Below are 144,179 nucleotides of genomic sequence, written 5' to 3' on the forward strand. Positions count from 1 at the left end.
ATTAATTTTGAGACCACACAATACCAATGTTTTAACTTCATAAATCATTATTTGGTGGAATAACTCTGACTTTGAATTGAAGCATTTGTTCTTTTGACCAATTTTCATTTTAAGGCATGGCTTAATATAAAATAATATAAAATAAAAAGGAACATATTCCTAAGGAACATATCCCAGCAAAATATTGATGAAAACACACTTTCAAAATAAAGTGGGCCAGGTAAAATGGCTTTCTCTCTGGACATCAGGATGGCTGAAATACATGCTATTGTTGTAATTAAGACCCCATCAATTAAGTTGACTATTTGACCTTTAAGGCTTAAAATTGTGAAAAATTAAGACATTTTAAGACTTTTGAAAAACGCAAGAAAACAGACATACTTCAGCAAATTAAACAATAAAGTTTTATAATCATTGAAAAATGATTCACTGACTATACATAAATCACCAAAAATGTCTGACTATTTTTTAAAACACAGAACTATGACACTCTCTATCTGAGACCCATCTCCTGTTTCTTCTTTTCTGAGTAGCCCCCAGCTCTTTAATTTGTAAACTGGTTGATTCGGTCACTGGCTCCACTGGTTTGTCTGGTAAGGCCCTGCTGCATCTACTTTGTCACCTGCCTGGAAAAAAAAAAAAATACATATTTAAACATAATATTTAAATACACCATGTAAAAAATAGGAATGCAATAAATTCAGGAAAGTTTCTTATTATTAGCTCACTACCTCTGTAGCTAAAACTAACCAATTCTGACTGACTGACCCCTTACGAAAGGAAAATAGATTTACCAATATGTTTCTTAAAATATATTGTGATATATTGTAATATATTATTTTCCCTTTTTATTTTTTAATATTTAATATATTTGAATACATTTAATAATATATTGATGATACATATATTATACAATATATTGCAAAATATACAAATGATTGCCGCTTTTAATATATTGCAATATATTGGAAAAATATAAATATATATAAGAATATATGCCTAATATATTACATGATATTTTCCAATATATTGCGATATATTTTTGTTTCATAAGGGACTGATTTGTACCTTTCCTCTGTTGTTCTCTGTCTTGGTATTACTGGACTTCTTGTTTCTCCCTCTCTCTCTAGAAGTCTGATTTTACATTGCTCCTTTACAACATTGCTCCTTCTCTCTTCTGCCTCAGTTTCTCTCCCATTCTCTGATGATGCTTTTTTCATATTTTCTTTGCCTGGTGCTCTCTTTCTTGTTCTCCTGCTGTTGTTTTTAGCATTACTTTCCCCCCTCCTGGATATGTCAGGTTCATTACAAAAACAGACACTAAAATATATATTTTTTTCTAGTTTGGTATACCATTGAATAGTTACAGGCCACAATCATTTTAATACTGAGTAAACGTTTTTAAACGATCTTTCACATTTTCACATAACGATCATAGAGTAGGACAGGTGCGATTGTTTTTTCTGTATTATTATTATTTTTTTTATCTTAGTGCTTTCCTCTTAATATCATAATAACTATGAAGCTAGCGCTGCTGTCTAGTGTGGTGTCGAACTATGAAAGCAATTTCCTCAGCAAAAAAAACTGAACTTGCCTTGAATTCGGGCTGCTGTCCTTGAAAAGATCTTGAAGTTTGTTAAAAACAACGTGTTGCGTGCCATCGTGTGTCTGCGAACTTTCCTGTCAAGGAAAAAGCCGGTGACACGACATATAAAGTTGATCCTGATTGGTCCTCTTCTGTGCATTCGAAGTGCTGATTGGCTCACGCAGAGTTCGACTTTGTAGATAGAACCTTTATTTTTTTCATTAAAAAGTCCCAAAATGTACACAACTTAAAACAAAAAATTGCAAAATACCTGTGTTGACCAGTATCCCAGAAAAGAGCCGTTATGTGGCACACAAAGAGAGCATCAACTGAACAAAAAAAGAGCAGCCTCTCAGTAAGTGCACATACACCTGAATGAGTTCTCTTTTGCACATGCAGCTGGCTGCCACCCCAGCTATTTACAGACACTAAACACCTTTATTTATAAAGTGCATTAAACAAATAAGATTGTGTGAAAGCAACTGAACCACATTCATTAGGAACACTTTATTTTATATAATCTTTATTTTCACCAATAATTGTATTGATAAAGTTTTCTCATTGCCATCTCAAGCATCATGACTAGCCAAAATCAAAGAAAGGACACATATCAGCAGAGGATGCAGGTGAAAGGCATCTGTCAGTCAGAGGACACACAGGCCGCTGCTAACTTCACAGATCCTGTTAATTAAAATGTTCTTCTTTGAAATCTACGTCGTCTCAGACGCTAGCTATACTGTCGGAAGTTACTTCACGAGTTATGAACTTAGAAAGTCTAGTGCAGATTATGAGGGCTGCATTTCTGAGCTTGAGGTTCATTGTTGCAAATCTCTGACATCGAAGTTAGATGATCTTGAAGGACGCTCGAGGCAACAAAATATTAAGATCATCGGTCTGGCCGAAAAAGTGGAGGAAGGTAACCCGACTGTTTGTTGCTGACTTCCTTGTGCAAATCCTTGGCGCCAGCAACTTTTCAAGTTAAGAAACTTAGTCAACTGGAAAAAATTATGTAGGGATACCTCAGACTTGTGTGTCTTAAATTATATTATGTCACTTAAATATGTATACAATAAGATTACTTTGGATCCGGAGAATAAGACGTTGCCAAAAATTAAATAAAGGCATTTCGAGATTGAGGATAACCTTGATAAACTATTAGCTCAACAGTTAAGGGGTTCATATGTTTGTATGTTTTATTACTTATGCCAGTAAAAAATATTCCGGTATGATTGTAGCCAAGAAAGTTATTCTGTTTTTGTAGAAGAAAAATGTTAGGCCTGTCTTTTCTGACTGGTTAGCTGGACTTCTACTTTACTTCTGGACAGAACCAAATACACCATTTCTGGGAACTTTCATTTATTTTTAACTATTGTAATTACTTATTGTAGGATATTGTGGCGGGGAGGGACGTGGTTTAGCGAAGTCTGCAGCGGGAGAGAGAATCAGGAGACGAGCGGTAAGTGAGTGGTTTGGGCAAAAACTATCAACACCTGTTTCTTGTTTCAGTAATTGGCGCGGAGAGAGTATAAAACGCCAGGAGAGACGGAAGCCAGCGAGAGAGAGAGACGGACTGCTGACCCGAAACGGAAACCGGAAGGAGTAAACCGAAAGTGTTGCGTGACTGTGTCAGAGTAAAAGTCACCATTTGGTGTTTGTGAAGTTTGTTATATTTTTTGTTAATAAATACGTCAGCAGTCCAGCCGACCCCTTGTCCTCTTCCTTTCCTCCAACGAACATACTACAGATATGTTGGTCTTGTATACTGTTGTTCTCCTTTTTTGTCATATTTTTGTGCTTCATTTTACTCATTGCACAGATTGTTGTTATATGAAGGGTCTGTTTGTTATTCATGTCTGCAAAACAATTATACAAAACAAATAAATAAAATATAAATGAATAGTAAAATAATAAAATAACATTTTATTAAAACCTGCAAAATCATTTCTGTAGAGAGATGTAAATGGATTGCACTATAGTTCATTGTGCATGTAGATTATATTTATAAAGCTTATCTCTATCGTCTGTCATGAGAGATAGCGTTGTGCAGGATTGAATGCAAAGCTGTCAGATTAGCTCATGTCTCATTCCATGGTGACGAAACATTAGCAAAGAGCATAATATCACAAATACAGCCCCTTTAATTCTCGCTGGAAGAACACTTAAATGATTGCTATCGGGATGTAAAGAGACTTTCAACCAACTTAACAAAAATATTTTTTTAACCAAATCACCTATCCTGCCTTTTAACGTGTTCAAATATATATTAAAATAATGACCAAACAAAAAAAAGTTAATAATAAAAAATAAAGTTATTTATAAGATACATCCCAGATTTTGACCACCTGCCCAATGCATTTTTCTCTGGTCCAGCCTGATCATTAGAAGCTCTACTGGGTGGAAACTTGCTCAATCTGGCAACACGGCTGCTGGTTTGAGTGTTGTGTGGTCAGTGTCAGAGTGTCAGAAACCTTCACTAGATGTCAGTGTCAGACTCTCTGAGAAGTTACAGACGAGCAGGAAATAAACCACAGTATCACTGCAACCTAAACATTAATACAGTTGTACTGTGAGACTGAAAACTGTGTCCAGATTTACAGTTCCTTCATTTTCCATCAATATCATGAAATATGTAGTAATTTCAATGATAAATAGGTATGATCATTGCATTTACTGCTGTCTGGTTCACAATCAGAAAGCGTTTCAACCTCTCTCTCTCTCTCTCTCTCTCTCTCTCTCTCTATATATATATATATATATATATATATATATATATATTAGAGCAATTTACACATTTATGCAAGTTGTCAAAGCTTGGATTTGCTGATTATTTCTCCGTCTCCTCATGCCGTCTCTCCTTAACCAAAATGTTCTCATTTAGTGAGTGTATGGAGGAGCTGCTCATCAATTGTTCAGAAGAGTCAAGAATGAAAACATGCAAAACTTTCTGATGAGAGAAGTGATGATGATTAATTTGAGATAAAATAATTACAATTTGGTGTTTGGACTATTGCTGGAACAGATAGTGTCTGTAATGATTGTAAACTGAAATGTTACTTGTCAAAACAATTAAACTGGTCAGTTTATGAGATGATGACACTTCTAGTGAATATAAAATATTTTCATGCACATCCTGAGAGTTTGCGCAGGTCAGATCTGCAGCTCTGTCCCTTCTTCTTTTAGCCACAACTTCAGTAAGATCTGTAGTAGTCATTTGAAGTTTTTTTTATCCACACAATATTTTCTTTTCCTTCAATGAATTTTTAATCAATTTCAGCATCTCAAAGCTTTATGATAAAATGTTCGATCAGTGTAATATTATGACTGTCAGAGCAACAGATTTGTGAAAATTAGAGCTGAAACAACTAATCGATTTAATCGATTATTAAAATAGTTGTCAATTAATTTAGTAATCGATTAGTTGCTAAATAAATTTTATTTGCCGTAAGCGGCTCATTTCGTGCATATTTTAAATCTGCGGTGACCAGAGTGTGGCAGAAGGAGAAGTAGAGAATAGCCAATAGCTGGCCTCGTTTTATGTCACATGCTTCCCGAACAGCATCTCTGCAGCATTCAGCGAGATGGTGGAGTAAGCTTGAGAAAGAAAAAGAATAAAGCGGAAGATGTGACTAATCAAACAAAGTCATGCAGAGTGTGGGAGCACTTTACTTTGAGCCTTCAAAAAAGAAGAGTAACTTGTAAACTCTGCACTCCTGAACTGTTTAAGACTTTTATTTGTGCAAATTCTGCAATACAACGTTGTTTGCAAATGTTTAGTCGTAAAAGCTGATAACATTGCTTTTTAATAATTTACATTTAAAGCTTTACAAACATGTTCTGTGATCAGTTTGTCGTTTTTAACTATTCACTGCTCTTTTTCACCGATTTTTTGTGTGTGTCCAATTTTATGGACAACCTTCTAATTTTACTTTAAAATGTGAGTTCCATTCAGGTTTCATGCCATTGGCACTTTATTTGAATGATTGTTTACAATTTCACAGCATAAGCTATAATGCTGTTTCCCAGGTAAAAGATGTGTGTTTACAGGAACATTTTTTTATAAAATGCAATTTTATTCTGTTTTATCCTTATTCTTCGTGAAAATATGTTCTGAAAGATTCCTTAATAAGCTTTGTTTGGGATGTTAAACTACTTTAGGAGCCCTATGGACTGTCATGGTGAAAACATTAATTGAAATCTCCTTGTGAAATTAGCTAGAGTACGTATTGGTCAGTGTTTTGATTGCAGAAGAGTTTGACAAAGGATTTCTAACACATAATAAAACACAACTCCAGGTATATTTTTGATGAGGATATGACAATGCAAAATGGTTAAAATCTCTAAAAAGTCTCTGTTGACTGATAAATACCCTTTTTTATTAATTAATTTGGGAAAATAAAATATAAGCTCATAAACAGATTACTCAAAACATAACATAATCCCAAACATAATTGACAGATTAATCAATTATCAAAATAATTGTTAGTTGCAGCTCTAGTGGAAATAAGTGACAACAGCCAAACTGAATAAGAACTATGAAGATTATGAGGTGGGGGTTTTTTCCAGACTGATTTGGCAACCAAACTTGTTGACAAAAACGGAAGTGAAAGCAGAACGGAAGTACTTGCAGTGTTTACACTTGACCGTTAGATTTTTTTCATTTTGATAAACTGATCATCAAACTGTTTTTATTATTTGCTGATGTGTAAATTTGGATGTAAATAATGGGAAACCAAGGACACTTTGTATGTGGAGCACAAAGGCACTTCCTTTTTAATGTAAGTAGGCATACAATTCTTCATAAAGAAGTATTTTAAAAATCTTCATAAAGAAAAAATATTCAATATGGACAAATAGGGATTACAAGATTGTAACTTGTTTCACTCTAATGTTCTGCAATCATGTTTTCAAACTTTTGTATAGTTGATATAATAATTTTAAAGTAGCCTACTGTTGTTACTCCATAGGTTGTTTTACATCGTAAGCAATATGAAATGTCAAATATTTTTTAATCACAGACATTACTCATGCTTTGCCTTTCATAATTGATATAAGGAGAATATATATATCACCTATGTTCTTTGTGTGATCTTGAGTCAAAAACACTTTTAGTCAAAATGAATAGGCGCTTCTAAAACATTTCAACATAAAGTGCATTTCATAAAAATAATGACAGATACACACAAGATATTGGTTTGATTTATAACACTATTTTATGTAGTTGATGTAGTTGATAATTTTGTAAGGGAAATTTCATCTGCATAAAAAAATCCATCAAACACAGTTTTATTTATTTTTTGTATGTATGTAAAAAAGAGTTAATGACTCGGCGATCAAGCTGACTTGTAACAGCTATCTCTCTTATATTTAAAGGACTCTATAGCAGTGTTATAATTAATGATGCATTTGACTTTATATAAGCTACAGGTTTTTAGCCAACCAGAAGAAACACAGGTTTATTTATTGTTTATTATTATTATTAAGACAGTGTAAATAACATCTTATTGCTTGTTTACACATATTGCCCATGTCTCTGGCCACTAAGTGTAAATTGCATAATTTGGTAACACTGTATGTAAAACCCTGTGTATAATGCATTATAAAGTATAATTTAAGGGTTTAATGAGAAAGTTTCAATGTTATTTTCTATTCATCTTACCTTCATATAATGCCATTAAAATATTGTATTTATAAGCAGTTAGAATTCCCTGAAGTGTTACCTTAACAACAAATAAATTAGTTTAAAATTTAGTTTAAAAGAAAACAGTGTCAGAATCAGCCCGTTTGATGATTGTCAAATATGCTGTGTATGATTCTCCACATTGTTTACTCTTATCTCGAGTCTGAAAAGTTGGTTCCATTAGTTTTCTTAAATGATTCTGGTTTAACAGATTTCAGTTCTGAAGAAAACTTTCACGTCCGGAGTCTTATAAAAATGCAGAATTGAAAGTTTCAGAGCTTCCAATCAAGACACATTTAACTGGAGAAACAAGAAACATCTGCATCATCATTCATGGTTAGTAAATTATACTAATGAGACTTCATAAGATACTGAAAAATATGGATTTAAAAGTGACTATTGATTCTACACTTACAGTAACAGACAGCATTGTGATATTATTTACATCAGTATTTTGTTTTGTTTTTTGCTAACAAAAGTCAAAGCAATAATATCAGATTTTGGAGCAGAAGAAGCTGTGAAGGTCACAGTAGGCATCCTGAGAAAGATGAACCAAAATGATCTGGCTGAACAGTTGGGAAATCAACAAAATCAAGGTAACATTGAATTCACTATGTAACATGATTAAATATTTACAAGTGAAGGCTCTTTTCCTCTTTGCTATGCTGATGTGTTTGTGATAAATGTGTCCTTGTGAGTAATACTCTCTTTCTCTCTGACAGCTCAGACTGAGGGTGATATGAAAACATCTGTCCCTTTTGGAGGTAATTCACAATGTATCTGAAGTAATTATCAATTACTCTCTGGAGTCAAGAAAATTAAGAGTTTAGTTCCAAAATGCGATAAATGCCAGTAAATCAGTATTATACCTGGTCAGTATTGAAAAGTCAGTTTTTTATTTCATTCAAAATGTGATATCTGCCATGTTATTCTGTCATGTTTTCTCCCTTTCTTTCCAAACCACGACAAACGCTAGTTTCCTTTCTCTGTCGAATGCGATACATCCGCTTAGCGTATTAATCTGAAAGCACATGATGGAGATTTACTATTAATCACAGAACTGGCTTTACTGATGAGATACGCATGATAAACGCATGCAATTCAATGATGATTCAATGGATTTATTTCATTTTGAAAACAAAAAATCTGTTTTTATAACAAAACTTTAAAAATTCAAAACGAGATTTAGATTATAATCTAAAGATGCTATGTAAAAGTTTGAAACAGAAAATAGTGTTTTTCATCTTGCCACTTTCTTGGTAAAGATTTTCACATTTTTACTCAAATTAATCAAAAAACTTTTTTTGCGTTTTGGAACTAAACTCTTCAAATATAATGCAAGCAGCAATTACAGGACTAGTCATGCTGACTTAGATTTTTTGTCTTGATTCCAGCCCAGATATCTAAAAATGGTAACATTTTACATTAAGGTTCCCTTTATAACAGTGTCCATAAATAACTAACTCATTTACTAAAGCATTATAACTAATTGATAAACAGTTATAGATACATGAGTAAAAGAGTCAATTTGATGGAATACCTGATGGAATAAATGCTTAATACAAAATATTTATTAATACTTATTTCACTCAAAACCAGATTCCTGGTTTATTTTATGATGCAGCAAAATGTACTATTATAGCAAGACTGAAAGATGTTGTATTTATGGTTCTTTCATTTATATGTCATGTCTCATGTCACTTATCTTACAGTGTTTCTTAACATAATCAGCTCTGTGAAAGTGAACCTTAATGTAGAGTGTACACCTGTGAACCATTTATTAATTAATTATAAAGTGAACTTTAATGTAGACACACTAATGATGTAATTATTGGTTATTATTGCACCAACTAAATTGTTGTTGCACTACATCAGCAAACACCTTTCAACTTGATTAATCTTTTCTTTTACAGCATTCAACACCACTGTTGATGTGAAAGCTGAGACAAGAGCAAATGTAATTGCTCCTGTAATCACTGGAAACAATTTTAACGAGAAAGTGACCATCAACTGCACAATACAGCTTGGTACTATCACTATAACTGTTATTACTGAGACAACACCGCTTATTAGCAGTTAGTTAATAGCTTATTAATGCCAAGTAAATATGAACCTTACTCATAATTTAGTTTGTTTTATGGCAATATTGTTAAATGTCATGCTTTAGCGACATGGCAGTTTTTTACTTAATTTTCTTTCTCTTCACAGAGAAATCCCAAGACACAGAGAAAATTAAAGGAAAACAAGGTACAGCCATCATGTTCTCTTAAGGCTAGTTCACACTGCACTGAGGGATGATGAGCAACACCAATATACACATTTGTGCAGTTTTATTGGATTTGTGTGCTACCCCTTTGTCACTGGTTGGGGTTACGAACTGAAAATCCCTAATATAACAAAAAATATATATTTATAAAATTATTTAATAAAGTCTTGGCTGTCAGGTAGAGTATTGAGTTATTGAGATATTTTTAAGACTACATCCAGATCAGATTCAGGACAATGATAAAAACACAGATTACGAGTAGATCTCATCAATCAATGCTCCTCTTACTCTTTGTGTGTTTCAACATTAAATTTGGTAAGCTTGAGAAACTTTAATATATATACTGTTTAAGCATATAAACGTGAAGCAGTGCTTATAGTTTTTCTGCTTCTTCTTCATCATTTGTGTTCTGATCTAGAGGTTACATACGCTTCCAGAAGATGCATAAAAACACTTACAGTATAACAGTGAAAACATGGATTGCTGGGAAATTTAGTCAATCGCAAAAGTTAAAAAGTGATTACTTACTCTTTGCTATTATTTTTCTCTTTCTGTAAATGCTCAGCTGCAGTGGACCATGAAGCTGCTGTTCATGATTACACAGAGAACAGCATCAGACTGAAGAAGAAATTAAAACAGGACTACCAACGGATATTGATTGGTAATTCACAGAAGGGTCATCAGCAGAACCTGAATGATATATACACTGATCTATATGTGGTGGAGAACGAGACTGGAGGAATAGAGAGTGAACATGAGGTGATACAGATGGAATATTGTCACAACCGATTTACCATTGACACACCAATCAAATGCAATGATATATTCAAAGTCCAGAGTGATATGAGTAAACAAAAAAGAGTGCTGACTATGGGAATTGCAGGGGTGGGAAAAACTGTCTCCGTCAATAAATTCATCCTTGACTGGGCTGACGGAAAAGAAAATCAGGATATAGTCTTCATTTATCCACTCCCATTCCGTAGACTGAATTTGATTAAAAAAGAGTTCAGTCTTTTAGGTATGCTTAACAAATGCTTCTGTAGTAGTCCTGAAGAACTGCCCTCTCTTCCTGAAGGGGAAGGTAAAGTCATGTTCATCTTTGATGGGCTGGATGAATGTAGCTTCCCTTTGAACTTTAAAGATGATGACAGCATTAAAGATGTTAATGAAGAAAAAGAAGTGAGTATCATTGTAACAAGCCTGATGAAGAGAAAGCTGATTCCCTCTGCTCACATTTGGATCACATCAAGACCAGCAGCTGCCAGTCTGATACCCCGAGACTACATTGATCAGGTAACAGAGGTGCGAGGATTTAACGATGAGCAGAAAGAGCAATACTTCAACAAAAACAGCAGTGCTGAAGTTGCTGGAAACATCATCCGTCACATCAGGAAATTCAGGAGTCTGTACATCATGTGCCACATCCCAGTCTTCTGCTGGATCTCTCTCACTGTTCTTCGGCCTCTGCTGGTTAAAAAGAGCAATGACAAGACTCCCACAACTCTCACAGGGATGTACACAAACTTTGTACTTTCTCAGATACAGCAGATGAAAAATAAATACAGTGATGATCCTTTCAAAGAGATTATTTTGAAGCTTGGGAAACTGGCGTTTTATAAGCTGATGGAAGGAAAGGTGATTTTCTACAAAAAAGATCTTGAGAAGTATGAATTAGATGTCAGTAAAGGGTCAGTGTTCTCTGGGTTATGCACCGAGATCTTTAAGGAAGAAAAAGCCTTTTTAGAAACAAATATTTACAGCTTCGTACATCTTAGTGTCCAGGAATTCCTTGCTGCTCTCTACACAACTTTGATTGACAAAGAGGAGAAAGAAAAAATATTTTTTCAATCCTACATAGAAAAACTGATATGGAAATTATCTAAAAGGCCACTGTTTCAAATTCATAAGGCTGCAATCAAGAATGCTTTAAAAAGTGAGAATGGACACCTAGACCTTTTCCTTCGGTTCCTACTGGGTCTTTCACTGGAGTCCAATCAGAGTGACATAAAGGAACAACTGCCAGAACTAGAGCTCAAATCAGAAAACATGACATACTCTGCTGACTATATCAAAAAGAAAATAGAGAAGGAGAAATCAGTAGAAAGAACCATCAATCTATTCTACTGTCTGACTGAAATGAAAGTTAACTTAGTTGAGGAAATCCAGAAGAATCTTAGCTTAGGAAAACTTTCAGCACAGAATCTCTCCTCTGTTCAGTGGTCTGGTCTGGTTTTTGTGCTCCTGATGTCAGAAGAGACTCAAGAGAAATTTGAGCTGCAGAAATACAGAATATCTGATGAAGCAGTGATGAGACTGCTGCCTGTGATCAAAAACACCAGAAGAGCAATGTAAGAGTCTTCTTTACACTAACATCTTTTAGTTGGGTCTTAATCTTACTCAGGTGACTTACTGGTTTTAGAGTGTTCATAAAAATGAAAAAAAAATGTAGATGTATATTTTTGAGTGAACTTAATACTATTCTAACTCTTCACCATCGGGCAAGCTGACCCCAAGTTTTGATTATCCTTAATTATATCCTGTAAGCCTGTCATGATAAATACATTTTGATCAAAAGATATACAGTATTGTTCAAAATAATAGCAGTACAATGTGACTAACCAGAATAATCAAGGTTTTTAGTATATTTTTTATTGCTACGTGGCAAACAAGTTACCAGTAGGTTCAGTAGATTGTCAGAAAACAAACAAGGCTGTGCAATTGGGCAATTAGTTGAAAGGGGTGTGTTCAAAAAAATAGCAGTGTCTACCTTTGACTGTACAAACTCAAAACTATTTTGTACAAACATTTTTTTTTTTCTGGGATTTAGCAATCCTGTGAATCACTTAACTAATATTTAGTTGTATGACCACAGTTTTTTAAAACTGCTTGACATCTGTGTGGCATGGAGTCAAACAACTTGTGGCACCTCTCAGCTGTTATTCCACTCCATGATTCTTTAACAACATTCCACAATTCATTCACATTTCTTGGTTTTGCTTCAGAAACAGCATTTTTGATATCACCCCACAAGTTCTCAATTGGATTAAGGTCTGGAGATTGGGCTGGCCACTCCATAACATTAATTTTGTTGGTTTGGAACCAAGACTTTGCCCGTTTACTAGTGTGTTTTGGGTCATTGTCTTGTTGAAACAACCATTTCAAGGGCATGTCCTCTTCAGCATAGGGCAACATGACCTCTTCAAGTATTTTAACATATGCAAACTGATCCATGATCCCTGGTATGCGATAAATAGGCCCAACACCATAGTAGGAGAAACATGCCCATATCATGATGCTTGCACCTCCATGCTTCACTGTCTTCACTGTGTACTGTGGCTTGAATTCAGAGTTTGGGGGCCGTCTCACAAACTGCCTGTGGCCCTTGGACCCAAAAAGAACAATTTTACTCTCATCAGTCCACAAAATGTTCCTCCATTTCTCTTTAGGCCAGTTGATGTGTTCTTTGGCAAATTGTAACCTCTTCTGCACATGCCTTTTTTTAAACAGAGGGACTTTGCGGGGGATTCTTGAAAATAGATTAGCTTCACACAGACGTCTTCTAACTGTCACAGTACCTTCAGGTAACTCCAGACTGTCTTTGATCATCCTGGAGGTGATCATTGGCTGAGCCTTTGCCATTCTGGTTATTCTTCTATCCATTTTGATGGTTGTCTTCCGTTTTCTTCCACGTCTCTCTGGTTTTGCTCTCCATTTTAAGGCATTGGAGATCATTTTAGCTGAACAGCCTATCATTTTTTGCACCTCTTTATAGGTTTTCCCCTCTCTAATCAACTTTTTAATCAAAGTACGCTGTTCTTCTGAACGACCCATTTTCCTCAGCTTTCAAATGCATGTTCAACAAGTGTTGGCTTCATCCTTAAATAGGGGCCACCTGATTCACACCTGTTTCTTCACAAAATTGATGACCTCAGTGATTGAATGCCACACTGCTATTTTTTTGAACACACCCCTTTCAACTAATTCAACTAATTGCCCAATTGCACAGCCTTAAGAGCGTGCATATCATGAATGCTGGGTCTCATTTGTTTTCTGAGAATCTACTGAACCTACTGGTAACTTGTTTGCCACGTAGCAATAAAAAAATATACAAAAAACCTTGATTATTCTGGTTAGTCACATTGTACTGCTATTATTTTGAACAATACTGTATTGCCCCAGAAATAATTGCAATACATTTATTTATTGTCATTTTAACACCATTTTACGTTGCTGACTATATAATGATAATGTTTTAACTTGAACTTGCTTCTCTGTGTGTGCTAGACAGGCTGGTATCGATGCATTTACAGTGCTGACACCAGTCACATGAAATCCCTTTTAAAGGAATTTAAGTTGAAATAATAATAAAACTAAGCTGTGTGTATACTGGTTTTCACTCTATTATGGGCGTCATATGTCCCCACAAGTATAGTAATACCAGTAAATTCTGTCCGTGTGGGTAAATTGTTAGGTCCCCATGAGGAAACAAGCTTATAAATCATACAGAATTAAGTGTTTTGAAAATCAAAAAATGCAGAAAGTTTCCTGTGAGAATAGGTTTAGATGTAGGGTTAGGGGGTTAGAAAATAGAGACTGTATAGTAGAAAAATCATTATGCCTATGCAGTGGCCCCAAAAAACATGGAAACCAGTGTGTATGTGTGTGTGTGTGTGTGTGTGTGTGGAGCAGCTAACATGTAAACACAATGGACAATATATTACATCATCAATATTTATTGTGGTCATGTCCATATACTCTGTGATAAATAATGATAGTATAGTAATATAGTAATTATTACAACAGGCTAAATTTCATCATAAATTAAAGAAACTGGAAACACTGGTTTGATGTTTTATGAGAAAATTGTTTTAGCTTTCTGTACAGTCAAAGGTTTATCCAGATTATCTATATTCCATATAAACCTTACCTAATAAGCATTAATATCACACTTTATTTTGTTTCCTACACAGGTTACAAAACTGCAATCTCACTACTCATTGTTGTAAGAGTTTGTCTTCAGTTCTAAATTCCTCAGTCTCTGTCCTGAGAGAGCTGGACCTGACCAACAATGACCTGAAGGATTCTGGAGTGAAGATTCTGTCCAATGGACTGAAGAGTCCAAACTGTCAGCTGGAGATTCTGAGGTTTGAATTCAAATATTATTATTATTTTTTTGCATCAAGCTAATTATTACAAATCAAACAGTTATGATTTATTCTGTATGCAGTTACTTTGTGTATATATTGTTCAGATTTTTAAATTCAGATTATATGATTGGTGATTGTTACTCATCAGTTGGCCTTTTTATGTATTCTGACAATACATGGTTACCAAAACACGATATGGCTTTGTATGATTACATCACAACCTCAAAAACTTCAAAATGTGATAATTATATAAATACACATTCTGTTGACTTATGTAATTGTATATGTTCTCTAATTGACTGTAATCAAGAAGTGGGTGGATCACAGGTGTGCAATCACTAATAAAAAGGCCGCTGCTCTCTTGTTTGAGTGTGCAGGCTAAACGCCAGATAATGTCTGAGTTGTGAGTCTTGTAATCCTTCGTCATGAACCGGTAACCTAGCTCTAATTGAGATGGCAGCGCCAACAGGTTATGGGCCCAGTAAAGAGTTTGGGAACCGATGGAATCGTTTATGTTTCGACGGAGAGGAAAAGAATTACGAACTGTGGGAAACCAAGTTCCTGGCACATTTGCGTCTTCTGGGTTTGAAATCCATCATATTGAGTGAAGCACCGGCCGTGAATGATGAGGGTGCGGAGGAGAGAGACGACAGTAAAAATGAAGAGGTATATGCAGTTCTGATCCAATTATTAGATGACAAGAGTATGTCGCTTGTGATGAGAGAGGCTGCGGATGATGGCAGAAAGGCATTACAGATTTTGAGAGATCACTACGCTGGTAAGGGGAAGCCACGTGTGATAAGTTTGTATACGGAGTTGACATCTCTTCAGAAAGGTGTAAACGAAACCGTTACAGATTACATTATTCGTTCAGAGACTGCAATTACAGCATTGCGGAATGCGGGAGAGACTTTGAGCGATGATTTATTGACTGCCATGATTCTAAAGGGTTTGCCCGATACTTTCAAACCATTCTCTATTTTTATTACGCAGAGTGATGAAAAACTAACATTTGCTGACTTTAAAGCGAAACTGAGGAGCTATGAAAGCACCGAGAAGTTCGGCATTGCTAGTTCGGGAGAAGATAGCATAATGAAAATTAAAGGAAGGGATAATTGGTGTATGAGACTCACCTGTTACAATTGCGGCCGGAAGGGTCACAAAGCAGCGGAGTGCACAGTGGTTGATGGGGAGCGCGGGGAACGGAGACAATGGTGTAGTTTCTGTAAAAGCACCTCACATATAGACGTGCATTGTCGTCGAAGAAAGCGGGATAAAGTGAAGCAAACGGTGGACGAAGAGGAGGATCACACATTTGCGTTTATGGTCGAGCAGGTGAATAAAGTCCCAGATGGTGGCGTGGAAATGAAAGGTCTCATGGTGGATTCTGGAGCTACTAAACATATCGTTACGGACATTGAGAAGTTCGTTGATTTCGATTTAAGTTTCAAGCCACAGAGCCACATTCTGGAGCTGGCTGATGGAAAACGGGCCAGTGGAATCGCGATGAAGAAGGGTACCGCTAAATTGCGTTTGAGAAATAGCAATGGTCGCATTGTGGACATGATGTTGACGGAGGCACTTTATGTGCCATCATTTTCTCAAGACATCTTTTCTGTCAAAGCGGCAATTTCACATGGAGCAACAGTAATCTTCAAAGAGGGACAGAACCGACTCATTCACAAAAATGGTACAATTTTTGATATTCATATGTATGACAGATTGTTTTATTTGAGTACTGTTGTTAATGAGATTGATGAGTGTAACGCGTGCTATGATATTCAGACATGGCATGAAATACTGGGTCATTGTAATTATGAGGATGTGTTAAAGTTGGAGAATGTTACAGAAGGGATGAAAATTAGAGGTAAAATTGACAGATCCAATTTGAAATGTGAAGTGTGTGTAAAAGGCAAATTTGCTCAGAACAGAAATAGAGATCCAGATGAGAAGGCAAAAGATGTGTTTGCACTTGTTCATGCAGATCTGGCTGGTCCTATAGAACCAGCAGGAAAAGATGGTTTCAGATTTGCCTTAGCATTCACAGATGACTATTCAGGAGCTGTCTTTACCTATTTTTTGAAGAACAAAAGTGACACTGCCGTAGCCACCGAGAAATTCATTGCTGATATTACACCGTATGGTGTATGGTAATGGTAAGAAAGAAGACCCCTCAGTACTTTGCAGATTATGATTATGAAGTTAAAGATGATGCAGATCAGCCATTGACTATTGACTATTGCTATCGTGTTGCATGTGGTGCTCCCCGGACACTGAAGGAAGCCTTGGGCTCTTTAAAATCAGAGCAGTGGGTTGAAGCTATGGAGGATGAGATGAATTCTCTGAAAGAGAATAACACTTTCACATTAACAACCCTACCAGAAGGTAAACAGGCAGTAGGGGGGAGATGGGTTTATGCTATAAAGGAAAATCCTGATGGGAGAGTATATAAAGCCAGGTATGTGGCAAAGGGTTATAGTCAAGTGGCAGGTATTGATTATAATGAGACATTTTCACCTACTGCCGATATGACTTCAGTGCGTGTTTTAATGCAGCTTGCAGCACAATATGATTTGAATTTACATCAGATGGATGTTAAAACTGCATATCTGCATGCTCCTATAGATTGTGAAATTTATATGAAGCAACCTGAAGGATTTGAAGTTGAGTCAAAAACAGGAGAAGAATTGGTATGTAAGCTCAATAAATCACTGTATGGTCTGAAACAATCAGGACGAAATTGGAACAAGATGTTGCATGATTTCTTAACTGAAAATGACTTTGTTCAAAATTCAGCAGATTATTGTGTTTACAGTAAACAAACTGATAAAGAAAGAGTCATACTGATTATTTGGGTTGATGATCTTCTCATTGCAGCGAGTAATGATCAAATACTCAGAGATGTGAAGGAAATGTTGGGAATTAAATTCAGAATTAAAGATCTAGGAAAACTTCAACATTTCTTAGGCATTGACTTTACGCAAGAACATGGTAAAGTAAAAATGAATCAGGAAAGATACATTTTAAAAATGTTGGAGAGATTTGATATGACTCACTGCAAACCAAGATCAACCCCATGTGAAATGAAAGTAAAATTTGACAATGATGGTGAACCTGTCGACCTAAAGAGGTATCGAGAAGTGATTGGCAGTTTAATCTATATGATGACAAGTACTCGTTCTGATTTGAGCTTCATCGTTAGTAAATTGTCACAATATCTAAGGGCACCAAAAGAACAACATTGGGTGGCTGCTAAACATGTGTTGAGGTATTTGAAAGGTACAGCAGACTTGGAATTATGTTATAATAGAAGTGATGTAGATCTTGAACTTGTGGCTTATAGCGACGCAGACTGGGCAGCAGACTTGAATGACAGGCATAGTATTACTGGATACTGTTTCAGTTTGTCTAAGAATGGGCCTGTTATTTCTTGGAAGTCTAAGAAACAACAAACTGTTGCTTTATCCACATGTGAAGCCGAATATATGGCTTTATCAGCTACTGCGCAAGAAAGCTTGTATCTGACCAATCTAATCAATGGAATGGACAATGTACTTGAATATTCACCAGTGACTATTTTTGAGGACAATCAGGGTGCTATTGCACTTACAAAGAATCCGGTGTGTCGACAAAGGAGTAAGCATATTGACATCAGGTATCATTTTGTTCGATCTGTACTGAATGATGGCAAAATAATTCTTCATTATTGTCCTACAGTTGATATGGTGGCAGACATTTTAACAAAATCTGTGTCTAAAGCTAAAATGGATAAATTTCTGTGTTTTTTATTTGGAGTATGAAGATTTATCTAAATGCATGTATGTGATGCACTGTGTTTATATTCTGTCAATTTAAGAACAAGTGGGGGTGTTGACTTATGTAATTGTATATGTTCTCTAATTGACTGTAATCAAGAAGTGGGTGGATCACAGGTGTGCAATCACTAATAAAAAGGCCGCTGCTCTCTTGTTTGAGTGTGCAGGCTAAACGCCAGATAATGTCTGAGTTGTGAGTCTTGTAATCCTTCGTCATGAACCGGTAACCTAGCTCTAATTGAGATGGCAGCGCCAACACATTCTGACATGCTCCAGTGAAGGATGAAGCTGTATTCAGTTACACAAAAGCAGGACAACATCCTGTGTTTTCAGTGTTTCAGAACAGCTTGATTCAGGGCAACTTCAGCTCCTGGAGGGCCATTTCCTTGTAGAATTTAGCTCCAACCAACTCCAACTCATCTGCCTGAATGTTTCTAGTAATCCTGATAACCTTGAATAGCTGGATCAGGTGTGTTTAATTAGGGCGGGAGATGAACTCTGCAGGGCAGTGGCATTCAAAGAGCTGAGTTTGAACCCACTGCAGCAAATGCTTCTCAACACAAACTCATAGTGTGTTTAGGCCGCTCATAACGTGGATTTGAATATGTGTCAAACATTTTCCCAATTTTGTAATGTTTCTTTTTTCATCATAACTAATTAGAAATTACACAAATTACATACATTTTATATATACAATTATATATTTACAATTTAAAAAAAATTAAATTGGTCATTGAAAGTAACTGGTGGTTAAACTGTTAGCTACAAATACATAATACATAATGAATGGTTGAAATAGGTATAAATGTGGAAGTCATGTGGAATGTTGCTGTGCATGTCTTTAGATTGTCTGGCTGTATGGTGACAGAGGAAGGCTGTGGTCATGTGTCTTCCGCTCTGAGTTCAAACCCCTCACACCTGATAGAGTTGGATCTGAGCTACAATCACCCAGGAGATTCAGGAGTGAAGCTACTCTCTGAGAAACGGGACGATCCAAACTGCTCACTGGAAAAACTCAAGTATGTTGAGATGGAGGAGTTTCTATTAAACCACTCCAAAGGCAGCATTACCATCTTATTATACACTATTATTTATTTTGACTTCATCTTTCATTCATTGTCAAAAGTTTCTGGTGAGAATGAACAGAAGTTTAGCTGTAGTTAAACTATTGAATGCTTCATTCTGATAGGTTGATGAACACTAAGGTGTGCAATTATTTTGCAGTTATTTTGAAGTAATTCCAGTCAGGTTTTGACAGCATTAACTCAGTATATCTTAAACAGTTCAATTTATACTGCTTCGTGGCCAACGACCATTCAAACAAAATTATAATTTATAAGCTACGAGCTGGGTAGCACAGGATCTGGGCAATGTTTAACTTCAAAATACACAACTAAAGACAATGTTTCTCTGTAAATGAAACAAATTTATTGATCTACTTTTTTTTATTTATTTTTTTATTGTCAGTTCAATGATCAGAAGTACACAGATACAGTGTCAGACATACAAAATTATAACAAAGCAAAATACAATGGATAGGAAGAAGGAAAAAAAAAGATAAAAAAGTGGAAGGTCAAATGATAAAATATATTACAAGTACAGGGAATCACAAATTAGAGAGTCAAGGAAGGTTCTTTATATAATGCCAAAGAGGTGACCATATCTGCCAAAAGTCATCAGATTTTCGGTGCACGTCATATGTAAGTTTCTCAAGCGGGAGTAATATAGATATTTTAGACATCCACATTTTGAAAGAAGGAACCTGAGGAGATGACCATAATAGTAGTATGCATTTCTTTGCCAGATACACCAAAATTTAGAACATATGTTTCACATGAGAATCAAACACTGTCTCAACTCCAACAGATAACATGTACAATTCCAAGGAGAAACAAAACTGTAACCCAAAGAGTTCTTGTAAAAAGTTATGTATTTTGTTCCAAAAAGGGATGATTCTGCTACAGTACCAAAAACAGTGAAGAAATGTTCCCTTATGTTTTTTGCAATTAAAACATAGGCCAGTCGAATTTCTATATATTTTCTTTAAACGTAATGGTGTGAGATAAATTCTATTGATGAATTTGTAGTTAAGTTCGTGAACTCCCAATGAATTACATTTAAAGTATAAGTTGTTAATTAGGGCGATCCAATCTTCATTGTCAATTTCATGACCTAAGTCCTTTTCCCAAACGTTCTTCAAACTATCTAATGAGGAAGTACATGTATCAGAAAGGGCATCATATATCACTGAGATTATTCCCTTGGAAAAATTGTTTGTCACAATTTGTTCAATGGCAGTAAGTTTGAGTCTTAGTTTACAATTATCTGATAAAGGTTTTATAAAGTGACGCAACTGGAGATATTTGAAAAAGTTTGCTTGTGGTATATTATGTTGACATGAAAGTTGTTGGAAAGATTTTAATGTATTCTCTAAAAAAAGGCAAGATATAGTTGAGATCCCTAATTTAAACCAGTCTGAAAGACCTATATTATGTAATGAAATAGGAAAATCTGGATTGTAGGCAATAGGGGAAAGCAAAATATATCACTGAGATTATTCCCTTGGAAAAATTGTTTGTCACAATTTGTTCAATGGCAGTAAGTTTGAGTCTTAGTTTACAATTATCTGATAAAGGTTTTATAAAGTGACGCAACTGGAGATATTTGAAAAAGTTTGCTTGTGGTATATTATATTGACATGAAAGTTGTTGGAAAGATTTTAATGTATTCTCTAAAAAAGGCAAGATATAGTTGAGATCCCTAATTTAAACCAGTCTGAAAGACCTATATTATGTAATGAAATAGGAAAATCTGGATTGTAGGCAATAGGGGAAAGCAAAGAAAGGTTGGCTGGAATTTTAAGATATGTTCTGACATCTCTCCATACCAAAAGAGTGTTTAGAATAATAGGGTTTGTTGAAATGTTTTTGATTTTTCTAAAATTTTTAATGAAAGGCAGAAATTTTATTGGAAGGGGGGCACAAACCGTTGCTTCTATATTAACCCACATGGAGTCAGTCCATTCATTATACCAACTGACCATATGTTTCACTTGTGCTGACCAATAATAAAATTGTAAATTTGGTAAAGCGATGCCTCCCTTCTCTTTTGGTTTTGTCAACTTATTAAAATTAATACGGGGCATTTTATTGTTCCAAATGAATTTAGATAAGTGTTTGTTAATGTCTTTGAAAAAAGGATTAGCTAAGTAACAGGGGAGGGACTGAAATAAATATAAAAACTTTGGAAGAATATTCATTCTAATTACATTTATTCTGCCTAAGAAGGATATAGGGAGAGAATGGCAAGTAATAAGATCTTTTTTAATTCTGCCAACAAGAGGCGTATAGTTTATATTAAATAAATCATCCAATTTTGGTGAAATGAAAATACCTAGGTATTTAAAACCAGATGTTGTTATTTTGAAAGGTGAAAGAGGCAAAAGGTCAGAGATATTAGAAATATTAATAGGGAGCGCCACGGATTTGGTAAGATTAATCTTGTAATATCTGAAATACATTTTAATAATGCAGGGATTGATTTTACAGGTTCTGAAGAATACAGCAATACATCGTCTGCATACAGGGATATGCGATGTTCATCATTTCCCACTTTTATTCCAAAAAAGTTTTGGCACTGTCTAACAGATTCAGCAAGAGGTTCAATTATGAGGGCAAAGAGCAGGGGTGAAAGGGGACAGCCCTGCCTCGTACCTCTTTGAATATCAAAAGGTTTTGAAATCAAACCATTTGTAGTCACTGTAGCTTGGGGATTAGAGTAAAGTAATTTTATTAATTTGATCAATTTTGAGCCCAAATTGAATTTCTTAAGGGTGGCAAATAGAAATTTCCATTCCACCTTGTCAAACGCTTTTTCTGCGTCCAGGGAAATAATAAGGGCAGGGAGTTTATGTTCTTGAGTTACATTTATCAAATTTAGGAGCCGACGCATGTTATCTGTACCAAAGCGTGCTTTTATGAATCCGGTCTGGTCTGGTTTAATAATATGTGGTAAAACAGTTTCAAGTCTACGAGCAAGAATTTTAGCAAGAATTTTGTAATCTGTATTCAGAAGACTTATTGGCCGATAGGAAGCACACTCCTGGGGATCTTTGTCTTTTTTGGGTATTAAACAAATTGATGCTGTTCTCCATGATTCAGGGGCTACTCCATTATCTAATAAATTTTGAAGGGCAGGCATTAGAATATGAGAAATTTCTGGCCAAAATTACTTATAAAACTCGCAGGGAAAACCGTCCGGACCCGGAGATTTGTTAGAAGGCATGGATTGAATAGCATTAAAGACTTCTTCTGGTGACAAAGGCGAATCTAAAAATATCTTGTCTTCTTCAGAGATGGCTGTAAGTGGAAGTTTATCTAAAAATTCAATGATATCCGATTGTTCAGCAGTGATTTGAGATTTATATAGTTCTTTATAAAAAAAATTTAAATAGGTTATTAATCAAATCAAGATTATACGTGACCGAGCCATCTGGAGTTTTTAATGATTTAATTGTTCTCTCATTTATTTATTTTTTAATCTGATGTGCCAATAATTTATCTGATTTGTTTGCATATTCATAGTATTTTTGTTTGGAGAAAAAGAGTAGTTTTTTAATGTGATTTGTGTGATCCAAATTAAGTTCAGCTCTAGCTTGACATAATTGGGCCCAATTTGTTTGATTAGGGGCTTTACTATGTAAACATTCCAATCTTTTTACTTCTCGTTCTAATTCTTGCCTTTTTTTTGACCAAGCCTTTTTGCGTGCTGAGAAGTATGATATAATATGTCCCCGAATTGTGGCTTTAGCAGCGTCCCAAATAGTTGCTGAAGAAACTGGTGAATTTCTATTATCTGACCAATAATTCTTAAAACCTTCTCGGACTAAGTCACAAAATGCTGAATCATTTAGCATGGAAGAGTTGAATCTCCAGATCCTGGTGGCCCTGTGGTTGTTTATAATCATGTCTAACTGAACTGGGGCATGATCAGACAGAACAATTGAACCAATTTCACTGGAGGATACAGTATGGAGGCAATGAGCTGGGGTAAAGATATAATCTATTCTAGAATAAGAGCAATGAGGATTAGAATAAAATGTATACTCCTTGCTACCCTTATTAAATTCCCTCCAAGCATCAATGATACCGGCCTCGTTACAGAGTTTTTTAAGAACAAGAGAGGATCTAGGATTAGTAAATGTATCAGAAGGGGATTTGTCCATTTTTTGGTCCATGACACAGTTAAAATCTCCGGCACAGACCCCCATACCTTTACAGTATTGACTAAACAGAAGAATTACTTTAGATATAAATTTAGGGGAGTCTTCGTTTGGAGCGTATATATTAATTATGGTAAAAGGTTCCCCATAAACTGTACCAGTAATTAAGATATATCTTCCATTTGGGTCACTAATTTGATCCTCTAAAACAAAAGGAAAGTGTTTATGAATTAAAATAACAGTACCTCTTTTCCTTGTGTTTGCTTTACAAGTTGAGAAAAATAATTGCCCTACCCAATCTCGCTTTAACTTCAAGTGCTCAGAGTCAGACAGGTGTGTCTCTTGAAGCATAGCTATGTTAGCTCTCTGTTTTTTAAGGTGAGTTAGAATTTTTTTCCTTTTGATTACATTGCCTAACCCTTTAACGTTCCATGTAATAAGCCTAACCGAATTGTCCATTGTCATCAGTTACAGAAAAATGGAAATGACAGAGAATTCGATTTAAGACTGAGGCATGTCTGACAAAGTAGCAAAACTGACACAAATATTTTTTGCATTTTAACAACGAAAACATGATATAATGAAAAAAACAACCCTCCCACCCCCCCCTCCCTCAGTCTCGTCCCCAAACGACGAGCCAACCCTAGAGAGAAACTCAGGTTACTGTACCCGATTGGTATTACCCCTAAAGTCAAGACAACCCATACCAAATGGTAGTACAGAATTATACCCATAGGTAGGCACACCTTTGTAAACAGCCAGTCCCCCTTTTTGGTCAAACATCCGAGGTTGATACACTACCGTAGCCACAACAAAATAATCAGTAAAAATGATGCTAATATATTAACTTAAAATAGCCGGCCATATATCTAACAAAAGTAAAATAAATAAATTGGAAGTAGATTTACCTCTTTAAAGTGGCCACAACAGGATAATCCGTAGTAAGGATATTATAATATAAAAATAATTTACGTGTAAGAAAAAGACAACCTAAGATAACCGGCCATGTATTTGAAAGTAAATTTACCTCAGAATTTTCTGTAAAGTTAACAGTGTAAGGCCCTCAAAGTTTTAAGAATAACCACTTGTGATGCACTCATGTCCCTTAGTCCTTTATAGTTACTTATCTTTCAGAGTCTTTAAAAACTCTGTGGCAGCCGCTGGAGTGGAAAAGACGTGCATCTCCGTTTCGTGAAGGCATCTGATTTTTGCAGGGTAAACGAAGCCTCTAAACATGTTACGGCCGGAAAGTATTTTCCTGACATCATCGAACTCTCAGCGTTTCTTCAGCACCTCAGCGGACACGTCCTGGAAGAAGCGCAGTTGACTCCCGTCGTGACTGATGCTGCGTTTTCTCCGCGCTGCCTGCAGGATGAATTCCTTATCCGTGTATCGTAGAAAACGGACCAGGACGCTTCGCGGGGGGCGATTTGCTCCCGGGACCGGGCCGAGAGATCTGTGAGCTCTCTCGATCTCGAAACATGAATCGGGTGCAAGGTCCAGCCAGTCCGGGAGCCTCTTCGAAAGGAACTGTGCCATGGGTTCAGAGCCTTCAGTTTTCTCAGGGAGACCGACGATTCTCAGGTTTTTACGTCTGCTTCGATTCTCCAGGTCATCTACTTTAGCTCTTAATGATGTCAGTTCTTTGTCCAGAGATGCAATTTTACTATCACGAGCCGGCATGCTATCTTCGACATCGGAGATTCTGCGCTCAGCCTCAGTTAAACGCGTTTCGTTCGAGTCCACTCTACCAGACAAATTGGAAATCGTTTCTTGAATTTAAGTAACCGAGGTAGAAATATTGTCCAAACGATTATCGATCGCACTTAGTCTACCTTCGATATTGGCCAAACTGGATCCCAACGAACGGATTTCCATCAGCATAATGTCGGCCTGATCAGACGAGATCTCCTGCTCCGCCTCAGCGTGCTTTTTCTTTGTATTTCTGGATGAACGGGAATTAAATAGTGGAAACTACTCTCGGACATTGTTTAATGTTTTTAGGACTAGATACGTCGAATATTGACCAAATGAAACATAGAAAACTTTAAAAAGAAAGGGAACTGGCACGGAGCTAACAAACTAAGCCGCCATCTTACTCGAGGCCCCCCCCCCCCCTTGATCTACTTTTAAGGTTACATGGAACTGCTCTAATGAACACAGATACAGTTACTGAAGATGAGAAATAATGGAATTTGAATGAGGTCCCAAGGTTCTAGTATTTGTTGCTAGTTGTTAGATCGCACCAAGAGAATCACAAAAGCAGAGATTTGGCTTATCTTTACTGCTTAAGATTGATTTGCCCCTATTTCAGCAAGGAATAAATATTTGTTATACTTGCATTTGCTCTGAAAATCAGGGTTCAGAAGAGTTGGAGGTTCGCTTGTTGCCTCATCTCAAGGAATCACGTGCCTTGGATTGGTTGCAGATCTGTTGTCTGGATGATGTCTTTTAGATTAACGTGGTGACGAAAGGGGTTTTCCTTGTAACTGCTTAAGTCGGTTGCCTTAGCTACAGATGGTGAAAAACTGGAAGTTCTTCTGAGAGTTCAGTTGCTCAGCTTTAGAATTTGAAGTTTTCGGCAGTCAATGAGGTTTCAACGGAGCATTTGAGTTCTGAATGACTTGATCGCTCGAAGGTACAGTATGTGAGCACAAAGGCTAAAAGCCCAAGGGTGCGCAAAAAGCAGAAGAATCGGTTTGTGCCATTTGGTTTTAAAGTGAGCCGATTTGGCCCCTTCCAGAGGCAACTGTCCCAATAGGACGCTGTTGCAGGGTTAAGCCATGCCCCATAATGTTTCTTTCTCGTGCATAAATTAAAATGATGTTTATTTCATCACAGTGGAAGTAACTTTGCAGGTTTTGCAAATATGTTCTATAAAGATTCTTAACATGCGTAAAAATTCAGATTTCACCATTTCATTCATATCAAAGCGGTGTAAATAAAACAAGCTTTCATTCAACACTAAACTCTACATATTTTACACATATTTAATAGCTTTATCTGTTAAAAGGGGTTGTAAAACATTGGTTAAAGTTGCACCGATTACATGAAACACATCAAACATATATAAAGATTGTCAGGGATCTGCAAGAAATGGGACCCAAATGCAGAATGAGCAGACAAGGGTATTTTAATAACAAAACGTAGACTGGAACAGCTGGGGGAATTTACAGTGAAACGGTTCAAACAGATGGGCAGGGCAGACAACAATACGGGCAGGAGGGATGACCACAGAGACAGTCCGAGATGACCACGGGCTCGAGCACAGAGGAGGCAGCTCCAGAAGAAGGGCCAGGCAGACACAGGAAAACCCGTAGCTTCAAGTGAAACTCGAATTTCACCAGTCTAGTCGCCAGGTAGAGACTCACGAGACTTGACACGTGAAAGAGTTGAGCTGCTTCCAGGCAGTGGGGTTCAGTGGCCAGGAAATCTGAGTGGGGGCAAGACAGGACAATACACGAAAACAAGACTTGACTCAAAATGACACACAGACAATTGAAAACAAAGAGTGAACGAAAGGCAAAATAACCAAATCTATCCAAAGAAATAAATCAGAGTTTAAAAACAAAAAGCCAGGATCCAAAAAGAAACTGCACTCTCAAACTGAGTAAATGAAACCCTAAATCAAAAAGAAAAACTAGAATTTATGATGTGCACAATCAAAAAACACGAACTAGATAAATCTAAAAGGAACGAGGATATAGAATAACTAGACAAGAGATCAAAAACAACTTGAGCAAGATCAAAAGGATAAATTCTGGCCCAAGAAACAGGTAAACACCAAAAACGAACCAGCAGAGACACAAGGAATGAGAGCCCGATATATAGAGCAGTACACATGAGGATCAGGTGAAAACAATCAAGCAGACAAGGGCTAAACAAGGGGACGTGACCAGGGGTAACAAGGAGGTGGGACAAGGGGAGCACGTGGCAGACACGAACAAAGACAGAACCATGTGCTTAGACAAAAAACAAACAAAGAAACATGGAACAGAGACAAGATGGACAGGACTGTCAGGGCAGGATCCTGACAAAGATATAACACATATTATTTTTGAATATAGTTGCCCTTTCATACTTTTAAATAATTGTCTTTTGAACTCATCTATATGAGTTTTATGGTCCTTCGTTTGTACAAAGGAAAAGCACAATTTTTTCTGTAATGTAGAGGAAGAAGGGGGAAAATGGGGACAGTCCTGAGGTTTCTGTCGCTGGAACCTTTCTGTAACAATATACAAACTTCACAGTCACACTCTCCAAGATACAATGTTCTTTGTTCTGTTGTTCAGTTAAATGTTATTGCTATTGCTATTCCTGTGAAACCAGTCAGCAGGGGGCAATGTGGGATTCCTTTGTTCTTTTTTACGACTTGCAAAATGCTTAGAAGCTTTACATGTCTCTGGAATGTAGTTTCAACAGCTAACATTGTGATTCAGAGGTTTATTTGTGTCTGTTAGACAGGGTCCTTACACCCCTCAGAATTATGTTTTATTATCAATGGAAAGCATGTTCTATTTCACACAGGATCTGGGGTCTTACACTCTGTAGATTTCATTCTAAAAGTGTACATATGCTGAGAAGCTAGATTTAAATTTTTATTGTTAAATATCATTTACTATCCTTGTTATGTTTTAGAATAAATATATAAAAATATCCTGAGATCAGCGCTTAAGATTTTACAATTTTTACTTGCCCTGCCAACATTTTCTCTGGCCCTGCCACACAATAAATAAAATAGTTGCTGTTATTAATGTTTTTGTAATGTTGTGGTACAAATTATTTTTTTCAATTCTCTTTAAATTTTGATACCACAGCAAAAAACACTAGCCAAAAAAAGCAAGTACAAGTTAATAGCACAAATTAAAGAGGTGGTTCAGTGGTTTTTACAGGCTTGATTGTGTTTATGGGGTGCAGTCTAATATGTGTCAGTGCTTAATGCATATAATTTACCTTTATTCCATACTCTGAGAAATGCACTGATCATTTCCTTTTTTTATGAAGCCCCTCCCTCAGGAATAGGCGATGGGCTCTGATTGGTGAGATAACCAGGTGTGTTGTGATTGGCTAAACCACCTCTAGTGGGGGTCTAAACGCCCCGCCCCTCACCTCAGTGGCATGTGCTCCGGTTGTATTGTAAACAACGGCGTCGTTAAAATAGCTTATCAATTTGAACCTAATTGAGAAGCAGAGGATATTATTGAACAGGATTGTGCAGAACCTGTGCAAGCAAGTCTTTTAATGGCAGGCATATGTTTTTTGTTGTTGTTGCATACTTTTAAATACGCTTTTATTTGTAAATGCTACTGTTTATGCTTTTAATATACAGTTTTATCCTGAAGAAAGCTTTAACACAGTTTGTCAACTGCACCCACATCCATGTTTAACGCTTCTCATAGCTATGTGAACAGTTCATTGCTGGAGCTGAGCTGAATGAGAGAGAGAGAGAGAGAGAGAGAGAGAGAGAGAGAGAGAGATGTAGAGCAGGGGGACGCAAGGAATGATATTAAGAACTGCTGCTTTAGAATATTGATTTTGAAACTTGTAGATACATTAGAATCGTTAGAAGGCAGAATCAGGATTCGTATACAGTAGGTGGCCAACCAAAATTAGCCTTTTGCCGCCGCCACCACTGCGTCTGCCAAGTGCATTTGCACTTTAGAAGTACTTAAGAAGTTATGTGCATTTCTTAGAGGAAATAAAGCAGGATAAATGTCAAGCCTATGAGCCTGTGCTTATATTTTCTCTAAGCAAAACACAGTATAACACCATATTTTAAATTTGAAACATATATATGTTGTATTATTTATGTAATATATATTATGGGTTATATTATCCTTAAGAAATGGTGGTATACTTTGCATCGGAGCATTAAAAGGCCTATATTTGTCACAAATTATTTTTACTTTAGATTTTAAAATTACTTTATTAAAACAGCATGCATTTTATTGTCACGCACATACTTTGTTATTCATTACCTGATCTTTATTTTCACAGATAACTTTTTGGGAAAAAGATATCTCTCTAATTAAAACAAGAAATGAATAAATTAAACCTGCGTAATATAGCTTAATCATTAAAACTCTAAAAGAATAGATGGATTATTAAAACATCCTCACGCTTAAACTCAAGCTCTCTTATTAAAATCAACAAAATGCACATGATGTAAAAAAAAAGGGAGCCTGCTTTGCTTTCACACAATTTAAGTAAAAAAAAACATGAAGCCACATTTAATTGCAGGTGTGTATCATATTTTCATAATATTTGCACAGCATGCATGATTCCAAGTACACGCGCAGCATTCTTATTTGACTACATATTTTATCTTCATTACAAATCTTGTTTGGTTTTAGCTTGGATAATTGCATGTAAAAAAATGTTTACATTGTAATGCGTATTAAAAAATGTGAAACTACCATCTTATTCGCAGTCTATAGCATTTTATAATTATTTGTGTGATAATGTTGAACTTAACCTGCTTTATATCTTTATTATTTAATGCAAAAGAGGTTTATTATAACAAGTTTATGAGAGTCATACATCCGTTTATTCTTGTTCAAGAAGAATTTATAATCAATGATTTGGAGTGACAATGGCCCTTAGATCATTTTAAAACTTACAATTGCCTCCAATTTACAGGTTATAACTGCATCTGTCTTGGTTGCAGACTTGTGAAGATTATTTTTTCAAAAATAAATGAGCTGTATTATTATTCATATTCAAGTGTTTGTGCGAAAATGATTAATGCACGTGAATTACAGGGAGGCGCCCTCTTGATCACTTAAATTTTTTCCTGATAATGAAACAACTTAAAATCGTCTCACATACATGAGAGATATATGAGAAATATATCTACAGAAAGCTTGAAATGTCTACTTTTAAACAAACCAATTAAAAACAAAAGCATTATGTAATCTGTGAAGGTTGCATTTCTCTTTAAAGGCACGTACAGTATACTGTGGAGATGAGAGTCAGCACTGTGAATTTCATCTTGTGGCCGACAAGAAAACAGTTTATTAATAAGTCATTAAAATGTCTCTTTTTTCAGTTATTAGGCTACTTCTGCCTGTGCTTTGTGGTCAACTTAATGCATGTGCCTGAGCGCAATATATATTTAAGGCTGGTTCACACGGCAGGATAATTAGACCGATTTTAGCCCCGATTCACCCCTTCCGACAATTTTAGGATGCTCCGATTATCGTAAAATAATCTGATCAAATATTCCTGCCGTGTGTGGTGTGTTAAGACTGCTCTCCTCTGCTCGGAAGAATGTCGGGACCGCTCCGATCTCAAATCGGGGATTCCAACATGTTGGATTTATTTGGCCCGATTTCTTCTCGTTTGTGGTGTCCCCCGAGGACAAACAATCACGCAGCCTGTGGACTGTGGGTGTAGCCAATCAGAAAGCGAGGTGACGAGGCAGTGATAGTACCGGGAAACAAAATCAAAACAGCCGGCGTATATAATATAACAAATACAAATAAAGTCGATGGGCATAACTACATCCACAACTGCAGTCCACCAGAGTACAAACGAATATATGAACGTTTATTTCAACGGTTATTAATCTGTGTAGTACGTAACAACATTTCTATGAGATAAAACAACAACTTATCTCCATATTATGATATAGCAAGTATAGTCCATGCTCGCGTTGTCTCCACCTCTTTGACCATCGCCTTTTCTTGTTTTTCTTATGTTTTTTCCCGTTAAAAACAAAGCACAAACTATGACCACTGCATCCTCTTCGTCCGCCATGATTGTTTACTCTAAAGTCACGTTTGATCTCGAGGGATTTTGCGAGATTTCCAGTCTGACCTGGGAATGCTCGGGAGTCAAATCGGTTCGTGTGTGATGTGTTGATTTTGCCGTGTGGCTGCACACCACACACGGAACGACCAAAACTGTTAGATCCGTGATTTTTTATCGCTGTGTGTGGGGTCTCTCATATTTGGAAAATCGGCCGACAATTTTAAAATCGTCCCGTGTGAACCAGGCCTTAGGCTCATTATAGATTAGACTGTGTTAATTTAATATAAATGTGCATGATTAGATCAATAATGACTTAAATGAACGACCACTAGTTACTAGAAAAATCTTATGTGGGGGCAGACCAATAAATACCCTCTCTGTTAAAGTTTTTAAAGCATTTTATACGTGTTTGCATAAATTCTGCTTTTGGAACAGCCCGTAATGGAGAGATGCCTTAATTTTAAAATCTAAAACGCAAAAACAAAAATTTAAATATAATTGAAACTTTGTTTTAAGAATGGCAAACCCTGCTTCTGGTTTGTGCATTGTAAATCACAGAAAGTCTACAAAATTTATTGTATTCCAAAAACTCTGGTCTATTTCTCTATTTACGAAATCTAAAATAGCCTATAAAAGACATTCATAGACGGATACTTTATGGATGTCTGGACCCTGTTTAGGATTTAGAAAAAAGAGATGGTTCATAAATAATAAATAAGGCTACATTCTATGAGAATTTGTATTTCACACTTTAAAAAATATTGTTTGGCTGTAAAAAATAAAATAAAAACCAAACACGAACTAAATTCCAGGCCTGGGCCTCTCTCGTCCATCACTGTCGTCGCTCCTGTTTTATATCCCTCCATCTCCTAAGTGGGACTCGAGACCGGTGGGTCGAGCAGGTGTCGCTCATTTCCAATCACTCCACCGGCCTCTCTCCTGTTCCCACGTCTCTCGGCCCTGCCCCACTCGTCACAACTACATTTCGCTATACAGTAGTCAACATTAGCATTGGATCAAAACCTTTCTTCAAACTAAAATGTGTTCTTGTCTTAGTACAACTTTGATTAACTTTTTTGATCCATTTCAAATGTTATGGACACTGGTTAAAGAAACAACTAAAATATAATTTTATATATAACTGAAATAATACTAAATGCTACCAGGAAACCAATTTTTTTGCATTGTCAACCAAATGCATTTTCAACTAAATTTAGGGTAATTTATTTCAATCCCCACAAGCTATAAAGAACTACCCCCAAACCCCAACCCTCTCCAGCTGAACTGAATTCATTCTGTTTTTTGGCTGAAAGGAACGGTGTGTTGTCATGCTGCAATAAATTTTACCAAACCATAATAATAACATTTATTAATTCTCAATTTATAATTAATAATTATTTTTGTGAAAAATCATTGTTATTTGAGAAACGTAGGCATTTTCAGAAAGGTTTTAAGACCAAGCAAATTCCTCTGTCAGCTGCTTTCGCTTCACAGCGAGGGCGACTTGTGCTAACTGCACCCAGGTTCACTGTCTGCAGTTTGATTTTACAAAATCAGTTTGGGCGAATGCAACTTATTGATCATGAGCCCAAAATTCAAACTACATTCAATCTACTGTTAAATAGAGCAAAAAATAAATAAATTTGAATTAAAAAAAAAACAATAGTGCTGGCTATTCTTAAACTTGTACCTCATTATACTGAAGTACAAATCCAAACACCAAAAGCAACCTATACTCTCTTAAGTGTTCTTTCATTGAAAACTATGCATTTTATTTATTCACGGGCCGTATGGTTGAAATAATATTTTAGTTCAAAACTTTAGGTGACATTATTTAAAAACATGCTTTATAGACTAACGTTTCATAAACCTTAAGTTGTTATGCTTTAAAGCCCCATGCCATTTGTAATTTCACAGTATTTTCACCTCCTAAATTACTACCTCAATTCTATAATGGTAAAATGTACTCAGGCTGATGTCAGTATTTTAATTACATTGTTTTTTTTACTTTTTTATTATTGTAGCCTACATAAATGGGTGAAGCCAAACAAATATAATAACTTTTTAACTGCAGGCAGATATAGGCCTATATTATTGTACAATACAAATATTTGGATTGTCCCTTATTCTTTTCCTTATTTTCTTAAAGAATAAACACTTATTTTCTACAAGGTTACACATGGTAACATATTAATTCATATAAATAATTTAAGAAATAATTTTTTTTTATACTACATTTAACATTTAAATTTCAATACTATTAAACTGACTTTAAAATGTCAAGGGGTTTATAAGTTAAAAAGGGTAAAATGTCAGTGCATGTTAAAATAACCTAAATGAACTTGCAATCAAGGTCTTCGGATACTATATGATACATATTAGCATAAAACTAACAATATAATTCGATTTTTTAATCGTCCACAGCTGAGCAACCGGAGGCAGTTCTGCATCAAAGCACAAAAAGTGAATGTGAAAGTTTGTGAGAGGAAAAAATATATAAATCATCTATAAGCGCATTTTATTACATTCAGAAATAATAACGGCAGGCCTAATAATGTTATAATGTACCAACTGGATATTTTAGTTCCCTTCACTTTACAACAAATCCTTTAAATTTAACAAAATTTTCAGAACAGAACAAGAATTAAATATGTATAATTCTAAAGGATAAATGTAATTTCAGTATATTATAATATAGTCTAAGCTATAAACTAACAAAAAATAAATAATAACTTAAAGCAAAACATAAGGTAAGGTTATGCTCTCTCATTTGGGACAAATCCAAACTCTTATTAATTAGCTAAAAAAGTGTGAAAGGCTTTGTAGTTCACGCGAGTTTCAGCATTGACGGAAAAAAAACATAATTAGAAAAAATATTCCAAAGTGGACCGCTGCTCGTGCCGAATTGCACATTTAACAGCTGCACAGTTTCCAAAGCATGTAAGGGACCAGCGTGATCCAACAGCTGAAACGGATAATTCTCAATTTTTTGTCACAAAATTAAAGGCATAATTCAAAAATGCAAGGTGTTAGCAGTTTACGAATTAAAAATTACGAATAATAACAGAGTCAATAAGAATTATTTCTAAATGCTCTCCATATGGTTGAAAAAATATTTAGGTTCCATTTGCAGAGAGAAATGAGAACGGTCTAGCATTTAGAAATAATTATTATTGACTCAGTTATTATTCTTATATATATCAGTCCCTCCAGAAAAACGCGATTATGTGATCGCGTGATTTAATGCATTTTAATCAGCCAAGGGTCGCATATTTATGCGGGGGTCGCATTTTTTCAAATACGCCGCACTTTCGCCGCATAAATTGCCGATTTCAGGAAGCAAAATATGCAGAGGTAACATGATTTCATAATAATAATAATTTTTGTTGCAAATTGCGTTTACTTCACACAAGTAAATCGCCATTATTTCCCAATGGGAACCTTATGAAGTGACGTAATTGCGCGACATGAACATCATCTGTGAAGCCCGTGGTGAAACCAGGGAGAAGGACACAAATCACTCTCATTTGCCAACAAAAATAAGCGCAAAAGATCGCACGAAGCAGTTACCTGGGGTGTGACATGACAGTGGGGGCAAATTATTTTGAGAGAGGGATGAGGATGAGGATGGCGAATGATAGGCCAGTGTTAAAGGCTACGCAGTTAGCTTTCATTTTCACAGTGGACTGTTGTAGTTTCATTCAGTTGATGCACCTCTACAGTTGTAAGATTGTACCTTTTTGTTACAGAATACTACCAAAATCTTACAGTTAAGTATATTAGTAGTATGTAAAATAATTTACATTGCAGTAAGAGAATGCACTTTGCAATTCCTGTAAAACAGCATTTTTTTATTATATTTTATTTATTCATTTTTACAGAAGTTGTTGAATATTCCTTTTGTAAAGCTAGAGAACTTGTTTGACTCAATGTTTTGTAAGTTTTAGCCATGTGTTAATTAAGGTCTGAAATAAAACAGAATGAGAACTTAAATATTATGTGATTTAGTATGCTTGCTTATCATAGGAAGTCATAAGAAATGACTCATTACAGTAAGGTAGTAGCCTAGTGAGAACAGGGTGTTGGGGGGGAGGGGGTCACCTTTTTTTCTCTTTTTCATCAAACCGCAGTTTTTGCAAGTTCCCGCAATTTCATTGCATAAGATTGCAAAAATATCCCGCATATTCCATCGCATTTTTTAAGAAAACCTGCCGCATTATCAAGGATTTTTGCCCGCAACAATCACAAAAATAATCTGCGTTTTCTGGAGGGACTGATATATATATATATATATATATATATATATATATATATATATATATATATATATATATATATATATATATATATGAAACAATACTGTCAAAAAACAAACAAGATTGACATAAACAGTTATATCAAAAGTTAGAGTAAACAGTTGAGAAAAAAACAAATGTGTGCAGCTCTAAAAGCGACAGTATTAAACATGCTGCCACCTATTGTTAAAGGGATTGTTCACCTAGAAACATAAATTCTGTTATTATGTACTAAGTCGTTTTGCTCCAGACATGTATTATTTTTTATTTATTCTTGTGCTGAACAAAAAATAAGATATTTTGAAGAATGTGGGTAACCAAACAGTTGCTGGTCCAGCAACTGTTTAATTTCCCACATTCTTCAAAATAACTTTTTATATTCAACAGAAGAAAGAAACTCAAACAGGTTTAAAACAACTTTTTTTCACAAAGAGAAAAATAACTCACTGCTCTTGACTGAAAAACTTTAATACAGTGGCAAAAGTTGTTAAATAAAATAACCTTGAATTTTCAACAACGACTGATTTATTTTTTTGCACCAAATAGTATTGATAACCATATTGTTAAGTACCAGTATCAATAAGCAGTCTCGGTATTGATAAAATGTAAATGAGACCCATCCCTGGTTTTGACTAGGGGTGACCCCACATACTCGATGATTCGATGCTTCGATTTGAGGAGCCTGATTCGATTATCAATCTCACAGTCGAATATTCGCGGGCTGTTATAATTATGCCATTCTGACTATATGGGAGCGTTCAAATGTCTGATTTCACTGTATTTCTTTAATATTATTTTTGAATTAATACTGAGCAGAGTATTTATTTATTGATTGATTGATTTTTTTTCAAATAATTAAATTACCTTTTTCTTTTTTTGCTATGGGTACTGAAATTGGTTCTGGAAATAATTTCTTGAATTTATAATTAAGAGCTAATATTTGTAACGGGGCTGATGAGTCATGAGACATGAAGAAACATGTGCAAGCTTTTATTAGACAGAGACGTGGTCATAACAGGCATGGGTCAAACACTGGCAAACAGGTATATACAGGGTAAGACACAAGAATAATCCTAGGGCAAGCATGGGTCTGCGATGAGCTAACAGTATGCAGAGAGGTAGACATGAGGTGTAATCCAGTAACCAGAGCAAATGAGTCAAAACACAAGAAAGGGCAGAGCAAGGAAGAGACAAGACTATGAAGACTATAAACTGAAACAAGATTATGAAAACTAGAAACTAAGAAAAGACTATGAAAACAAACATGGAATGGCTTGGTATCACAGCTATTGCTAGAAGAGGGTTATGTGCAGAACAATACTCGGCGGTGTGTGAAATTATGTCCAATGCTTTTAAAGCGTGTCTGATTGACTGTGCCGTGTGTGTGTAATTGGTCTAAGGATGAATGCAGATGTATACCGAGTCACTGATTTATGACTCAGGAAGAGAATAACAGCATAGAAGGCACTAGGCGCATTCGACTTTAAGCAGCGCTGCACAGAATGATCACTGTATGACATTAAAGTACTGTGAGAGCGATTCGAATGCATTGGATCCGTGTGCTCTCTTATCGCTCTCGTTGTACTTTGATGTCATACAATTAAATGACAAAAAATAAATATGAAACTGTAATTATGCTTCCACTATTCGAGCTCGCTGATTAGTTTAAGAATAATCTGCCAATTTATCTAAGATATTTTTGCTGCAAATGCTACAGAACAACAAATTCATACATGCATAAATGGCTGTCAACAGGCTAAACATAAATGGCTGTCAACATGTTCCCTCCTGACTGCTTGCTCCACTGACTGTCTACCCGCTGCCGAGCTCTGCCTTGATCTGGTTTTCCCGTTTTGCTGAGCGGTGCCAGTCACAGTTATTTTCTATTCATTGCCAGTTCATTCAGTTAAGACAGTTAACAATCTAGCTTCTAAGTACTAAGTTATTAACCCAACAATAGCAGGGTCAGTAAATTTTTTTGCAGTGGGCCGCGCAAACATATGTTTTTTTTTTATGTGGGCCGCGAGTTGGAAAAGGTCGGTTCTAGAGAGAGGAATATAATGCTTTAAAAAGTGATCCCTGTCTTTTATTCCCCCCGTAATTAAACAAAAAATGTCCTGGAAAAGTCCACAAATTCCTGGAAAAATATAATTGAAAAAGATTTGGAACCCTGTAATTTCATTTGTGCTTTATTTATAATGTAGTGATGCAGAGCCAATGCCGCATTTGTATGTGCAATGGAAGACTGCTCACTACAAGCTCAGTATAATGGCTGACATGGCAGGAAAATTCATTTTTCTGAGGCAAGACACTTTTACTAAAATAACGTTAGAATAATGACATTGCCTTTTCAGCATGACGTGCCATTTTTACATTTCTTGATTAACAACTGTGCAAATTGAAACAGTTTTATAGAATTTAATTGTAAAGAATTACTTCAAGTTGCTAGGGTGTTATGGGTGGTTGCTAAGTTGTTGCTGGGGTGTTCTTTGTGGTTGATAACACATTTTGTATGATGCTAGCATGATTAGCATATCATTAGCTTGATGTAGCATATTTTACAATATTTTTATTCGGTTTAAACCATGGTTTAATGTAATTTTGTCTTGATTATCTTATTTTAACAATAATTGGAAGCAAAAATCATAATTTAAGATATACCATAATATAATTAATTGCATTGCACTGTGTGTGTGTGTATGTTTACTGACTGAATGTTACTCTGTTTATTTATAGTGTGGATAATGGAGGAGTGTCCATGATTACAGCTGGACTACAGAAATGTACGTATTCAAACACGCACACACACACACACACACACACACACAGCTGTAGTGATTGTTTTTGTGTTATAAATGTCTCTGTTCTTGTGTTCAGATGCCCGTTTACTCACGCTGGATCCAAACACAGCACACACTGAACTAGTTCTCTCTGAGGAGGACAGAAAGGTGACAAATGTGAGAGAGAAACAGTCATATCCTGATCATCCAGACAGATTTGATAATGTGTGTCAGGTGTTGTGTAGAGAGAGTGTGTGTGGACGCTGTTACTGGGAGATTGAGTGGAGTGGACGAGATGGTGTGCGTGTATCAGTGTCATATAAGAGCATCAACAAAAAGGGAAAGGGTGTTCAATCTGAGTTTGGATGTAATGATCAGTCCTGGAGTTTGTTCTGCTCTTCTGAAAGATACATATTCAGACACAATGACAAATATACTGATCTTCCTGCAGAGAACATCAGCAGTAGAATAGGAGTGTATGTGGATCACAGCGCAGGAACTCTGTCCTTCTACAGCGTCTCTGACACAATGAGACTTATTCACACAGTCCAGACCACATTCACTCAGCAGCTCTATCCTGGGTTTATGGTTTATCCTGGGTTTAAAGTTGGTTATGAATCATCAGTGAAACTGTGTTGATGAATCAAAATAAACTGACGAGAGGTTCTACCCATAATGCTTTGAGCTAGATAATAAATCAGTAACAGTGAAATGTTATAGTCTCTTCATGATATTAATACTGCAACTGAAATTCTATCACTGAAATAACATGTCTGAATAAATGTGTGTAATAAATCCTCATATAGACAGATCAGTGTTTGTGTGTATATGTGTGATTATTTTTATTATTTTTCATGGTGCTCTAGTTCCTTTATAGCCTATGTTCGCTTTTATGTTCTGGTGCTTTTATTTAGGCTTCAAAATTTATTAAAGTTATATTATTTTGAGAAGACTATCTTAATGGACAAAACATGCAAGTTTTATGAACTATGTTTGAACACAGAGCTTATTTTTGTGATAAACCTAAAAGCCTATGGAGAAATCCTATTGTTTTTTTTGTCAGGAGAACCAGTGTCATGCTAACAGCTGATCCACATACAAAGTGACGTCATAGTTCCACCAATCTATAAAACAACAGCAGTAAAAACAATCTAAATTTATATATTATCTAAATATATTAACAGTAACAAAGTCCCACTCGAAGGTATTTGCAGATCAATGACCAGGTACTTATCCTGCTTAAGTTTTTTTTTCTGGAAATTATTTAAAACTAGCCTTCAGGCTCTCCAAGAAAAGCATTAACGTGATGACCATCCTTGATGACCATCCTTCACAAAGTTGTTCATTTTCCAAAGGCAGTGTAGATGAAGGAGGTGGGGGTCAGCTTTGCTCGCCTTGTTGGCTATGAAGCATTCTGGTGTGTTGCTTCTGCCATTGACAGAAGCCACACCAGGATTCATCCTCCTGCAGAGCCACAAAAAGTGTTATTTAAACAGAAAGCTTTTTCCTTCCATCATTCTACATGGCACCTGTGATGCCAAGGGGGCATTTATAGATGTGTACACTGGCAATCCAGGAATTGTACATGATGCCCTTGTCCTGCGCAAATCACCCATGTACCAGCAGGCTCCGTATCCATTAGTTGGTCTCTTGCACTGCAAAAAAAAGCTTCGATTTTTTTGTATCGTTTCCAGCCAAAATATCAAACAATTCTTAAATCAAGAACGATTTTCTAGATAAGTAAAAATTGTCTTGCTTTAAGAAACAAGAAAAAAAAAACTGCCAGTGGGGTAAGAAAAATAATTTTGTTTTCCGTTTGAAATAAGATTATTTTGCTTACCGAAGCAAAATAATTCAAATGCATTTAAATTAATCATATTCTTCAATCTCTTAACCTTTAGCAAAACCTTAGCTGTTCGCCGTTGATGTCACACATTCATGTGCACATGCCCCACAAACTCAGGATCAAAGCCTGAGTTGACAAAGAAAGTTGATGATCAGTATGATGGTACCAACAAAGCCAGATTAGAGAGCTTTGGTTGTGTCAACTGTAAACTAATCCTGTACTCTGAATTTGTTCATTTACCATCATGGTACAGGCCCCAGGGGCCCGTTCTTCATACATTGCTTAGTACATCCGAGATCAAAGGTCACATCCATGATGATATAATCTCGCTAATCAGGATCCGGCTAATTTGGTTCTTCAAAAGTACATGTTGTAGATGATTAGCATGGCTGGATCGAGTTCTGAGATAATTTTACGTTCATGGTTTTGTTTAAAATGGGTTATTTATCGATACTCGAAACCACAATCAGCAGTGCAGTGATTGGCTGGTGGCAAGACAGCAACGTAATGACATCATATAATAATAATTACAGACATATAAAAAAGACGCCTGACGAAAAACTTGACAAGTTTCTAGACTTTTATAAGAAAACAGCCAAGTGAACAAAACTACATAAATGTTATAGTAGATAAATGAATCATTTAATCTTTATAACAGGTTTGTTATGTGACAGCATTAATTGAAATTTTTAAGTGTCAAGATCATAACTGCGTTCGACTTGAAGCTCGGCTACAGACAGCCGTCAACGAAATTGGCCAACAACAGTCGGGAGCGGAGTTGAAAACAGAGCCTTCAAGTCGGACACTTCTGGGCTCTTATAGTTTGCTGCATCTACCTCAGTCATGGCGGATCACGTGGCTTTTGCTTGCTTTATTGCAGACAAATTGGAAGCTATAGAAATGCCATTATTGATTAATGAATTTTAAGCACAATGAGCAATGAAGGTGAGTAAATGTTCAATGTAATAAACTTATTAAGTAAAAAACCTACTTGTTTTTATAAACAGTTTATGTGCTTGTATAAATAAATTAATTTTAAAGGTACTACCTGATCTGACATTGTTTTAGTTTTAACAACGTTTAGTGGTGTAATGTTTGGCTTCTTTAATCAGTAAATAGCTGTGTTTGCTATTGGTTTAAATACAGAGAGCTACTTGTTTTCTATTCATGCAAATAACCATGGAGTATTATTCCAAGTTCAACAATAATGTAAACCCTAACTATTTGAAATCTATCCCAGTTCAACATAAAACAGTAAAATGATGATTTTAGTTATTACCTCTGCTGAAACAAAAAAGGTTGGTTGGCTGGTCTTAGCTGGAAGTGGCTAGTAAGTGGCCAAAACCATTTTAAATAAGTAAATTTTTTAATAAATGTAAAACTTTTAAAATTGATTTTATTATTGTTATTATTTTCCTTCATTATTATTTGACTTTCTTTTATGTAAAGCACTTTGAATTACCATTGTGTACGAAATGTGCTATATAAATAAACTTGCCTTTCCTTAGCTGTGTATTTTTTTTTCATCAGGGACATGTATACAGCAAATGTAATTCATGTTTCTGTTATGTAGAATGATACCAAAAATACAGAATTTTGTGGAGGAGGCTGTCCCTCTATAAGGTCCCTCAGAATTTCTAAGTCATTTCAGGCTTTCCAAACAACAGGTGGAGGTGCGTATTGAATAATGTAAAAATTATTTAACTATTACAATTGTTGGCATTTTGTCTTGATAACCTATGTTCTTCCTGTACAGGATTTCATTACAACCCTTTGTCCTGTTTATATGAATTTACAGCAAACCAAACTGCCACTCACACATAGTGTTCTTGCCTGCCTTTGGACACTTGCCTATCAGGAGTCATACCGTGGGGTCGCAGACAGATTCAACATCTCAGAATCCACTCTTGCAAAACATCTCTATGAATTTTATTGTTATTTTCACATCTCCTGGCCCACAGGCCAAAGGCTGCAGATGTCAAAGTTGAATTTTGACACAGCAGGCATCCCCAACACTATATGTGCGGTGGATGGGTGTCCTTCCTACAAGGAGACCCCACTGTGAAAACCCCCTAGCATACCTGAATAGGAAACATTTGTGATAGTCAGTGGCGTTTCGGTCACATCAGTGTAGGTCACCCTGGGAGTTGGTTGATGCCAGAGGATTTTGTCTAACGGAGGTTGGACGAGTTCTTGAAGAAGATCCTCATACCCTTGTTCCATATAATTCCTGCAAATGCAAAGCATTTCAAATCAGTTCTGCACTCTCAGCATGCTGCATTCTGCATAATGTTTATCATGTTGCCATTATAGAGACCTGATTTGCAAAATCATCTAACTCGAACAAAGAGTATTTTTCTATAATAAAACTTTGTCAGTAATTTTTTGTAATAAGGACATTTCAGTATTTGACAAATGATACTAACTTATCACTTATCGGCTAACCTTATTTGACATATTAACTTTTGACAAATTCAATTCAATTTTCATATTAAATAAGAATTGTTTTTTCAAGACGTGGTGACTTTTCCTTTACTTTCTGAACACACAAAGGAAATTGGACTTCATTTGATAAATCTGAGTGGTAAAGTGGACAAACATGGGCAAAACATGTTTTATGGATATGTCGTCACTGACAACTGTTATTTAGAATTTTATAGATAAGTTAGTAAGAGATGAAGTGGGGTTTATGGAGTAAATTGAATTGAAATAGTAACTTACAAACAATGCAGAAATATAAATATTGAACACCAGTTTCAGAACATAATTCAATGTCAAACTCATTTCTGTCATAAACACACAATCTGAAACAAGTCTTTTGACACCTGTATCTTTTGTTCTTGACGTGACATTAAACAGTAATTTTTTCTTTGTTAGTTTTTTTTGAAAGTCTGTATATGAGCATTAGTGGTACTGAAGTTGTCAGAATAAACCTGAAACACACATGATTGTTGTCATGTGGTGAATTTGGCCAATCATGAAACAGCTTTGTCCTATCGGGTTGTTGCCTCAGCCTTTGCTATCCCTAAGTCAACAGTTCACAGGGATGTGCACAAGGTCAGCAAGGCCTACTGGGGCTCCATCTTTTATAAAGCCCTTGAGATTAGCCCAGAATTCACCCCATCATTAATTATCATCATTAACACCTGCACTTTTCTTTGTTTTTACAGTTTTTTTGGATTGCTTACACACTAAAATTAAAAGTAGTATACTATTAGCAAAAGCACATTGTCAACCTCACACTTGTTGCAAAACTCTACACACAGTGATTTGCAAAACACTAAACACACTTAACATACATTACACACAAAAATCTATCATGAAGTCACTTCCTTGCAATACCAAAGCACTGACTGTCAAATTACCGCACCGTCCAACCAATTGGTTCAACACAGTCATCAGGTGTGGAAACAATTGTTTGCTTAATTGTAGACACACCAATCAGGTGTATAAGCACTATAAAAAGCAGCAGGTGAGTTCATCTGTCTTCATGATGATATTTTTACAATACCTATTTTCCAGTCGAAATGTTCTTATCACACTTGCCACTGTGTATCGGCTTAGATTTGGCTGTACTCGCAGTCCAGCCTCCCTCACAATGGAAAGAGCCAGAGAAAGAGTAAGACGAGGAGGAGAACATGGAGGAGGACAAGGAGGAAGGGGAGGAAGAGGAATCAACAGAGGAAGAGATGGAGGCCATGCTGGAGGAGGAGGAGGAGGAAGAGGAAGACAAGAAGGTGCTCAAAGAGGACCCAATCTGACGAATGAGATCTGTGCGACACTGGTTGACCCATTGTCAACCACGGCCTGACGCTGAGGGAGGCTGGACTGCGAGTACAGCCAAATACACAGTGGCAAGTTTGATAAGAACATTTCGACTGGAAAATAGGTATTGTAAAAATATCATCATATCAAAAACATCTGCACGGTTTCAGTAACCGCTTGCAGTACTGCACTCTATCAGCATTTCTGTTACCTTTTCCTGTGAAATTACTGTACTATTGTATATTGTTTTTTTTCTACATAGGATTGAGGGTCAGGGACAACAAGGGGGAAGGCCTCCTATGTTCACAGAACAGCAAGAGAGGGAGATAGTAAACATGGTTTTGGCCAACAATGCTATAACACTCAATCAGTCCAAGCTAACATTGTCAATAACCACGTCAGTTTCAACAATATCCATCAGGTCTCAACATCAACACTGGCACGCATCCTAAAAAAAACATATTCAAATGAAGCAAATTTATCAAGTGCCTTTCGAGCGCAATTCCGAAAGGGTGAAACGACTGCGGCATGATTATGCAGAGGTATGTACTCCCTTTAGCTGTGTGATCTTGCATACTGTCTCATATCTTTTACAGTACTGTAATATGTATACTAGATCTACACTGAACTACACAATTTTGCCTGACACTGTTCTTCAGAGAGTTTTACGAATGGATTGAGAGCAGATCCAGCATGAGTTCATTTACTTAGATGAGGCTGGGTTCCACCTGGCAAGAACACGAAGGAGGGGAAGAAACATCACTGGCCACAGGGCTATAGTCAACGTCCCAGGGCAACGTGGGGGTAATATAACACTCTGTGCAGCAATTACACAGAATGGGGTCCTCCACCGCCATGCCCATATGGGCCCTTACAACACAGCTCTCATACTTACATTCTTGGACCAATTGCACAACATAACCGCAGCAAATCAAATCGATCATGTGGAATACATTGTTGTCTGGGACAATGTGTCTTTCCACCGCTCTGGTTCAGAACTGGTTTCATCAACATCCACATTTCACCGTCCTATATCTTCCACCATACTCTCCATTCCTCAACCCTATAGAAGTTTTTTTGTGCCATGTACTCCAGTCAGAAACATCATACAGCTCAGATAACAATTTGTCATATGTCATTTGAAAGGTCTCATTGAGTATAATTGTTTGGGGATTTGAATAAACTAGTGAGAAATTACTTCAAAATCAAAACAATTGCAAAACTGTAAAGGGCTAAGAGAAAGGCTACCTTGGTTCCAAATGCTGTAACTTTTGATTACTTCATGATATCACCAAAATATTTAATCCACTCACAGCACACATGAAAGAACATCACCAGAATTTTTTTTTTTATCCTACCATAATTATTTCATGAGATACTGAACATCAAATAAGAACATGAAAATTTTCCTTTGACCAGACAATTTTTTCTTAAATTTAAATCACCTATTTCTCAGCATAAGAATATTCAAATACAAAGATCCCCCCCCCCCCCCCCTAAAAATATAGAAAGATTTCTATCAAACAATACCAACGTTGCTGCAGTCTTGGAGTTATGGGTCATTATTTTTGTGTATGGCACTCAGAAAACAACAGTTTTTAAAATGCCTTACGGGGGTCAAGAGCTAAACAACAAGGCTTATTTTGTTACAAAATACTGTACATTTTGGATACTTTATGCTATAACCAAAAAAATCAGATACAGATACAGCTGAGGAACATAATCTTTAAAGAATTTCACTCCCTTTTTCTGTCCTAATATTACTACAGTCTTTGTGTTATGAGTTATTATTTTTGTGTCCCTCAGTAAAAAACATCAACTTCAATGAGGCAAAAATACCTTCAGGGCTTAAAGGGTTAAAGACCCTTAGCAGGGGAGCAGTCACTGAGCTAGCACAAATATATCCTCAGATAGCTATGTACCTAGGATGTGTCACACAGAATGGTGTTGAGAGTACATGCAAGAAGATGAAGAGTAAACAGTTTATTAATGAATCCACAAAAGGTAATCCAACACAGGCAGGAACAGGCAGTGGATTGTGAGTTCTTTTCATGAATAAAATAAATAACATTACCTGTCAGGAAAACTGCATGAAAATGTGTTCTCATGTCTGTTCTGGGATTTTTTTAGGCTTTACGCATGCGCAGAAAGCATATTTAACCTTCTTATGCTTCAGTGTGGATGACACACTTATGGAAAATACTTGAAAATGCTAGTGTAGATGGAGAGCGTTTTAATATCAAAACGTCATTTTCAAATGTATCCGGATTAATATAGACGTAGCCTAACGGAGAACTGAGGACTTGAGTAACAGACACAAATAAGGATAGCTGAGAGAACAGGTGAAAGAACTAATCAGAACACAGGCAAAACTAGCATATAGTGAAGAAAGCAAAACACAACTGAGACACAGACTGGACTGACACATTAATGGAAAGGGTTACCAGAAGAGGGGCCGACTGAAACTACCCAGACCACAGAGAGTGAGCTGTCAACAGCAAGCCAAGTTTGTTTACTTTCAACCATCAGGACTGGATAGGCAGGAGAACTTGTGAACAGTCATAGGCAAAATGCACAGGTTGTCAGTTTTGCGCTACTTACAGTGTGTTATGCATGCTTTGCGAGTATTAGTAGGGATTTGAAAACAGTAAATATTTGTCATAAGTTGAAACAGAAGTTAAAACAAGTTGTAGGAAAGAGGACAAATAAAAAGTTATACTTATGTCCCTTGCTTGTGTCATTGCCTGGTGGAGTTGCACAGGTAGAGTCGCTGTTCTTTATCCCCTTCAGTCTTCACATGAGGACATCAGTGCTATAATAACCTTTTTTTATTCCCATGTGACAAACTGTAATTGAATTGACTCATGACATTCATGGCATTCAGACATTTCACATATTCTGATCTCAAGTTGATTTGTCATTGTATTTTATTATTTCTGCACAAACAATAGAGAAAAATCTAATACATTTTTATAAAATATAAGAATTACATGCTCTCAGTTTGAAAGTCTATGTGTGTCCAGAACATCATGTTTGTGAAAGGTACTTTTCAAATGATTAGTAATTTTGATAATAGTTGTGCAAATGATATATGTGACATGAAAAAACAAGTGACATCAGAGGGTCAGTTATAATTTGTTTAAGCATCGAAAATACATAAGTGTTTTCTGGCGTGCCCAATAACAAAGAGAACACGTCAGCAGCCTCGTACGTCAACAGTCACAGCAGTCGCACTCATAACAGACCCGGAAGAAAAGACAAGTCGAAGTGTTTGTTATTTTTGGGCCAAAATGTATTTTCGATACTTCAACAAATTCTAACTGACCCTCTGATGTCACATGGACTACTTTGATGATGTTTTTCTTACCTTTCTGGACATGGACAGTATACCGTACACACAGCTTCAATGGAGGCACAAAAAGCTCTCAGACTAAATCTAAAATATCTTAAACTGTGTTCCAAAGATGAATGGAGGTCTTACTGGTTTGGAACGACATGATGAGGAGTCATTAATGACATAATTTTAATATTTGGGTGAAATAACCCTTTAATGTAATAAAGAAAAAAATACAACAGCTCACTGTTGTAATGTAATGGAGCTCAAAACGTTATGGGTGGAATCTCGTCAATCTATTCTCATTCATCAGCACAATTTCACAGATGATTCAGGATAAAGTCTAAATGCAGGATAGAGCGGCTGAGTGAATGTGGTCTGGACTGTGTGGATGAGACTAGTTGTGTCAGAGACGCTGTAGAAGGACAGAGTTCCTGCGCTGTGATCCACATACACTCCTATTCTACTGCTATCCACATACACTCCTATTTTACCATTCTCATCAAACACTTCTGTTGTAAAGATATCATCGTACACTCCTTTTATTCTGCTTTTGGGCTTCACAGGGAGATCAGTCTCTATGTTATTGTGCATGAATGTGTATCTGGCGGAAGAGCAGTACAAACTCCAGGACTGATCATTAGATCCAAACAAACACCCATTACCCTGTCCCTTCCTGTTGATGCTCTTATATGACACTGATATCCACACACGTCCACTCCACTCAATCTCCCAGTAACAGCGTCCACACACACTCTCTCTACACAACAGCTGCTCCCAAACATCAAATCTCTCTGGATGATCAGGATATGGCTGTTTCTCTCTCACATTTGTCACCTTTCTGTTCCGTTTCTCCTCGGACAGAATGAGTTTAGTGTTTGCTGTGTTTGGATCCAGTGTGAGAAAACGGGCATCTGAACACAAGAACAGAGACACTTAGAACACAACAATAACCAGTACAGCTGTGTGTTTGTGTGTAGGTGTGTGAGAGAGAGTGAGTGTGTGTTTGTAGACGAACATTTATTTAGTCCTGCTGTAATCCTGTATTCTCCTCCATGATCCACACTAGAAAACAAACACAGAGTCATATTAAGTCCGTAAAAAAGTTTTAGTCATTTTAAAAGATAGAATTTTCAACAGATTTAAAAAATATTAGGAAGGAAGCTTAAAAGATTGTTAGAGTGATGCTATGTGATTGTTAGGGTACTTGGGGTGGTTGCTAGAGAGTTGCTAGGAGTGGATGCTATGTGATTGATGACTGTTCTAATAGGTTGCTAGGGTATTGTTATGCAGTTGCTTAGGCACATCAGGTGATTGGTGGGGTCTTGCTATGCATTATAATGACATTTAAACACTGATTGCTTGTTTTAGAATGAATTAGCATGTCTTAAGCTTGTTGCTAGGCTTTGCTAGTGATGACTGATAGATATAAAGAGATTAAATGTAAATGAATCTATATGGCTTAGAAATAATAGTCAATTTGATGATGTGAAGCTTTCTGCTTTAAATGCAATCAGTAACTCATTTCTAATTCTAATTATTTTCTGAATTTAATGTGGGAATTGTGTCAGAATTTTCACCAAAATTAATATGAATTAACCCCCCCCCCCACTCAAAAAAGTAAGTTATGATCTTTTTTTCATATTATAATATATGTATATATAAACCAAGGATATCACAAGATGTTTTTACGAATATGAGCACAATTGTAAAACATGATATCGATTTTATACAAACAATCAACAAACAAGTGAATATACAGTGAATTACATTTTAGACACAATTTTTTATTTAATTTATTTATTTTGCTATTTCAGTAATGAAACTAGTTCCAAACAAATCCATAGCAAAACTGTTGTGCATTTCCAAGGCACAAGTGAATAGTTACTTAAAGGGGGGGTGAAATGCTCGTTTTCACTCAATATCCTGTTAATCTTGAGTACCTATAGAGTAGTACTGCATCCTTCATAACTCCAAAAAGTCTTTAGTTTTATTATATTCATAAGAGAAAGATAGTCTGTACCGATTTTTCCCGGAAAAACACGACCGGCTGGAGGCGTGATGTGTGGGCGGAGCTAAAGAATCACGAGCGCCAGTAGGCTTTTGAGTTGAGAGCGTTTGGAAGCTGTGACTTTACCGTGAGGAAAGCAGTTTTACTCACCGCATGCGGTTCCAACACACGATCGTGAGCCTTTTTCGTTGGAACTGCATTATCCTTAAGAAATAAACGATGTGCAAATCCAGCGTCAAACTGGGCCTTGTTTGTAAAACAAGCATCTTCGAAATGCAGGGGAACAAACACAAACACTTGTGTAAAAAATAAACTCCATCCACTGGTCCCTTAATGCTGTTTCTCTTTTGGTAATCTGTGCAGGGTTGTCTTGCCCTGGCAACCAAAAACACACTCCGTTTGTGACATTTCGCGACGCTCTCGCTCTGATCAGTGAGTCTGTGCTCAGCCTCTCAGTGCGCTGCTATACGGGAGCGCGCGCTCTTCCGGCAGATGTGCCCTTAGGACCCATATAAGGAAATTCCGCTCCATCTAACGTCACACAGAGCCATACTCGAAAAAAAACTTTCCAAAACTTGTGACAAACCGGAAGGAGTATTTTTGGAACAGAAATACTCCTTCAAACGTACAACTTAATTTTTGAAACTTTGTCCATGTTTAGCATGAGAATCCAACTCTTTAACAGTGTAAAAAACTCAGTATGCATGAAATAGCATTTCACCCCCCCTTTAAGGAATCAGCAGCTTTGAAAGAATCTTTGAATAGTCTACTGGCGTCTTTTGTTTGATATTCATATTCATTTTATGTTTCCATTATATTTCTATATTCAAAGTATTATTTTTTTAAACAATCTCAACAAAATTTATGCAGATGTAATTGTACCAGTTCAGATGCAGCTTCTTTGCCACCTCTGACTGGTTGGTAACAGCTTTATATAGGGTCTTATTAACCTAATTGTATTTACTGATTTTTCAGGCAGTAAATGTGGATCTTTCAAATGAATTTGAGGAGTGCTGGTTTGCTCTTGGTCTTTACTCTGTTCCAGCCTGCCTTGGTATCGGTCTTGTCTTGGTTTCGGCTTGGTCTCGGTTTAGATGGTCTTGACTAAAACATTAGATAAAATTAGTCTATATGGCTTAGAAATATCACATAAAAGGGAAACTTGATTGATTCTCTAGGGATTCATGGGAGTTTAAAAATGAATTGTGACTGTTGGAGTTTGAATGGAGTTTTGGAGTCTTAATTCATTTAAATAATCTGTCTAAATAATACACACTGCCAACTAAAAAAAAACACATGGGTTTATGGCATGTGATCTTGAGACTTGCTATGGAAGCAAAGACCCTAAAACGCATACAGATGAGATAATCTATTAATTACTATGAAATTGATTTATTTTTATATGTTATTAATATTCTACACACTGCAAAAAATACACATGATTATTCTGCTATGTGTAGGCCTATGTGGGACAGATTGGTAGGGACGCATTATTTTACTTTGAAATTTGGGACGATTATTTTACTAGATGGGTGGCAACCCTACTGTAAAGGGGCCGAGGTCCATCATATTCTTACCAAATCTAATGGGAATATTTATACTCTGTTCAGTCTGTACTTTACACAGTTTAAGAAAGCTTGACTGCTTATAAACAATCAGGGAAAATGAGAGTACATGCTTTGAAACCCTATGGACCACAAAATCAGTTGTAAGGGTCTTTTTTTAATTTTTATTGACATTTATATATGTAAGTTTTGTAAGGACAGGATAATATTTGGCCGAGATACAACTATTTAACCCCTTACTAGTAACCCCCCTTTTTTGGCATGGAGACAGAAATGACATACCCAAAATAAAAAGGTTTCTGCTCATGATTCTTTCTGACTAGATACATAATCAACCTTTGTTCACAAAGCTGACACTTTAAAGTTTACTGTTCAGGAATCAGAATCACTCAGACTGTTATGATAATAGAGATATATAAGCTCAAACATAAAAACAAAAATAAAAATATTAAAAACATATGTTTTAAATGTATTTAAAAAATTGTTGATGTAGGAAATGAGTTTGAAAACACAGTGTAGCTAAGGCCACAAGTCTTCCAAAACTTCATAAAAAATGTCATAATCGAATCTGTAAAATTTTGAATTTTATGAAATATTTTCTAAGGCCATGTCATGTGTGTTTTTAGAGAAGGCAAATCAGATTGATTTATGGCCCTTGTCATCTCTGTAAGATCTCACATGTAAACACTGATGTGTGTTTTATATGTGTGTTTGGCTGTGAAAACTGCCCGTTTCATGATTGTATTGTTCTCACCAAACGAGTCTTTCACACCTCCGCCAGGTATGACACATTATCCGCATTATTCTTTTATCATTATTCTTTTGTTTTTATTCCACCTTTATTAGCCTTGATTGTGGTTTTTCAGGCTTTACAAAGCAACAAAGCAGCGATCTCACTTCAGTCTCTCTTTGCATTTAGCCCTTATTTATCAAAAGTCTTACTATAAAAATACAACAAAACATTTTCTTACGACCTTACGTGAATTATTGAGACAAAAATGCATTATGAAGAAGAAAAGCACCTGCTATTAGTAGCATTGTAGCTAACGTTAGCATCTAGCTACAGCAGACAATTTATGAAATTATTAATACACTTTTACTCAAAACTCACTTTAAACGCCGATCGAGTGTTTATAATAACTTCCTTTAGCGATCAGGGGTGGAATTTGGTCGTTTACTGTTGTAAAAATATATTATATGTAGCCTTTTTGATCGCTGCACAAGTTAGCATTTCCCATGTACATTTTCGATTTTTTTTTAATAAAAACGCCCCAGATCTCAAGAAATTCTCATACCAAGCTTTACTATCGTAATCGCGGGTTTATTATTTGGATATTTCGTGTGTACAGAGGTGTTTCAGTGTTGTTTTGGCCAGATAACTACCAGGAAGTGTGCAGGAAGCATGTGACACGATGTGGCGGTGTCCATATATGACACTGTAAGATTGACACTTGCAAGGCCCAATCAGAGTCTGAGTCACACACCGCACGAGCTGACACCACTGCGCACACACACAGATCGCTGGGAGAGGCTGTTTATCATCAGATCGCGTAAATCCGTGGAAAATGAATAGAAATGACGATTCTGTCTGAAGAAATATGAAGTAAACATCAGTAAATATATCCATATATCTCCGCAGATATGCATCTTTGGTCTAAAAATCCTTATTGACGCTGTTCAGTGAGTCTATGTGAACACAAATAAACCGCTCTTGACGTGACTGAATATGAGTGAGTGATTAATTTCTATTCAAAATGTGGCATAATACGGATTTATTATTTTGCACTTCTGACATAAATCACTAAATATCTGTCACTGCAACAATGTTTTATCAAAATATTGGTAAAATATCGAAACTAGAGTCTTTAAACTTTCAATTGATGCACAGTTTGTCCAGATGAAGTAAGACAGTGATGTTTAATGTGCTGTGAAAGTGAAACAATAATAAACTGGGGCCGTCGGCGATGTTCGCACGTAAAGGGGTTAAAAATCTAGAATCTGAGAGTGCTAAAAAAATCTAAATATTAAGAAAATGTTCTTTTAAGTTGTTCAAATGAAGTTCTTGACAATACATATTACTTATCAAATATTAACTTTTAACCTTTTAACTGTCACCCCCATTTTTGAACATAGAAGTGAAAGTAAACTATTCACACTTAAATTGCTGTAATTCATAAACGCTTTTGAATACAGACCACAGGTTGGTCTCTTTTTAAAGAAGACAATCTGCAGATTATTGCAGAAGTGAAATCATTAAAAAAAAATGAAAGCATTAAAAAGTTATAGAAGTTTAAATTTACTGTAAATACATTTATTATTTTATTTTTATTATATTTTATATAAAATAAATATTTTATAAAATATGTTTTAATCCAAAATTGCTATAAAATTAAAGCCATATGTCTAAATAAGTTGTGTTCCAAATTTGAAGTTGATATAAAAAAAAAATGTAGGTTCATATGCAATTTTGTTTAGGCGTTATACCACAAAAAGCCACCGGGGGTCATTGAAACTCCATTGAATTTTTTGGATGCATTTGTTTGTCACAAATGTATCAATTTCTCTCTCAATATAATGTATCTATGACAAAATAACCACCAAATATGGAATCTTGAGACTCAGACCTTTCCAACGATATGTATTTTGTCAAGATTATGAAAAGTTTAGATTCTAAAAGACCGTAATATATTTGGAATATGACCCCTCCCACTAAGGGGGAGGACCACACTAAAACATTTTAAAGTACGATTTCCATGGTAACGCAGTGTCCGATTTCAAAATGGTTTCCATAAGATGAATTTGGAGTATATAAGCTTTCAAATGATATATCATTTATGATGATTACTAAAACATGTGATAGGGAAAAAGGAAGCGGAATAGATTTTTTGTGACAAAGGTCAGAACTCCTGTTATGATGTATATGTTTTGAGGTGCACTCTTTTTATAAATTAATCTTTTACTGTTCCTTCATAATTTTTAACAACATAACGTGGTCAAATATCTATTTAGGAGTCTTAGACCTTTCCAATGATATATAGTTTGTCATGATTTGATTAGGATATAATTGTAATATATTGAAGTAAATTTAGGCGTCCCGTATACAGGACAGTGACATTTAACAGGTGAATATATTTATGGTAGGAATTTTTAAAAAGATGTTCATGGAACATGATCTTTACTTAACCCTCTGAAGTCGATTAACGCGTATACGCGTTATGAGGCATTTTCTCCTGATAACCCCGAAAATAACTTAAATTACACTTTCAGTTTTGATCGTACAGATAAGATCAATACATCAATTGAATCTTTAAAGGGTCTACTTTTTTGTATAAAGACATAAGAACAACAAAACTTTGTGCATCTATAAAATAGAGATAACAAACAAGGTGTGCTGTCTGCTGCCTTTGTCTAAGCTGATCTTCATTTAGACCCACATCATTAAAGGATTGTTGGCCGGCATTAATTAGATCAGCTGGAACTGGGAAAACTTCCCATAACACCCCGTGTATTTTTATAATGGTGAGACTATATTTGGTCTCCCAGTCTCACCATTATTATGAGGTTAAAATAATCAGATAGCCCCAGTCCATATCTGTATTCAGACAGAGGTGGACCAGCACCCACCTCAATAAATCGCTTCATGGTCAGAAAAGGCCTCATTAAGATGAGCCCTTGGGACAGATCCTAAGTGAAACCCTCTGTGACTACAAAAGTCCCCGGCACAGAACCAAACCCTATTGCCAGCTATTCCAGGATCAACTAGGACTGATGTGCAGCAATGTTTTTTCTCCATTTCTGTCACCTGATGGAGTTTGGGTTCCTTATCTTTCTGGCTTGTTTAGTTAAGAGCCTGAAAAGTCACTTAACTTTTAGAAATGTACCAATATGACTGCACTGACTAACAGCAATCGGATGAGAACAAAGATTGAACTGAATTAAGCTGCACTGTCATCTTCTGAATGGATGCTTTGCAGCTGAATTGCATAGAGACTGGTATTGAACTTAATTGTATAAAGCACGATAGAAATATAGGTGAATTGATTTAGCTTATTTTTTGGTGGCATTTGTGTTCCCTGTGTTTTCTCTCTGTGTTTTCCTCTTTGGCTCCTGGAAGCTGATCACAGAATCTGATAAACACTTTCCAGAGTGCTGTCATTGCACTTAGCTTTTCTGTTGAAACGGTTGTGTATTCTTATGGGTGAGTCTGAGTTTGTTTGAATTGCTCTATAATCTTAGGTAATGTTAATTAATTTATTATGAAAATGATTCCAAACTGTAACTTGTAGTATTTAAAGTTAAGACTTTTTGTTCTACATTTACAAGTTGTTAATGTTTGTGACTTAATTTATCACTTTGAAGATGTTTGTTTCTACCTTGTATGGAAGCTGTAGGAGAGTAGTTTCACTCCTGAATCTCCTGGGTGATTGTAGCTCAGATCCAGCTCTCTCAGGTGTGAGGGGTTTGAAGTCAGTGCTAAAGACACATAATGACAGCCTTTCTCTGTCACCATACAGCCAGACAACCTACAAAAACACATCACATTAGTTTAATTATTGCATATATTATATATTGTATAATTTTTTGTACTGGACTGATTATTCAATAAGAACAATTGTTCACAAAAAAGTTAATTTTACGCTCATTTAATATTGTTAGAAAGAAACAAATATTCCCTAAAATCATTGGACATTATACACCTTGCATTTAAATACAACACTAAATAAGGCATTAAATCTCTCATGCAGACAATAGTGGCACAATACTGCTCCTGAAATCTTAGTCAACAAAGTAGTGAATGAAGGATGACAAAGATGCGATTTAAATACAAAACTTCTAACTTCATGTCCTAAAATGAAATAAGGTGCATGCACACTTGTAAACATAACACTGAAATCTGCACCTCCATGTTCAGATTCACCATTGATTTACAACTCTGTAATTAACCCTGAAATGTACACAACAACGAATAAGATAATCGCCATGACACCTATAGCATCAGCTGTGAGACAAGACTGGTAAATTTGCAGCTGCGGCTGGTCCAAGGTAACATCTATCGAAGGCCTAAAATTACATAAAGGGTGAAGTGCTTGAAGGACGTGAGGCCAGGACCTTACATTGATACTTACCTCTTGAGGAAAAGATCAAATCATTTGTATGCCAGTGGCTGAGGAGGGTTCTGAGAACCTGAAACCCAACTGGATGCAGTTTGCCACAGAAAAAAATTTCCAAGGCTTCAGACTTCAAATGAAGTGGACAAAGTCCAGCAGCAAGAAAGAGTGGACAACGGTCAATGCAGACCTGAGTAAGACCCTGAATGAACTCAGAGGAACAGCAGTGAAGAAGCTGGATTAAATGAGCAATTTGATCTACTCATAAAGGATGGAAAGATTCAAATTAAAGGAGAGAGGCTAGAACAAGCTTTGTAGTGTTTTTCCCTTGTTTGAGTGTGTGTGTGGGAAGGAAGGAGACCAGGGTTGGCTGTCTGAGGCTCGTGAGTAATTTATTTATATCCAAAACAAAACAATCGCAATACATGCACACACTCTTAATCTCTAACTTGTGATGTTGCTCTGACTTCAGGTTTCCGCTTTCCATTTCCACACGAACCAACATTCCAGTGGTTCATGTGGAGGCAAATTAAAGTGATTTGGAAACAAACAATACCATAAACATGGAGAGCTAATTCCAAAGCAAAATTATGCCTTGAACATCCACCAACTAAGAAATTAATCTCTTGAATGCTGAAGGAAAGATATTCTTTAGCATTGTTGTTCAAAGGATGACAACATTCCAAGCAAAAATATGATGTTATAAGTGATCAGTGCCCTAAGAGCACACATATATGGTTCTTTTGCATAGAATGGATCAAGACATTTGGGGGGCCCAGGCAAAATATAAGAATGCGGGCCTATAAATTTGCACACATTTACCTGAATCAACTTGATGTTTTAATCTCTTTTGTAATGTTTGCTGCTGCACAATGTGCCCCATGGTCTTGCCCAATGTTTCTAAATTTTTCATGTGCGTTACAACTCAAATTTCCAATTTGGGACATTTTACATTTTGTAAATGCACTAAAATTCAAAATACAAATAAAAGGTTCCTAATATTTCACTGTAACACACTCCAAAAATGTTGGGACTGAGGCATAATAAAAATGAAAATATAATAAAATATTTATAGAATATCCATGTTAAACTGTTTTTAAACAGTTCACAATGTGCAATTGAATTGGTAATGGGTGAGGGAATCATGATTAGGTGTAAAAGGGGCATCTCAGTCTTTGCCAGAAAACCTGGATAATGGCTCATCACTTTGTACCAAATTTCATGACAGAATTGTCAGACAAATGAAAACTAATGTTTTTCAATGTAAGATTGCAAACAATTTAAGGTCTTTAATCAATCAACTAACCTAATACTGTGAAAAGATTCAGGGAATCCAGAGGAATCTCAATACATTTAGCACAAGGCAGGAATCCACTGGTGAATGTGCTTGACCTTTGAGCCCTCAGACGTGGGCTGCTGCATCAAGAAAAAGCAACTTCAATCTCTTATACTCTAGGGGAAAACTATACATCAATCCTATGCAGTGTTGTCACTGGGTTGTCTGGGTTGGAGCTAATTTCAGATAATCAAAAAAAAAGTTGGAATGTGCGCTGTATTTAGATGAGTCCACATTTCAGCTTGCTTTTGGTTAATAAAGGACAAAGCAGATTTTCATTAGTGTCAGATGCAAAAGCAAACAACTACCATGGTTTATGGGTGCATCAGTGTAAATAGCATGGGTGACTGGAATATGTGCAAAGGTACCACTGACATGGAGCCATATATCAGGATTGTACAGACATGTACTGCCATCAATATGATGTCTTTCATGGGAAGTCCATGGTTATTAGATCAAGACACTGCTAGGTCTCTTTCCAAATGTGCCACAATCATAGGGAAATGTGGATGTGACTGACTGGGCAGCAGAATTGTCTCGTATTGAAAATGTATGACCCATCATGAAAAGGAGAATCAGGAAACATGGACTATAGAATGATGACCAGTTTAAGTTTCGTATCAAGCAAGATTGGACAAAGTTTGTATGCAAACCTTTATCAAATAGAAGAATCAGAAAGAAATAAATGGTCTGTATTTCCCAAATATTACCAACATGTGGATGTGTTTGACTCTGCAGCCACTTTGGATGACTCTTCTGTCAGCATTCAGAATTATGCAGAGTATGTGACTGGGTACATTAGCACTTGTGTTGATAACTTTGTACCCAACATTAGGGCAGTGCGATATGGACAAAAAAAACCTATCACGATTTTTTGATCAATTTTGTGATTTCGATTTTAATCACAATTTTGACACACACAGGCATGCTTAACAGTCATAAATGCATTCAGTATAAATTTGAAACATATTTCCAAAAGAAAACCAATAAGAGCATTATCAAAAAGTTGTAACACGTCTCTAGAACAGACTTAAGTCAACAAAATCTAGACATATGGCAAAAATTATAATAATAAAATAAAACCCGTGTTCAGGGATGGGAATCTTTTTTTTTTTTGCCATGCATAGGTCATAAAGCTCACTGTAGCGGTGCCTCAGGTGTTATATGTTTTGCCCAATGTATTTATTGCCCAAGGTACACACATACTCTGTCTGCAGTGCGTATACAGTAAGTTTTGTGTATGCGGTTCAGAAGCAGCAACGAGAGCGCATTATTGTAACGTGAAAACACATTAAAATAATGCACAAGCACGAATCTATCCGCTCGCACGCAGATTTCCTTTGCTCTGTTAACAAAACCAGACGCTCGTGCTCGGATCATTGACTGTATAAGGCTCAGATACACGCTGCCTTACAACGTGTCTCCTCTCGAGGAGTCAATATTGAGGAGTCAGTATTGCACTAAACAGTATTCTAATGTCAATACTGCACACTCGCACAAACAGATGTACATAGTCTATATTTCTTGTTTTTGACATAGTTTGCACTCATCTTGGCATTCAATGTGGACAGCAAAGAAAGAATTTCATTGTACAGGGAAATTTGTTTTTCCTCACTGTACACGTGACAATAAACACTTTGAATCTTGAATTTATTGCCAAATCTATTTACACACAAGGCATTCATCTTGGTGTCTTGTGCTTCCAGTACAGAAAGTGGCATAGTGCAGACCCAGTTAAATGATTTTACACTGTTCAATAAAGTTTCACAATCTCAGATTTTCACTATATTTTTTCTCTATTGGGGATGCATATTCCACCTTATAGCTGCCATCTATTAACCTGTATATAGAGTGTTATATGTCTTGCTTATGTAAGTCACACTGTGTTTGCTCTATTACAAAAAGTTAATTAGACTTAGTTACAGACACAAATCTGATGTTTAAGTTACCAGAAAATGTATTTAATGTATTTGTTGTCAACTTAAGCTTGTAAGTCAGGTCAAATGTGTAATATTCACAGAGACAGACCAAACTTTATGAATATGTATGATTAGCTTATGTACTAAAAATCTGTTCATTTTCTTTTCATCAGTTCTTTAAAATGTAATTTTAAACATGACCGAGCAATGCACTGAAGAGATAGAACCATAGAAACAGGCTATGCACACAAGCCTCAGTCCGACTGTGTTAATATGTTGACATCCTCAGACCTTAGCCATAGTTCTCATGCATTTAACTGGTCAGGCTGGTTTAAACATCGCTTCTGGATGCAATAACGATTAAAATTTTTACCTTTCAAATAATGATGTGAGTCTTTTGTGAGCTTAGCTCCATTCATAAGAGAGGCATATTTAATCCAAATGTGTATAAATTTAAAACATTGTTTACTTCACTTCGATTCAAATCCACCCCCCCCCCATTGACACTGGGAAGCATATGTCCTCACAAATAATTAAAAATGAACAAATAGTCCCCACATAATTTGACATTCTTCCTACAAAAAGGATTTAATGTGAGCAGCATTTACTGCAAACTGATTGGCTGAGACACAAGTTTCTTGATTGTTAATGAATACAGTGTGTATTCAACACACTGTGGGTACAAATGATGTGTTGTTCAACAGTTGCTTTGTCACATCCAGTGTTGACAGACCTCAAATGTAGACATTGTGTAGTAAAGGCTGGAATATCTGTGTCTGTCTGTCTGTTTGCATTTTTATTATGTTGAGAACCATTCATCCAATTGATTTCACGCATGGTGGGTGTATGCGACGTTCAGAATTAGTAAACTTTTAATAAACTACAGAACAGCACGAGCCAGAAGCAGTGTGCCTAACGCAGGCAGGGCTTTTATGCTCAGAGAATGGACACTGCAGTGAGACAAAACACACAAGTCTATTTAAAGCAATACTTTTATATAGACAAATTATTATTAGGCTGGGCTACTGTACGTTTTTTATGACTGCCATATCTGCAAGTATTTCCAAGCATATTAAGTGCACGTTTTAATGTGTAAATGTACATGTTTAGGGGAAGTCGTGGCCTAATGGTTAGAGGGTCGGACTCCCAATCGAAAGGGTTGTGAGTTCTAGTCTCGGGCCGGACGGAATTGTGGGTGGGGGGAGTGCATGTACAGTTCTCTCTCCACCTTCAATACCAAGACTTAGGTGCCCTTGAGCAAGGCATCGAACCCCCAACTGCTCCCCGGGCGCCGCAGCAGAAATGGCTGCCCACTGCTCCGGGTGTGTGCTCACAGTGTGTGTGTGTGTGTTCACTGCTCTGTGTGTGTGCATTTCGGATGGGTTAAATACAGAGCACAAATTCTGAGTATGGGTCACCATACTTGGCTGAATGTCACTTCACTTCACTTCACTTCACTACTGATTAATATGCCGGATTAAAGCAGTTTGATTTTTCAAACTTGATGTTCGGTTGTGGTAGGCCAGTTTCAAATCACATATTTGGCACACTGCCTTTGTCTTGTCCTCATTCAATGTAAAGTGCTTGTATATGTGTATATATATATATATAAGCCTGCAAATTATGTCTCTAGTTCTGTCATTCCAGTGAGAGACAAAACTTAGTGGCTATAAATTGTGTGAGCATTTTGTTAATTATGTAATGTAAACCTAATTACCTCAATATCTCCAGCTTAGAGTTTGTACTCTTCAGTCCTTCAAAAAGAGCCTTCACTCCTGAATCCTGCAGGTCATTGTTACTCAAGTCCAGGTCTCTCAGGATGGAGTTTGATGATTGTAAAACCAATGACAAAATCTCACAAGATTGAGCGGTGAGATTACAAATGGAACATCTGAAAAGAAAAACACAGTAATTGCATACAGACTACATACATTTTAAGAGTGTGATTTTTAGTAATTAGCTTCCAAAAAAAAAAGAATCAAGTATTTGAAACTCAAACCTCAATATCTCCAGCTTAGAGTTTGGACTCATCAGTCCGTCAGAAAGAAACTTCACTCCAGAATCCTGCAGGTCATTGTTACTCAGGTCCAGCTCTCTCAGAACAGAGTTAGAGGATTGTAGAGCTGATGAAAAACTTTCACAGGAATGAGCTCTAAGATTACACCCACACAGCCTATGAGGAGAACACAAGGGATAGAGTAAAACTCTGCAGGACAATAATACTCCTGGACTAGAGTTGCCCATCCTTCTTCAATATATTATGGTTTTTTTCATATTACCTACAATGCAACTTGTGTTGCTAGCATTTAATTTATGAATCCTCTCCCAAGGCCTCATGGGATGGTAAACGGGTGTGAAGTAACAAATTACAAATACTCACGTTACATTAATTAAGTAGTATTTTTTTAATCGGAAATTGTACTTTTTGAATAGTTAAAAAAGTGTACTTTTACTTAAGTCAGGGTTCTTGCACCATTTCAGTGAAAGTGAAATGTAATTCTTTTAAGACCTGTTTAAGACCTCAACAAATATAATTTAAGACCCAAAAATTTCATAATTTCTTTGGAACAGGCTACTCAATTTATTGCCTCCTACAATGGAAATCAAAACTCAAAGTTTTCCATTTTGTATCAATTATGTGCAATGTGTAAACTCTGTAAGTAAAAAAAAGTCAAAATGCTTTTCTTTTAGACCTTTTTATTTTATTTTTTTGTTCCTTTGTGATGTAGAACAGAGACAACGTAACATAGATCATTTGTATTACACTAAACAACACAATGCCTTGTATGAAGGAACCTATAGAATAGAATACTGAAAATAAGCTCAATAATGAAAGTCTTCAAAACAGCCACAAGCCAAAAAGTTGACAAATAATCTACATAACTGATAGAAAACACAAATGTTATTACATGACTTTTAATGAGAGAAACCCCTTGTTTTGTAACATCCCAAATTCTCCTCAAGACCCTCCTCCATCACCCTAAGCAGATGGACGGGGCGGAACGTCCGGCGCCAGGCCTTCATGATGTATCCGTGAGAACCATGGAAGGGTGGGTTCCATATTGAGACCTAAGCGGTACTCGTATGTGTATAGTCCATGGTATAGCCTTAGAGCCCGTGTTTCCCCGGCAGACTTCTGCCTTCCCAGGAGGGTTTTTAATCACCTTAAATTTCTCTGTATACTCCTAAATGGATGCTATATGTGTATTTGCCTCCGAGACCTCCTTCTGGACCTCCTTCCAAGCGGACCGGGTACGTTTGTGCATTGGCTCGTTTAGTTTACACTCTAAGTAGATTTGTCTATCGAAGCAATATCCCATATTCGTTGGTCACCGACGTGGCGTCTCTGTTCCCAAGTTATCTCATTATAATCAACAAAATTCACACGATGTAAAAAAATAGCTTTAGTAATTGAACTTACGTGATTTTAAAGGGAGCCTTCTTTACTTGCTTTTAAAGTAGGGCAATAGCATTTGGCAAAAAGCATATTTTAGAAAAAAAAATCTGATTTATGATTTAAACCGATTTTTAAATCAATATTCAAATGACAAAGAAATTTTACAAAACAAGTTTTAATATAGTTCATTCATTTAGCAGTCAGATTTATAACTGCAACAAGATGATTAAAAAAACAGTAATGTTATTACCTTAATGCTATTTATTTATTTAATACTAGCCCATCATGCATCTAAACATCCACTCAGCTTTAAGAGCTGTTAAGATTAAAACTGGCAGAACAGCAGTGAGTCAGTGTCATGGATGGAGGACCTGTTAATATATTTTCTAGTTTATATTTCCATTTCGTTATGCCGCTGGTTTAGTTTTTTTTTTCTTATATAACTTATTTGTAAATAGAGCAGTCACTGTCTGTGTCTAAACTTGATGACATCACACTATAGTGTCAAATCATCTGAACACAGTGTCAGAACATTTCATCATAAACAGAACGAGCATCAGTTCACTGATGGGGATCGTGTCCAGTGTATCCATCACTGTGTTCTGTTGTCTTTTGTTGGATCGCTCCACTCGTGTCCGGTGTAGACCTGGCGTGCGATTTTTATAGTTTTATTTTACAGCCCTGCTTGTTTCAATGTTTTTATTAAATATCTGTATTGACTGCATGGTCATATTATCAAATTATTTACTGCCATGCAACCTACAAAAGTAAAGCTTGGCGAGTTGATCAACGAGCATTGCTGTAGGTTGATTTTTGGCGGATGTGCTCTACTTTTGCAGCCGCACTCGTCTTCATATCGTCGGGTGAAACATCTCTCTAACTCACAGCAGAGTCTGTGAGCAGCAACAACTTCCCCTCCGCGCGCACTGATACCAGAAACACGCTCCGCCTTCACTCCGTGAATAAAGTATTTCAGTAGGCATATGTTTGAAATGTTATGTTCGTTTCAAAGTGGCTTAAGCTATTTTGTGTAAACTTTTTTCCCTATATCACATGCCAAACTAATAACATTGAATATGCAGTTATATTATGGGCTGTTGGCATGAATTCTACTCGTGATGGAGTACTCTTGAAGTGAGTGAAAACCACGATGCTCATATTCAAGTGTTTGTGCAAAAATTATTAATGCGCATTAATGACAGGGAGGCGCCGTCTCATCACTTAAATTTTTTTCCTGATAATGAATTTCTATTAAAAATATATCTACAGAAAGCTTGGAATATTTTTTAAACGAAAATGAATTGCGTAATCTGTGAATGTTGCATTTCTCTCGTCGGAGAGAGCCAGCACTGTGAATTTCATCCTGCAGCCGACAAGAAAACATTTGTTTATTAATAAATAATTAAAATGTCTAATTTTTCACAATTATTAGGCTACTTCTGTGTGTGCTTTGTTGCTAACTTAATGGATGTGCTTGAGCGCGGGATATATTAAGATTTGATTATGTAAATTTAATATAAATCTTTGATTTGTTGAATATAAAAAACGCAAGACTAAAACTAGAAAAATCTTAGTCTATAATCAAAACAACAGTCCTTTATAAACCAGTTCAGCAAGTGAAAGCCTCATAAGACACTGTCCATATGAAAGAGCAATTCACACCTTTATCTCGACCCCAACAAGCCAGACATAACACCCCCTAAAACCCAACCCCCTCCAGCTGAACTGAATTCGGTCTGTTTTTTTTGGCTGTGAAGAACAGTGTGTTACTGGGCTGAAACATGCCAGCACTCAGCATCACTACTTTTTGTATTAATTATTTTCTTGCAGCCCATATTATTATTTTCACAAGACAATAATGATAATAACAAATCATCAATTAATAATTATTTTATGAAAATCATTGTTATTTGTGACCGTGGGTGTTTGCGGAAGGCTTTAAGACCAAGCGAAATCCTCTGTTCCCACCTCACAGCGCGTGGGACTCGCGCTCAGTGAAGCAGCTTCACTGTCTGCGGTTTGACTTTACTGAATCAGATTGAGGTGAATAAAAGTTATTGATCATGAGCCCAACAATTAGCAAGCCAGGAAAACATTCATTCTAACGGAAGGAAGACGTATTTCATTGAGCTAATGCTGTTAAATAGAGAGAGAGAGAAACTTAGTCTAGGGCTATTCTTAAACTTGGAGCTCATTTTATTGAAGTACAAATCCAAACACCAGAAACATTATGCATTTTATGAATAATGATATGTTATGAAAAGTATGCATTTTATTTTTTCACATGCTGTATGGTTGAAATAATATTTTAGTTCACAACTTTAAGTTCCGTTGTTTAAAAAAATGCTTTATTGGCCAATGTTTCATAGATCTTCAATTGTTATGCTCTAAAATCCATGCCATTACTAATTTCACAGTATTTTCACCTCCTAAATCACTAACCTTTAAAGTCACAATTCTATAATGGTCAAAATTACTCAGGCCAATGGTATTTTTAATGACATTATTTTATTATTTCTATATTTTTTTTGAATAATTGTAGCCTACATAAATCGTTAAAGCAAAACAAATATTCAGATTTATTTTTCCCCTTATTTTCTTAAAGAATAAACACGTATTTTCTACAAGAATAAACATGATAACATTATTAATTAAAAAAATAATTTAAGCAATTAAAACCTTTTTTTAAACTTGAATTTAAATACTTTTAAACTAACTTTAAATTCTTAAGGAGTTTATAAGTAAAAAATTGTAAAATGTCACAGTGCATGTTAAATAGCCTAAATGAACTTGTGTTAACAATATAATTAGAACAATATAATTAGATTTCTTTTAAATGAACAATTCCTGTATAAAATGGGACAGCACCTTTATATTGAACATTTTTTAATTTGATGAACGAAGTCATTTTCAGATGCAATGAAAAAAAACAAAAAAAAACCAACCTGGATAGCCTAGATTAGGCCCAGGCTCTGTTCTGAAGTATAAAATAATTATGATTACTGTTAACCCAGAGTAACAAATTTTTACGAATTAATCGCCTATTTTCATTTGCTGGATGTTTTTAAACGCGCTAAAAAATAAATTAGGTTTGTCAGAGGAAAAAAATATACGAGTCGTGTATAGGTTTCATTTTAACGGATTAATCAGGTATAAGTTGCATTATATTGTTACGCCCCGTCTAGGGGTAGAGCGTAACATGGGAAAAAACAAGCGTGAACCATCAACTTCTTTTGAATTTTATTTGGGAGTCCACTTTCAGGAGCTGACAGTGCCAAAATAATAAACAAAATGTGCTAAATATGAAACCCTCTAAATTACCTATCCAAAATAAAATAAAGCAAACAAAAAATACAATTCTCTTAACCTAACTACCTAATCCAGAAACAGAGACCCAAACGTTGCAAAAACAAAAGGTGGCGTCTAACTCCCTACTTTCCCAAAACTATTTACAATATTCAAAATAAAGATTTACAAAGAAACATCAAACTCAGAGGAATATCCAACAAATGGGGGTAAAACAACACAAGCACTGTACAAACAGCATGGTTCACAAAATGGCCGCCCCCCCCTAAAGGAAATGCTGTCATCTCTTTTAAAGGGGCGAAGACCAATCAGAGGGCAACAGCAATGAGTCTGCAAGAACCAATCAGCAGCAACCTGGGCAGACACACACAAACCAAAACACAAAAACTATAGGGTCGTAACACCCCCACATATAAGAGTAAACATGTTTTACATAGTTTACAATTAACACCTAGACAGAGAATCTGCTATCACGTTGTCAGCACCCTTCTTGTAATTGATTTGCAAATTAAAGCTCTGACAGATGAGTGACCAACGCATGAGTCTCTGGTTTTTGTTACACATTCTTTGGAGAAAAACAAGGGGATTATGGTCAGTGTATACAGCAATGGGTTGTGGACTAGAACCGATATATACTTCAAAATGCTGTAGAGCAAACAAAAGAGCTAGGGCTTCCTTTTCAATGGTACTATAGTTTACTTGATGACGATTACACAATGACAGTTCTCATTCCACTGGAAACTGGCATCTTTGCGAAGAATATCTGTGAGGGGTTTCACAACAACAGAAAAATTCTTGCAGAAACTCCGATAGTACCCGGCGATCCCAAGAAATCGTCTAAGATCTCTTTTTGATTTAGGTACAGGAAAATCAACAATAGCTTGCACTTTGGCTTCCACAGGGCGAACAGTACCATGACCAACTTCTTTGCCTAAATAAGTGATGGTAGCATGACAAAACTCACATTTTGTTAGATTAAGTGTTAGATTGGCATCTCGAAATCTGGTAAACACTTCTTCTAGAGTTTTCAAATGATCATTCCAAGTATTTGAGTAGCAGACCACATCATCCAAGTACACTTCACAGTTCTGTACATTAGCCAAGACACAATTCATTAGACGTTGAAAGGTTGCTGGAGCATTTTTGAGCCCAAAAGCTAAGATCGTATACTGAAGGAAAGCATCAGGGGTAGCAAATGCTGAAATCTCCGAAGCACGTTCTGTCAGCAGCACCTGCCAATACCCCTTAAGTAGATCTAGCTTAGTTACAAACTTAGCGCTGCCAATGCGATCAATGCAATCATCTATCCTGGGAAGAGGATAGGAATCTGCCTTGGTTAGTTGATTAACCTTTCGGTAATCAGTACAGAAACGTGAGGTTCCATCAGCTTTTGGGACCAACACACACAGAGAACACCACGGACTACAACTGGGTACAGCCAAACCATTTTCAATCAAATACTGAGTTTCCTTCTTCATGATTTCACGTTTCACAGGGTTTACACGGTAAGCATTTTGTTTAACCCTCTATGGTACGCAATATGATATAAGTGAGGAAAACAATATTTGTTATGTTTTTCCTGCTTAAAATTGGACACTATAACAATATCAATAAAAATCATAATTATTTTTAAATGTATTTATTAATTAAAAGTTTGTTGCCTCAAGGCAACAGTGTACCACAATGGAAAAATTTAAACATTTGTCATTTTCATTGAGAAAAAATTTATATATTTATTGAAATCATCAACTTCTTTAACTAAACACTTGAACAAACAGATTTATCAAGTTTTTACTGAATTACACATTTCATATTTAATGAAAAGTAACATTTATAATCCAGCCGTTGCCCTCAGGCAACATTGTACCACCATGGAACACAAACCATCATATCATCAAATTATGATATCAAAACATTACAATCTGTGTTGTTTCAAGGTAAAACATTAACAATCACCATAACCTTATCCTAATATGAACCTTATCCTAACAAGCATGCACATACACACACACAAGGACCTGCATGTACACACAAGCACATACACACAAAATCTCCTTCCTCACTAATGGCACCTCACTGTTTGTGAAAGTTGAGGAAGCAATTCCTCTCAACAGAAAAACACAGGTAGGTAACACATTTTGAGCACCGCACTTTTACAATGCCTGAACAACCTGGGTATTTGCATCTCCCCTTTCTTTCAACCCAAACAGGCCAATGACCGGTCTGATCAATGCGAACCAGCGTTGATGGTCGTGGTTCTACAGGGGTTTTTGGACGCTTCTCAGGCTGTTCTTCCTCAGTGTGCTGTGATGGTCTCCCTCTTCTCTTCAAGGTCTTCTTCTCCATACAGAGACATCCTGCAACTTCAGCTTTGAATTTTGCAAGGCTACTCACATCTTTTGGGGGGATGCCACAGTCTCTGCTGTCTCTCCGGTAGAGGAGCCAGGCCTCAACAACAGCAAAATCAAACATGTGGAAGACCACTCGGTGATACCACTTTTTGGATCGAATCTTTGTTCTGTAGAGGGGATCTTCCTCTTTTCCAACAGCATCTGCAGGTCAACACTGGAGAACCAGTTGTCGAAGTACAACTTGTGAGAGATGTTGTCTGGAATGATGCTTGAAAGGGTAAGCACTATGTTACCACTAGCACCTATGTCAGGCTGCCCATTGCAAGGAGAGATACACCCAGTGTACACCTCAAAGTTGTAGACCATGCTACTGCTATCAGCAAGAACAAAGACTTTATATCCCCAGCGTTTTGGCTTCTTGGGATTGTACTGTTTCATGGGGTGTTTCCCCTTGAATGGGACAATTTGTTCGTCCACACAAAGATTTTCATCAATTGGGATTGCTTGGAACTGCTCCAAGAGGGATGTCAGCAGTGGGCGCACCTTATACAACTTGTCATAAGCTGGTTCTCCAATAGGAGCTTGCTTTAAATTGTCAGAAAAGTGTAGATTGTGTTTGATAGCCTCCCAGCGATACAAGGCCATGGTGTTTGCAACACAGTCGATCCTTGTTGCTGACTGCCAGTACATTCGACATCCTGGAAGTCCGAAGATTGACATAAAGAAACAAATGTCAATGAATTGCTCAATCTCCTCAAATGTGACTTTGAGTGGTTTGCTAGGATCACACTGTATGGCATAGAGGTTGGTTTGTTCTACTATATTTTCAATACAGCTACTAGTGAGGAGGCCTCTAAAGTATTCAGCAGGATGTTTTACATCTGTTGCCTTTGGGAGTCTGCCTCTCCATTGTGGTACTGGAAGGATTGTCCTGCATTTTTTCCACACTAAATTCTTAGCTTGTGTGTATTGCTGCTGGCAAGCCAATGTAAAAAAAAATAAAAATAAAAAAAAAAAAAAAATAAATAAATTGGGTCGATGGTCACGAACATCAATATCATGCATTAGCACCTGAGTCACAGTAGGTACATCCGAGAAAAGAGGTGAATACTTCTCAACCAACTGCACAATTTCACTTCGAGCTGATCTAGATAAATGAGAGAGCTTCGAATCGAGAGTTACTAAAGCTTCAGAATTTTGAAGGCGTGCACCAGAAAGACAGGCACTTCCTAACCGAAGATCATCCATACTTGGAGAATAATCAGAAGAAGCTGCATTTACAGAGGCTACTACAACTGGAGTCACAGAAGTTACAGGAACACTGATGGAGTCTTTAGAATTAGAATGGGAAACATAGAACTTGAGCATGTTTATGTGACAAACACGAGTCTTTCTTTTCCATTCAGGGGTTTGTACTACATAATCAGTATCATTCAACTTCTCTTCAATCACATATGGTCCGGTGAACTTTGCCTGTAGTGCAGAGCCAGGCAAAGGTAGCAACACAAGAACTTGATCGCCTATTTCAAATGAGCGTTGAACAGTCTTTTTATCAAATGTTCCCTTCATTCGGGTTTGGGAAGCTGACAAGGACTGTCGTGCTAACTTCCACACAGAATGCAAGCGCTCACAAAATGAACTTACATGATCTAGGACACTCTTAGAAGAAAACCCTGGCAGACCTCCAGAAAGTAATTGCTCTTGCAACAATTTTAATGGACCACGAAGGGTATGTCAGAAGACCAACTCCGGAGCAAAACCAAGGGATTCCTGGGTGTGGTTACGAACAGCAAACAACAGAAGAGGAATCTGCTCATCCCAATCTTTCTCATGTTGGAGACAGTAAGTTCTGATCATGGTTTTAAGAGTTTGGTGAAATGTTTCGAGGACACCTTGGGACTGTGGATGATAAGCACTAGATGTACAGTGTTTAATACTCAACTCTTTCATTACCTTACAGAAAAGCCTTGACAAAGTTGGATCCTTGATCGGATTGAATGAATTTTGGAAGACCAAATGTTGTACAGAACTTCACTATGGCTTTCACGATGATCAGTGTCTTTAGTGAACGTAAGGGAATGGCTTCAGGGAACCTAGTAGCAGAACACACCAGCGTTAACAGATATGAGTGACCAGATTTAGTTCTTGGCAAAGGACCAACACAATCAATAACTAGTTTCTCAAATGGTTCACTCATTACAGGAATGGGTTTCAAGGGAGCTTGAGGAATAACTTTGTTTGGTTTTCCAGCAACCTGACACTCATAGCACGATTGACAATACTGGGTAACAGCAGACTTCATTCCGGGCCAGAAAAAAGGTTTAAGAAGGTTATGGTAGGTCTTCTTAATACCCAAATGTCCAGACAACTCATGGTCATGCCCCACACTCAGTACATGTTCTTGATATGACTTAGGAATGACTACCTGGAACACAGAGCTCCAATCTTGTTTTAAGCTCTCAGGTCTCCACTTACGCATTAGGACTCCATCGTCAATAAAATACGCGATTGTATGGTCAGCTATCTCAGCTTTGTCAACCGCAACAGAAAAACATGACTTCAAAGTATCATCAGCATTTTGTGGCTCCATCAACTGTCTCTTGTCAAATGGGAAATCGAATTTAGGTTCCAGCTTTAAATTTTGTATAGGCCTACAAGCTTCCAAATTTGTGTCTTCAGTGCCACCAACATTTGAATTCATGAATGAATCAGAGAGACCAATCTCATTGTCGAATTTACGTGCCTGTGCACGAGTAACAACACACGAATGAAATACACTTGGACATTTTTGAATCAACACATCATTCTGAGGTACACTAGGGACTTCAGTAACTTCAGGAAGACAAACAACTTTACTTCCAGTCAAATCATTTCCAAGAATTAGAGCTATACCCCTTACTGGTAGCTCATTACGTAAAGCCATTTTAACTGAACCAGTCACAATGTCTGAAGGCAAGTACACAGTATGCAAAGGAACTCTTACAACCCCAAGTTCTATTCCTTGAATTAGAACTTCTGAGTTACAACTAGACTGTGCTGAAAATGGGAGTACATCTGCCAAGATGAAGGTTTTAGCAGCACCAGTATCTCGAAGAATACGTACGGTTCTAAAATTTGAATCTGATTCAGACAATGACACTACACCTTCACAAATAAAAGGTTCAAAGGTAGGATCAATAGAGGGTAATGAGTTAGGAGAATGAGCGCATACAAAAGCTACAGACTTTGACGCATTCTGAGCCTTCCTCTGGCTTTTCCGCTGTAATGCAGGACAAACAGCAATCAAATATCCTTTTTCATGGCAATAAAAACATTCTCTTGACATCAATGATAAATCATTTGTGTGATTATCTAGGGAAACAGCATCTGCACTCTTAGAACTATAGTTGCTATTCACAACAGTGCAACGTGACAAACGTGGGGACTGAAAAGCAACTTTGTGTGTAAGCACAAATTCATCCACAAAAACCTAAGCTTCAGTTAAAGATGAAACTTTTTGTTCGTTGAGATAAACTACCACTTTTTCTGAAACACAGTTTTTGAAGTCTTCCATCAAAATTAATTCCTTTAACTGCTCAAACGTAGTGCCTTTGCTCGCTACACACCATTTCTCAAACAATGTAGTCTTCTCACGTGCAAATTCGACAAATGTTTGACTGGGGTTTTTCAAATGAGCCCTAAATTTTTGATGGTACGCTTCTGGAACAAGTTCGTATGCTCTTAATACAGCCACTTTAACTAAATCATAATTCATGCTTTGTTGAACATACCTCTTGCGCCTTCCCAAAAAGTTTACACCGCAACAATAAAGGCCAAATATTTTTCGGCCACTTTAACGTGGCTGCAATGTGCTTGAACACAGTGAAATACGTGTCAACTTCCCGTTCTCTAAACGTAGGGACTAATTAAATTTGTTTACTAATATCAACATCAGTGTCAGGACTTACCTTAGACACAGGCAATGTTGCAGGAAGAGAAGGAGAAGTGATTACCGGCGTCTGCACAGGAGTATTTCCCCGTAACACTGGAGATTGTAACTGCTTAGCCTGCCCAAACTTCAATTCGAGCTCCAGCTCTTTCACTCGAACATCTCGTGTCTCAAGCTCTACAGCTCGGACATGCAACAGCTGACTTTGGTATTGGCTTCGGCTTAGCTCCACTTCCAGTTCTTTCAACCGGATGGCCAGTAAGGGGTCTTTTACCAGAGACAGATCAACAGGATCTATGCGAGCTGCCTCCTGGGACTTGAATTCTGCCTCCGCAGTTTCCAAATCTTCAGATAGCGAAGTTATTGCAACACCTGTAACCACACTCTCACTAGGTAAAATGTTCTGTTTTTCAAGCTCCATGTGCAGTACCGCCTTAATCTCTTTCTTTAACGCATTTCGAGATACAACTATATCATAGAAATCTGCTATCACTAACAAATCATCTTTACGACATTTTTCCAATTGTTCTACAGTCTGCGCGATCGTAAATTTATCGAGTTCAAATTTGGATGACATACTAATCACCATAACTCCTCCCTTACCAAAAGAAAAATCCCAGTCAAAGAGAAACCACAACAGAACAACTAAATGACTAACTACTTTACACTGAAATAGACAAGCTACCAATTTAGCAAGAATGGACGAGCCCCCAATTTCCATGTTACGCCCCGTCTAGGGGTAGAGCGTAACATGGGAAAAAACAAGCGTGAACCATCAACTTCTTTTGAATTTTATTTGGGAGTCCACTTTCTGGAGCTGAAAGTGCCAAAATAATAAACAAAATGTACTAAATATTAAACCCTCTAAATTACCTATCCAAAATAAAATATAGCAAAAAAAAAATACAATTCTCTTAACCTAACTTCCTAATCCAGAAACAGAGACCCAAACGTTACAAAAACAAAAGGTGGCATCTAACTCCCTACTTTCCCAAAACTATTTACAATATTCAAAATAAAGATTTACAAAGAAACATCAAACTCAGAGGAATATCCAACAAATGGGGGTAAAACAACACAAGCACTGTACAAACAGCATGGTTCACAGAATGCCCCCCCCCAAAGGAAATGCTGTCATCTCTTTTAAAGGGGCGAAGACCAATCAGAGGGCAACAGCAATGAGTCTGCAAGAACCAATCAGCAGCAACCTGGGCAGACACACACAAACCAAAACACAAAAACTATAGGGTTGTAACAATATTACATTAACAAATAATAACGGCTGGCTTAATAATGTTATAATGTACCAACAAGATATTTTTAGTTCCCTTCACTTTACAACAAAACCTTTATCAGAACAAAACAAGAATTAAAAATATATAATTCTAGTGGATAAATATAATTGCAGCATGTAATAAAAATACTACTACTAATAATAATTTAAAGCTAAGCGCGATCAAACAGCAGAAACAAATAATACTTAATTTTTGGACACACATAAGGCATAATTCAAAAATGCAAAGTGTTGGTAGTTTGGAAAAAAATCTAGAATAATAACAGAGTTAATACTAATTATTGCTAAATGCTGGACCGTTCCCATTTCGCTCTGCATATGGAACCTATTCACGAGATATCTTCTAAAAAGAGGCAATATATGTACCCTTTAAGTTTAGTTAGATTTTTGAAAGGGAAGCGTTTTCTGCACGTGTGAGGCATATGCTCACAGTGTGACCAACCCCATTTTCTCCCGATGCTACAAGGACCGTTACAGCAGATTCTCTTGCTTTTAGTTATTCTTTGTTGTTAACTATTTGCTTTTTGTAACATTGATGAACAAAGGTGTATATCATAATGTTGAATAAGATACATTCTGTAAAACAAAGGGAGTTTCTTATATGTAAAGAATTGGTGTTTTTAAATTTTCTCTCCCCATTCCAATATTTTGTCTAATGTTGTTTAGATATTGTTGCAAAGTATATATATATATAATTAGTAGGAAATTTGTTTATTTACTTATGTAAAGTTTGTCAAATTAATTAAATATAGAATTGGATAAAATAAACATTTATAAACAAAAGCATCTGTTTTCATATGAGTGATTCAAATTCATTTTAAATCCTCACAATTTAATGGTGTAATGAGTCATCACCAGACGGGGAATCCATCTTGCAAGCTTTAATAAACAATTTGTGGTCGTACAGGCAGGGGTCAAAACCAGCAAACACAACAGTAGAGATAACCAGAATCATCGTCAACCACAGGCAATAGATCGGGATCACAGGCAATATTCAGAGTCCAATAAACAATCCAAGGTCAGGAGGCGGGCAGCAATGGTTCAAGAAACGGCAAACAAACAGAACTGGTAAACGGGAAATCAAACACGGGAAATAACGCTTGGAAATGTCAGCCGGAGCAAAACAAGACTTCGCGTTAAATTGAAGTGGTTGTGCAGCTTATATAGCAGTACAAATGAGCTGCACCTCTGTGGTGATCAGAGTCCAATGCACGGGGTAGATGGGAAGTGTAGTTGTGAGTGGGTGCGAGAGTGTCAATATTCCGGAGATGGAGCCCTCTGCTGGCCAGTAGAGGGAATCACGGGGTTCGTCTCCGTGACAGATGGAAAACATTGTGACATAGTCACTAAATAATCACTAAACATCAATGTGAAAGCCTTCTACTGATATCAGGTAATGTTTGCTTAAATATTCTTACTTACTTGTGCCATTTGTTAAATATGGTATGTAATAATATTTGTATAATATTATTCTAGGACTGTAAATGAGGCCGTCACATCCCACAACACACAAAAAGTATGGTGCCTTAATACAGTGGTGTCAAACTCAATTCCTGGAGGGCCACAGCTCTGCAAAGTTTAGCTCCAACCAGCTCTAAATCACACCTGCTTGCAGGTTTCTAGTAATCCAAAAGACATTATTTAGCTTGACCGGGTATGCTGTTTTTCATTTTAATTTAGCAACTTATAAAGTGTTTAAATGTTTTTACATATTAAAACTAGTGTAGGAAATGGCAAATGTAAATTATATAATTGAATTAAAATTTTGAATTAAAAAAGTAATGGGAAAATGCAAATCTAAATACAGAAAGAGTGGGTTCCTCCCCATTTTACCACCTCCTAACCTCTGCACAATCCCACCGGTTTGCCTCGTTCTCAGAAGAGGAGGAGGAGGAGGATAGCTCCTACTCCATTGCCATGATTGGTGATACCAACTGACTCCGGTGGTTCCAAATCTAGTGGTCCTGGAGGACCCGACACTGGTGGTCCAAAACCAGTTGGTCCTGGAGGACCTGACTCTGATGGTCCCAAGTCTGGTGGTCCTAGAGGACCTGACTTTGGAGGTACCAAGTCTGGAGGCCTTGGAGGACCTGAGTCTGGTGCTCCCAATTAGTTCTTAAGGGCCTGACTCCGGTGGTCCTGGAGGACCCGACTCTGGTTGTGCCAAGTACTCATGAGCCCACTCCAGCATGGGAGCCTTTAGAGTCCACTCATGAACCCGCTCCAGTCCAGAAGCCTTCAGAGTCCACTCCACAGCCCGCTCCACCCCAGGAGCATTCAGAGCCTACTCCAGTTCCTGGGTAAAAGCTAAAAGGTACCAGCTTTTGCTGCAGAACCTCCCAAGGTGGCGGCTGTATTCACTTTAGCTCCATGGTGGCACTCTTTCCCATCTGTTTTCTTTGAGCAGCTGTGGTGGGCTTCTACTCCACCTGCTTCGCCCTGGTGGGCTTCTGTTCTACAGGCTCTGCCCTGGCTTACTGCTCTGCTGGCTCTTCCTGGTGAGAGTAGCCGCTTGCAGTCGGGGCGGAGTTTAAAACAGAGCTGTCAGGCCAGACACTTTCTGCCCCCATTAGTGACATTCACACAGCGTTTGCATACTTTATCACAGATGAAGTGAATTTAATGCAATATTTGTCATATACAGAGACGTTTCAGAAACATTTCCATGAGAATCAAACAATTCTTATATACTGCTTAATACAGCACCATCTTTTCAAGAATAAAGTTCAACATAATTATATATACTATTTTATTACTAATAAAGTGGGTGAATTATGCTTTTATCAGTGTTGTATGATAAACATGACTCAATACAACAGTGCAACTAGAATACAAAAATGTTTTAAACATTCTAAAAACACAGATTTGTTGCCATTTTAGAACTGAAAATGTTCATCTAACCCGAAACACACGTGATCATTGTGATGTGGTGAATCTGGCCAATTGTGAAACAGCTGTGTCGCCATCAGTGCTCCTGCAGTCACTCTGGAGAAACTGAGTCAGCTGGATGGTCTCGAAACACTCTTGCGGTACTTTGACGACACACATGATTTCTAACAAGCACTGCTTCAGGTCAGATTGTGATTGGTCTGCAAAGTGCTGAGGGAAGTTGAATGCACCTATTGTCTGTGCCCTTTCGTCTTGTTACCTTATTTCAGTTGCTCTATCTCCATCTCCCTTGATACTTGCACTACTTAGTATAACTGTGTGTGGCGGGGGAGGCGTGGTTTAGCAAGGTCTGCAACGGGAGAGAGGGTGAAGAGATCAGCAGTGGTAAGTGGGTTAAGTGAGAGACAAGTGACACCTGTATGTATTCAGGTCGCGCTCTTCAGTGAAACATTATAATCTAAAAATAGCGTTCAGCGCATGGGCGTGTTTGCATTAGATATAATGAAGAGAGACGTGAAAAACGGACATTGTGTAGTTTTCATATGGATTACTTTATCATATATTTGTTTTCGGCAGCACTTGTTTAGTTTAGTTTACATGTCAAGCTTTCTATAGATATCTCTCTCATGTCTCTTTGTTGAGTATAGTTACAGTTCATTTAAATAACGTGTGTCTAAATGAAGATCACCTGAGACAAAGGCTGCAGACAGCACACCTTGTTTGTTATCTTTATTTTATAAATGCACAAAGTTTTGTTGTTATTATGTCTGTATACAAAAATAGTAGACCCTTTACAGATTCGATTGATGTATTACACTTTCAAAACTGAAAGTGTAATATAAGTTCTTTTCGGGGTTATCAGGAGAAAATGACTCCTAGTGCATATATGCATTAATCGACTCGAATGTGTTAATCCCCCTTCTTTGACTGTCTGCTTGGGGAAGAAAATTCCAATTAGCCGCATTTCCACTGTCGAGCTTAAACCAGGCGTGCTAGTTCGTTTCAGGGCCAGTCATGTTTCCACTGTCACTTCGGAGGCTTGATCGTGCCTCGTCGGGGCTTCCTCTGTGCCAACTGCCAGGGTTTTTTGGCCCGATGAAAACCTTAGGCCAAAGCGAACCAGCTGGGGCTAGAAGAGGGGTTATGAACAAAGGCGGAGTTTCTCCGAGTCTGGAGAGTGTCAGCGCAGATCGTTTCAGAAAGATAACAGCTTTAATACCAGCATAAAAGACTTTTTAAAATAACTTGCGCTCAAGACTCACTTTCAGTCAGCAGCGAGTGTTTGAAATAACTTGATCTGATGTGGATTAACCTTACAAGGCAGAAATATTTATAAGCAATGTAAAAGATTATGCATACTAAACATTAACATTACCAAAGTAAACATGGTAAATGCAACCACTTGGAGAAATCAGACGTCAGCTTCTTATTCTCAATCACAATTGTGTATTTATTTAGTGAAGTGAAGTGACATTCAGCCAAGTATGGTGACCCATACTCAGAATTTGTGCTCTGCATTTAACCCATCCGAAATGCACACACACAGAGCAGTGAACACACACACACACACACTGTGAGCACACACCCGGAGCAGTGGGCAGCCATTTATGCTGCGGGTAGCAGTTGGGGGTTCGATGCCTTGCTCAAGGGCACCTAAGTCTTGGTATTGAAGGTGGAGAGAGAACTGTACATGCACTCCCCCCACCCACAATTCCGTCCGGCCCGAGACTAGAACTCACAACCCTTCGATTGGGAGTCCAACCCTCTAACCATTAGTCCACGACTTCCCGTAACATATTTTATCTGTCATAAGTCTCGTCTCGAGACTGTCATAAGTTTAGCTCTGCGTATATGTCATCAAAATATAATAATGATTTTTGTTCGGGAGCTTTTATAAAAATAGAGATATTATCAATTATTCTAAATGTGACTTATATAGGCTACTGCAACTACAAATAAACAGAAACAGACTCGACTGAATAATTATATAAAATAATATTTATATATAAATTAATAAAATAAATAAATATAAATATATTTCTGTGTGATTAATTTTGAGTCCTGATAAATTAATTCATTATGATCAATGTATCACTTATTCTATAGTAAAACATTGATGCTTTTGAAGTTGAATATTTAACAAAGCATGCAAACAAACGGCCGTTTTTATCATGTTCCTGTGTGATCACTCATGTTCCAGTGACTTATTTCTTAGTTTTCCGATAACTTCTCTTTGTTGGTGAAATGATGGGGTTGCATGACGTTGTTTCTGAGAGGTGCGTAAAGGGCAGGTTATAGTGAAACGCAGTGGAGCTTCAGGCTCAACTGTGGAAACTCTGCACTATTCTGGTCTCGGTGCTACTGGCCCAAGGCTATTAGCCCTGCCCGGCCCGGCCCGTTTTAAGCCCTGGCTCGCATTGGCCCGACAGTGGAAATGCGGCTATTGACATCCTTATAATCCACTCTCAGATGCTCCTATTGTCACACTTAAATTTATGCCAACAACGAATTACTTTAACAGTAATTTTTACAGACATGTTAATCATACATATCAATTCATGGCAAAACCTGATGGGGGTGGGGCAATACAACTGTAGAAGATTTTGGACAAATGTCCTCCTTTTGACAGATTTTTCACACTCAAATAAGATCCACTGCATGATTCATAAATCAGTTAAAGTGATAAGGAAATTTAGATATTGTTTCATTCTCATATTTCAAAACCCGCCTCAAAAACTCAAGAGTTTTTCCAGGATGATTGAGAACCTTGATTGTTTTCTCATCAGGTTTTTGAGTAGGCATTGCCTGTCATGTGTTCTTGGAGAAAATCCCAATGATACAATCAAACTACAATATAGAGAGGGGGAAATATCTGCTAGCTATAGTTATGAAATACCTATTTATCCACATACTTGAACATAGTGATTCAGTGAATGTGAATGTCAAACCTCAGTATGTTCAGTTGACAGTATTTACTCTTCAGTCCAACAGAAAGCAGCTTCACTCCTGAATCCCTCAGATGATTGCTACTCAGGTCCAGCTCTGTCAGGTGTGAGTTTGATGATTGTAGAGCAGAAGACACAGTTTCACAACATATATCATCAAGACCACAGCCATCAAATCTGCCAAAACAGAATGTTTAATGCAATAACAGGAAAATATTTCAAAAGTAGTATGATATTTAATTGTTTATTGATGTAGAAAAAACAACAACATATAATCAAATAGCAGTTAGTGAAATTACTAACAGGGCTTTTCTGCAGCATCTCACAGCTGGAACGAGTCTCTTGTAGTCTGCTTGTTTTGATGTGAACCTCTTTGGATTGAACTCATCCAGCACCTTTTCTGACATCAGCAGTATGTAGGTCAGCACTGTGCACATTGAAGATGAGAGTTTTCTTCCTGGATATTCATCTGAAGTGAAGTAACTCTGGATTTCCTCATATAATGAGTGATCCTTGAGCTCAAGTAAGCAGTAAAATAGGTTGACTGAAGATTCATCTGAGATATTCTTGTTTTGTTCTTGTTTTATGTATTCAGTTGTTTGTCTGATGCTCTCTGTGGTGTCTTCAGTGTGTGTGAGCAGCCCTTTGAGCAGATTTTGGCTAGATTTCAGTGAAATGCCCATCAGAAATTGTAGGAACAGGTCCAGATGTCCTGTTTGACTCTCCATGGCTTTGTCAACAGCCTTCTGCAGTAGCTCCTGCAGTGTGACATTTTGTTTTGACTTATCAAAGAAAAAACAAAGCTCCTGCAGGTTTTTGTTTAGGTAGCAGATGAACACATGCAATGCAGCGAGAAACTCTTGAACACTCAGATGCACAAAGCAGAACACCTTTGTCACATGTAGTCCATATTTCTTCTTTAAGATCTCCGCAATCATTCCTGTGAACTCAGTGTCTTTGCTCTCATCAATACCACATTTTTTCAGATCTTCCTTATAGAACATAATGTTCTGCTCCTTCAGTTGTTCAAACGCTAGCTTGGCTAACTTAAAAATCATATTTCTATTTAATTTTAATTGCTCTGAACATTCTACTTCTTCTTGTTCATCGTACTTCTGGTTCTTCATGTCCATCTGTATCAGCAGGAAGTGAATATACATTTCAGTGAGTGTTGTGCTGACATCCTTTGCACTGTTCTCAATGAGAATATCCTGAAGTACTGTGGCCATGATCCAGCAGAACACAGGAATGTGGCACATGATGTAGAGACTACGAGATGTCTTAATATGTGAGATGATTTTGGAGGCCAGCTTCTCATCTGTGATTCTCTTTCTGAAGTACTCCTCCTTCTGTTGGTCAGTAAATCCCCGCACCTCTGTGAACAAACCCACATACCGAGGAGGGATCTGATTGGCTGCTGCTGGTCGTGATGTCACCCAGACAAGAGCTGATGGAAGCAGATTCCCTTTCACCAGACTTGTAAACAGCACATCTATAGATGATCTTTCATCAACAGTGTTCAATGTTTCACTTTTAAAGTTCAATAGCAGTCGACTCTCATCAAGTCCATCAAATATAAATGCTAGTTTACATCCCTTAAATAACTTTGATTTCTCCAGATCCTTAAATTCAGGATAAAATTTCAGCAGAAACTCATGTAGATTGACTTCTTTGTCTTTAATCACATTGATCTCTCTGAATGGAAGCAGGAACACACAGTCTATATTCTGATTGGCTTTTCCTTCTGCCCAGTCCTGGATGAACTTGTGCACAGAAACAGTTTTTCCAATGCCAGCGACTCCCTTGGTCAGCACAATCTTTTTCTCATTGTTTTTCTTCAGTTCAGTAAATATATCATTGCAACTGATTGGTTTGTCCTGTGTTTTTTTTGGGTTGAAAACATCATAATTTTTCCGACTCTCATGTTCCTGATTGACATCTTTCATATCTCCTTCTGTGATGAACAGTTCTGTATAAACAGCCTTGAGTTGTGCTTCATTTTCTTTCTTGCCCTCAAAAATATACTCCACTTCCTTCTTCATTTTGCTTTTGTGAGTTTCCAAGAGTTTTTGCAGCCTCAAACTTTCTGTAATATATATAAACATTAAAAACATAAATATGGAAACAATGAAATGAAGTGGTCAAAGTCTTCCAGGTTTTAAATATTTTTGTCAGTTATACATTGGTAGTGTTAAGCAACTTGCTTAATTATTAAACATATACATGGTTTAGAATGAGGTGCTGTTGTGCCCAAGTTCAGATGCATAGATTGGAAATAAATTTACATGACATTTACATGGTCATTTCTATATTACAAATACTTACTGTATTCAATACGGCACACAGTAGATTTTTTTTAGAAAGGAAAAAAAGAAAATAAATCAGAGAAACTAATTATTAATAATTTAATGTGTGAAATTTTTTTAAAATCTTGTAATCCATAAAAAAGCACTAGAGAAGGCAACAAGAGTTATCACTATGTCGGAGACACACTAGCCTTCCCAAGGCAGATGAACTTAGAGTGATTACAATCTTCCGGGTTTATATCATGCTTTATTGTCAAAGCAAAGCGCTGTTTGAATGCCCCGCCCCCCAGCTGCACAGGAAATTTTCTTTGGTTGTGAACACGAATCAGACCTGTCTGTTACTGCATGAAGTACAGAACTCAATCCCATTAATTCAGTGCCCATCAAATGCCATCTCACCCTTTTTCTCCATCGGCACCTGTCTTTTTTGTACCTTGTACAAACCCTAATTTCAATGAAGTTGGGATATTGAGAAAATAAGTAAATAAAAACAGAATACAATGACCTGCAAATCCTTGTTGACCCATATTCAATTGAAAACACAAAGACAAGGTATGAAATGTTCAAACTGATAAACTATAAATAAATAAAGACAGATATGTTTTAAATCAATGTAAACTGTGGTGAAATCATATTTGTAACGTATATTGGATCCACATATTTGGTCTCAAAGGGACAGTAGCCTACAAATACCTGCAGCTTTTATCAATGTCAACACACATTTACATTTTTCCTTTTTTTTTTGAAGTGTAAAAAGCTCTAGGTGCATAAAGAATGTCTGTAAAGTTGCAAAGACTAAAGTCTCAAATCCAAAGAGATATTCTTTATTAAAGTTAAGACTCTCCCACGCCCCCCTAAAATGGCTCATTCTAACACACCCCCACATGGATACATCACGATGTGGAAAAATTTGTGTAATGCTGTCCAAATGTTCACACAAAGAAAAAATGGTTTCAGTAATCACAGTTAGTGTTGAAGCAGCCAAGTTAGTGAGATGCTGTGTGTATCTAGGCAAAAGCAAAAGCACTTTATCTGGCCATCTGAAAGTAGGACAGCAACCGATTTTATGTATGACTTTTTCGTGAACCTAAGAAAGGGGGTAATACTGACTTTGCTACGATAGTCTGCCGCCTATGAATCAGCTACTCTAAGTATGTTTATTATTACATTTACATTTATTCATTTAGCAGACGGTTTTATCCGAAGCGACTTACAAATGAGGACAGTGGAAGCAATCAAAACAACAAAAAGAGCAATGATATATACGTTGCTATAACAAGTCTCAGTTAGCTTAAGACAGTACACATAGCATGTGCTTTTCAATAATATAATAAATAAAAAGAAAACTGATAGAATAGAGCAAGCTAGTGTTGGAGGTCTTTACACACACACACACACACACACACACACAATTGCATAATAAATGAAAAGAAAATAGAATACAAAAAGATTAGAAAGGTAGTTAGATTTTTTTTAAAGAATAGAATTAGAATAGTGAGTGTAAAGTTAGAGGGTCAAATAAAGATGGAAGAGATGTGTTTTAAGGCTATTCTTGAAGATGGCTAAGGACTCGATTGAGCTGGGGTAGGTTATTCCACCAGGAGGGAACATTTAATTTAAAAGTATGTAAAAGTGACTTTGTGTTTCCCTGGGATGGCACAATCAAGCGACGTTCACTTGCAGAATGCAAGCTTCTAGAGGGCACATAAGTCTGAAGTAACAAATTTAGGTAAATGAGTGAAGAGCCAAGTGGTAGTTTTGTAGGCAAACATCAATGTCTTGAATATTATGCGAGCAGCTATTGGAAGCCAGTGCAAATTGATAAACAGAGGTTTGACGTGTATTCTTTTTGGCTCATGGCCCTCGTTCTGGATTAGTTGTACAGGTTTGATAGAACTGACTGGAAGACCTGCCAAGAGGGCATTGCAATAGTCAAACCTGGACAGAACAAGAGCTTGAACAAGGAGTTGTGCAGCATGTTCTGAAAGAAAGGGCTTGATCTTCTTGATGTTGAATAAAGCAAATCTGCAGGATCTGACAATTTTGGCAATGTGGTCTGAGAAAGTCAGCTGATCATCAATCATAACTCCAAGGCTTCTAGCTGTTTTTGAAGGAGTTATGGTTGATGTGCCTAACTTGATGGTGAAATTGTGATGAAACAATGGGTTTGCTGGAATCACAAGCAGTTCTGTCTTGGCAAGGTTGAGCTGAAGGTGATGGTCCATTATCCAGCAAGAAATGTCTGTTAGACAAGCTGAGATGCGAATATTCCATCAGGATGGAATGAGAGGTACAGTTGAGTGTCATCAGCATACCAGGGGTATGAAAAGCCATGTTTCTGAATGACAGAACCTAATAATGCCATGTAGACAGAGAAGAGAAGTGGTCCAAGAACTGAGGCACCCCAGGGCTCCAAGATACTTTGTAGGACCTATCTGATAGGTAAGACTCAAACCACTGAAGTGTGGTTCCTGATATGCCTTTTGCCAGTAGGGTTGATAGGAGGATTTGGTGGTTAACCTTGTCAAAGCAGCGGAGAGATCAAGCAGGATAAGTACTGAAGATTTGGGTTCCGCTCTTCCCAGCCTTAGGGCTTACAAAACTGAGAGCAAGGCAGTCTCAGTTGAATGTCCACTTCTGAAGCCAGATTGGTTGCTGTCTAGGAGGTTGTTGTGTTTGAGAAATGTAGTGACTTGGTTGAACACAGCACGTTCAAGTGTTTTTGCAATGAAAAGAAGAAGGGAAACTGGTCTGTAGTTCTTTAAAAGAGATGAGTTGAGGGAGGGTTTCTTAAGGAGTGGAATTATACTAGCCTGTCTAATTGATGAGGGAAAAACACCAGTGTGGAGGGATGTGTTGATGATGTGAGTGAGTGCAGGTACAACTGCAGGAGAAATGGCTTGAAGGAGATGAGATGGAATAGGATCAAAAGGGCAAGTAGTAGGGTGATTAGAAAGGTTGAGTTTTGAGACTTTTGCCTCAGAGAGTGAAGAGAAGGATGTAAGTGAGAGTATGTTTGCTGGTGATATGAGTTTGACTGATTGTGGTGTGAAAAATTGTGCACTGATGTGTTTAATTTCATCAATGAAAAATGTGGCAAAGTTGTCAGCTATTAGAGATGAAGCAAGAGGGGGAGGAGGAGGACCAAGAAGTGAGGAAAATGTTTTAAAAAGCATGCGAGAGTTCGACGAATTGTTAATTTTGTTATGGTAGTTGTGGCGGGGGAGGCGTGGTTTAGCAAGTCTGCATGTGCATGTGGCGCGACTTTATTTTCTATGTCATTTTATGTATTTCAATAAACACCCATGAGCCTCAGAACGCCGACCCCGGTCTCCTTCCTCTTTGATCATTGAACCTTACTACAGTAGTATGTCATTTGAGCAGTGGAGACATTAGCAGAGAAGGAAGATAGGAGTGACTGATACACATTAAGGTCAAGGAAGATAAGGGGCAAACAGTGTCTAAACAAGATGTTAGAGTTGAGCAGAAAGTATCAATAGCACTGTTAGCATCCAAAGATGCTAACAGTTTAGGGGAAGAAAGTGAAGATGAAACCATTGCAGATATCCTGGAGGGTGAAAGTGTGCATAGGTTACGTCGAAAAATGACATGTGGAGGGGTAAGTGATGTGTCAGGGACCATGTTGAAGTTAAGAGTGAGGAGGAAGTGATCCAACGTGTGCAGTGGAGTAACCAGAACATGATCAGTGGAGCAATGTCGCGTATAAATAAGGTCCAGTTGGTTCCCTGATTTGTGAGTAGCAGTAGTTGATACTTGGTTGAGATCAAAAGAGGCAAGCAGAGTGTGGAAATCAGTAAACAGAGGTTTATCTAGGTGGATGTTGAAATCTTCAAGCATAACTAGGGGAGTACCATCCTCAGGAAAGGTTGAGAGCAACACATGTAATTCATCCAAAAAGTTACCCAGTGGTCCTGGAGGTCGATAGACAACTACAAAATGTATTTTAAAAGGGTAGGTAACAGTAACTGAATGAGATTCAAAAGAGCTGTTGATACCCAAAGATGGTAAAGGATTAAATTTCCAATCATTAGAGATGAGCAGACCAGAACCTCCACCTCTTCCAGTCAAACGGGGGTAGTGGGAAAATGAGAAATTATTGGAGAGTGCTGCAGGTGTCCTCTGGTTTGATCCAGGTCTCTGTTAGGGCCATGAGATTAAGCTTTGAATGACTAATAATAGAATTAATGAAATCGGCTTTGTTTACAGCAGACTAGCAATTCCAGAGATCAATAGAAAAAGAAAGAATGTATTTGGAAATATTGGCAAAGTGTGAAGATGGTGATTAAGATTGCGCTGTCGACATTGTGTGATGTGTGGTTTGCGAGTGGTAGTGATTGTAGGGATCAGGAAACACATAGTAAGAATTGGTTATAAACTAAAAAGTATTATTATTATTATTATTATTATTATTAGTTTAAGTATTTGCTATTGACTGTTCAAATGTGAAGTTTTGTGCGTTGTGTGTGTGCGTAGGCATGTGTGTGAGAGAGAGAGAGACAGGGTCACATGAATGAATGAATGATTAAGGCCCAATCCCAATTCTATTTTATACCCCTTCCCCTTTCCCTACCCCTCTGCCTACCCCTTCACCTTGTCCATTAAAACAGTGTCAAGTGTCAAGCGGTAGGGAAGAAGGTATTCCCCTAAGGATTGGGACACCACTACCATGACGTCAGATGTCATCAGCGTTCGTCGTCAAGCTCTTACAAAACACACATACCATACTGGTGTGCTGGTGTGCATTAGAGTCTTTAATTATTGTTCTGTATTAATGGGCTGCTTACTGACACACACATATCGGAAATCGTGCAGCTCACACATACAGGAGAAAATAAATTTGTCAACGCTGCCCCACGACTTTTATTAAATACAGTTTAAATACTGAATCACTACATTACGTTTCAAGTGTGGTCCCGAAAAATCTTCATTTGAAGGGCTATCTTGACATTCCCCTAACCCCTACCCCTCCAACCAAAAGAGAATCGAGACAGGGGAAAAGGGGAAGGGCTAAGGGGTAGAATGGTAGAATTGGGATTGGGCCTTATACAGCATTTTTTTTGTGCATTGTTGATTGTAAAAACGCTTTGGGTGTACAACAACCACCAGTGTACAGAATCCACTTGGATATTCCGATGGCAGCCACAGGACATCGGCACCAGCGCTCACCACACACCAGCTACAGGTGGAGAGGAGAGAGAGACAGAACCAATCAAGTGGTTGGGAATTATTAGGAGGCCAAGGCCAAGGGGGCAATTTGGCCAGGACATTGGGGTTACACCCCTCTTCTTTACGAGAAGTGATAGGATTTTTAATAACCACAGACAGTCAGGACCTCGGTTTAAGGTCTCATCCGAAAGACTTGTGCTTGTTAACAGTATAGTGTCCCTATCACTACACTGACCACAGGATGAGCTCCCCTGCTGGCCTCACTAATACCTCTTCCAACAGCAACCTACTTTTCCCAAGAGGTCTCCCATCCAGGTACTGACCAGGCTTAGTCCTGCTTAGCTTCGGTGGGCAACCGGTCTTTGGCTGCAGGGTGATATGTCTATGGCCTCCACATAGTGGAGTCAGCTGTCTTAACCGTCCATTACTTGAGTACTCTGTCACCTTTCGGGCTTGAACTGATGGTAAAACTAAGGACATTATTAACTATCTTTTCATTTATTTTGAAAGATGAAGCTTGCGATTATGGAAAGGCGTGTTACATTTCCAACAAGTACTTGCGGTGTTTGGCCAATCACAATGTACTGGGTCAGTTGGCAAATCAGAGCAGACTACCCTTGTCAAGACAATGGACTTTGTAGAAAATAACCCATTAGAGAGGCGGGGCATAGATGACCTACAATAATGTACAGTATTTGACAAAAAATGTGTTTTAATTGTTTAAATAAAACCAGATTAAAAAAGGGGCATTTATATCTATGAGCGCTAATGGGTCAAATTTACCCAAACATTTTAAAAGTGATGGAAACCTGGTAGTTCTAACATTTATCAAACAACAAATCAAAATTTAACTAAGCTGTATATCATTTATACAGTGAACTCATTCTCTCTCGGGGACCATGGTTACATGCTGATTTTTTTCAGATGGCTAAAAACTCTTTGGTGGACATACGTTATTTAATATTTATTGTTAGACATATGGTCTACTAGTCTTGGAGCCAAACCTGAAAAAGTAGACCAGAATATTTCCCTGCATTCCTAGACATGAAATTTGTGTATCTATAATTCATAGGCATGATTATGCTAATTGTGAACGAGCGTGTACGAGCCCCATTTAAGAATGATTGCAATTGATTAACATACACGTTATTGTATATTGTTACTGAAACATTATAATGTTTCACTTGATTATACATTTAGTCAGGAATTATAGTTTGGAAAAAGTCTAACTAGTAAAATGTTTACATCTTATGTGAAAACTAGTACAAGTATATAAATAAATAAATCGTGTTTATGATCTCTGCTAAACAAAGCACTTCATCTTTTTTTTCTGAGGAAATCCAAATCTCAAATCCTCAACCACATCACATCTTTACGGGATTAATTATGTTTTATTCCTCTCATCGCAAAGCAAACAATAAAATAAAAAGAACTTGAAGAACAGTCTGGTTGCGTTGTCTTCTGTTATGGGTGTATTCAAGACGCGCTTCAGTTTGAATCTGAATAGCGTGTTCAGCGTAGGGGCGTGGTCACATTAGATATAATGAAGGGAGACGTGAAAAACAGACATCGTGTTGTTTTCATATGGATTACTTTAACACAGAATATATGTTTTCGGCAGCATTTATTTAGTTTAAAAATAGACATGTCAGGCTTTCTATAGATATCTCTCTCATATCTCTTCATTGAGTATTCACAGAGTTACAGTTCATTTTAATGACGTGTTTGTAAATGAAGATCAGGGCAGACAAAGGCTGCAGACAGCACACCTTGTTTGTTATCTTTATTTTATAAGTGCACAAAGTTCTGTTGTTATTATGTCTGTATTTAAAAAAAGTAGACCCTTTACTGATTCGATTGATGTATTGCTCTTATCTGTACGATTAAAACTGAAAGTGTAATTTAAGTTCTTTTCGGGGGTTATCAGGAGAAAATGACTCAGAACGCGTATATGTGTTAATTGACTCCAAAGGGTTAATTAAAAATCTGGACATTTTCAAAGCGTTTGTGAATCCGGAGGAGAGTTTTTGTCTGTTTTACATGCAAATTACTCTAAATTATCTTTGGTCACAAGACCATGACAATCGCAGTCTTTGAACAACCTCTCTAAATTTATGACTAGGACAACCGTAAAAATGCCACGATCACAGAAATCGCCACAGTTGCTTCATGATGCAAATCTTTCGACTGGGAAAGCCAAAAATTTTGCAGTGTGTAGAAGGCTTTAGGATATCCTTATCATGAGAAACTTCAGTGGTGTAGTTGAAGCTCAGGCATTACTATAGTGTTAAACTTTTTGGCTGTAAAACACTCAGTCGTACATGTTGTTGATTTACCTTGTTTTTCTCTGTGTTCCTCTGCCATCTCTGAGGATTTCAGATGATCTTTTAGGAGAAACAAAAGATGCATAAATATTGAGATCAATAGAAAATACAGATACATATTAAGTGAGATATTGTTCCACAGTATTAAAATGTTGCTAAATAATGTGTCTTATTAAAATTACTATGAGGTTGTAACATTACCAGTCTTTACCCTTATGTTAATAATAGTAGTGTGTATTGTCATAGTAATGTAAATGTACCATTTCCTTCAGCATTTGAGCCATAAATGTTTACTGGTCCTGAGAAGTTGTTTGCAGTCAATAAAGGAGCAATTACACTTCCACCTGTTTCAGCATTTATATCAACACTGACTGTAGTCTGGACTGGAACACAGTCTAATGAAAGATAGAGATTATTAGAGAGATAATAGTTTTATCCATATTTACACAATCATGCACAAAAATATGGACACCCTTGGTAAATATGATCAAAGAAGGCTGTGACAATTAATCTGCATTGTTAACCCTTCTGATCTTTTATTTAAAGTATTCACAAAAATATAACCTTTCATTGTATAATATGAATTTAAAATGGGGGAAATATCAATATGAAATAAAGGTTTTTCTCTAATACACATTGGCCACAATTAAGTTCACCCTTTTATTGAATTCTTTTTTTAAACCTCCATTTGCCAGTTTAACAGCTCTAAATGTTCTCCTATAATGCCTGATGAGGTTAGAGAACACCTGACAAGAGATCAGAGACCATTCATTCACCCAGAATCACTCCAGACCCTTTAGATTCCCAGCTTCTCCTCTTCAGTTCACTCCTCTCATTTTCTGTAGGGTTCAGGTCAGAGGACTGGAATGGCTATAGCAGAAGCTTGGTTTGGAGCTCAGTGACCCATTTCTGTGTTGTTTTTTTAGGTTTGTGTTTGGATTACTGTACGGTTGGATGATTCAAACATGGTCCATTATAAGATTTCTAACGGAGTCAGTCACTTTTTAATTTTTTTATCTGTTGGTATTTGATAGAATCCATGATGCCATGTATCAAAACAAGATGTCCAGGACCTCTAGCAGAAATATAGGCCCATGACATTAAAAATACAGCAGTAAATTTCATTACACATGGGGTACTTTTTATCCCTGTTTTCACCAAACCCATCTTGAGTGTTTGCTGCTAAAAAGCTAATTTTTTAGTTTCATCTGCCCATTGAAGCCAGTCCCATTTGAAGTTTCAGTCGTGTCTGATAAATGAATATATGCTGGAGTTTGTTTTTGGATGAGCTAGGAGAATTTTCTACTTAACACCCGCTCACTTATGAGCAAGGGTCATCTCATCCAGGATCTCCTCAACGACCTTAAGTTTGACTTTCTGTATTTCACTGAAACTTGGCAACAGCCCTGCAACTTTTCACAACTTATTGATTCTACTCCACCTGGGTTTGTTTACATTTGCCAACACCGTGGCTCTGGTTGCGGTGGAGGTCTCGCTATAATTTACCGCGAGAAACGAAAGTCCTGCCAGTGTCTGTGCCTACTTCCAGCTCATTTGAGGTTACGGTTTGTAAACTGCCTAGACCTATTCCCATGATCATTGCTACTGTTTATCGTCCCCCTTAACCTAACAATTACTTTTTAAATGACTTTGCTGCTCTACTCCATCTACACCCACCTCTTACACCCGATTGATGTATTGCTCTTATCTGTACGATTAAAACTGAAAGTGTAATTTAAGTTCTTTTCGGGGTTATCAGGAGAAAATGACTCAGAACGCGTATATGTGTTAATTGACTCCAAAGGGTTAATTAAAAATCTGGACATTTTCAAAGCGTTTGTGAATCCGGAGGAGAGTTTTTGTCTGTTTTACATGCAAATTACTCTAAATTATCTTTGGTCACAAGACCATGACAATCGCAGTCTTGTATGACTAGGACAACCGTAAAAGAGCCACAATCACAGAAAATCGCCACAGTTGCTTCATGATGCCAATCTTTCCTCTGGGAAAGCCAAAAATTTTGCAGTGTGTAGAAGGCTTTAGGATATTCTGTGTCTCATTTCCTATACTGTTAATGTTTTGATCCCAGACAATGTCTCCACCCCAGATGAATTGCTTGCTCTGTATAATAATGTTACTAATATTCTTGCTTTGGTAAAAACTTGGTCTGTCACCTTCTCTAAATCTGCCCCTTGGTATACCCCAGAGCTCCGGTCAATGAAAGCCAAAGGTATTGTAAATCAGGGCTCACTATTCATAAAGGAATGTATCAATCCCACTTACTGCTTTATAAGGATTCAATCCTTCAAACCAAATCAACCTTTCTCTCTGACGTAATCAGTTTGAATGATAGAAATTTCAAAGCTCTGTTCTCTCTATTCAACAAACTTCTTCAACCTCCAGATTTCTTAACACCCCCCCCCCCCCCACACACACACACACACACACTCACACTCTATCCTTGTTCAGTCTGTTCACGTCCCGTATTGATTACTGTAACTCTCTTCTGTATGGCCTCCCTCACAAATCCAGCCATAAGCTTCAACTGGTCCATAATTCTGTCGCTAGTATCATCACCAATACCCCCTTCTTTCACCACATTATTCCAGTTTAACATGATCTGCACTGGCTTCCGATAAAATCCAGAGTTAAATTCCAAATCCTCCTTTTTGCATTTAAGGCTATCCATAACCTTGCTCCTCATAATCTGTCTGATCTTCTTCATATTGCCACTGTTTCTCGCTCTCTTAGATCCTCCTCCTCCATCCGCCTCACTGTGCCCCTCGCCCGCCTCAGCACCATGGGTGGCAGAGCTTTCAGTTGCTCTGCTCCCAAACTCTGGAATTCTCTTCCTCCAGACATCCGTAACATTGACTCTCCCTCTGTTTAAATCCAGACTCAAAACTCAACTGTTTAAAAAGGCCTATTCTTTGTAACTGCACTGTTCTATTTCTATTGTTGTCTATTGTCTCGTATTATTTCTTATTTGTTGTAAAGTAACCTTGAGTTTTGTGAAAGGCACTTCAAATAGAATATATTATTATTATTATTAAAATTTTAGGAAGGGGAATATGTGAGTAGGCATGTTTGACCATGAATATTAGTGTGATTTACACCTGAGAAAACAAAGTCTTCATAATGTGCCTTTCAGCCAGGTGTGTGACCAAGAGGGAAGAGTTACAAGAAAGAAGGTGAGGACAAAATAAATGTATATATTTTAATGTTTGTAGTTTATTTAGAATATATTTAATTATCCCACAAAATAATTTGAGATTCACTTGTGAGTGCAGTAAAACAATCAAAGCTGACTTTCAAAACTGAATTTTTTGCATCATTACTCCAGTCACACAATCCTTCAGAATATTCTTATATTCTGATTTGCTTCCTCCAAAAAAGCATTTATTATTATTATTATTATTATTATTATTAATGTTGATAAGAGGTGAGAATAATTTTCCAGGTTTTTTGATGAATATAAAGTTCAGAAGAACAGCATCGTTTGTAACATGATTATTGTATTTATCATCACTTGTGTGCTAAATAAAAGTATTAATTAATTTCTATATATACAGACTCCAAGCTTTTGAATGGTATAGTGTATATTGTGAGGAATGATGCTGAAAATGTATATTTGATCACAGGAATAAATAAAATTTTAAAATATATTCAAATAGAATAGTTATTTTAAATAGTAAAAATATTTTACAATATTACTGCTTTAACAAATGCAACTTTTTACTCATGTTTATGATCTCTGCTGGATCAAGCCACTTCATTCTTTTTTCTGAGGTAATCCAAATCTTATTCGACTTGTTCGACTTGCTTAGTTTAAAAGCAGACATGTCAAACTTTCTATATATAAATCTCTCATGTCCATTCGTTGAGTATTTGCTCGTTGAGTTACCATTCATTTTAATGACATGTTTCTAAATTAAGATCACACAGAACCAAGGTGGCAGACAGCACACCCTGTTTGTTTTATTTTGTAAATGCACAAAGTTTTGTTGTTAACACTTGTGTGTTGTTCAAATTAACAACCCTTTTGTAATGTTCAGGATGAAAACATCCACTAAATTAAACTGCTGTAAAATGTATCAGATAATTTTCTTTTTCTATTATTTTTGCATATACAGATCATTCTCAAAAAAATAGCATTTAGTGATAAAAGTTTAATTAATTATTTTCCATAATGTAATGATAAAAATTAAACTTTCATATATTTTAGATTCATTGCACACCAACTGATATATTTCAGGTCTTTTATTGTTTTAATACTGATGATTTTGGTATACAGCTCATAAAAAACAAAAATTCCTACTCAAAAAATTAGCATATCATGAAAAGGTTCTTTAAACGAGCTACTAACCTAATCATCTGAATCAATTAATTAACTCTAAACACCTGCAAAAGATTCCTGAGGCTTTTAAAAACTCCCAGCCTGGTTCATTACTCAAAACCGCAATCATGGGTAAGACTGCCGACCTGACTGCTGTCCAGAAGGCCATCATTGACACCCTCAAGCGAGAGGGTAAGACACAGAAAGAAATTTCTGAACAAATAGGCTGTTCCCAGAGTGCTGTATCAAGGCACCTCAGTGGGAAGTCTATGGGAAGGAAAAAGTGTGGCAAAAAACGCTGCACAACGAGAAGAGGTGACCAGACCCTGAGGAAGATTGTGGAGAAGGTACGATTCCAGACCTTGGGGGACCTGCGGAAGCAGTGGAGTCTGGAGTAGAAAAATCCAGAGCCGCCGTGCACAGGCGTGTGCAGGAAATGGGCTACAGAGAAGCAGCACTGGACTGTTGCTCAGTGGTCCAAAGTACTTTTTTCGGATGAAAGCTAATTTTGCATGTCATTCGGAAATCAAGGTGCCAGAGTCTGGAGGAAGACTGGGGAGAAGGAAATGCCAAAATGCCTGAAGTCCAGTGTCAAGTACCCACAGTCCGTGATGGTCTGGGGTGCCATGTCAGCTGCTGGTGTTGGTCCACTGTGTTTTATCAAGGGCAGGGTCAATGCAGCTAGTTATCAGGAGATTTTGGAGCACTTCATGCTTCCATCTGCTGAAAAGCTTTATGGAGATGAAGATTTCGTTTTTCAGCACAACCTGGCACCTGTTCACAGTGCCAAAACCACTGGTAAATGGTTTACTGATCATGGCATTACTGTTCTCAATTGGCCTGCCAACTCTCCTGACCTGAACCCCATAGAGAATCTGTGGGATATTGTGAAGAGAAAGTTGAGAGACGCAATACCCAACACTCTGGATGAGCTTAAGGCCGCTATCGAAGCATCCTGGGCCTCCATAACACCTCAGCAGTGCCACAGGCTGATTGCCTCCATGCCACACCACATTGAAGCAGTCATTTCTGCAAAAGGATTCCCGACCAAGTATTGAGTGCATAACTGAACATAATTATTTGAAGGTTGACTTTTTTTGTATTAAAAACACTTTTCTTTTATTGGTCGGATGAAATATGCAAATTTTTTGAGATAGGAATTTGGGGTTTTCATGAGCTGTATCATCAGTATTAAAACAATAAAAGACCTGAAATATTTCAGTCGGTGTGCAATGAATCTAAAATATATGAAAGTTTCATTTTTATGATTACACTACGGAAAATAATGATTTTTTATCACAATATGCAAATTTTTTGAGAATGACCTGTATTTATTAACCAACCTCAATCCTGATAAAAACTACCAAATGTTTTAAAAAAAAAAAAGTTAAAAAAAAATCTTTAATTGCCAAGTTCATAAATAATGTCACTGATTTTGGGGAAAAAACTAACAAAATTACTTATTTTCAATATAAAAAGTAATTGTGGCTGGATTTTTTTTTTACCTTTTATCACAGTCTTGGGCATGTCAAAGATTGGTCACAACATTGGCTCTGATGCATTGTTAGTTTTTGTGCAGCATTACATTTTAATTTTTTCTCCCTCATTTATTGTTCATGGCTGTTTTTGCCCCATTGACTTCCATCATAATTAAATTTTTTGATTGCAAAGCCATGACACCATAAAATGATGAATTCTTGATGGTTGGTGGTTCTTATTTTTGAGGAAATCAAAATGTACACCTCAGCTCACAGAACTACATGGAGAAAAAAAATTAAGTGTATTTATGCATCTGCTTCCTTTTAATCGTGGTGACAAGTACAGACTAAACAAAAACAAGGTACATGGATTGAAACACTTGCATGCCATCCTGCTGGTCATTTGATGGTGAGAAGAGCAGCAAGCAACATGAGAAAGGGCTTGACGTGTACCGAAGTTTTAGAAATTAGTATTCAGTTTGACCCCTCCAGCGAGTTGCATTTTATTTGAAGTTGGTGTTGCATTTTGGTTCGTAATAAATTATGTTCATAAATCTGATGCAAAATAGTTTTTTTTTTTTACACAAAAATCTAAAAGTGTATCATTGAAGGATTTTAAGGTTTTAAATTGGCTTAAAGACAAGCATTTCACACATAGGCTGTCCATTCTTAGGTGCATAAATACATTTACTTTGTTTTTGTTTACTCCATGTAGTTTTGAAAGCTGAGGTGCATATTTAGATTTTTTTTCTGATATATCAAGGTAAGTGGAAAAAGGTCTCTCGTTCCCTCTCACACATACACACAACACACTTCTGGACCATTCGGATGGCATAACACATCATCCCTGGAGTCACACCTCTGATAGGCTGAAGGAAGTGAGTTGTCTCCACGTTGGTGGAAAACCACACTTTACTGTTTCTCCCAATCCACCATGATACAGGATCTTCTGAATCCTCCTCGGCTTCAGTGCAAGCTCGAGAGGATGATGAGGGTGCCACAACAAAATCAGGATCTGACTCTCCTGAGTCTGTGGTGTCAGAGGGAGAAGACAATACATTCTGCAGCTCGCTGGAGGGGTCAAGCGACACAATCATTTCTAAAACTTCGGTTCAAGTCAATCCCTTTCTCATGTTGCTTGCTGCTCTTCTCACCATCAAATGACCAGCATGCAAGTGTTTGAATCCACTTATTTTTCTTTGGTCTGTACTTTTCACCAACAAAAGACAGCAGGTGCATAAACACACTTCTTTTTTATTGTTTACCCCATGTAGTTCTGATAGCTGAGGGGCATATTCTGATTATTTTAGATACATCAAGGTAAGTGCGCAAAGGTCTCTCACACACTCTCTCTTTCTCTCTCTCTCTCTCTCTCTCACACACACACACACTATAATTTGCTGCTATACTCCATATAACTCCCTACATACATTGTTTTTTGCACAGGCCTATCTAAAAGGTTAATGGTCCCACCAGGGATTCAACTGTAAATAAAATAACAAATTTTACCTGTTCCCAACAGGGAAAAAACACCAAGAATCTCTCTTTCTCACACACACACACAAACTATAATTTGCTGTTATACTCCATATAACTCCATATACAAACCAGCAACTAAGCTTTTTTTTTGTACAGGCCTATCTAAAGGGTTAATGGTCCCACCTAGTGATCAACTGTAAAAATATTTTTTTTAACCTCTTCCCAACAGGGAGAACCACCAACAATCAAGAATGCATGATTATATGGTGTCATGGCTTTGCAATAAAAAAATATCATTATAATGATAGTCAATGGGGCAAAAACAGCCACGAACAATAAATTAATGGGCATACAAATTAATGTCTTAAACTGCCAATCTTGTTACCGTGATAAGTGTTTTGACTATACTTAGGATATCAATATCCATTGCAGATTTGATGTTATATAGCCTGTTCAACAAATAGCTTGATTCAGCTCGAACAGCTGTCTTAATTTACATGGTGCATGAAGATATGTGTGGTGTGTTTTTACATTTTTGTTTTGTTAAATGTGTTCTGTGTATGACTTTGTATTGAATATTTCTATTTATACTGAAACTGAATTTTTTTCCAGAAGTTTAGAAGGCTGTGGGTATATATATATTGACTTTGTATTGACATTATTTCTCTATTGATAATATGAAGTTAAGAATTTTTCTTACAAATTTTTGTTATTGACATATTCAGTCTGGAATTAAATCACACCAGGCTGGTTTAGTCTGGCCCAGAAGAAAAAAGTAAGAGAACCACTGGTTCAGTTTAACAGTTTCAGTTGGGCCTTGGTTTTCTTTGTATTTTATGTTTTGTGTCTTTGGTTTTCTTTACGTTTCTTCACCTGGTTTCTTTGCTGCCTCTAAGCATTCATGTTGATCTGTGAAGAAAAAGGTAATAAATAATGTTAAAAATAATATCAAACATTAGAAATAATAATCTTAGATATATTGTTCTGTAGCACAAAAAAAGTCTTTACTAGATGTTCTGAGCTTCAGTCCTTGGAAACAGCAACAGCAACTGTAAAATGCATTTCTGTTTTGACTCTCATCCAGTGTATCCAGATTTTGCTCTGACGTCATCTTCCGTCACTGACTCACTTCTGCAGGACAAGAAAAAAGGTTAGTAATTTTTTTTTTTACTGAACCAGTACTACAACACTGAAAACAGCAACTTTGTGATGATGGTATTTCACTGTACTGAATGTTTATATGTAAATTAGGGCACAAATAACATCTGACAAAAGTCTAGAGAGGCTGATTCATAGAGGAATGTTGGAATTTATTTGTTTCTTGTTATTCAGAAACAGATAGGGCTGTGACGGTTGTCTACTGCCACCGGCGGTAATGCATGTGACGTCACACACTTTTACAGACCCTTTTACAGTTGGTAAACAATGTGACGTATTTGTGTGGGCGGGGCTTAGCTGGAGGCAGAAAGATTCCCCTCAACACTTGAACAAACAGTAGCTAGCGAGTTTTCTTAGCTTGTTTTTTTTAACAATGGCTGGAGAAAATCTGAATATATCTGCTTTATCTGAATATTTAAGGTCACTCACTGTCCGGGACCGCGATAATTATTTGAAAAAGTTAACTTTAACGGACGGAACCAGATTGGTCGACCCGTACACAATCACTCATTGGATGGACGATCTGACAGGATTACCTCCGATTGAGTGGCCTGACATCTACACTTACCTGATAGAGAAACCGAGCGTGTATAGTAAAGAGAAAATGAGGGCGTATAAATCCTTAGATTAAATAAAGAGTGACATTACAGTAAAATTATTATTAAGATGTAATTAGTTTCTAGAAATAAAAATTCTGAAGACTGCAAATTAATTATAAACTTTCTGTATTTATTCTTTCTTACCAAATTCCGGTCACAATTAATCACAACAATGTATATAAAATGATCTCCGTCGATTCTGTCAACCAACAACACAACAAGACGACATTTTAAGCTCCTGGAGTAGCCGACCCTGTGTTAGTTTGTATTGGCCGCCTCCAGTTTTCCGTTTGTTTTGCCTCCAGCTAGCGCCGTGACGTACCTCTGACGTCCGCGCAAAAGGGGTCTATAGCAAGCATAATACAAAATTTTGTATATAAGTGTAATAACTGTAATAGTTGCAAATTCTAAGTCTATGGTAATTAACAAATTACCTCGAACACAGCGTTTCCTTTAGATTGGCAGATTTGAGCGCAGGAAAATAGTTTATGCATTGAGCACATTAATTTAGTGTTGAGCCATCTGCATTCATGTCATCCATTGGCGTTTGCACAAGTTCTCGTGATCGCAAACGCTGGCTGGTCAGGTTTGGTGAGGCTTTCTCCAAACTGGCCAAATACAAACAAGACAGCGATAAATAAAAATGGTAACAAGAAATATGGCAACGATTCCTATTTCAAAGAGAGCGCGTGCAGGTGAGGAGTTATTGAGCTCGCTTGGTGGCGGAAAAGTAAACCGCGACGCAACAGGTTTAGTCTGTTTAGTGTCTACACAGGACATTTGAACTGTGTCAGTACCTCACAGACCGTACGGGGATTCATCATGTCGTGTTGTGCTACATTCAGTGTAGCATCACTGTCTGACTATAATAAGTATTTTGTCACGCTGCGCTCGCGTCCGTTAGACAGGGTGTATTTAATTTTCTTATTTAGGCATCTTTCTTGTTTAACTGCATTATTTTTTTGATATTTTTTTTGTGTTTTGCAGGCGGCGTTCACTGACAGAAGTTCTCAAATAAACACGAACTGATGAGTTAAATAGGATGTGTTAGATGAGTGATTTCGTAGACATGTGCATACATATATATAATTATATCCTGTTCCTGTATATAATATATATAAAATATATTACATGTGTGGTGAAGTGCTCCTTTTTGTCTCGAATGACCCCGTCCCCATGAGAATTTAGCGAGCTGTGTTTGGACTATATAAAGGGTATCCCCAGAGCATCAGCCGAGCGAGCACCTGTGCGTCATTGTGGTTGGGGTTCGTGTGCTTCAGCATGTGAGCTGGTGTCAGTTTGAAGGTGCAGAGCGTACTGCTTGGCTTTCGTTTTCCCTTTTTTTACATGATCGGGAAGTTCATTTTATCACTAGACCAATTAAATTGCACGTGTAGGCTGGGAGTGACTGCTGTTCTACTGCGCGGTAGGTCAACTGCATTATTTACATGCAAGCGTGGGATTGTGTTTGCATATGGATGACGCGTGAATTCCTTTGTGTGTAGTAAAGGGAAGAAAGGGATGGTTTGCTCTATTCGATGGGAAGTCCTGCTGATTGGTATGTAAACCCACTCATGTTCCTGTGTCTATCTTTAAGTCGAAAGGTGTGTGTGTGTGTGAGTGGGTGTGTAATTCTGTGTTCTGTGTATTTCAGGCCAATAAAGTGGGTGCTTGATAGGGACGAGACTTCGCCTTGACGCTGCTGTTTTTGTTTAGTTTTGCTTTGTTTTGAGTGATTCGGTTGTGTGTTTCTATTTGTTTGTTTTATCTTTTTTTGTGTTTGATCACGGTTCCGGACGGCGGCCTTGGTTACTGCGGGGCCGTGGGTGGCTGTTGTTTGTGTGTTTGTGTTGGAGATGATTAATGTAATAGTGCATTTTTATTTTGGGTTTTGTCAATCCACCACCGTATAAGGTGGCTGGATATTTCTTTTGGGGGTAAATTGCTTATCGTAATTAGAGCCCGGCCGATATTATCGGCCGATATGAGCTAATTGCATTTAAATCGGCATCAGCGTTTATAACGGCCGATGAAACATGAGAAACAGAGTCTCATGCTTCACTCATGTTATGAGTGTTGCATAGTTTGCCCACCAGAGGGAGGTCTATAACTCCAGAGTTGACAACAGCGCCAGAAATTCACTACAGAAGAAAGCGATCAGCCAAGCCACCCAGGTGAGTCTGTCATTCGTCATGTGAAATGATTGTAGATTTAGTTCATACACTGTATATAAAAACGGTGTGGAAGTTCTAGCTAACGGTCCTATCATTATCACTTCTAAATATTCTGTAACATCACTTACAGCCGCTAATGCATTGCTATATTAGATTAGCCACAAAGCTAATACCATGTTTATCAGTGGAAGAGCGCGAACGTTAATAAGAGGTCAAACTATAACGTTAGCATTTAACTTATTCTTATTCTATTGCGGTGTGTTTCCCACATAATGACCGCGTAATGCTTCTTTCACACAGGACGCGGTATGCACAGCTGCGCTATAGCATTGGCAGAGTTTTAAAAACTTTTAGCGGGAGCTCTTTCATAGTCTGTTGTTCCTCCTTTCAGTCAGCAGCAAACATGTATCTGTCCCGTTGTAAGAAGCGAGCGATAGCGCTAGTCCTGCTGAAGCAAGGAAGAAGAGGCTACCCTCAGGTCCAGAGAACAATTTGGTGAATTCAGGCTGGTTACGTTACTCTAACGCTAATATAGCTTCCTTTTAGCAGGCCCCTTAAATGCTTGCTATTAACTTGTTTGAAGGTGGTTCTTCTCAAAATTGACAGCGGTGTGTTCATGACACTAATGTTAACCATTCAACTTCGAATTGATTCCGTAATCTTCCGGTAACAGTAGGCTAACTTTACATTGGCCAGCGCATGACGATGTTTTGATTCAGACTGCACAAAGAGAAGAGTAGATATACTGGTCCGTTGTGAATGTGTCTGTGAGAGCAAATATAGTGTAGTTACAGTAACTACAGTAGGTGCGTCAGAAATGATTAAACCAGAGGGGACATGTAAATAAATGTGAGCTTTTTTTTTTTTTTTTTTTTTACATATTGTTTCAAATCAGCTTTAAAGACATAACAGGAAAATGTTGAAATAATATAGTTAAATATAAGTAGGTAATACCTATTGCTTGACAAATAAAAAATATATATATATTTCTCATTTTTGCCCATGTAGGAGATCCCTGTTTATTATTATTATAATTCTAATGATGACATGAGTAATGATACATGGTGATATTATTATTACACATGCTTATTCTTTCTCTGTCTCTCTTTCTGCCCTACAGATACCTGAAAAAGGTGAATGCTGTAGCAGCAAAGTGTGGGACTACTTCTGCAAATACTTTAACTTTAGTATTATAATTTATTTACAGTACACACAGAGACTGTTAAAACCAGCTTCAACTGGAAGAAAGTAAAAGTGTTAAATGTTTAAAACCAGACTGTTTTTTGATCATTAAAAAATATATACTTTTGATGTGCAATTGTTTAGTCATTGAGACTGTAATCTAAGGCTTTTTTTTTTTTTTTTTTTTTTTTTTTTACATAAATCCCTTCTGGAAAATGGTTTATACAGCCCACATACATAGAACAGGCAGATATTTTGCTATTGAATGTTGTGTAAGTGCAGTTTATAGGAAATGGGTCTAATATCCAGTTTATTTTCAAAATCAAAATATCGGCTTATAAATCGGCTCTTTTCGAGGTAATATCGGCATTTATTAATGGTCGTGATTTATTAAGGGGCTGCGTTTGAGCATTAACTCAAACGCCGCCTGTTCTTCTCTTATCGCCACACATGCATGCACAGTTTAAGTCAGCTTTAATCACCTTTTTTGGTAATTTTATGAATTAACTGACCACGACACTGCTTGCACATAATTTATTTCGCAGTTTGATATGAAAGGATACCCACAAAGGAAGCGTTTTGAAACTTATTTATTTATACATATAAATATAATTTATTTATTTATTTATTTAATCAACACCGCGCCACCGGCGGTTGTTGGTCCATGACTACCGCCGTGGTAAAAATCATCCACCGTCACAGCCCTAGAAACAGCATCCAGTCTGTATGTGATGATCAGATGATGAAAAAATTATTTGTTCTTGAGGTTTTTTCAAAGGCTACACCACAGTCTAAGATGGGTAGAATTTGTGATACAAGCATTTCAAATAAAAAATAGGATTTTTTAAAATACTTTAGTGTTTTGTATTTTTGTTGATTTAAAATACTGTAAAATACTTGAATCAAATGACAAAGTACTTATCATCATAAAAATACAGCCTCTAATTGGTGCCTGCACAGTAGTTCGCCCAGACATGTTACTACACTTTTAATGTGTATGTGTCCTCTATAACAGGCGAGTCCTGTTACTACTTTCTGATTACATTACTGGCTACATTTAAAATCAAAACATACTGATCATTTAATAATTGTAGAAATGCACAAATATTTGTTTTAAACTTTCAAATAGGTGTCCAATGATAAATACATTACCCTAACTGAAGTAGCTCTTTTGTTGGATCATAATTTTGCATACCATTGCATGAATAACTACCTGAGACATAATAAATTAGTATATATATAATTAACAAATAAATAAACTTTTTTTTCAACTTTAGTTAGTCTGTAATGTTGCTTTTTGAGCATAAAAAAGATCTGCAAAGTTTCGAAGCTCAAAGTCCACTTCAAAATAAGATATTTTATTTAACAAGGCTCAAAATCGCGACCATTTTGTCACGAAATAATCGCAAAATTTAATCTGTGCAACCTCAAAATATATTTGGGAGCATTTGTGTGAGTTCATGTGCAGAGTATGTGCCTTCTGAATGTTGATACGATTAGGCTACATAACCAATTTAACTTCATCTTTACATTCTTATCTTTAATGCAGAATTTACATGGGTAGATATTAGCTGTCAGTCACCCAGTCATTGCTTTCTGCTGTCAGATGACAGGAGCTAACTAGGCTAGGGCTGAAGGGCTGAAAGAAAGAGGGAAAACATTTTAAAAAACAATTTTGTGAACCGTCCAAAGTTACAAATAATGGTGCTGGTTATAGCGATCATGTGGTGAATGTTGATCCACCAGCCGAATAGCAGGCGTACTGTGGGACGGAGTTTGCAGGTAAAAGCGTTCATCACTGAATCTACACATTTATTGTTGTTATTTTACTGTTTTATAACATAATTGTTGTTTTACAATGTGTGGTCTGACATTATTGAGTACTGCAAAAAATACAAACAAAACACCTACAGAGAGTGCACACAAACATGACGTGAAGTCTATTAGGTTTGATAAGTGTGCATGCGTATTTAGAGTGTGTTCTTTCACTGCATGATTCAGGCAATTAAAACATCACAAAATTCACAAAAAGATATGGGGCCTTTATATAATTTCATATAGTAAATCAATACCACAAGAAGAGTGCTGTTTTCTCCTCCAAAACTCGGCATGATTACAAATGTGATATTGATTTTATACAACTGTTTAATAAACAAGATGTTTATACCAAGAGATTTATGTTGTGTAGAGTCTGTAGACACTATATTGCCTGTTTTTGCTCTATTTCACCAACTAAAAATCAAATATCAGTATTCAACATTTTATGTTGAAATATTTGTATGCATGTGTAACTGCAGATTAAATGCATTCCTGTTCTGCATTAATCAGTGTGTAAATACCATTTCATTGCAATGATTAATGTTATTGATTGATATCTTCATTTGCTTGATATTTATTATAATTGACAGATTAAAATAGGAATTTGACTCAACTGATAGAAAACTTGAAAAAAATGGCTTTAGGGTAAAAATGACAATGAAAAGGTAAAAATCTATTTAAACTTATTGGAAAAGATTCATTTCTGTCACTGCTGTTTACTGACCACCACACAGAACATAAACAATTTTTAGGAGTCAATAGCTGCCAGCCATTCTGGGCAATTGGCAGAACTGCATGTAAAATTTAACACCTCATACACCATCCTAACCCTCTCCACAGAAGAGCTTAACTTTAGGTTGTTTACAAAAATAATCTGTCAATGTTCTTTTCTTCCTCTCTTCTTCAGCTCTTTTATTATTCTCGTGGTAGTTACTTGAAAGCAGTGACTGAGTGATTGAAGGCTAATATTAACCAGTCTAAAATCTGCATTAAAGTTAAGAATGAAATGATAATATCTGTTAATATATAATCTCTGTAGTTGCGATGCTCATAAATTTGTGGTAAGTGCTCCAAATTGTTGCTGGTGCTCCTAACTTTCTGAAGATGGAGGCACCAGTGCTAAGTAAAAAAAAGTTTTATTTAAGTCTACACCTAAACCTACCCTTACAGAAGCATTTCTACACTGAATATTGTTGTTTAGCATTAGAAAAAGGACGCAATATTGATGTATACATATTATATACATGATTATATACGTATAATATTACAATATTGACAGTAAACCCTGGTAGGGAAGTCTGACGGGTAACTTTAGGATAAAGCGTCAGAACACGTTACAAAGCGGACATACTGCGGACCTAAAAGGACAATCGCAACGTCCGGGGGACGTCACTTGTTTGCTGGGATGAAACTCACATATGAAAACAACTAAGGACAGATGAAACACTCACCTCTGATATTTGTAGATCTTTCTGTTAACTCATCTGAACCGAACACAGCTCTGAAAAGTATTTCGCTTCCGTTCAACAAGTGAACCCTGCTTCCTGTATTATTTCATAGAGACGTGAGAATCAGAAGAATGACAGCAGTCGCTACTTCAACACTGTTGCCGCGGGTAGTGTTTCATGTCCGCAGGTGGAACCGACTCCAAGAACATGCTATTTATCCCCGTGAATGACTGCGGTCAGGCCAGCCTCCACTTTGAAAAACACGTTGTTTTGAGGTGCGCGCAGATACTAGGCGTTACGGTAATAGCGTGTAAAAGTCAGATCAAGGGAAAAGCGATCTCTGCCATTCATTTATTGAGCCAGTTTCCCTGTCAATCAATCAATGAATAAGTGAATGAATACATAAATACATAATAAAAAAAAATACGTTCAAAATAATACAAATGTTTCAGATTTCACACAAATCAGTTTAATTGTCCAGTACCCCAGGGCATTGTTGCCAGATTGGAGGGACGATTTCCAGCCCAAAAGCTCAACAAAAAAAAAACACCTGCCCAATTTTTACCTGTCAAAACAATGTGATGGAATCTGTAAATCAAGGTTGATAAGAGCCATTTTTAACTCATAGGCTATTATCAGTGTTGGGGAAAGTTACTTTTAAAAGTAATGCATTACAATATTTAGTTACTCCCCCAAAAAGTAACGAATTTATGGAAAGTAATGTTTACGTTACTTTTGCGTTACTTTTCAGTTACTTTTTCTTACCTGGCCGAGGCTTGATCTCTCTCAGGTCTTACAGGTGTTTTTTTTTACTGAGAAGTTATTGTACTAGTGTTTAAAGCAGTAATATATTCAACAACAGACTATAGACGGTTTCATCGGGCGCACGCGCCTGGACCTAAGTTAACTTCCGGTCTGTGTTGTGTATATCGGTCTGGCTGCAGTGCCATCTACAAACGCAGTTAAAGGCAAGGTGATGAGTAAACTGAAGTTGGGCTCAGGTGGTTGTGCTCGGGATGTGTTTCCCATACATTTATTTATTTTTGGAGACTCGCCACAATTTTAAAACTGATCGATTTTCAAAAAGGCTTCGTTAAATAAACATGAGTAACGTAACATTACGTGATGTACTGCACGTTTAATAATAATTCCTTACATTTATGTTTAAATATCAAAACGAGGCACGGGTGTTTTTATATCGCTGTATTTCTGAAAGAAGATTTGCATGTTATATGTGTGATAAAGCAGCGTATGAGCGTACCAGCTCTGCTTCGTTTACAGCTGTTACTGGGGAAACCTCTATTTCTCGCGCTTTATGTCTATGCTTTAAAACATCTCCTGCTGGCAAATAATGAATTAGCATTTTCATTAAGTCCGCCTGATCCACACAGAAAACACATTTTGTTTGTTATCAAAAAATATCTACTCTAGAGGGACTTGGCTGTTGTTATTGATTCTATTTGGAGTCTACCGGAAGTTAAGTTAGGTCCACAAAAGCGCTCACGCGCATTAACGTTTGTTTATGTTGATGCCGTTGAAACCGTCTATACAAGTCAAGCACCGTCATTTTCTTTTAAAAACACATAGGCTATATATTGAATAATAATATAGAATAATATTATATTCGGAGAACTTCCTGATCCCATAGCTATGCATGCTATATGAAAGATCAATAAACATTACAGATTATGGAAAGTAATGTGTTTTTTACTTTTGTACTTATTGTGTGGGTAAACTATATAAAGTGAATTCACTATCCATTGTAATAATAAGGAGTGTAATACTTGTTGCCATTATGAAATAAGTTATATCAGGGTAAAAGACATATCTTAAACATTTTAAATGTTTTATTAACTTATTAATAAAGTGAAGTGAAGTGACATCCAGCCAAGTATGGTGACCCATACTCAGAATTTGTGCTCTGCATTTAACCCATCCGAAATGCACACACACAGAGCAGTGAACACACACACACACACACACAATGTGAGCACACACCCGGAGCAGTGGGCAGCCATTTATGCTGCGGCGCCCGGGGAGCAGTTGGGGGATTCGATGCCTTGCTCAAGGGCACCTAAGTCGTGGTATTGAAGGTGGAGAGAGAACTGTACATGCACTCCCCCCACCCACAATTCCGTCCGGCCCGAGACTAGAACTCACAATCCTTCGATTGGGAGTCCAACCCTTTAACCCTTTAACCATTAGGCCACGACTTAGAGGACAATAAGATGATACTTGAGAAAAAACATCACCACCAATTAAACAGATCTGTCACTGTCAGCTTTCTATTATGTCCTCAAAACAAAATTATTTTATGCAAAAATCCGGATCACTTCTGCATTGTATAAAAAAATATATTGTCAATGTAATGTTAGAGCATTATCTTAATAAGAGTTCACTACTTCATCTGGGTTTTATTTTCAAAGTAATGATTGTAGCGCAGCAGGAGTAGTTTCTCAAAACGCTGGTCTGTGAGACGGTTCCTTTTTGGGGTGAGGATGAGACTTCCAATACTACACAGCCTCTCAATTGGTGCACTGGAAGGTGTTGCTGTGCTGGCTTTTAAGAAGATCTTCAAAATCCTGGGGAAATCATGTAAATTTTCCATATTTGCTGATTTCAGGTATTCACATATCTCCACGTCCACAGTAATTGCTTGGTCGTCATGTTGATTCTCCTCTTCAGGAAATGCAAAGAAGTCATTTTCATGGTCTCTGCTTTCAGGAGACTGCAGTGGCTCTTTCTGTGGTATCTCAATAGTGGAATCATATTGATGTTGTCTTTTCTTGTTTCATCCCTCAGCCACCGCAGCTTGAATTTTGGCAAGGTTACCGCAGCAATCTAAGCTTCATCGCTGTCAAGGATGGAGCTAAACTGTGTCTTGATAGCCTGCAAGAGAATTTTAGATAGGTTACACAGTTAATACACTAATAGACATGAATTCATACCAGAATAATACAATTTATGTCAGGAAAAAAATAGAGTTAAAAGTAGAATTAAACTTAACAACACGCAAACATATTGACTTGAAAGCACTGACACACTATTCTATGAGAACTGAGCTGAATGATGACATCACTGTTTTTTCCAGAACTGCTTTAGTGAAGTGAAGTGACATTCAGCCAAGTATGGTGACCCATACTCAGAATTTGTGCTCTGCATTTAACCCATCCGAAATGCACACACACAGAGCAGTGAACACACACACACACACTGTGAGCACACACCCAGAGCAGTGGGCAGCCATTTATGCTGCGGCGCCCGGGGAGCAGTTGGGGGTTCGATGCCTTGCTCAAGGGCACCTAAGTCGTGGTATTGAAGGTGGAGAGAGAACTGTACATGCACTCCCCCCACCCACAATTCCATCCGGCCCGAGACTAGAACTCACAACCCTTCGATTGGGAGTCCAACCCTCTAACCATTAGGCCACGACTTCCCCTTTATAGCTGAATTATATGCTGAATTAAACAAAATAAACACTGAACTGATTTGAACTGTCTAATGACTGTTTACTATTTTCTTTTTAGAGCTGCTTTGCAGCTAAATTGAATTCTGTTTGCATTATTGAATCCTTATTTTCCTGTTATCCCTGTAAATCTGCTTTGAAACAATCTACAGTCTTGTTCAAAATAATAGCAGTACAATGTGACTAACCAGAATAATCAAGGTTTTTAGTATATTTTTTATTGCTACGTGGCAAACAAGTTACCAGTAGGTTCAGTAGATTCTCAGAAAACAAATGAGACCCAGCATTCATGATATGCACGCTCTTAAGGCTGTGCAATTGGGCAATTAGTTGAAAGGGGTGTGTTCAAAAAAATAGCAGTGTCTACCTTTGACTGTACAAACTCAAAACTATTTTGTACAAACATTTTTTTTTCTGGGATTTAGCAATCCTGTGAATCACTAAACTATTATTTAGTTGTATGACCACAGTTTTTTAAAACTGCTTGACATCTGTGTGGCATGGAGTCAACCAACTTGTGGCACCTCTCAGCTGTTATTCCACTCCATGATTCTTTAACAATATTCCACAATTCATTCACATTTCTTGGTTTTGCTTCAGAAACAGCATTTTTGATATCACCCCACAAGTTCTCAATTGGATTAAGGTCTGGAGATTGGGCTGGCCACTCCATAACATTAATTTTGTTGGTTTGGAACCAAGACTTTGCCCGTTTACTTGTGTGTTTTGGGTCATTGTCTTGTTGAAACAACCATTTCAAGGGCATGTCCTCTTCAGCATAGGGCAACATGACCTCTTCAAGTATTTTAACATATGCAAACTGATCCATGATCCCTGGTATGCGATAAATAGGCCCAACACCATAGTAGGAGAAACATGCCCATTTCATGATGCTTGCACCTCCATGCTTCACTGTCTTCACTGTGTACTGTGGATTGAATTCAGAGTTTGGGGGTCGTCTCACAAACTGCCTGTGGCCCTTGGACCCAAAAATAACAATTTTACCCTCATCAGTCCACAAAATGTTCCTCCATTTCTCTTTAGGCCAGTTGATGTGTTCTTTGGCAAATTGTAACCTCTTCTGCACATGCCTTTTTTTTAACAGAGGGACTTTGCGGGGGATTCTTGAAAATAGATTAGCTTCACACAGACGTCTTCTAACTGTCACAGTACTTACAGGTAACTCCAGACTGTCTTTGATCATCCTGGAGGTGATCATTGGCTGAGCCTTTGCCATTCTGGTTATTCTTCTATCCATTTTGATGGTTGTCTTCCGTTTTCTTCCACGTCTCTCTGGATTTGCTCTCCATTTTAAGGCATTGGAGATCATTTTAGCTGAACAGCCTATCATTTTTTGCACCTCTTTATAGGTTTTCCCCTCTCTAATCAACTTTTTAATCAAAGTACGCTGTTCTTCTGAACAATGTCTTGAACGACCCATTTTCCTCAGCTTTCAAATGCATGTTCAACAAGTGTTGGCTTCATCCTTAAATAGGGGCCACCTGATTCACACCTGTTTCTTCACAAAATTGATGACCTCAGTGATTGAATGCCACACTGCTATTTTTTTGAACACACCCCTTTCAACTAATTCAACTAATTGCCCAATTGCACAGCCTTAAGAGCGTGCATATCATGAATGCTGGGTCTCATTTGTTTTCTGAGAATCTACTGAACCTACTGGTAACTTGTTTGCCACGTAGCAATAAAAAAATATACGAAAAACCTTGATTATTCTGGTTAGTCACATTGTACTGCTATTATTCTGAACAAGACTGTATATTGTCTAAAGTGCTTTACAAATAAAAGTGACTTGACAAAAATAAAACTACAATAAACAAGAATAATAATAATAAGACCATATTGAACAGATTTACCTGAAATATGAGGTCTGGGAGGTCAGCCATCATATGAGAGAGGCCCTCTTTCAGTGCCAAGATTTTTTGTCATCAGGATTTCAAGAGTAGGTTGAAGGGTGCCATAGAAACATTGATCTTCACCTTGAAGTATATCCAGTGCCATACAGACAGGCTTCAGAACCTTGCAGTATTCTTTAATGAACTAATACTCTCTGTAATGCATCTGATGTTCAGGCGAGTGCAAAGTTGATTGAGGTCCACTAAGGGCATGTCTGTGACTCTGTTAAGTGCATCATAAAACGAGTTCCACCTTGTAGTTGAAGGGACCAGCAACTTTCTTTTGCTAAATTCTTCCAGGCTCTCTGATGCCACAGTTGATCGACTAACTTTTGACCACAAGGCTGAACATTTTTCCAGTTGCACTTCTGTACACTGCTTTGCAATCTGCCTTCGCCGTCAAAAATTTAACTATGTCGTTCCCACTTTTGGTTGCTCTGATATACCGCCCCCCGAAAAAGCAGAACACAAACTTTTTAAATGAGTTTGCAGACTTCCTGGGGGAATTTATACCAAAATATGACAAATTGTTGATCCTTGGTGATTTTAATGTACATGTATACTGCACAGTGGATTCATTAGCTAAAGAATTTGTTGTTCTACTAAATGCATTTGATCTAGAACAACATGTGAATGTCCCCATTCATAAAATGGGACATACACTTAATCTGGTGCTATCATATGGCTTTTCTCTGTCGGATCCTGAGGTGTCTGACAATGTGTTTTCTGATCATAAATCTGTCTTGTTTTCTGTTCCTTGGGTTTTTAATATTCCAAAAGTCACTCAATGTACCCGTAAATCTCGATTAATCACCTCTACCACCAGCAAAGCCTTTTCATTAGCTTTCTGTGACTCTTTTAAATCAGTAGATGTCAGTAAATGTGACTTGAGTGCTGAGGACCTCCTGTCCAGACTTAACTCCACATGTGTAGATGTCTTAGACTCAGTTGCTCCTGTAACATCCACAAAACTTAAACCTAGATCTGAGCCTTGGATCGATGAAAACATACGTTCTCTGAGGCAGTGTTGTAGGAGAGCGGAGCGAAAGTGGAAAAAGGACCGGCTCCAAATTTCATTTGTAATTTTAAGTGACTCACTATCAAAATTTCAGAAGTCAGTGAGAGCAGCTAAATCCAGGTACTTTGCGGCAATCATTGAAAAGAATTACCATAGACCTAAAACACTTTTTACTATTTTTAACGCTGTTGTTAATCCAACTATTCGTGAGCACCCAGATGCGTTAAAAACTATGTGTGATGACTTTCTTAGATATTTTATAAATAAAATCAGTGATATCAGGTTAGGGATAGTCCCACCTGCGTTTGATCCTTCAATTACTACTTTTGGTTCTGCTGAGTTGAACCAGTTTGAACCTCTCTTATATATCTTCAAGAAATAGTGTGTCAGTTAAAGCCATCTGACTCCTCTATTGATGCTCTTCCACCATATTTCTTCAAACAAGTTTTTGATGCTGTGGGTCCTTATTTTGTGACCATGATAAATCGATGTTTGGAAGTAGTATTGTACCTGATGTGTTAAAACATGCCACATTTATCCCTTGCTTAAGAGGCCGAACTTAGATCCTTCTGTTTTAGCCAACTACAGACCCATTTCTAATTTGTCTTTTATTTCAAAGATCTTAGAAAAAGTAGTTCTGCAACAACTACAAAGCTTTCTGGATGAAAATAAGATCCTTGACGTTTTTCAATCAGGTTTTAGAAAACATCACTCAACTGAGACTGCACTTCTGAAGGTTTTAAATTATATTTTATTAACTGGTGACTCTGGGGATCATGCTGTGCTAGTGCTCCTAGACTTGAGTGCTGCTTTTGACACTGTGGACCATGCCATCCTGCTAGCTCGTTTGGAACACTGTGTAGGCATAAAAGGAAGTGCTCTTGAATGGTTTAACTCTTATCTTTCAAATCGAAGTTTCAGAGTTAACATTGGTGAACACTCTTCTGAGGAAGCTACCTTGTCCTGTGGTGTTCCCCAGGGCTCCATTTTAGCTCCTATTCTTTTTTCATTGTATATGCTCCCTTTGGGTTCTATTTTTAGAAAGCATGGCCTGTCATTTCATTGCTATGCAGACAATACTCAAATCTACTTGCCCTTAAAACAGTATGACAGTTTGATTTAGCATTTTAAAACTGCGAATTTTCTACTGTATTGTTTTATTGTTTTTATTATATTATGTTTTGTCTTATTAAAATGATTTTATAGTTGTTCAGCACATTGGTCAACCAGTGGTTGTGTTTAATAGTGCTATATAAATAAAATTGACATTGACATTGTTCGAGCATATAAGGTTAAGGGTGTGCGATGCACACTGGTGATGTGGACGGAGAACATACCGTTCGCTGGACTCAATGTCATCGCATAAAACTGCGTGCAAGTCCGTAAATATGACCTCGTCTTCACCATTCTCTGTTTCATTATCATCATCAGCTTGAAACATTCTGAAAGCTTTGACAAAGTTTGAGCAATTGTCAGTGACCGTGGCAGTTATCTTACCACAAAGAGCATATGAGCTGCGAATTTGCTCGAACTCCGCTGCGGTTTTCTTTAGTTCGGTCTCCATTTCCATATATGCATTATCCAAAAAGCTTGCAAAGGTTTCACGATTGGGCAGCATGCCTCCCGGCCTTTTGCCTGTCACAGAGATTTTGCTGATGATATTTGTCCTCCACAGTGGACAGCAGCTGCATCTCCTCAACAATAAAAGCAGCAACCAATTTGTTGAGTTCAGTGGAACTAATTGTTTTATCTGGTGATGATGAACTGAAATCAAGCTTTTGTTGTTTAGCTTGAGGCGGGGTGGAGGTATCAATCGGTGCTCTCTCTTCCAATTCTGTAGTGCTGTGCTTTGCATGCAGATGTTTTTTTTAAATTTGAGGTGGTGTTTTTTGCAGTTGACAAGAGCTTTTCACCAACACATAATTTACACTTAACGATTATTCCCTTCTCCTTTTCTTTGACGATTTCAAAATAATGAGAATACTTCCATTACAGTAATGTAACGCTGTGGCCTGCCATCTCCGTTCCTGACTAGAGTTTGTTCCCGCGCAGGGCACGCACGTATTAAGTGTTCTACGTGACAACGTTCATTTTAATTCAGTACTTTTTTCTTCTTTTTTTATGCAAATTAATTAAACTGAGAAGTAACTCGCATTACATTTTTAAAAAAGTAACTCAAACATTAATGTGTAAATGTATAAAGTAATGCATTACTTTACTCGTTACTCCAGAAAAGTAATATTATTATGTAACACAAGTTACTTGTAACGCGTTACCCCCAACACTGGCTATTATATTAACTCTTATAGGCTTGTCTGTGTGCACGTGCCCAGTTATTCATCTCTTTTAGGCACCCAGAGAGAGAGACTCATCCCAGCGACATCTGTGACTTTCAGGTAACGTCACGATTTCACTTCCGCTCAATTAGACAAAAAATACCACTTTGTTAATTTTGTGACACTGAAAAGGTACTAGTAAGGCACGCGGTGTGTTTTTATACAGTCTATGGGCAGCTGAAGAGACTGGCTCATTTTCAAATAATGTTACCTTTAACTTGTTTAGACAACAGTCACGCTAGCATTTTTTTTTTTTTCAAAATTAATGTTAATGCCTTAATGCGTTTTCAGCAGTTTCTCGGAGGGAAAATGTAAAAGCGGATTATTAAAGAGAAGTCCTGACTGCTTTTTCATTGTTTTTCACTCTTTTACAGGCTTCCAGAAAGAATCCGTCTCTGTACGGTGAGCTATTGTTGCTGTTGCTTCTGAACTACAAAATGATTTTTAAATTAATTATTGAATGAGACTGTACATTATAAATGTAAAGCTTTAACTCTAGATGTTTGTTTGTGTAAATGCTGTGTGTGCGTTGAGTTCCGCGCGATCGGGGAACAGAGTTGCCATGGAAACGGGGCGTCAACACAAAAAAACGTTACTGGCAAGCAGTAATCTCCGTCTCTTGCTGCGGTTTACACTGTTTTAGGTATGTTTAGTCGCTAAAATCACACAACTATTATATATAAACGTTCCTGACACTTGTTGTTGACATGTTTCAATTAAATTTATTTTATAGAAATGGTTTAGTGTCTTCGTAAAAGTCCGTTAGCATCTTAGCAGTTTCAAGGTAACTTATGCTAACTCTATAGATTGAGCTATTGTTGATGAAACTCTGGGCTTTAAATCAAATCTTCGTGTGTGTAAGAGATATTTTGATGGCTCTGTGAATGTTTTGCTGGTGATTTGTCAGTATGTTATTGGAAAAGTCTGATTTACTGAATCGCTCATTGTCAGGTGACGTCACACTCGTGGAACACGAAATGCATTATGGGTATAGCCGCCATTTGTAAGGTATCATTGCTAGTGTGTTCAATTGGGAGGATTGTGTTGGTCTTAAATGTGGTAAAATGGTACGTTCTTGTTGTGTGATAGGCTGCATCTCTAGTCTCATGACAGAACGGGTCACGAAGCTCAGATGCTGAAATTAATCCAAGCGTCATGCGCTTCAGTCTATGTAGTAAACAAACCCGCACGTCTCTGCCATTCATTCACACAGAGACGCGCAGAACACGGATTCATATTTCAAACAACTTTTGCGGCTTAACATTTACAGATACTGGTCCACATGGAGATTTGATCTGATTAATTTATGCTAACTTTGACAAATTCCATGACTGTACACATTAAAATGTAAGTTTCATTTTCATGACTGGATTTTGAGGTTCCGTCCTCGTTTTCTGCTTCGCGGAAATCATTGTGCTGAACTGGGTTTGAACGGGACTTCGGTACTACAGGTACTTAAAGAAACCTGGTACCGTCGCATTTAAATTTTTTTAGTACCGGCTTGGTACCGAAGTACCGGGTCTTTTGACAACACTACCATAAACAAGATAATTTACAATGTCTAAGTATGAGAATGAAGGTAGCAATGTGGGGTCAGCACTCCAACTTAATGCAGTCAGTTCATATGGCTCTATGTTATGAATGGATGACAATTTCTCCATATAACGGTCCCTGGCATCTTTATTGAATTTATCTCGGTACGGCCTTTTCTCAATCTTCTTTTGCTTCTCCAGGTTTGCGAGTTATATTTACTTATTATCTAGATAGTTATTTAAGTAGTCTTATTAGTTATTTATTCTATTATTTACTTCTATTCTTGTAATCGTGGTTGTTTCAGTCAATAGCGATACCTCAAAAATGGCGCCGCGGTGACGTCACACACAACAAAATCAAGTGTCTGACAAAGAGCGATCGATGACGTCACTTACACTGTACACTGAGTGTAATCGGCTGAAAACAAGTTCATATGAGTTTTGATATTTCATGATAAACAGATATTAATACAAATTGTTCTGTGATTTCAGGAGGACAGAAGTAAACTCTACAGAACAGAAGTGAAGCTCCAAGATTTCAACATTTCTGAAGGGAGATACTGACTTAGAAATACAGGTGAACTGAAGAAGCTCATGAAATACATTAATATGCCTTTTATAGAATACATTTCACCAATTTTAAGGAGTCCCTGACATCAAAACTAAGTCACACTCAACCTAAAACTAAAAATATAGATTCTGTTATTTTAAGATTATATTATTAGTAGTAGAATATATATGTTACATATGTTATTATAATTGTTATATGTTATTCTACCTTTTATCTGCATTTTACCTCTACTCTATCTTGTTTCCTTCTAATGAACCTGGAATGCTTCCCCCTGGGGAAAGAGGCAAGGATTCCCAACAAGCAATGTCTTGTTAAGATTTGCCAACAAAGGATGATGATAAGTCCTATAAAGATTCTTAAAATTGTGTGTTATCCAAATACTAATACTTTTTAATAAAATATATATAAAATAAAAAAGAATAAGAAATACAATACTGCTGCAAAGTTCTCCACTAAATAAAATACTCTGTCTCAATCCAATATCATAAAATAAAATATAATTACAAATATAAATAAATAACTATGATTACAGTGCAACATTACCAATCCCAGCTTGTAGGCCTGGTCATATTTAAAAAATATATATAACTTTTTCAAAGTGTAAAGTGCAGCATCAAAAGTTTAAGTTTTTAGATGTGCTCAGATTTAATTATTGGGTTGGACCGATCGGAATTAAGAGCAAAAATCTGCTTAAATGCCGACGGGAGCTGCGTTTGAATTACAATAATTTTTTCCCTAGTTGTGGTGATGTTCACACTCGCGTGATGCCTTTTGAAAACCTTAGGCCGGTGACACACTGGCATATTGCACGTCAAACATAGTCTATTTTGCCATCAATACTGTTGACGGTGTCATTTATCAGTAGGCTTTTATATTAATGCTCAACATGAAGTATAGATATTGTTGTCGTGAAGACAAGATCCTGGTCTGTCGGCGCCTCAGTGGCCTCCCTCTGTCACCTACAGTAGCAGCAGCGCCTCAGGCACGATTCTGGTGTGTAAAGACACAGAAAACGCGAAGCAGCCATCACGCAACTGACACACAGCAGAAACGCCACGCAGCCAGTGTGTCACCGGCCTTAGAATAAGCTGCAGGGCGGGATTTGTGCTGAACGCGGAGACTTACGCCACTTAATATGTTTGTTTGGAAACACGAAAATGTACCTATGTTCCGCACACAAAATATTGCATTCGGTCATTCGGTACACACGTGCACCATACCGAAAGCCCTGTACCGAAATGGTCCGATACGAATACACGTACCATTACACCCCTAGTCATCGGCATAAAGAGAGACCTTATGCACCAAACCTACACGATTTATACCTTTAATGACTAAGCTCTGCCTTACGGCAATAGACATAGTTTCAATCACAATCGCAAATAAGAGGGGCGAGAGCGGGCATCCCTGCCGTGTACCTCGTTGTAATTCAAAATAGCTGGATATATTATTATTGGTACGTACCACTGCCATTGCCGAAGAATAAAGCAATTTTATCCATGATATAAATTTAGGGCCAAATTTAAATATTTCTAAAATCTTAAAGATATAACCCCACTCCACCCATTCAAATGCTTTTTCAGCATCAAGAGAAAGTATTACTTCATCGTCTTTGTGGCCTGGTGGAGTGGGAGCATACAACACACCAAACAGTCGTCTGATGTTAAAAAAGGATTGGCGATTTTTCAAAAACCCTGTCTGTTCAGGTGAAACAACAGTGGGAACAACCCTCTCAAGGCGCTTTGCCAAGACCTTTACAAAGATCTTGGCATCTGCTTTCAGAAGCGACACAGGCTGGTATGAACTACAATTTAGAGGGTTTTTATCCCTTTTAAGTAGTAAAGAAATTATAGCTTGATGCATAGATACTGGAAGTGACAAGGTTACAGAAGACTCATTAAAAACTGATAGTAATAAGGGAGATAGCAGTTCTGAGAATTTCTTGAAAAATTAGGTCGGAAAGCCATCCGGTCTTGGGGACTTGCCAATTGTCTCTAATTGCAAAAACTATCCCAGTTACCGAAATATCTTTTTCCAATTCATCGGCCAGATCCGGACTTACTGCGGGAACATTTATACCTTCAAAGAAGGTCTCCAAATCAGACTGATTAGAGGATGATTCAGAAGAGTACAGTGACTGGTAGAACTGACTAAAACATTTAAATTTTCTCATTGTCTGAACATTGATTACCTTGGTCATTGATTATAGCTGAAATATTTTGAGTATCTGATCTCTGGCATAGCTGATGTGCGAGCAGATGCCCCACCTTCACACCATCTTCGTAGCACCCATGCCTCGACTTAGAAATCAGGTACTCGACCTGTTGAGTAGACAGAGTATTAAATTCAGTTTGAAGTGACAAACGTTTCTTGACTAAATCTGGTGAAGGGGAATGCCTTTATTCCCTGTCCACAAGTAATATCTCGTCTGTCAACAATCTTAACCGTTCAGAGCTTCTCCTCTTCTTATTAGCACAATATGAGATCATCTGACCCCTTAAATAGGCCTTTAAGGATTTCCAGACCGTAGAAAATAACATTCCTGGAGTTTGATTAATTAAATAATTGATTTAATTTCTGCCCTTAAAAAACTGACAAAATTCTCATCTGAAAGTAGTAAAGTGTTAAACCGCCATGGGCAGTATATTGATTGTGAATCTGAAAAACACAATTTCATACTGAGGGCCCCATGGTCTGAAATGGCTATAGTGCCATAGTCACATTCTCTCACCAAGTGTAGAATTCAATTGTCGATGAAAAAATAATCAATTCAGGAGTATGTCTTATGAACAGAGGAGAAGAATGAATATGCCCTCGAGGTAGGATTGCGAAAGTGCCACACATCAGCCACACCATACGTTTCCAGAAATGATTTGATCGACTGAGCAGACTTAGTAAAGGTTGTTTTTCCGGCTGCACCCTGATCTAAAGATGAGAGCACACAATTAGTATATCCACCAATTATGAGACTGTGTGTTGGCATATTTGAAAATAATGCGTTAAAAAAGGTATAATCATCCCAGTTTGGTGCATAAACCAAGACTAAGACAACTGGAAGTGTGTATAGTTTTCCTACCACAAGAATATATCGCCCAGCAGAGTCTGTATATACACTAGAAGCAGTGAATTGTATGTGTTTAACGATCATGATGGCCACTCCTCTTGATCTGGAATGAAAATTTGATTGAAACACCTGACCAGGCCATTTTTTACTTTGACGTAGACTATCTGCTAAACACAAATGGGTCTCCTGTAAAAATGCAATGTCTGTATCAAGCTATTAAATGCGCTATAACTTTTCTAGATTTTAAGGGACTGTTGAGGGAATTCACATTCCAACTCACACAGTTAACTGGATATTCAGAAAAATGCCTAGTACCTTTTCTGTTATCCATGTTAAAACTGTGTACAATGATATATACAGATCCAAAGGATAACCCATAAGATTATATAAGAACCCCATGGTATACAAAGTATAATCCCACCCCCTTTTCCTACAAGAACCAGGAGAAAATAAAACCTCACAACAAAAGATACACACATTATAGTGCTTGTGTTGAGGAACATAACTCTAACTGCTAGGGCTCCCGACTAGCTCCCAGATATAATTAGAAAAAAGTGATAAAGTAGTATTTTCAACAAATATAATATAAATGTAAATGTTGATCATCCAAAATGAGTTAGTTGTAAACAAAGTAGTGTACTACCATCCCCTCAAAAAATGTTTTCTGTATACAATGTACATATTTCTGGATATAAACAATTGTGACAATACAACCTGAAAAGTATGCAGGCTAAGGGAAACCCGGTTCACAGTCAATGTCCGTCATCTGTTGCCAAGATAATATTCTCTTTCACATAAGCCATGGCCTTGTTTGGATCAGCAAATTCTTTGTCTTTTTCTCCGTGGGTGATACGAAGTCGTGCCAGAAAAAGTAATCCGTATCGAACACCTTGTCTGTTTTCGAAGAAGCCTCCTCCCGTCTGTGAACGCAGCCCGAGCTTTGGCCACACTTGCAGTGTAGTCAGGAAGAAACGAAGTGGGCCACGAGTGCGTGCACTGCGCAGAATCTCCGCAGTCTTGATAACAGTGTAACTTAGCAACAATTACTCTTGGTAAACCGCCCGGTTTCTTTTGTCCTGGTGTACGATGTGAGCAATCAATCAGTGGCTCTTTCTCAAGCTGTAGCACCTCAGTTAGCATCTTGGTGACTGCTATGGATGAGCTGGAATCCGGTGTCTCGGGAATGCCTAGAATCTGCACGTGGCACCTCCTCATCCGGCCTTCAATGTTCTCACATTTCACCTTTAGCTCCTTTAGTTCCGATTTCAACTCACCCACTGTATGGCGACAACCTCATCCGACCAATTAGATAAACCGCCCTCTATATCGTTGACACTCGCTTTGACTTGGTCTAACTCCGAGCAAAGCGGCACGGTGCTGTTTCAGATTTCACCGATTGTAATGCACTCTTGAGAAAGTCAATCTTCTGCAAGGGCATCCTTCAATTCTTATTTAATTCCTGTTGAAATATCAGACTTCAGTGTGAGAAGTATTTCAGACTTCAAACCAGACATATCCATTTCGCTAGGATTTGGTGAGGGTGAAGCCGATTCACTCATGGGCTTAGAAGCATTCCGGTCCGAGGAGGCGTTCGGCCTATCGCCCGCAGGTCCGGTTAATTTTGTATTTTCTGTTATTTGTTGCCATTTTTGCAATTTTTAGAGTCGATTAAGAGGGTCCAATACTAAAACTTATGCCGTTGAGTTTTGAAATAATACTTTAATAAAAAACACTACATTAGGTAAGCAAGCCAGGAGCCCTGCCAAACACGTCTTACTGCTTTGCCGCCATAGAGCGCCCCCCTCCTTCATCCTAAACTTTAACATGAGCATCTCTTTCACATCTTTAAGCACACTTAGATCATTGGCAGCAATAATCAAGTCATCAAACCAGATAATTATGAAATTTCTCAGTTTTTGTAACTTTAGTGTAAACAAAATTATCAGCTGGGTTTAAAAAAAATTATTTTCACATTGGATAGTCATGTCACTTTCTTTTCCTACGTTAGCCGAGAGAGCTCAACACGCTGCAACTTATGCAAAAGCATGCAAATTCACAAAACATGCATATAACTAAACTCGCTACAAATCCTTCACAACACATGCAAATTAAGAAACTCTGCAAATCCTCCAAGCACATGCTTATAACGAAACGGGCTGCAAATCCTTCACAACACATGCATATAACGAAACGTGCTGCAAATCCTTCACAACACATGCAAATTAAGAAAGCTGGAAATCCTCACAAAAAATACATATAACGAAATGCGCTGTAAATCCTTCAAGAAATGTGCTGCAAATCCTCACAACACATGCATATAACGAAATGCGCTGCAAATCCTTTATAACACATGCATATAGCGAAATGCGCTGCAAATCCTTTGCAACACATGCATATAACGAAACGTGATGCAAATCCTCACAGCACATGCATATAACGAAACGCGCTGCAAATCCTCTCAACACATGCATATAACGAAACACGCTGCAAATCCTCACAGCACATGCATATAAAAACGCACTGCAAATCCTTCACAGCACATGCATATAATGAAACATGCTGCAAATCCTTCACAACGCATGCATATAACGAAACGTGCTGCAAATCCTAACAACACATGCAAATTAAAAAACTGCAAATCCTCACAGTACATGCATATAACGAAACGCGCTGCAAATCCTCACAGCACATGCTTATAACGAAACGCGCTGCAAATCCTTCACAGGACATGCATATAACGAAACGTGCTGCAAATCCTAACAACACATGCAAATTAAAAAACTGCAAATCCTCACAGTACATGCATATAACGAAACGCGCTGCAAATCCTCACAGCACATGCTTATAACGAAACGCGCTGCAAATCCTTCACAGGACATGCATATAACGAAACGTGCTGCAAATCCTCACAGCACATGCATATAACTAAACATGCTGCAAATCCTTCACAACACATGCATATAAGAAAATGTGCTGCAAATCCTCACAACACATGCAAATTAAAAAAACGCTGCAAATCATCATAACACAATCATATAATGAAACGTGCTGCAAATCATCATAACACGTGCATATAACGAAATGTGCTGCAAATCCTTACAACACGCATGAAACACGTTTCGTTATATGCATGTTTTGTAAGGATTTGCAGCACGTTTCGTTATTTGCATGTTTTATAAGAATTTGCAGCACTTGTGTTGTCAAACTGATGTTTTTTTAATTTTAATTTGCTGGTGTTTTTTCAATTTGCATGTGTTTTCTTAGATTGCAGTGTGTTGAGCTCTCTTGGCCACTCAATATTCTAGTTTCTGCCAGACTGTTTGAGTCCATACAGTGATTTTTCTAGTTTACAAACCAATTTTTCATTGCCTTTAAATTTTACTTTGTAACCCTCTGGCTGTTCTATATAAATCTCACATTCTATTGGCACATGATTTTTTACATCCATCTGATAAACAATAAAATTTTCTTGTACTGCTTTTTGCATCAACACTCTGATACTAGTCATGCTAGCAGTTGGAGAAAAAGTCTCACTATAGTTTACACATTTCTCTTGACTGTACCCTTTAGCATCATATCGTGCTTTGTACTTATCTGACCCATCACTACTTTTCTTAATTGCATAGACCCATTTACCCCGCACTACTTCTTTACCAGCAGGCAGGTTAGTCAGGGTAAATGTAGCATTTTCTCTCAATGAGTGCATTTCCTCATCCATAGCTTTAACCCATTCATTTACTGATGTTAGTGAAGTGAAGTGACATTCAGCCAAGTATAGTGATCCATAGTCAGAATCGATCCATAGTCAGAATCTCTCTGCATTCAACCCTTCCAAAGTGCATGCACACAGTAGTGAACACACACACACACACACACACACACACACACTGTGAACACACACCTGGAGCAGTGTTCATAATTTATGCTGCGGCGCCCGGGGAGCAGTTGTGGGTTCGATGCCTTGCTCAAGGACACCTAAGTCGTGTTATTGCCGGCCCGAGATACGAACCCACAACCCTAGGGTTAGGAGTCAAACTCTCTAACCACTAGGCCACGACTTCCTGTTACAGCTTCTTTGTGCGTTTGGGGTACATTACACTCAAGTCTGTAACAGTAATCAATATTAGTCACATCACCTTTAATACCACAAACATAGTCACTCAAATAAGTTGCCTTTTTCCAGTCCCTTGCAGGATTTCTCCTTTCAGGTTTATCTTTTGTTGTGTCTGGTAACTACACACTACTGGTTCTTGAGTACTTTGTGAACTAACATCCGATTCTGATTTCAAAGATTCTTTGAGAGGATTGTTTCTGGTCTCAAAACCATCATCATCATATATCTGAATAGTCTCAGTACTTTTGGATACAAACTCCACTAGTCTGCATTTCTGTACCTTCTTGCTGTTGGGATATTAGATCATGTACGTCGGACTATTCTTGTCGTATCCAACAAAAATACCCTTCTTACATCTTGATTCCAACTTTCCTAACTTCCCTCTGTCATGTATGTAAGCATAGCATGCTACTCTGAATAACTGCATCCTTGAAATGTTAGGCTGTCTACCTGTCAACATAAAGTAAGCTGTCTGTTTAGTGCAATTGTTGAAACATCTGTTTCTCACTACAGCGGCTTTCTGAATCGCATACATTTTTTATGTTAATTATGGATTTTACATAACTGTGACAAACACAGGCAAGTGCTGAAGTGCTGAACATTGTTTTATCTTTAATGAGGGGTTAAGGAGACTGTATCTTTTACTCCCTCCAAGTCATCTAAACACGGGTGATAATACAGTGTGACTTATTTAGTCGCTAGGTGGTGTTAACTAATAAGACTTAATTATGGAGTAGCACTCTGGATAAAAATAATAAAATGTGAGATTTATTAAGTCTCAAAGGGGGGAAAATGTGGAAGATTTTTATAAATAAGATTTGTATCAGTCAAGTATAATCAAGATTAATCTAGTTACATATATGTTTATATATTATTATTTAATAATCCTATAGCTGGTGTGTGAAAATAATGTCTGTCTCCAAAAAACATCCTGACCCACAGATAGGAAACATCTGGAAAAACATGCAATGGGCCTTTTTTCTTTTCCATAGCAAGTCTCAACTCTCTAGGGGGGAACTGAAATGTAAGCATAAGGAAAACTATTGAGAATAGAAAAACGTCTTGTTAAAAACAGGAAAACTGTATATAATGGGATGCCACTTAGCATTCGGGAGATCTTCTCATTTGTCTCACACACAAAAATAACAATGCCGGGGATCGTAACAGTACAAATGGAAACGGAATTGTGAACTAGTTGTGCCCTTAAAGTTTACTACTATTACGCTTATAGTACACCTAAAAATATAATTTTATATACTAAAAAGTGAGCCAATTTAGTCCCAAGTGGTATTCAGGTAGTACACTTACAATTATACTAATAGCACATATATGTTAGCGTACTTACTATATAATGTATAATTAAAAAATATTCTTCAACATTACTCAAGTATATTTCATAAAATGAACTTGAAGTAAACATATTTTTCCGAAAAGGGAAGAAAATATGACGAATAACAAATTAATATGCTGTCATGTTTTTTGCCAGTTAAAGAAACTGAAAAGGTACTATTTCACATAAATAAATATAAAAAAAACATTACTACTAAAATAATTAAGCTCTAATACTAACAGTTTTACCTTGTAAAGGTATCCAGTACTCAAAGAATTTTTTTTAATTTTCAGCATCTTTTCTTCTGTCATGAACCTTTAATGAAATACACTTAAATTAAATAAAGCTGAAATTTGATTTATTATCTTTATGTTCTGGGGAGAAAATGAGATGGCATATGATGAATACAATTTGTCATAAGGATTCAGTTTCTGTAATAAACTTTAAGCTAATAAATAGTTAAATCTCTCTGCAACCTCAAATTAAATTTGGATTCACAAACTCTTTATGAGTTTGAAATATTCAGAAGTTCTTTGTAGTCCTGTAATTTGAAGACCAAGATGGGGCGAGGCCGCTGGAGTGATTGAGAAATGAGCGACACCTGCTTGACCCACCTGTCTCGAGTCCCACGGAGGAGATGGAAGGATATAAAACAGGAGCAACGACAGTGAAGGACGAGATAGGACCAGGCTTGGATTTTAGTTTGTGTTTTGATTTTCTTTGTGTGCGGCAGTCGGCCGTGAGGGGCTGCCGCGCTGTTTTGTCTTTATTTTGATTATTAAAGTATTGTTTGATTGTCCGCCGGTTCCCGCCTCCTTCTTCCCAATGAATATGAAGTTTTTACTCTGTTACAATTACCAAGGGGCAACATGTATATTAAAAATAGCAGAGGACCTAGGACAGATCATTGTGGCACTCCATACTTTATTAATGATAACTGAGATGATTCCCCATTGAAATAAAGAAAGTATTAGCGAGCCCTTGAATACCTGTATATGTCATGATCTATGGTGTTGAACGCAGCATTAAGATCAAGTAAAACTATTAGATGCAGCCTTGATCTGACGCAAGAAGCAAGTCATTTGTAATTTTAACAAGTGCAGTTTCTGTGCTATGGTGGTGCCTGAAACCTGACATTCTTCATACGGATCATTTTTTTTAGACATAAATGGAAGATTTGAAATGGGTCTGTAATTTGCCAGTTCATTAGGATCTAGCTGTGGTTTCTTAATAGGCTTAATCTTGGTGATCTGTTGATGGAGGCAGAATCCGGAGCTCTTCACACCACAGAAGCAAATACCTAAGTGAACTAGTCCATGTGTTGGTAGTGCCGCCCTTTCAAAGTCATCTGCTTCTGTATCCACCAATCGAGACGAGAACCACAAAAATAACAATGCTGGGGATCGTAACAGTACATATGGAAATGGAATTGTGGACTAGTGGTATTCAAGTAGTGCACTTAGAAGTATACTAATAGCACATATATGTTAGTGTACTAACTATATAATGTATACTTTTAACATTACTTAAGTATACTTCATAAAATTAACTTGAAGTAAACTTATTTTTCCAAAAAGGGAAGAAAAGATCACGAATAACAAATTAATATGCTGTCATGTTTTTTGCCAGTTAAAGAAATTGAAAAGGTACAATTGCACATATATGAAAAAAAATTACCACTTAAATAAAATTCAGCTGAAATTCAGCTCAAATACAGACAAATAAACCTTTCTATCCAGTACTTAAAGAAGATTTGTTAATTTTCAGCATCTATTCTTCAGTCATGACGCTTTAATTAAATAAACTGAAATTTGATTTATTTTCTTTATGTTCTGGGGAGAAACTGAGATGCCGTTAGGTGAATACAATTTGTCATAAGGATTTAGTTTAAGGTAATAAATAGTTAAATATCTCTGCAACCACAAATTAAATTTTTATGAGTTTGAGATATTCAGAAGTTCTTTGTAGTCAAGAACTGGAGTTTATCTTAAGAATCACAATTAGAAACTCATAAATTGAAAGCATTTCACAGTTGTTTACATTTAGAAATAAACTAGATATCTAAGCTAAGCTGTATTTGTAGCTTTGGGCTTTCATCTGTGCATTTAATCTTTCCAATTAATTATTTACGTTATTATTTATACTTGTTTTCTAATGTAAAAGTCTATTATTTTGTCGTGTGGACAAGACTTTTATTTTGGTTTGTAGTAATGACGTCATAAGCCCGTGCCGCGATCCTGCGTCTGTGATTCGGCTGAAGAGAGGTGTGTGCGTTTAATCGTTTGAATCAATAAAACCTATTAACAGAATTGTATTGCATGAAACAGTGAATTAATTAATTATTAACGTATTTAACAATGCTTACCTAGTTACATTAATGAACGTTATTTTGTGTGAGTAAGGCGCATGAAATGGAAATGTGCGTCTTATTTCTCTTCATATCTCGTGTATCAGTTTATCATAAACATAAATCAGACAGGCTCAACTTATTCAATAAAACATGGAAACCCCTCATATCATACCTAAAAACTACAAATCCAGTGAAACAGTCTGCATCATAGCACACGAGATATGTCAGTGTTAATGGTTTTAGAGTGAAGGTCTCTACGAGGACGGAAGATAAATGGGAAGGGGTTAGACGGGTGGATGAGGGTTGGGATGTGGTGGGAGATCGTGGTTAGACTGGTGGTGTTTGTTTTTAGTTTTTTTTTTTTGTGTGTGTGTTAAAAAGACGATCGATAAACATAAATCCAGTCACTGGCAAGTAGTGGTGGTGGAGAAACGCATCTTTTCGAAACTCGTAAAATGACGCATCGATTCGAATCACCTCACAATACAAACACAAATGTGTAATCACAACGTTTTCACGAAAGTGTAATCTACTTTTTTTTAAATAATGACACTCATTATATATTTAGTTTACATTTTTTTTTATAATTGTAGAGATTTATTTATTTATCTTCCTGTTTATTATTTCCATTTCAAACAGGACAAAGTGTTCAAACACAGAAAACTTGTGATTTAACTGAAAAGATGGCATTAATCAAAGAGGAGAGTGAAGATGTGAAGATTGAAGAAACGTTCAGAGTCAAACATGAAGATACTGAGGAAAAAACAGGTTGGTTTTTATTTTCAAAAAAGAAACTCATTTGATCCTTATTAAAATGCCCAGCTCTACAGAAATTAATGATATTGAAGAATGTATTTTATTTGGAAAACAGTGTTATTTGACACATTACACATTCAATAACAGTATACAACAGTAAATGCTGAATCAAGCAATAACCAAGTTATATCTAATAAACATCATTCAAATAATAAAATGTTTGGCCCGTTGACGCAGCTTGTTAGAGTTACTGCATGCTGTCTTTATTTGTTCATTTAAAAGGCTGTGGAAAAAAAGCCAGTAATTTCATAAGAAACTGCTAAATAGATCTTTTAAGTTAAACCGTCTGTATGTTTCTAAATGACAATGCTAATATGAAGTTACCCTGAAATGACAATTCTGCACAATCATTATTTATTTTTAAAGGGAAGGTTTTTTTTTTATTTTATTTTCTTTCCTAACAGTCCAAGCATACCTATAGGCATATAAGAACAGAGCATACAACACATTAAGGAAGAAATCATTGGAAATAATTCTGCTCCACGGCAGATTTTGGGTGTCATGAGGCTGCATGGGATTCATTTAAACAACATAAGCAATTAAGTACATCTTTTTTTTTTTTTTTTGACATTTGGTTGAAAATCATGCCAAAATCTATTTGTCCACATAGATGCAGTGTATTTTGTTTCATTTAAAGTTTACACAGACCAACTTGTTAGCAGTTGCAAGTGAAGTCTGTATGGATCAGTTAAAAAATAAATTAAAACATATGATGCTGCTGACATTTTTTTTCTGGCGTGCCCAATAACAAAGATAACACGTCAGCAGCATTTTGAACGTGCTCACAACAGACCCAGAAGAGAAGACAATGCTGAATAAAGTCGTAGTTTTTGCTATTTTTGGACCAAAATTTATTTTTTATGCTTCAACAAATTCTAACTGACCCTCTAATGTCACATGGCCTACTTTGATTATGTTTTTCTTACCTTTCTGGACATGGACAGTAGACCGTACACACAGCTTCAATGGAGGGACTGAGAGCTCTCGGACTAAATCTAAAATATCTTAAACTGTGTTCCGAAGATGAACGGAGGTTTTACGGGTTTGGAACAAGTCATTAATGACATAATTTTCTTTTTTCAATGAACTAATGTTTTAATTATTGATTTTTATATTTTATTACATTGATTAGTTGATACAGCCTTAAAGGGGGGGGTGAAATGCTCATTTTCACTCAATATCCTGTTAATCGAGTAACTATAGAGTAGTACTGCATCCTTCATAACTCCAAAAAGTCTTTAGTTTTATTATATTCATAAGAGAAAGATAGTCTGTACCGATTTTTTTGCATCATCCTTAAGAAATAAACGATACGCAAATCCGTCGTCAAACTGGGTCTTGTTTGTAAAACAAGCATCTTCGAAATGCAGGGAACAAACACAAACACTTGCACAACTCCGTTGATGCTCTGTAAAAATAAACTCCATCCACTGGTCCCTTAATGCTGTTTTTTCTTTGGTAATCTGTGCAGGGTTGTCTTGCCCTGGCAACCAAAACCTCGAAAAAAACTTTCCGAAACTTGTGATAAACCGGAAGGAGTATTTTTGGAACAGAAAATCCTCTTCAAACGTTCAACTTAATTAGCATGGGAATCCAACTCTTTAACAGTGTAAAAAAACTCAGTATGCATGAATTAGTATTTTAACCCCCCTTTAATATTAATGATACACTTTACTAACTACTTAAAGCTGTGCAGTGTTTTCAGGTTACAATAAAAGCGCAAGTATCCTCGGAATAACAGTGAAAATTAATGATGTCCCTCAGGGGGAACATACAGTATAGAAGGAGAAAAGGAGAGGACCTAATACCGAGCCCTTTGGCACTCCCTACTTTGTGTAAATACAGAGATGTCTCATCAAACATGAGTAAAAGTGGACAGATAGATTGAACCTAAACAGTGCTAATGCTTGTGCACAAATGTCAGCATAATAATCAGAGAGTGTTGTAGTCTATGTTGATGTAATGGCACAGCACTAGAAGTGTTGAACTAGCTGGGATGAGAGGTCATTGTGAACTTTAATAAGTGCAGTTTTTGTGCTATGGTGAGGCTTAAAAGGATGGTTCACTCCAAATTGAAAATGTACTAACCCTCAGGCAATCCAACCGGCAGCTTATTCAGCGGTCGCTGCAGCCATCGTGTGAAGACTGAAGAGTGTAAAAACCTGCTGTGCGACTTCACCAGGCAGGGATATGACTATCGTTTTTGATGCATTCTCTTTTCTACACATTGTTTCAGTTCAGGTTCAGTTTAAAAGACCGACTCTTACTAAGTGTTTCCAAATCCCCAATACACTCCTGAACAAAATCTTAAGACCAGGGGATGCTTGCAAATTTTACACATTTCGCACTAGTGGATCATAACCGGGTTGTAAGTGCTGCTTCAAAATGCCAAAAGAAGAAACAGGAGCAAGAGATAAAAAAATAGAGAGTAGGCAATTTATTGAAAACTGCATTTAAAGTCAAACAGGCTGTTCATCAGCTGATCAAAAGTTTAAGACCATAGCCTTAAAAAGGCCAAATCTGCACAAAAATATGGCTTTCATGTCATTGTTTTTCAAGCAGTCATACTATCAAGATCTCCTGATGGCAAAGGCAAAAAGGCTTTCTCTTTTTGAACGTGGCAGGATTGTTGAGCTGCACAAGCAAGGTCTCACACAACGTGCCATCGCTGCCGAGGTTGGACACAGTAAGACAGTCATTTTACATTTCTTAAAAAATCCTGAGAGTTATGGGACAAAAAAGTCAAGTGGTAGACCCAAAAAGATTTCACCTGCACTGAGCCGCAGGATCCGACGGGTTGTCCGTGAAGACACAGGTCGATCCTCGACCCAAATTAAGGCCCTTACTGATGCTGACTGCAGTCCAATAACCATAAGACGTCATCTGCTAGAGAAGGGCTTCAAGAACAAAAAACGTCTTCAAAGGCCATGTCTCCTCCCACGACACAAACTTGCCCGTTTGGAATTTGCAAGGGAGCACCAAACATGGGACATCGAAAGGTGGAAGAAAGTTTTATTCTCTGACGAGAAAAAAATTAACCTGGATGGTCCTGATGGCTTCCAACGTTACTGGCATGACAAGGAGATCCCACCTGAGATGTTTTCTACGCGGCACAGTGGAGGAGGCTCCATCATGATCTGGGGTGCTTTTTCCTTCAATGGGAAAATGGAGCTTCAGGTTGTGCAGGGGCGTCAAACTGCGACTGGCTATGTGGATCTGTTGCAGCGGGCATCCCTCTTGACCGAGGGGCCCCGTCTGTGTGGTAATGACTCGGTCTTTCAACAGGACAACACTGCAATTTTCTCACACTCCCCATTTGACTGGAAGAGGTGGGGATACTGGTCTTCTTATCTCTAATGATTGGAAGTTTATTCCTTTACCTTCTCTGAGTATTACCAGTTCTTTTGAATCTCATTCAGTCACTATTATGGACAGTTTCAAAACCAATTTTTTGGTTTTCTATCGACCCCAGGACCAGAGGGTAAACTTCTTGGATGAATTATGAATTAATTATTGACCTTAAAGGTCCTATGACATGAAAATGTCACTTTCTGAGTTTTTTTTTAACATTAATGTGAGTTCCCCTAGCCTGTATATGGTCCCCAAGTTCCTAGAAATTTTAATCGGTGTAAATCGAGATTTATCTATCTTTCTCTGCCTTTGAGAAAATGGAAGCTCAAACGGGCTGATCTTGAATCTCCTCGTTGTGACGATGTAAGGAGAATTGTTACCTCCCCTTTCTCTGCTTTGCCCGCCCAAATATTTACATATAATTCAGTCGCAATGTCAGCACAGGCGTTTCAAACAGACTTTTATGATATGGATTTGACAGCACCGGCACAAACAGGGAGTAACAGTGTTCATTAATGCCTGATCTGTGATCAGTGATTTCTGCTAATCATTCAAGTTCACACAGACTTTCTTTCTAAATCGTTTAATACTGTTCATGCATCAGTGAATCAAGCTAGTGACTAAACGATCAACTTAACAGATTTGTTTCATGCTACTAAGGGAAACAACGTGATTTAAATTGTGATTTAACTACAGAGAGCGTTCAAAGTACTCAATGCTCATCACTGCAGCCTTTCATGTGATGGGAAAAGATTGAAAAAAATAATTATATAATCAACACTTCCACGATTCGTTAATCACAACAGCTGTAATAGTAAAAAAAAAAAAAAAAATATATATATATATATATATATATATATATATATATATATATATATATATATATATATATATAATATTTGAGAGGGATTCCACATGTAATATGCATTTTGAATGCAACGATGTCAGCCAATCACAACAGTTGTGGTTTACTCGGAGTCTCCCAGCAGACACGCCCCTTCAAACAGAGCATTCAAGCCAGAGGGCTAATGTCAGGATATAAAAATGCTTTTTATTTCTAAACTTTAAATGTAAAAATCATACTAACAATAAAAGTACACCTAAGGAAACATTAAAAAGCATTTAAAGAAAAGGAAATAATCTATGTCATGGGACCTTTACTGTGTGTCAGTCACTCCTTTCTTCCTTCTCTGATAATGTCTTCACTGCTAAAATTACATACTACAAACAAAATAAAATAAAAATTCGTCTAACTCTCACATGCTTTTTAAAACATTTTCCTCACTTCTTTGTCATCCTAAAAAAAAAACACCCTCAACCCATCTCTTTTAGAGAACTACAGACTAGAGGTCTTCACTGGTCCAAAAATGTGTGCCTCAACCCGAAAGAGACCTATAATGTACTAGGGATGTATTTTCGGTTTTCCGCCGAAATATTTTTATCACCGTAACAACAGGGCCGAAATGTTGTGAAGACGCAAACAGAAACCGCAAGGTTTTTATACTGTACAAACTGTATATTCTATCCCCCTACACTATCACAGAAAACTTTTGACATTTTTAGATTTTCAAAAAAACATTTAGTATGTTTATTATTATGTTTACTCTACACTTTATTTTAATGAATCATTGGAGTCACTCTATCAAACGATTCATTCAAAACGCTTATTTAGGAATGAAGAAAATGACTGTCTTCATGAATGGGTCATGAATTGTTTCTCAAACGATTCATTCAAAAACTAAGATATGAATAAAAAACGCTGATTCAGTTGGCAAAGATACGTCACTGTACTGTATGTTGTTACGTCTGTTTGGAACTACTAGGTTGGTGAAACAGAGCAAACAGACAATAGTTTGTCTAAAAAGGAAGTCACTTATACTGACCTCTTGTTTGGTGAACTGTTGCAGAAAATCAATATCACTTTTGCAAACGTGCCTTTATTACATTTATATAAGTACTATTATATACTACCGGCCTCCACCTCATGTTCACAAGTCTGTGCTGTAGAGGTCTTCAAAGTCCACCCTAGACCCGTCGACCCGGGACCCGTACAGGTTCGGGTCTATATTTTAAATGATCAGCCGGGTCGGGTCCCAATCTATTACCTCAGGTCCCGGGTCTGTGTAATACCCGTGCGATCGAAGTCATTGGACTCGGAGAACACTCGACCGTGATCAAACACTGCTTGTGTTTTTTGTAACTTGCAACTTGTAAAATTAGAAGAAAAAAAAAGAGTGAGCCAAAAAAAAAAAAGTGATCTCTCTCTCTCTGGCGTTAGAAGCAGAGTGCGCAGACTCAGAGTTAATGCAAGTGCACGCATGGTGATGATGCTTGCAGACTTAACACACTCATATTTAATATATTTCAAATCAGCAACAAAATCTGAGGTGAACTGTCACATGAATGTTTTCTATGATGCTCGAATTGCGTTAAAGCATATTTTAGGTTGATTTAGCAAATAAATAACGTCAGCGGCCATAGCACTGAACAAGCAATTGTTATTATAGTTCAAAAGAGCAAACAGTCTAAGTTATCAAGCAAGTTAACTCGAGTCAGAATGCACATGTACACAGCTGCATTTGTCATCCGTCACCGTGATTTCAAGTGGACTTTTGAAGCTTAAATAATGAGTGGATTAAGCTTGGCCTTGGAATAATGGATAACTTTCTTGTCAGAGTATTGTAATGCATCACAGGCAGTCAGGCACAAGAAAGAGAGACTACGGCTCCTTAAATAATGTAAGACAAAAAGCTGTATTTTTCGCAAATTCGCAATTTAAGGTGGAATATGTGACAGCACAGCACATATAGCACAATACGGGTCTCTTTCGGGTTCGGGCACAAATTTTTGGACCCGTGAAGACCTCTAACGTTACTGTGCTGCACTATGAACATGGAATTATCGCTGTGCATCATTTCAGCATTTCATTTTCACTTCCTATATTGTTCATAAAACAGCTTTGGGACTGATTTGTTATGATTCTAAATAAAATAGACTTAACAAATCGATAAGCTTTTCTCAGGCAAATGCCGTCACGCATGCTGTAATTCGCCGTGCAGACCCCTTGCACATGCGTATCAAAATAATTACTTTACAATAATATTAACATGTAATTAAATATTACCTGCATTCCAGTGAACATTTGCTGCAAACATTCGAGCACTAAATTATTAGCACCTGAAAAGCGGTAACCTGAGACAGCGTCATACGTCACAGGGAGCTTAAATAGCGTGAGCTCACGTGTCAAAACTCAGCATCCCTGAACAGAGCACTTTCTGTTACGTTAATTGTTTTAACCAGTCGTCGGCCAATTCTTTAATGATCAATAATATTTAAAAATAATTTTCCAGGACAACAAGATTTTTTCCAGGACTGGAAAATTGGTCATTAATATTCCAGAATTTCCAGGTTTTCCAGGACGTGTGGGAACCCTGTTTATTCTTATTCCTTTATTCGCAGCACTAAACAAAGAGATTGAAACGGACCACGAAGTGAAAAAAAAGAAAAGTACAAGTCTGTTGGCACACGTCTCACTGAGATCTTTTCGGATCCTCTGCACTTCATCGTGAATGTGCTTGTTCCGTGTTATAAAGACCGTTACTTGGATGCGGAAATAAGGCAGTGCGCACGAGAAATGATCCAGGCCATGCTGGATGCGGAGAACCTGCGTAGAGACGGAAAGCGCCAAGCGCAGGAGACAGATCAGAGCACAGAAAAAAAGACGTGTCTCTGCACCAGACGAGGGCCATGCACCCTCATTGTCTGATATGTTTAGTGAAATAAACATATTATTTCACATATTTTCACATATTTCTCAAATATCAGGCAGATGACAAGCTCAACTGCTGAACAGCTAGATGGTTATCTGTCTGAAGTCCCCAGAAGTAATAATCCTCTTGCCTATACTGGAGAAGTAATGCACTTTCTAGTCCTACAGAGAAACATTTCAAATGCACTTTGTTTTTATGAGAGAACAGTTCATTTTAAAACCTTTCTGCAGGCCAGTGTAGGCCTGTACATTTCTTATTTAATATTCACATGAGTGGGATACATTTTTAGTTTGAATTTTATTTTATACTGTGCATTGTTGCAATGTGCTTAAACATATTTGCATAATTTGTAATTATGTATTTCTCTGTTTTTTATAATTTATGTAATTGTAATTATCTTTGAAACTTTAATATTAATTAAAGCAATTGCAATGTCTTCGCAATAGTACACGATCATAGCAATAAATGCAATGGTACTAATAATTGGCATAATTTCTTTTGGTTTTCGGTTTTGGCCAAGAATTTTAATTTCGGTGCATCCCTATAATGTACTACACAGAACCGACCTGGACCCGTCTATTATTTCAAAAGCTGGACCCGGACCAGTGTAGATCCCAGAAATGCCTACCCGGACCAGTCTATTATTTGAAAGCTGGACCCGAACCCGCCGGGAAAACACAGACCTGACTGGACCCGAACCCGCCGGGAAAACACAGACCTGACTGGACCCGATTGTCACATATTCCACCTTAAATTGCTATTACATGTCAATAAACCTGTTGCAAAAAATACAGCTTTTTATCTTACCTAATTTAAGGAGCCGTAGTCTCTCTTCCTTGTGCCTGACTGCCTGTGATGCATTACAATCCTCAGACAAGAAAGTTATCCATGTTATTTCTCTCTTTATTCCAAGTCCAAGCTCAATCGACTCATTATTTCAGCTTCAAAAATCCACTTGATGTCACGGTGACGGATGATAAATGCAACTGTATATTATTATAAAAATGGGAGAAAATGTAAAGCGCAGTTTGGCTATCGAAGTGTCACTCACTGGTTGCCATAGAAACATGAAACATGCTAGAGACTGCACATGCGTGCTAGCTGTAACAACCTAAAATATGTTATACGCAATTTGAGCTTCATAGAAAACATTAATGTTACAGTTCACCTCTGCGCGCTTTGCTTCTAACAACAGAGAAGAGAGCGAGAAAGATCGCTTTTTTTTGTCTTTTCTTTTCATAATTTTACAAGTTGCAAGTTACAAAATACACAAGCAGTGTTTGATCACGGCCTGGTGGTCTCCGAGTCCGATGACTCAGATCGCATGGGTATTACACACAATGTTAAACATACCCAGGACCTGAAGCAATAGATTCGGACCCGACCTCGGGTCCTGGGGTCGACAGGTCTCGGGTGCACTGCGAAGACCTCTACTACAGACCAGTCTCCCTTCTTCCTTTCATTGCAAAAACACTTGAACAAGCTGTGTTCAACCAAGTCTCTACATTTCTCACACAACAACCTCCTTGACAGCAACCAATCTGGATTCAGAAGTGGACATTCAACTGTCAGCCTTGCTTTCAGTTGTTGAAGCCCTAAGGCTGGCAAGAGTGGAACCCAAATCTTCAGTACTTATCCTGCTTGATCTCTCCGCTGCTTTGACAAGGTTAACCACTACATCCTCCTATCAACCCTACTGGCAAAAGGCATCTCAGGAATTACACTTCAATGGTTTGAGTCTTACCTATCAGATAGGTCCTTCAAAGTATCTTGGAGAAGTGAGGTGTCCAAGTCTCAACATCTAACTACTGGGGTGCCTCAGGGCTCAGTTCTTGGACCACTTCTCTTCGCTGTCTACACAGCATTATTAGGTTCTGTCATTCAGAAACATGGCTTTTCATACCACTGCTATGCTGATGACACTCAACTCTACCTCTCATTTCACCCTGATGATCCAACGGTAGCTATTCGCATCTCAGTTTGTCTAACTGACATTTCTTCCTGGATGATGGACCATCACCTTCAACTCAACCTTGCCAAGACAGAACTGCTTGTGATTCCAGCAAACCCATCGTTTCATTACAATTTCACCCTCAAGTTAGGCACATCAACCATAACTCCTTCAAAAACAGCTAGAAGCCTTAGAGTTATGATTGATGATCAGCTGACATTCTCAGACCACATTGCTAAAACTGTCCGATCATGCAGATTTGCTTTATTCATCAAGAAGATCAAGTCCTTTCTTTGGGAACATGCTGCACAACTCCTTGTTCAAGCTCTTGTTCTGTCCTTGCTGGACTATTGCAATGCCCTCTTGGCAGATCTTCCAGACCTTCTATCAAACCTTTACAATAAATACAGAACGCGGCAGCAATATGAATTTTTATGAGCCGAAAAGAATACATGTCACACCTGTTTATCAATTTGCACTGGCTACCAATAGCTGCTCGTATAAAATTCAAGGCATTGATGTTTGCCTACATAACTACCACTGGCTCTGCACCCATTTACCTAAATTAATTACTTCAGACTTATGTGCCCTCTAGAAGATTACATTCTGCAAGTGAATGTCGCTTGATTGTGCTTTCCCAAAGAAGCACAAAGTCACTTTTACGGATTTTAAGGATGACACCCAGACTCTTAATCCTGGGGGGAAGGTGAATTGGAGGAGTTATCAAAAGTGAGATTAAAACTATCGGTTTTGGATAGAGTGGATTTGGTGCCAATGAGGAGAACCTCTGTTTTTATTACGGTTTAATTTGAGGAAGTTTTGGGTGAACCAGGTTTTTATTTCAGAGATGCAATCAATAATTGAAGTGGGCAGAAGAGTGGATGAGGGTTTAGTGGAGAGGTAGAGCTGGGTGTCATCAGCAGAGTGGAAGGAAGTAAATTATGAAAAGTAGGGGCCCCAGGACAGAGCCCTGCGGCACACCTGTAGTGACGGAGGAGGGAATGGATTTAAAAGACTTTAGCTGAACGAACTGAGTGCGGCCAGAGAGATAATATGTGAAACAGTCTAATGGAGTGTGGGTGATGCCGATGGAAGAAAGCCTGTTGAGGAAGGTGGTGTGACAGATGGTATCAAAGGCTGCACTCAGGTCGAGGATGGTGAGGAGTCCAGAATCAGCTGCGATAAGAAGGTCGTTGATGATTTTGATACCCATTATGTGATAGGTGAGAATGGAGGTTGAGAGGCAACTGTTTTTTCAAGGATTTTAGAGATGAAGGGTAGATTTGGATATAGGACGTAAGTTATTGAAGTCGGAGGTGTCGGCACCAGTTTTTTTTCAAAATTTCTGAAATAGCGGGGAGCTGGAAGGAGGAGAATGAGTGAGTGAATGGTTGAAAGTCAGCTTAGATGTTTAGGTAAGGGATTGTTTCAAGGTGCTGGTGGATGTTTTTAATTTTTTCAGTAAAAAGACATAATGGTGTTGGCAGAAGGAGGTTGTATACAATTGAGGGGGGAGAAAGTCCTGGGGTTGGGTGATATTGTTAAGTAGGGAAAACAGTGACTTAGAGTTTCCTTTATTGGCATTGATTAAACTAGAGTAGTAGTGGGTTTTGGTGCTAGCAATGGAGTTCCTATTGCGTAAGATATGGTTATTGTACATTTCTTTGTGAATAGTGAGACCAGTTTTTCTGTAGAGACGTTTAAGTTGCCGACCTTTGGCTTTCATGAGACGGAGATCGGAAGTGAACCAAGGGGCAGAGACAGAAAAAGAAAACAGTTTTGGTTTTTAATTGAGCAAGGCAATTAAGAATATTGTGGAGTCCAGTGTTGTAATGAGAGACGAGATCGTCAGGGGTGGATGGATTGTGAGTGTCAGAGAGGCAGAAAGAGTGAATACTTGAAGTGAGAATTGCAGTGGTTGATATTTTTATATTCCGAAATGAAATAAGGCGTAGTATTTTAGATAAGGATAGAGTGAGTTTCACAGTAAATGAGAGGAGAAAGTGGTCAGTTATGGGATGTTCATCAACTTTAAAATCAGAAGGGGTAACACCAGAGCAGCAGATTAAGTCCAGAATATGTCCTTATGAATATTCAGTGTGTTGGTCACATTACCTTTTATTTATCCTCACAAGGATTGAACTAATAGGAAGCACTCACAAATGAGAATAAATTCTTAACACAACAGGGCTAGTAGCATGGGCAGACACAAGAAGATTCAGTCAAGAGCTGGGGAGAAGTGATCCTCCCTAGGTTACATTCTAACTGCTACTCAGTCTCAGGCATGCTCACAACAAGCAGCAACTGGGGGTAATTAACCTGAGAGTGATAGTGAGGGAGAGACAGGAGCGCAAAAAACAACAACAAGGTGCAAGGCCTACATTTGCAATAAAAAGGAAATCAAGCGCCTTAGGATGTAATACCCCATATCATTCCAAACCCATAAAAGCTTAGTTTGTTTTCAGAACACAATTTAAGATAATTAGAGTGCCAAGTATATAACAGTGTCAAAGTCCAGGAAAGTATGAAAAGCATTGTCAGAATATTCCATCTGTCATTGGTTATTCAACCGTAATGTTATGAATTTACAAGAATCATTTTTGTACAAAAAGAAAACAAAAATAACTACCTCATTCAACAATTCCGCTCCTCCGAGTCTCTCCAAATCTGCATAGTTTTTTTTTTTTTTTTTTTACATGTATTCATGCTTTGGTTTGAAAGAAAACAGCACATCAACTGTTACGGTTGAGTCACTGAAGGCAGACGGACTATTCTGACAATGCTTTACATACTTTTCTGGACCTTGACAGTGTTAATTATTTGTCATTATAGTATATAGGACAGTCTCAAGCCTCTAAGTTTTCATCCAAAATATCTTAAATTGTGTTTTGAGGATGAATGAAGCTTTTATGGGTTTGGAGCGACATGGGTGTAAGTGATTAATGACAACATTTTCATTGGGTTGAGTAACCCTCTAAAATGTGTTTTTCTTTTTTCCTTAGACCTGATGGCAATTAAAGAGGAGAGTCAAGATCTGAATGAAATGGAAAAAGATCTGCATGAAAAAGACCACAGTTTCATAACTGGAGAAAAATCTTTTTGTTTTTCACAGCCTGAAAATACTTCCTCACAAAAAAGAGCTAAGAAGTCTAGATCTAGAACTTGCCAACAATGTGGAAAGAGTCTGAACAAAAAAGACAGCATTATAGCTCATATGAGAATTCACACTGGAGAGAAGCCTTACTCCTGCCAACAGTGTGGAAAGAGTTTCCCACGAAAAGAAAGTCTTAGGATTCACATGAGAATTCACACTGGAGAGAAGCCTTACTCCTGCCAACAGTGTGGAAAGAGTTTCCCACGAAACGAAAGTCTTAGGCTTCACATGAGAATTCACACTGGAGAGAAGCCTTATTCCTGCCAACAGTGTGGAAAGAGTTTCCCGCGAAAAGAAAGTCTTAGGATTCACATGAGAATTCACACTGGAGAGAAGCCTTACTCCTGCCAACAATGTGGAAAGAGTTTCCCACAAAAAGAAAGTATTAGGATTCACATGAAAATTCACACTGGAGAGAAGCCTTACACCTGCCAACAGTGTGGAAAGAGTTTCTTACGTAAAGAAGGTCTAACAATTCATATGAGGATTCACACTGGAGAAAAGCCATTTGTGTGTGGTCAGTGTGGAAAGAGTTTCCCTCATAAAGCAACTTTGCATTCTCACATAAGGCTTCACACTGGAGAGAAGCCTTACAGCTGCCCACTGTGTGGAAAAACTCTGAACCACAAAGGACATCTTAGGGCTCACATGAGAGTTCACACTGGAGAGAAGCCTTTCACATGTGATCAGTGTGGAAAATGTTTCGTATGTAAGGAAGGCCTAACTAGGCACATGGAGATTCATTCAAGAGAGAGCAGTTTTATATGCCCTCAGTGTGGAAGTACATTCACAGACAGGAAACTCTTTAAGCGCCACGTTAAAACACATCGTACATGAGCCTTTCATGTGTCATCACTGTGGAAAGACTTTCACAAGAAAAGCACGCCTCAAGACTCACACCTGGATAGAAACCTTTAACGTGAACAATGTGGAAAGACTTTCAGACAGAAAACAACACTTTATATACCCACATTAGAGTTTACACCACAGAGCAGTGTTGTAGTTGAGTCATCAACTGTCGAGTCGGAGTCGAATCTCGAGTCCCAGTGTTCGATTCCAAGTCCGAGTCACCAAAGAATAGTCCGAGTCGAGTCACCATTACTAGAGTTTGAGTCCGAGTCGAGTCTCAAGTCAAGTCTCGAGCTCCTAGTGCCTACATGTCTCCACTCTGGGACCTTCAAAGAACTGATAAAATGTATTAAAGAGGTACTACATTAAACAAAAATGATAATTTGGTGGTGACTGGGGCAGAAGAGGGACGGGGGGTTAAGTTTGGGAGCGAGTTCAGCTTCCTGATGTCCTTCAGTCTGCTGGTCCTGGCCTGGAGACTCCGCAGTCTCCTCCCTTATTCAATAAGCTAAAAGTTTTTGTTTTATACATTATTAGTAGTTACATAATTTATTTAAATCCTTTTTTATGATCCTGCTGATAATCGTTTTATAGAACCATCAGATTATGTGTGGGTAGCAACAAACACTACTTTCATGCATCTGATGTCAGGTACCATGGTTGAATCAGCGTTGAATTAGGTTTTGATTTAGCAAATTGGATCAACGTTGATAGTTAAATCATTTCACCATGGAAGTAACAATGTTGATTCACAGTTGAAATCCTTTAACCTAATACCTTTAAACAGTCGATCATCGTTAAACGTTCAAGCAAGCATTAAATTAAAAAAATTTTAATATGGCAATCTAGCTTAAATGTCAACACTGAGATGTAAGCTTTGATTTTCTGTGCATATTTTTTGTTTTCACCAACTAATAAATCATGCTGTACATGATTTGCAATCGGACGGCATGAAAAAAACTACTTTTAATAGTTTTCTAACAATTAGACGTCCATATATCAGCAGTGAAGGGATGAGATTCTCAACATTCTATAGAAGAAAAACTTTGGAACAATAATGCCAAATGTAATAATAACAAACAGTCTAATTAGAATTTATTTAAACAGACTATATATAGTGTACATTTCCACAGAATTTCTTGAGAAAATTCTCGTTTAACAACAATAAAACAATGTACCATTAAACCCTTAAGACAGTATGTCAGAATGCAGAGAGGAATTTCATTCTGGAAACTTTATTTCTAGAACCATACATTTTTCTAGTAACAGTCATTTAAAATAAAAAAATGTGTCCTTAAGGAAGAGTCTTCTTCTGGCCACCACCAGCTATCTTCTGTGGTGCATATTTTAAGTATTTGAACATGGTCTCCAATATTTTTGTGCTTGTCGTGTTGTGTGTATTGATAAATGCATCTAAAGAGAAAAATCAGTTCAGATCAACAAAATTGCTCTAAAATTATGGAAGATCTTTTCAAAGAACTTATTAAGATAACAATTGACCTTGTCAGCTGATGTGAATAAGTCATTCTACACTCGCTGCCTTCAGGATCTGCCTCAGATACACGAAGGCTTCATCAAGCAAATGGGAGAAAATATTTAAGTTGTACATTTCTAGTTATATCCATGACTATGAAGCTAAGGGTAGTAATGTTATACAAAGTTAAATGCTAAATCTGACTAGACTGACTAAATTCTGGGTTTAAACAAAGGATTAAAACGGTACATGCTGTTAAATATATCTTAGAATGGTAACACCACACTAGCAAGTGACATTTAACTAGAAGTTTTTGAGCTGGCTTATATTATTGCAGAACTATGTCAGAACCAATAAAATTACTTGATGAAATTGTAATTTGGATTACCACTACCCAAATTAAACACAAATATCAATGGATTGTTTATTGGATGCCAGGAAAAACCCATTGGATGTCACACTGTTAAATTTTCTGGAAAATATTGTGTAAAGATTTCACTACATTATGTACTATTATTATAGGGTTTCGCTACATTATGCTTCTATAAAATTTTCTATCTCCTCTGAAAATATCTTTGCAGAATTATTTGTGTAGTGCCTAAAATATCGATTTACAGTGAAAAACTGAAAATATTGACTCTCTTATATGTAAGAACAACAGAGTTTGAGCTATTAAATGATCAAATTCAATCCTGGTGATGTCAGTGCCCTAAATAATCTTATAATGGACTATTTCACATCCGGAGATTGAGGACCAATGATGAAGTTTCCTCAAAAGGCCGCCTCAGTCTCCACTCGTGTGTAAAAACTTATGAACAACTGACAGAAGCTTTCTATCCTTGTGTGCCATTAGCTTTAGTGGTTTCAAAGTAACCATTTTGTATCTTTTACATGTACAGTTACTAAAATAAGTAATATACCACAGTGGAGTGACTCTTACTTGACTGTTGTACTTTTGTTTTCAATGCCAATCCTTAAAACATTTTTTTTTCTTCAAAATTCCATTTATGAAAAATAATAGCAATGGGTCTCATTCACTTAATATGCGTAGGCACAGATTTTTGCGTGAAATGTGCGTACGCACGTTTTCACGAATAAACCATGATTCATCAAAAACTTTCGAAAAGATTCAAGAATAACTTATACCACACGTACTCAATAATCATGTACAACCGGGGCCTTATAAGCATGTGTTAAGAACCCTACATATAATTAGATGTTATTGATAAATTATAATTAGAGTTCCAATTTATATATATATATATTAGAGGTCCAAACAACAATCACCTGATCTATCCTTATATAAACGGTGATTAATGTGTCTCATCTTGTGTTTAGAGGCATTAGAACACTTGGTACTGCTTAAAGACATCGCGGCGCGTGCTCAGGAGAGAGCGCGTCTTTAGAGAGCGCACAGATATGTTCGCTGAGAGTGACGAATGGCTGTTCAGTCGCTTTAGGTTGCCCAGAGAAGTCCTCATTGATTTATGCAACTCACTGGAACCACACCTAAGCCACATCACCAACCGCTCTCACCCTATACCACCTTATCTCCAAGCCTGTGTTATAACCCATGCTTCTTTTTTTTACCTGTGCCCGTTATGCCAGTGGATACACTTTTAAATAACAAATTTTTCCTTGCTTCCACCTCCGACAGCAAATTACACCATAATTTTATTTCCATGTAAGTGCCTCGTTGTGGAAAGCCCTTGCATGGAGCTGGTTTGGGCGTGAATTATGCTAATTACTAACCTTGTGCACAAGGGCTCTCATTTAGAAGACACCAAATTCACTAACAGAAGAACGAGTTTAAGAACAAGCTCATGTGTGTTAAATGTGCGTATGAACAAGAAAATTGTACGCAATTATTAGTGAATGAGACCCAATGACTTTTGTTAGAGAAACTATGAAAGATGTAAAAACACGATAAATGGATAAAATGTCACAAACATTTTTATTTTTTAATGGCTCCATTAGAGAGTTCTGTAAAACAAACATTTTAACCATTTAATGAAACATCAATATAGTAAAAAAAATTGATGACTAAAATATGATTAAATAAACCAAAACTTAAATTGTTTATTTAAAGTGAAATC

General features: G+C 37.2%; 3 protein-coding genes and 1 long non-coding RNA gene across 6 annotated transcripts in view; 2 read left to right on the top strand and 2 right to left on the bottom strand.

Moving 5' to 3' along the window:
- Positions 1–390: 390 nt before the first annotated feature.
- LOC127956116 (uncharacterized) lies at positions 391–1,706 on the bottom strand. Its single transcript, XR_008153482.1, has 2 exons — positions 1,591–1,706; positions 391–622 (listed from the first exon to the last, which is right to left on the bottom strand). It is a non-coding gene; the product is annotated as an uncharacterized LOC127956116 (long non-coding RNA).
- Positions 1,707–6,176: 4,470 nt separating this feature from the next.
- Positions 6,177–39,347, top strand: LOC127955921 (NACHT, LRR and PYD domains-containing protein 3). Of its 3 annotated transcripts, XM_052553570.1 has the most exons (12): positions 6,177–6,360; positions 7,474–7,598; positions 7,742–7,858; positions 7,985–8,026; positions 9,176–9,289; positions 9,471–9,509; positions 10,094–11,876; positions 14,499–14,672; positions 19,336–19,509; positions 38,495–38,541; positions 38,636–38,715; positions 38,990–39,146. In XM_052553570.1, the coding sequence occupies exons 3-12, from the start codon at positions 7,810–7,812 to the stop codon at positions 39,008–39,010; spliced, it is 2,523 nt and encodes an 840-aa protein (XP_052409530.1). In that variant the 5' UTR covers positions 6,177–6,360; positions 7,474–7,598; positions 7,742–7,809; the 3' UTR covers positions 39,011–39,146. The 3 variants fall into 3 exon arrangements, with proteins under 3 accessions (XP_052409530.1, XP_052409528.1, XP_052409529.1); XM_052553568.1 differs by having other exon boundaries at positions 38,636–39,347; XM_052553569.1 differs by lacking the exon at positions 7,474–7,598 and having other exon boundaries at positions 38,636–39,347.
- A 6,597-nt stretch (positions 39,348–45,944) lies between these two features.
- Positions 45,945–105,290, bottom strand: LOC127955911 (NACHT, LRR and PYD domains-containing protein 3). Its single transcript, XM_052553538.1, has 12 exons — positions 105,025–105,290; positions 97,651–97,773; positions 97,516–97,551; positions 89,610–89,744; positions 89,362–89,409; positions 79,836–81,618; positions 79,536–79,709; positions 61,422–61,595; positions 61,140–61,313; positions 55,433–55,582; positions 48,502–48,548; positions 45,945–48,397 (listed from the first exon to the last, which is right to left on the bottom strand). The coding sequence occupies exons 2-12, from the start codon at positions 97,751–97,753 to the stop codon at positions 47,793–47,795; spliced, it is 3,429 nt and encodes a 1,142-aa protein (XP_052409498.1). The 5' UTR covers positions 97,754–97,773; positions 105,025–105,290; the 3' UTR covers positions 45,945–47,792.
- Positions 105,291–126,590: 21,300 nt separating this feature from the next.
- LOC127956015 (gastrula zinc finger protein XlCGF8.2DB-like) overlaps positions 126,591–144,179 on the top strand; it is an 18,716-nt gene continuing 1,127 nt past the window's right edge. The window contains exons 1-3 of the mRNA XM_052553765.1: positions 126,591–126,632; positions 127,358–127,486; positions 139,609–144,179. The exon at positions 139,609–144,179 is cut by the window's right edge and continues 1,127 nt beyond it. Of these exons, the coding sequence (XP_052409725.1) occupies positions 127,402–127,486; positions 139,609–140,597 (1,074 nt within the window). The 5' untranslated portion in view covers positions 126,591–126,632; positions 127,358–127,401 and the 3' untranslated portion in view covers positions 140,598–144,179. The remainder of the gene's footprint in view (positions 126,633–127,357; positions 127,487–139,608) is intronic.

This window comes from Carassius gibelio, chromosome B4 (genome assembly GCF_023724105.1).
Source record: "Carassius gibelio isolate Cgi1373 ecotype wild population from Czech Republic chromosome B4, carGib1.2-hapl.c, whole genome shotgun sequence".
In the NCBI taxonomy this organism is placed as follows: Eukaryota; Metazoa; Chordata; class Actinopteri; order Cypriniformes; family Cyprinidae; genus Carassius; species Carassius gibelio.

What these genes read in the sequence shown, in the direction of transcription:
- LOC127955921 (XM_052553568.1), top strand. Translation starts at nt 7,810, where the DNA reads ATGAACCAAAATGATCTGGCTGAACAGTTGGGAAATCAACAAAATCAA. An exon ending in TGTCAGCTGGAGATTCTGAG is followed by an intron (nt 14,673 to 19,335) that starts GTTTGAATTCAA and finishes GCATGTCTTTAG; the next exon opens with ATTGTCTGGCTGTATGGTGA. An exon ending in TGCTCACTGGAAAAACTCAA is followed by an intron (nt 19,510 to 38,494) that starts GTATGTTGAGAT and finishes GTTTATTTATAG; the next exon opens with TGTGGATAATGGAGGAGTGT.
- LOC127955911 (XM_052553538.1), bottom strand. Translation starts at nt 97,753, where the DNA reads ATGACGTCAGAGCAAAATCTGGATACACTGGATGAGAGTCAAAACAGA. An exon ending in TCTAAGCTGGAGATATTGAG is followed by an intron (nt 61,314 to 61,421) that starts GTTTGAGTTTCA and finishes TTTTCTTTTCAG; the next exon opens with ATGTTCCATTTGTAATCTCA. An exon ending in TCTAAGCTGGAGATATTGAG is followed by an intron (nt 55,583 to 61,139) that starts GTAATTAGGTTT and finishes GTGTTTTTGTAG; the next exon opens with GTTGTCTGGCTGTATGGTGA.